The sequence below is a fragment of the Chanodichthys erythropterus genome, chromosome 14 (genome assembly GCF_024489055.1).
Source record: "Chanodichthys erythropterus isolate Z2021 chromosome 14, ASM2448905v1, whole genome shotgun sequence".
Classification (NCBI taxonomy): domain Eukaryota; kingdom Metazoa; phylum Chordata; class Actinopteri; order Cypriniformes; family Xenocyprididae; genus Chanodichthys; species Chanodichthys erythropterus.
Window position 1 is genome coordinate 18,711,679 of NC_090234.1, and position 144,179 is coordinate 18,855,857.

General features: G+C 37.1%; 4 protein-coding genes across 14 annotated transcripts in view; 1 reads left to right on the forward strand and 3 right to left on the reverse strand.

Moving 5' to 3' along the window:
* Positions 1-52,093: 52,093 nt before the first annotated feature.
* LOC137036347 (ankyrin repeat and SOCS box protein 1-like) lies at positions 52,094-72,151 on the reverse strand. Of its 7 annotated transcripts, XM_067410470.1 has the most exons (9): positions 72,012-72,151; positions 70,977-71,118; positions 69,484-69,786; positions 68,403-68,785; positions 65,667-67,113; positions 65,423-65,486; positions 64,646-64,836; positions 63,722-63,783; positions 52,094-52,617 (listed from the first exon to the last, which is right to left on the reverse strand). In XM_067410470.1, the coding sequence occupies exons 1-5, from the start codon at positions 72,052-72,054 to the stop codon at positions 66,983-66,985; spliced, it is 1,002 nt and encodes a 333-aa protein (XP_067266571.1). In that variant the 5' UTR covers positions 72,055-72,151; the 3' UTR covers positions 52,094-52,617; positions 63,722-63,783; positions 64,646-64,836; positions 65,423-65,486; positions 65,667-66,982. The 7 variants fall into 7 exon arrangements, with proteins under 7 accessions (XP_067266571.1, XP_067266575.1, XP_067266572.1 ...); XM_067410474.1 differs by having other exon boundaries at positions 64,646-66,006; positions 66,887-67,113; XM_067410471.1 differs by lacking the exon at positions 65,423-65,486.
* A 2,885-nt stretch (positions 72,152-75,036) lies between these two features.
* Positions 75,037-86,737, reverse strand: LOC137036225 (ankyrin repeat and SOCS box protein 1-like). Its single transcript, XM_067410260.1, has 6 exons — positions 86,554-86,737; positions 86,084-86,188; positions 85,296-85,419; positions 84,204-84,491; positions 80,364-80,779; positions 75,037-75,489 (listed from the first exon to the last, which is right to left on the reverse strand). Exons 1-6 carry the CDS (start codon positions 86,735-86,737, stop codon positions 75,359-75,361), a joined length of 1,248 nt encoding a protein of 415 aa, XP_067266361.1. The 3' UTR covers positions 75,037-75,358.
* A 15,284-nt stretch (positions 86,738-102,021) lies between these two features.
* traf3ip1 (TNF receptor-associated factor 3 interacting protein 1) lies at positions 102,022-137,080 on the reverse strand. 3 transcript variants are annotated; one of them, XM_067409070.1, is made up of 15 exons: positions 136,835-137,080; positions 133,429-133,497; positions 129,490-129,624; positions 126,241-126,369; positions 125,578-125,997; positions 125,202-125,282; positions 121,268-121,343; positions 120,085-120,105; positions 119,525-119,609; positions 118,832-118,918; positions 117,285-117,417; positions 117,161-117,197; positions 116,975-117,048; positions 106,516-106,739; positions 102,022-103,421 (listed from the first exon to the last, which is right to left on the reverse strand). In XM_067409070.1, exons 1-15 carry the CDS (start codon positions 136,955-136,957, stop codon positions 103,256-103,258), a joined length of 1,860 nt encoding a protein of 619 aa, XP_067265171.1. In that variant the 5' UTR covers positions 136,958-137,080; the 3' UTR covers positions 102,022-103,255. The 3 variants fall into 3 exon arrangements, with proteins under 3 accessions (XP_067265171.1, XP_067265170.1, XP_067265172.1); XM_067409069.1 differs by having other exon boundaries at positions 102,023-103,421; positions 129,463-129,624; XM_067409071.1 differs by lacking the exons at positions 102,022-103,421; positions 106,516-106,739 and adding an exon at positions 116,626-116,746 and having other exon boundaries at positions 129,463-129,624.
* The window catches only part of agr1 (anterior gradient 1), a 23,318-nt gene continuing 1,579 nt past the window's right edge, over positions 122,441-144,179 (forward strand). The window contains exons 1-4 of one of the 3 annotated variants that reach the window (XM_067409074.1): positions 122,441-122,509; positions 143,035-143,148; positions 143,255-143,318; positions 143,412-143,464. In XM_067409074.1, coding sequence (XP_067265175.1) covers positions 143,052-143,148; positions 143,255-143,318; positions 143,412-143,464 — 214 coding nt within the window. In that variant the 5' untranslated portion in view covers positions 122,441-122,509; positions 143,035-143,051. Of the gene's footprint in view, positions 122,510-142,158; positions 142,192-143,029; positions 143,149-143,254; positions 143,319-143,411; positions 143,465-144,179 lie in introns of those variants that run through there. The other 2 variants (XM_067409072.1, XM_067409073.1) reach the window with 2 other exon arrangements.

Below are 144,179 nucleotides of genomic sequence, written 5' to 3' on the forward strand. Positions count from 1 at the left end.
CTGCACCTTTAACTCCACTTTTAGACTTGTAAACTTCCCCAAACACTTCCCCTTTGGTGGAATCCCGCCACCATTTTGAAGTGCATTCACCTTCGTCAAGTGGACAGGGGAAGTTTATTTGGACAGACCCTCGACACCTCGATTTCTACACACTTCAGGCAGCTCCATAGACCAAAATGCTACATAAACTGTGACCCACCAGTGATCAAGTGCTTAGGGCATTCCATTTAAACACATTGCAAGGGTTCCACCAGTAGTGGGCACTGCTGCAATGTAATCAAATGTACATCCAAGTGAATGAAATGGAGGAAAGTTAGTGAGGGAAGGGCATAAAAAAATGCAGCTCTTCTATGCAGCAGAATTGTTGACACATGGTCCTAAGTATTCACCTTTCTTTTGTTGAAGGGGTCATGACATGAGAAATCAAGTTTGCCTTGATCTTTTGATATAAAAGAGCTATTTGTTCCAATAAAAATTCTTGCAAGTTTCAAACAAAGCAATTATTTAATCAAGCTCCAAAAATGGCTCGTTTGGATTTTGCGGAGTCTGTTGCATCACATGGGCAAATATATTTGCATACGCCTGCCTCTAGAGCAAGACATTGACGAATAGTTATACATCATCACACCATAGGCGCCGCCCACTGGTATTCAGTCACTTAACGGCTGACATTTGCCAACACTGGATGTGATCGTTGTGTCAAAAGTAAATAGAATCCATTATAATCACTGATGCTGTCTACACTGGATACAGTATACAGTTTCTGACATGCTCCACACACTTGAGTCCGTCAACAACAGGACAAATGGATGAATGAAAGAACGTTTTCAGAAGGATCCCAGTGTCGGAAACAAGTGGATTGTTTATTTCATCGGGGTCCCGGATCGCGTCGGAGGATTGTATGTTGGTTCGGAGCATTTTGTTTTGTTAACGAGGCATAGTGTAATGGAGAGTTCACAAAGAAGCTTTTGTTGAAAGATGAAGCAGCTAACTATATTGGATCTGACAGCAGCTGAATCACAACCCGCAAGTAAAAGATGGATAAAGTTGTCAAAACACTCAGGTGCAATAGCGAGTGGCTGTTGATACTGTTTCCTATTTCCTGTAAAATAATCATTTTCTCTATATATATTTGTTTTGGGCAAAAATCTTTATTTGGTGAATAAAACAATTTATTATTGTCTATCCACACAGATAGACAATAATAAAACATTCTAATTAGTTCTGAAATGATATAAACAGATTGAAGACTTTTCCTTTTTTTTTTTTTTTTTTTTTTTTTTTTTTTAAAAAAGCACTCCAGATATAAAGCATGCTGTGATTTTGATTGAGTGAGAAAGGCTGAAAATCCTGAAGGTATTCTTAAAATGGCTCATATGTCCCTGTGGCAATGAAACCTTGACATTCCCAAAATGTATTTTAAGGAAAAATGCATATCTCCCCACTTAGCAAATCTGAGTCACTATCTCTGTATATGTGTGTGTGTGTGTGTCTAGGCCTTGAGGGGGCCTGCGGTAATGAGCAAAGCAGGTGGATCATTTAAAATGTGTTTCACAGCTATCTCAGATCTGCAGCTTGACTGTGGTACACATGCACTTGGAGATCAATTACTCAAAAGCGTTGTAGTATCATCTAAATAACTGTGTGTGAATGAACATTCCCTCTCTGCTATTGTATAAACAGACCCTGACTGTTTAACTCATGTTTAATGGTGTCCCAAACGATTTCCAGGGTGTCTATGCAAATAATTCAATCAATAGTGTTTGTTATATAAAAGACATTTCCAATTTGTGAAGACATGGCAATGTTTGAGAGCTGTGGTTTCAACTGCCTTCAGTATTTTATTCTTTGTTTAGACGTTTGTTATTTTGATTAGAGAGGCTTTACGTGACAATTGCTTTGTATATTCCCTCATTTCCTTGAATACGATAATATTTGATGGTTGATATTTGTCCTATTGCAAGCCTGCTTTCAGAAGAAGTCCTGTCTTATGATGTTTAGAGAAGTTAAATGCACAATAAACACACTTGTCCAGAGGACTCCAGACCTCACCTTTTTGGACACAAGTGTGATGATCAGCTTAGGTTGAATGGCCAGACAATAAATGATCCCCTCTGCAAAAAAAGAAACATCGTGCATCGTGAAGTGTTTATTGGGCTTCATTGTTTTTTTTTTCCTGTTTTATTTCATTGCTGAATTATAGCACTTATCCTGTAAACACAAGAGACAGATGAGCAACATGCAGAGTTTTAACACAAATGTTTCACAATCTGTAACGGAGGACTTTGCAAGCTCTAGGCTGTATCCATTAAATATTTTGCAATATTCTGAAACATTGGCAGCCTTTTCCCCCAGCACCTTTAATGGTATACAATAGTTCACTCAAAATAAAAATAATAAATCTGTCATTATTTACGCACCCTCATGAGGTTCCAAACACACATGGTCTTTTTTTTTTAATGAACCAAAAGAAATTTGTGAAAACTTTACAACAACAACAATTTATAGTGACCACATCAAATAAGTAGTCCATACAGTTTTTTTTGTGCAATGTACAAAGCTCAGATTTTACCTCTTGTGCATGACCAGATTAAAATATGTTTTCATTGGTGCCAAATTCTTTTTTTTTTTTTTTTAGAAGGTAGTGTGCATCAACTACTTTTACATGAACTACTATTTTATTTTACAGCCATGGTCACAAACTGTTTTTATTTGGAAAAGAGGTGCATCAAATTTCTATAGTGTACATGTGGAATATACTCATGGACTACTTTTATAATACTTTTAATAATTGCATTTTATTTTATTTTAATTGACAACCATGGTTACAAAGATTCTGTAATAAACAAAAAATACTTTTATAGACCTTACAAAAATAAAATAATAATAATAATAACTTTATTTTTATATAGCGCCTTTAAAGTAGCTTCTCAAGGCACTTTACATAAAACAAGCAAATGAGAATACAACACACACAAAGTAAAACAAGTTATGCATATGCATATGAAAGATAAAAATCAAGACAATCAAGAAAAGCTACCCTAAAAAAAAAAAATACTTAAATTCTGTGCATCTCTGATGTGAGGAGGGAGTGCATTCCAAAGCCTAGGAGCGTAGGATGAGAAGGCCCTATCCCCTACAGAATGCAACCGTGTCTGTGGGACTGCCAAAAGACCAGCTTGTGAGGAGCGTAAGTGACGCTTGGGTGTGTATAAGGTTAAAAGTGCAGACAGATACTGGGGGGCCCCACCATGCAGTGCCTTACATGTAAGCATGAGGACTTTAAAATCAACTCAGAACCTGACCGGAAGCCAGTGCAAGGAATTGGTGTAATATGCTCATTTCTCCTGACTCCGGTCAGGATCCGAGCAGCTGAATTTTGCACACATTGTAGTTTGTTAAGTGTGCATTTAGGAACCCCAGCCAGCAGTGCGTTGCAATAGTCAATGCGGGAAAACACAAAAGTATTAATAAGCCTTTCAGTCACCGAGAGTGATAACATAGAGCGGAGCCTAGCAATATTTCTAAGATGAAAAAAAGAAGTTCTTTACAGTGTACTGAACATGAGAGTCAAAAGACAAACTTGAATCAAATATTAATCCTAAATTTTTTAATTTGGTTTTTGATTCCAAAACAGAGCCATCTACGTTTAAACCAGAACCAGCTTCACAAAGCTGATGCGAGATGCCAACAAGCAAGACCTCTGTCTTATCACTATTGAGACACAAAAAGTTTTCGGACATCCATGTTTTTATCTCAGAAATCCAATGTGCTAAAAAACTAAGGTCCAGATTTTGACTATAGGCTTAGAGTGAATGTAAATCTGAGTATCGTCAGCATAAAAGTGATAATTAAGTGATCTAAAAAGCTATCCAAGTGGAAATATGTAAATGCTAAAAAGTAAGGAGCCTAAGATTGAACCTTGAGGAACACCCGAACATAAAAAACCGGTCACAGACCGGAATCCACTCATACATACAAACTATTGATGTTCAGAAAGGTAAGATCTAAACCATGTTAAAACAGTCCCAGAAACACCAAAAGCATACAACTTTTGGAACAAAAGGGTGAGTAAATAATGACAAATGAATTTTCATTTAGTTTAAAGGGATAGTTGAAAAATAATAATAATAATAATAATTTTCTCTCAAACCATCCTAGGTGTATATGACTATCTTCTTTCAGACGAACACAATCTGAGATATATTTAAAAATATCCTTGCTCTCCAAAGATTTAGAATGGTAGTGAATGGGCGCCTGTCTACAATCTAATATAACAAGCTTCTGCCAGACGACCGTATGTTTACTGCACAATTCGACTTGCACCAAATGAGTAACCCCTGATGTGATGTATGACGGAGGATGTAAGAGTATCGTAAGCTTAGGCGCCTCTTTCGGTTCAAACAAATAGGGCTGTTCAACAAACTCAAGCTCCTCTTCTTTTATATCGAAATCCTCTGACATTTCTCTTTAAAATTTCTCGTTTTAGACTTCTAACTCATGACCGGTGTTTTGTTTTGCTCTATCCTCTGCGCTTCCACGTCATTACGACATGGGTCTGCTCAGAGTTCAGTCTTCGGCAGCAAATCGATGCGTACGGCCGTCTGCCGGAAGTTAGTTATTTTACTTTATAAACTTTTAAATATGGATATTTTTCTTACAAAAACCCATCGCTTCGCTTCAGAAGGCCTTTATTAACCCCCAGGAGCCGTATATATCTCCGATTGTGTTTGTCTGAAAGAAGATAGTCATATATACCTAGGATGGCTTGAGGATAAAATCATGGGATAATTTTAATTTTTGGGTGAACTATCCCTTCAACTATGCCTTGAAGCAAGAAAAAAACTACTGATAATTAAACTAACCACTAGATGGCAATGATAATAACACAGTGTTATTTCTTATTGCATTATTATTTTTCAGTCTACATTCTTTATAAATTCCTGTGCTGATGATTAACTAACAGCATTATGACAGCATGCACATACCAAGTCCAGCCCGTTCGAGTCAGTACAGAAAGCACGGGTCCCAAAGGTAAATCGGATCTCCACCTGTACGCCCCACTTGAGCTCTACATTGCTCTGACAGCATGGAGCACTAAAACACAGACCTTTTTGGGGTCATACAACATGTAATAAGGGACGTAACTCTGGCTGTATGCAGTAATTGAAGCCGCTGGTATTGTAATAGTGCAGCAGAGCTTGTGTTATATGGTGATCGATGGCCAGAGCCCATACAGGGAGTCATCACACACCTGCTGCTGCCTCCAGAGATGGAGTTGGGGCTCTGGTAAGAACATCACCCTGGATGGAGGAGTCAGCCAAATGCATAAATGAAGTCAGTACCAATCTCCAAAGACTGACTGCAACGCTCCGGCTGTAAGAATCCATTCAACTCGAAGGCCGTGCAGTTATGGAGCAGCTCTCGAGGATTTGTTTGAAAATGACACTGGTGAAGTTATACAGGAACTAAACCCATAAGGACCACTCCTATGTTACTGTAAAGGTGCGGTTACATTAGCGAAATTTCTACAAAAATAGTTCAAACAGAAGTTAGCCTACTTTCAAAACAGCTATTCTGTTGGTCAACGCAGCAAATTCACGACTTGGTTGAACTATATGAAAATCTTCATGCGAATGTGTGGATTTCTATTTCTATAGACCTTATGGCCCCGACACTTTTCAGCGCTGCTCTTGTTGTCTTTTGAATTCCGGATTGTATTTCCACTGCGATCTCACAAATGAAGTGTTCGTTTTAAAATCTTCCCGGTCTACTGACATATGTTCAGACATCTGCTTTAAACATTATAATGCTCATGATAACTTTTGTTTACTCGATAATATGTAGTTAAATACATTTCACCAGCTACTTATTCTTTGACAGCACTGCCATAGAAATATACGGGGCTACTGCAAAAACAGAAGTTCAAAGACACAATTCTAAAGATGTGCAACGCGCATGTTTCTCTGGCGCATAAGGTAAAGTAAATACTATGTTTGAAGAACTGCTCAAACAGCGTCACTTTTAAACCAAACTTTCTGTTGGTCAGCGCAGTGAATTTGCATGACCAACTTGAACATGATGAGTGAAATCTGCGTGAACATTTTCGCTCTAACGCGAAACTCCTGATAGCGCAGATTCCTACTGGATTAAAGAATTAAGTTCACTTTTAAATAAAATTTTCCTGATAATTTACTCATGTCATGTCATTACAATGCATTACCCCCATGTCATCCAAGATGTTCATGTCTTTCTTTCATCAGTCGAAAAGAAATGAAGGTTTTTGATGAAAACATTCCAGGATTATTCTCCTTATAGTGGACTTCAATGAACATCAAATGGTTGAAGGTCAAAATTACAGTTTCAATGCAGCTTCAAAAGGCTTTAAATGATACCAGACGAGGAATAAGGGTCTTATCTCGAGAAACGATCGGTCATTTTCGAGAAAAATACAACTGTATATGCTTTATAAACACAAATTAACGGCTTGTACGTGCTTCCTTTTTCCATGTTCTCTGAAACGCTTACGCTATATGTGTTACGCCTTCCCTATTCTACTTACGGAAAAAAACTAAATTGCCGCTGCGTTCGTTCCGTAAGTAGAATAGGGAAGGCATAGCCAGGACATACAGTGTAAGCGTTTTGGAGAATACGGAAAGTGGAAGCACGTGCAAGATGATAATTTGTGTTTATAAAGCATATACAGTTGTATTTTTTTAGAAAACGACCAATTGTTTTGCTAGATAAGACCCTTATTCCTCGTCTGGTATCGTTTAAAGGGATAGTTCACCCAAAAATGAAAATTTGATGTTTATCAGCTTACCCCCAGTGCATCCAAGATGTAGGTGACTTTTTTTCTTCAGTGGAACGCAATTTATGATTTTTAACTGCAACTGCTGCCCTCTGTCAATCAAATAATAGCAGTGGATGGGAACTTCAACTATAACAGTAAATAAAACTTGCTTAGACAAATCAAAATTAAAACCTGCGGCTCGTGACGACACATTAATGTCCTAAGAGACGAAACGATCGGTTTGTGCGAGAAACCGAACATTATTTATATAATTTTTACCTCTAATACACCACTATGTCCAACTTCGTTCAGCTTCCTGTTAGTGAGGTCAAAAAACGCGTTCAGAAGACGGAAGTCATGTCTCGCCCATATACTTCAATGAGAGCGAGACATCACTTCTGTTGTCAGAGCGCGATCAGACCTCACTAGCCGGAAGCTGAACGAAGTTGGACATAGTGGTGTATTAGAGGTAAAAATTTTTATAAATACTGTTCGGTTTCTCGCACAAACCGATCGTTTCGTGTCTTAGGACATCAATGTGTCGTCACGAGCCGCAGGTTTTAATTTTGATTTGTCTATGGAAGTTTTTTCGACTCTTATTGTTCAAGTTCCCAATCACTGCTATTATTTGACTGACAGACGGCAGCGGTTGCAGTTAAAAATCATAATTTGCGTTCGACTGAAGAAAAAAAGTCATCTACATCAAACATCAAATTTTCATTTTTGGGTGAACTATCCCTTTAAAGCCCTTTGAAGCTGCACTGAAACTGTCATTTTGACCTTCAACCATCTGGAGGCCATTGAAGTCCACTATATGGAGAAAAATCCTGGAATGTTTTCATCAAAAACCTTAATTTCTTTTCGACGGATGAAAGAAAGACATGAACATCTTGGATGACATGGCGGTGAGTAAAATATCAGGAAAATTTTATTTAAAAGTGGACGCTGAGCAACAGTAAATGTGACCACACCTTAATCTTAGGAGAGATAGGCCAGACGTTCAAGTCTATCACGGCGGGGTTAAAACCTGCCCCACAGACTGAGACTAAAATTAGCTTTCCATACCACAAAACGCTCCAGTTTAATTATATCCGCCGAGGGCCATTAGCAGCAGAGAAATTGCGCTTGCAAGACTTAACCCTCTGGAGTCTGAGGCTGATTTGGGGCCTGGAGAACTTTTGACATGCCCTGACATTTGTGCTTTTTTCAGTTGTTCATAAACATATTAATGGAAAAAGTGTCATTACACTGTATTCAGCACAAACTAGGCTACAATAATATGTGAGGAACATGTATGTACATGTTTGTGTTTTTGAAGGAATAACATTTATGCGTGGTTGTTGAAAAAACAAAAAACTTAAGTCACTGAAATAAGGCCAAAAAAAGTATAATAAATCTGTGTTCATAAGACTTTAGGGTATTGGAGGTTGTAGACTAGAGTTTTTGCTTCAAAATTATGTAAAAATTATGCTGCCTACTCCTTCATATAAAACAATATATTGATTTAGTTTTTGTAAGACACTTTTTGCCAAGAAACACAGTATGCGAGGAGGCGTGAATCACCACTGAAAATGGGCCATTCTCACCTGAGAAGACAAAAGAATTGGATAGTAATGAGCTGAAATGACTTGCATATTAATGAGGCATTTCAGTCAGGTAGGCTGTGAAAAAAAACCTTCTGTGATGTCTCAAGCTCATTATGATATATGAAACATACAGAAAAATATTATTACAATATAAAGTAATGATTTTATATTATACTTTAAAATATAATGTATTTCTGTGATGCAAAAAGATATAGATATAGACTTTTAGTTTAAAAGCATGCACATTTGGAGAAATATTGGATTCTCATATGCTTATGTCAATTTTCTATACAGAGGAGTTATATTAACTTAATATTCATTGTCATTACTATGAGCGCTGGTGTTTTCAATTCATCCTTGAAGTCGGAGGGCGCACTGTGTATTTTTAGTCCACAAATTCATCTAAAAGAAGAAGCGGCTATTCCATGAATGGAGTTTCCAATTCATACAGCAGCAGGAGGGCGCTAAAGAAACAAAAACTCATCTAAAATTCATCTGTAGAAGAAAAGTAAACAGGAAGTAACTGCATGTCTTCTAGAGATCGCTAACCATGACTTTTACATCCAGATAAACACTTTTCAAGACAATAAATACACGATTGAGACGATGAATGCATGTATTGACTGAATTAGCGTCTGAATAGCGCTGGCTCCGTGGGCGTGGCCGCATTAGCAGATAATGAGCTGAATCACGGATTTCTGACATGGCTCTCTTTTCATACAGATTACATAAACAAAGAAGGTTTGTTTTCGATTTGACTTACATGATTTAAAACCTGACATCTTAACGTTTTTTTAGACATAAGTGTAATTTTTTTGTCATTAGTATTCACTAAGTTACAGTTCATTTTCTGAGAACTATCAGATTGGAGTTCGTTCAGAGGGAGAGGAGAGATCACGCATCATGTTAGTTTTCTTTATTTTACAAAAAGCACAACATTCTGTTTTTACTCTGAGTGTACACAAATGAAAGAAGATATTCCACAGATTAAAATGGTGTATAACTCTTAATTGTATGTGCAACATTGACGGAGTATTTTTAGTCTCTTTCACACTGATAAGAAAAAAACCACGGTGGTATCGCCGGCGATACCGTCAGACCTCAGAGTGTTAAAGACATATTTTACACACCTCAACTGAAAGGTAAACGTTCGATGGCTCACCCGTTACCTTTCCTCCCGCTTGGAGAATCTGCTCAGCTCATCTATTATACAAACACCATCATGCGTTCGCTCCTATAATGGCGGTGTTCTGTTTGTAAGTGACTGCAGTTTGAGGGTCCCCTCGAGAGGCTTTTAAAACAAAGGGCAAATGGCTAAAACAAATGTGGACCCTTAGTGAGGGACTGCTGGGAAGCAAATTCAATGTTACACTCAGAAAAGGTACAAAATCTGTCACTGTGGTGGTTCAAAATGTAGACCTACTAATATGTAGCTACCATTTAGGTATTAATATGTACTCTTCAGGTAATAACATGTCTACTTTTAAGGTAAGGTTACTGTACCTTATAGATTAGTATCCTAAAAGGTACAGTAACCTTAAAAAGGTACATGTATGTACCCTTTCGGGTTAAATAAGATACAAAAGTGTCTTATTTTTCTAAGATAGAAGGGTTAAAAATCCATGTTTGTATACTGATTTGATTAAACATGGCAAATTAAGTTGTCTAACAATGTACACTTTAATCACTATTAAATCACAGAGGAATCAGAAATACAGTGAAGTCAAGCATTTACATATATTTTTTAATTTGTATATACAGATTTTTAATTTATAAATAAATAATCATATAAAAGTCAATCACACAAATTTCAAAAGCTAAAACATTTTTAATAAATAAAAATGATAAATTAACAAATAAATATTGTTGTGATAAACTACCTGGGTTTTGCCCAAAATTATTTCAAGGTACAAAATGTCACTTCTCTAAAATCTGAAATGTGGTTGTCAGGCACATTGCCAGGCCAACCCCTTTAAAATGAGCTTTCAAAAGCGAAGCACATGGAAAAAAAAAAACTGGACTTTCGTCGATTTGCCATTCTCTCATCTTGCATACAGGGACAAGTGCCATGGCTTTGTCCTAATAAGGCCTCATTTACAACAAACAACGCACGTCTGGATGAGCAAAAGCGGGCCTGATTGTAACCCACAACAAATTAGAATATAAAAAGTGTCCTGAGTGCCGGGAGGTGTAACACGGTGAGAAGTCTGCAGATGTCGTGGTGTCGTCGTGCCATGCCACCTTTGAAGAGGAGCGTGAGAAAGGAGGGAGAGGCGGCATCTCTCTTCCCGGCCCACATCGGAGTTAATCCCACTTTATCCAAGAGAGCCGAGCTGTCAGATCTGGAGTTGGAGAACACAAAAGCAGAGCAAACATGAGGCTTTAGATACATTTTAATGACCATTTAACAAGTCGCTGGTCTAAGGCTAACAAAGGCACACTTATTCATTAAAACCCTCCCACTTGAAGAGCTGGAACCCTGGGATGTGGTTAACTAAAATACACAGCTCCCTTTCAGCTCAGTGAAAATACTTGTGTCTTAGAAAAGGAAGTTTTTTTGAAAACAGATTGGACAGCTGGGAATAAACTGCACAGTCAATATAAACAATGGGAACTGTTTAATCATGTAAAACAACGCCTGTTTGAGTGACATAAGCCCTATTGAGGATGTATTTGCATATGCACTCCTAATAAACAAGTCATTTACCTCATATGCCCCACAAACAAGAGGAAGAAAACATTGTGTGCACATTTGTAAATATCCAGTCTGTTCCTAATACTTTAAAATGCTGGTTTAAATGAATAAAATTGCTGCAATGACAGCACAAATGTTTGATCTAATTTTCCTGTCATGTTTAAAAAATGATCAAAGATGTTTTTCCAAACCAAGGAGGGACCGGATCATTTGATTTATTTGGGGGTGAACATGTATTTTAGTTAAATCCATCAGTAAAATAATTCTGTCCACATTAAATTGTTATATGGGTAACACTTTACAATAGGGCTTCATTAGTTAACATTAGTTAACTACTTTAGTTGTCATGAACTAAGAATGAACAATACATCTACAGCTTTTATTAATCTTAGATAATTTCAACATTTACAAATACTTTATTAAAATCATATGTATTTGTTAACATTAGTTAATGCACTGTGGACTAACATTAACTGATTTTAATAAATACTGTAACAAATGTATTGCTCATTGTTAGTTCATGTTAGTTAATACATTAGTTAACAAATGAGACCTTATATACAGTCAAACCAAAAATTATTCAGACATTCTTGATATTTTTTTACTAGTGGGTGCAGGACACTATAGTTCATTTATGTAAGTGAGGATAGCAAAATAAAGTAAACTGTGACATATTATACCCAATAATTCTTCATACAGTGACAAGTAAAATTGATGAAAATTTGGAACCCAAAATTATTCAGACACTTTGACCTTACCATGTTTAAGTGTTATCTGACATAATTAAGATTACTTTTCTCTGACTCAGTTTAACTCTGAGATTTTGAACATTTATGACATATATTACCCAGAATGCATTGTTTTTTAACGGTATATTACTGTTTCAGTGGAAAATTGTATTTTACTGTGTAAATTTGTTTAGTTTTTTTATTTTTACAGGTATTTTTTAGTATGAACCCGATCTCACGGCAATTCGTATGTATTTTACGAGTTGCCAAATTCTTATGAATTTGTATGAATGACTTACCCCTAACCCGCCCCTAAACCTACCCGTGACTGTGATTTAGACAATTTGTATGAATTTGTACGAATTAGCCACCTTGTAAAATACCTACGAATTGGTTGTGAGATAATGTTGGTGTTACTGATATATGTAGCTATAGTAGCAGGTCTATCTATCTATCTATCTATCTATCTATCTATCTATCTATCTATCTATCTATCTATCTATCTATCTATCTATCTATCTATCTATCTATCTATCTATCTATCTATCTATCTATCTATCTATCTATCATCTAAATTTGGAACCAAAAATTATTCAGACACTTTGGTCTGACCATGCTTTGCTCAAGTGTTATCTTACATAATTAAGATATCTTTTCTCTGACACAGTTTAACTCTGAGATCTTGTCATATTTTACTACCATTTTTTAAACTATAGTGAATAAACTGTATTAATGAATGAAATGTTCAAGGTGTCTGAATAAATTTTGGTTTGACTGTATATCACTCTAAAAATAGATGTATAAAATAAAAAAAAATGTACACCGTAAAATACCATTTTCCACTGAAACGTAATATACAGTAAAAACAATGCATTCTGGGTAATATTGTCATTTTTGAAAACTTATATGACAAATATTATCCAGAATGCATTGTTTTTACAGAATATTACAATGCATTCCGGGTAATATTATTTGTTGTTTTCGAGAAGGTAGCCTATACTTTCTAGAAAACGACAAATAATATTGCCCAGAATGCATTGTTTTACAGTATATTACTGTTTCAGTGGAAAATGGTATTTTACTGTATACATGTTTCATTTTTTTTTATTTTTACAGGTATTTTTTAGTATGTAAAGTGTTACGAACCCGATCTCACGGCAATTCGTAAATATTTTACGAGTTGCCAAATTCGTATGAATTTGTACAAATGACATACCCCTAACCCCGCCCCTAAACCTACCCGTCACTGGGGTTTAGACAAATCGTGAATTCGTACGAATTAGCCACCTTGTAAAATACGTACAAATTGGTCGTGAGATAATGTTGGTGTTACGCTATGTATTGTAGCAGGCCAATCAAACAATTTATACATCTATCTATCTATCTGGTCTATTTGTCGCACTAATGTGATTCAATAAAAAGAACCGGCTTGTAAGAGTCTTTCGTTTCGTCACGCTGTTTGATAGGAGTCATTATGGTTGCGTTGTATATTTTAAAATTCATATAAAATTTTCAATGAAACTTTTCATTCAAATGTTACTTATTGTAATATTTAAATAGACCTATTGGACAAATATATATATGGTCTCAGACTGTCATCTTACCACTTGTGTTCCAGATGGCATTGGTCTGATTCTTATAGCCGTTCTTCATGCATTCATCCACATATGACTTGGGGTCACAGCCTGACATGAGGATTTCTCTGAGCAGGGCGATGTAAGCAATGGCCAGTCTTAATGTGTCTATTTTGGAGAGCCGTTTCTCGTAGGGGAACGTGGGCACGTGGCAGCGCAGCTCCTCAAATGCAGAATTGATGCTGAGCATCCTCTTCCTCTCCCGGATGTTGGCGGCGTGGCGCTGCACCTTGTACGGATGATGGGACGTCAAGCGCCGCTGGTGCTGCTGTCTGCACTTGCCGATCTCATGGGGTTCGTCCACTAAGGAGCTGTCCACTTCAGCACCGACCTCCAGCTGCGGAGACTGCGAGTCTAAGTCCGTGAAGGTCAGCTGAGCCTCTGGGAACACGGTCTGGCACCCGAAAGAGGACCAGGGCGACAGCTGACCTGTCATTGCGCTGCAGTCAAGGAGCAGCGTGTCCAGCTGAGACTGGAACTGGAAGTTGGGGTCCATTTGGCCCCAGAAGGCAAAGTCTGTAGCAGCATCTTGATCAAAATCAAAAAATATGTCTTCCATTTTCCCCCTTTTTTTCAGATGTCACTAAAACAGCGCGTATGTGGTTAGAGGAGAGCGTGCGTAAACTGGCTAGCCCTGTGCGTAATGGCCATTAAATAGCTCCAGGTCTCGCCGCAGGGTGCTTGTCTCTATTCAACAGGTTTGAAAAGGAGCTCATTAGGACGCGTGCCTCCTCCTAATGACTCTGCCATTTGAAAAGCACTTCACGGCATCGGTGGATGCTCAGAGCACGTGTCACTCCAATCATAAAGTTATCTTAAGCTGTTTCCTATTCGGTTTAAGCACTGGACTAATATTTACTGCACGTTCTGAAGTATTTGCGCCATTTGATTGAATTGTTAGTTTAGTCGTCTGGAACAAGGGTGGCCAAAGTCCAAAACACCTGTCTTCGCTTGTAGCCTATAAGATTTATTATTATTATATTCAGAGATTTACACATTTATCTATTGCATAAGAGTATAGCAGCAGATGTAGGCTACTTTTCGCCAATCATTTTTAAATAAATTTGTCATAGGTTAAATAAAAATACGAGATAAATAGGACAATCTGACAATTTTACAGTGTGTATTCGCCACCAATTGTCTACATTTCACTGGAGCTTTTCTTGTAATAAAACTGCCATATAAACATCGATTGTGTAAATTCATATATGTTCAGAATTAAATTGACTAAAATATCAAAAATTGTAAGTGTTATTTAGTTTACCTTTTTTCACCCCCCTTTTTTAAATTCCTCCCGCCGCTCAGACACGTTCACTTTAGTAAAATATTACATTGTGTGCTTTAGCTAATAATAATAATTTTTAAATGTAAATATTTTAATAAAAACCAACGTTATTATTTTATTACATTTTACATGTTTAAATCTTTTATTTGATTCATTTAGCAAGCGAAAAGTTTAATATTTTAGCATTGCATACATTACAAGTAATTACTTATAATTACTATAATTTAAAAAAAAATGTTGTTATGTGTCTTGGAGCAACGAAAGAAAAAATATTTTAGTAGCCTAATGTATTTTTTACTGATGTAGCTAACACCACGTTTATGAAAAATTACAATAATTAACATATTTAAACGAGCAGCTTTTATGTTATCGTAACCCGTTTATGATTGGATTACCGACTATAACGATAAGATTTTTTCCTTCGTTTTATTTTCAACATATCTTAAAAGAGGGCGTTGATGTTTTAATTTTAAGTAGGCTATCTGCTGTTTAACTCCATAATACAAAAGCACATTAATTTGATTTGTAATTAAAAGCTCAGTACAATGCTTTTGGTCCTGAACTAATCTTTGAATTTAATGTTCTAATATATATATATATATATATATATATATATATATATATATATATATATATATATATATATATATATATATATATATATATATATATATATATATATATATATAATATCTGATGAGGGTTTTATAAATGAGACTGTGCGGTTAAAGCTGAAGTGGACGCTGAGGAAAGGCTTGTCAGAACCTTCTGCTCTGCAGACAGCAGGCAGCCTGACACTGAAGAATACTGCTGTCAGATGCAGAGATCCAGCTATTCTCCGCATCACAACAAAACACTCAACTGATGTAGAATTGGAAGGACTATAAAGACCTTCAGAGAGCCTGTAAATCTGCAAATCTTTGTGCAAAATTGAAATGGTCCATCTAGAATGAAATATGTGCTGATTTAATACAAGACACTGAATTGGCTCGCGTGGCCCTTGAGTCCAATGCACCAAACCATCTGCGATTAGTCTGTTTTAAATTTTCATCTTGGAAATTATTAGGATACATGATAATAATGGATGTCAGGATGTCATTTTTTAAAAATGCATAATTAAAACCACAACTTGGGTTCCTTCACACCTGTTTTTCAATGCTGAACACAAAGAAAAGGTTTAAAAAGCTTTACTGTCATTCATTAATTAATTCAGGCTACTCGGTGAAGCAACTGCACAAAGCTAGTGTTTAATTTAGCCTTTTTGCCATCAGCAGTTGTAAATTCTGTATTTTCATTGTGTCTTTGAACAAGTTCCCTGTTTAGTCATTTGTTGAGTTTGGCAGCAACAATCCAGGTAGATAGACTACTTAAGAAGCACTTTAAGATTTAAAGTGTTACTTAAGCATTGGCGCGAGCCATGGCTATTTCAAATTAGGGCTGAAGTAACGCTTCTTCCGGCGGCAACTTTCTAATATGTGCGGAATTTGAGCGTTACCGCGGATGGGGGTAAAGTGCGAATCAATAGCACGATTTTCTGTTTCTATTTGGCGTGCTATTTATATGCAGAAATTACAATTGTCTTGACTATGATACGCACGTGTTTGACGTGCATATAATAGGCTACACACTTTTCGCGTGCATATGATACGCAATTTTCGGCGTGCATATAGTACGCCAGTACACCCACACCAATCCTACCCATTGCGTATCAAATGCACGCAAAAAAAAAGTAATTTCAGTGTATAAATAGCACGCAAATAGCAAATAGACCTCGTCCTACATTTGCATTTCTTAAATGTGCATACGTGTGATTCAGAGAACGAACGTTTAGCTCATAAACACAAGAAGCTTTTTTGTTCCAACTGTACCAATGTCGGGTACAGTCGGGTACAGTTGGAACAGTATAGTTGAGACACCCATCCGCAATGCTGTTAAGCTGCCTAACCAATTCACTGCAAATGTAAAATACCTTTAAAAATTAGAATTCAACTGTTTTTATTAACATTTAGTATTTTATTTGATTATTTTGTTTAGTTAAAAGTAGTCCATTTGTGAACCATTGTACAGTAATGGCAAACAGCGATACAATATTTAATTTCAGTTCATAATTTTAATATTAACAGTTGAAAAGATGAGTAACAGTAAAAAACATTGAACAATTGCAAACAGCAAACATAAAACAGATCTAATTAATAATCTAATTAATTAATCAAATCTATTAATTTGTGATCTTACATCGTGCAACTAAACTGCATGTGCTGCAGTAGGATTCTAGTATAGTGCGGATACATTTGATGCATGTACTTCAAATTTCCCACGATCTAAGTGTGTGAGTGTTAATACGCATGTGCTAAGCAAATTTCACTGATCAGACTTGTTGCGTACGCAAGTTATTTAATGTGTTTCAACTGTACCCCGAACCAACTGAACCTGGTCTACCGTAGGCCTACGCTTCTCTTACAGATTTGAAATTCTGCACAGCACAGTGGTTTCAGATCTCCGCAGCTAATCGCAACCCAATTAATGTCATTAACATATAAAAGAGCACCAGTCACTGAGAATCGTAAACCTACTCTGACTCTCTGCCAAAAGGAAAAGTGCGTAAGCTACGTCTGCTTAGCCCCTGACTTGGCGCTAAATCCACGATTTGAACGTTGGCGTGGATTTTAGCGTACACACACTCTAGTCTAGAGCAGTAATCGCGATCGACGGGTTGGCGACCACTGCTCTATATTTAAATCTGTGCGTAGCCTACGCACGTTCTATAATTTAGGCCCAGTGAGAATGGTAAAATCTGCGTCTATTCCTCACACAAAATAATTGTTTGGACTCCTTTTCATATTTTTTGAATAAATTATTGAGACGTTTATCGTCCATTTAAGTGCTTTAAATACTGTGTTTAGTATTGTTGAGAAGTGGTTAGGTTTAGTGGTGGTGTCAGGTTTGGTGCTCAAAAATATAAATAAATGTAACTAAAATGATTGTGGATGTTAATATCCACAATCACCATACATATATATATATATATATATATATATATATATATATATATATATATATATATATATATATATATATATATATGGAGACTTCAGATGGAAAAGCCTCTAAATGCCGTCTGAAATTTTCTTCTAAAATGAGCATTTTTATCATGCTCTTAAGTTTAGGTTCAGTAATTTCTTTTTAATGGCAATTAATAGGTAATTTTCAATGCCATTAAAGTGAAATAACTGAACATAAACATATATGAGCTTGATAAAAATGGTCATTTTAGAAGAAAATTTCAGATGGCACTTAGAGGCGTTTGCATCTGAAATCTTCATATATATATATATATATATATATATATATATATATATATATATATATATATATATATATATATATATATATATATATATATATGGAGAACATATGATGAAAAATATGTGATGATGAAAAAATCCAGCATATAATTTTATGATGATAAAAGTCGCATGCCACTGATGTCCAGTGTTTCTCATTGAGGGCATGTCCCAGTAGAGATGCTAAATGTTGCTGTACATTGACAACATTCTTAATGTATCCTGTGCATTTTCGCTCAGAAAAGTATAATCAGACAACCCGTTCTGCCAAGGCGCCAGTCTCTGTGTTTGGGTTATTGCAAAGCTGTGGTAATCTTTCCAGATAACTAGAGTATCAAAAACAACTTTTTTTTTTTTTTTGGTGCTGAAATAATGGTGTTTGTTCCACTGCGGTAACCGCAGATAAGAGCTCTAATAGCTTCAGTCACATGTCAGACATGCTCTGCTGTGTTTAAAGGGCATGAGACATTAATTGTTCTGCGCTGTTTACTTCTACACACTTGGAGCACAATCAGTTTTATCGGGGTGATTATATACTTTGAACTCTCCTCTAGGAGTGACTGACTGGGGTCACAGTCAACTTAGATTAGTGCAATGCACTTGTTTACTCTTACTCACTGCATTGCTTTGCAAAGGTCTCTTGCTAATAAGCCATACTGTTTGGTCATTCCAGCAAGCTCCACAGACCAGAACTGAACGTGCGCACACAAATCTCTGGTCTGGTGAACACTTAGATTGGGCTTGAGCAAGAGGAAACAACATGCCAATGATGTTGTTCAATCACTGTTGGTCAAGGTGGGTGTCCTGCCAAAAGGTTACACACAGAATGACGTCAGTGTTTCATAGTGCCTAGTAGTGCTACAGATTCAACATGACTGCTCCAGGACATTACTGAAACTTACTGCATAAACAGCCAAGAATAAAGCAGATACAAGCAAGCTGTACAGATTAAATGCATCTGCTTTGAACTCTGAACATTTGAAGGCTTCATTATAACAAAATTATTACCCTGAGATGCTTTGTATTAGTGTGCTGCTTCACTATCTGCTCAAACTCATCCACTACAAAAAGAAAAAAAGGAAGAAATAATTACAATTCAAGTTTTGTATTCACCGCATACATTTGTCTATAAAGGTTTTAGCGATCATGACAAACAAATTTAGTGAAGTGTCCAAACTTTTGACTCACATTGAGTTTTCCTTAAACACTGTTTGGTCTTTGTGTTACACTTGTTGGAATTAATTCTGTCTCATCACATTAGCAATGCAAACTAGCTGATTGTCCAAGTCATTTGTTTGTGCCGCATATGTGTGTTTGGCCTGTTGGATCAGCGCCTTGATCTGGCCAAATAAACACAATGTCTAAACAATCAGTGCGCCTCCTCACATTCCAGGTGCACATTTCACTTAGTAATTGGGTTCAGAGAGAGTGAGAGAGAGGAAACAACATGCTTGTTTAACAGTATAGAGAACTTTGATATTCGAATCATGCTTTCAGGTTTGGTGTAATATAATCAGCGCACGTTGGAAGCCTGTGAGATGCTGCTCAGTTTGATTTCAGATGTCGAGAAGTAACAGGCTGGTTGTTGAATTGCAAATTGTTCTTTAAGCAACATACAGAATAATCTTGCTGTTCAACAACCAATTCAGACATGCTTTTGAACATCCTTTGCAGTGTTGGGGAATGTTACTGTATGTTCAAAAGTAATGCATTGCGATATTGCCTAAGTGCACAGTTTTCTCCTGTAGACAAGTGTTTATCTAAGTGACAGTGTGCATGCAATGAAAAGTCTTGGGTTCAATTAATACATTTATATGGAAAGGATTCATTAAATTGATCAAAAGTGACAATAAACATTTATAATGTTTCAAAAGATTTCTATTTTAAATAAATGCTGTTGGTCACGGTTTCCACAAAAAATATTAAACAGCACAACCTGCATTTTAACTGTGATAATAATAAGAAATCAGTAGAATTAGTAGCCTATATTACAATGATTTCTGAAGGATCATGTGACCCTGAAAATTACATTTTAATATATATTTTACATAGCAAACATATTTTCAAATTGTAAAAATACTTCACAATATTAGCATTTTTTACTGTATTTTTGATTAAATAAATGCCTTGGTAAGCATTAAAAAACCCCACACTCTAAAAAATGCTGCTTAAAAACAAATCCAAATTGGGTTGAAAATGGACAAACCCCAGCTGTTGGGTTAAATGCCCAGTGTACTGGGCAGTTTTATTTAACCCAACTATTGTTTAAAAATGAATATGGCTGGTTTAAAATGAATTCAAAATAGATTGGAAATTAAAAATGAGACACATACTAGAGGCAAGAATAATAATCAAAAAGTGAACATTTATTAATAAACAATTTAATAAATCCCTATTAATTATTAATTAAGCTTATTAATAAATATCCATTTATTAAACATATTAATAAATGTTAATTTCCAACATTTGGGTTAATTTTAAGCAAGTAATACAGTACTTATTAAAGAATAGTTGAGTTAAATTAAACTACCCAGCAGGCTGGGCAAACATTTAACCCATTCAATGGGTTTGTCCATTTTCAACCCAACTTGGGTTGTTTTTAACCCAGCATTTTTTAGAGGGCAGAAAGCTGCATTTCCTGACTTTTTATGCGTCATATAAATATTTACAAAAGAATCACAAATCTCATGAATCCTGAAATACTCATTCAATCATTTTTTTGCAAAATAAATAAATAAATACTTTCTTCCAAAACAGGGAATGGAGATTTATTACATTTTATTTATTAGTATATTAAATATATACAAAAATAAGCCACAAAGTAACGTGAGTTACTTGTAACACGTTACTTCCAACGCTACAGGAGCAAGAGATCCCATACATCTAAGAGCTGTTTAGGGAAGAAGCCTGTGAACTGTGACATACTCCACCACAGACTCTTCCTCTCATTAAAACTATGGGACACTTTCCCCTCTTTTCCGGCTCTTTCCATCACTCAGTCATGTCTGGAAAACGCATCAGGCTCATAAAATCTTCTTGCATAAACAGTCCTCCCGTGGGCCGGGCAGGGACACAGCAGGAGAGACGGCAATGCGTCAGCCGCCGCCTTTAGAATCAACATATATTCTGACGACCTCTGGCTCTCTACCAAAATACAGGTGCTGGTCATATAATTAGAATATCATCAAAAAGTTGATTTATTTCACTAATTCCATTCAAAAAGTGAAACTTTATATTAAAAAAAGTTTCATTACACACAGACTGATATATTTCAAATGTTTATTTCTTTTAATTTTGATGATTATAACTGACAACTAAAGAAAATCCCAAATTCAGTATCTCAGAAAATTAAAATATTGTGAAAAGGTTCAATATTGAAGACACCTGGTGCCACACTCTAATCAGCTAATTAACTCAAAACACCTGCAAAGGCCTTTAAATGGTCTCTCAGTCTAGTTCTGTAGGCTACACAATCATGGAGAAGACTGCTGACTTGACAGTTGTCCAAAAGACGACCACTGACACCTTGCACAAGGAGGGCAAGACACAAAAGGTCATTGCAAAAGAGGCTGGCTGTTCACAGAGCTCTGTGTCCAAGCACATTAATGGAGAGGCGAAGGGAAGGAAAAGATGTGGTAGAAAAAAAGTGTACAAGCAATAGGGATAACCGCACCCTGGAGAGGATTGTGAAACAAAACCCATTCAAAAATGTGGAGGAGATTCACAAAGAGTGGACGGCAGCTGGAGTCAGTGCTTCAAGAACCACTACGCACAGATGTATGCAAGACATGGGTTTCAGCTGTCGCGTTCCTTATGTCAAGCCACTATTGAACAACAGACAGCGTCAGAAGCGTCTCGCCTGGGCTAAAGACAAAAAGGACTGGACTGCTGCTGAGTGGTCCAAAGTTATGTTCTCTGATTAAAGTAAATTTTGCATTTCCTTTGGAAATCAAGGTCCCAGAGTCTGGAGGAAGAGAGGAGAGGCACACAATCCACGTTGCTTGAGGTCCAGTGTAAAGTTTCCACCGTCAGTGATGGTTTGGGGTGCCATGTCATCTGCTGGTGTTGGTCCACTGTGTTTTCTGAGGTCCAAGGTCAACGCAGCCGTATACCAGGAAGTTGTAGAGCACTTCATGCTTCCTGCTCCTGACCAACTTTATGGAGATGCAGATTTCATTTTCCAACAGGACTTGGCACCTGCACACAGAAAGTTATTTAAGGTGAAAATCTATGGGGTATTGTGAAGAGGAAGATGCGATATGCCAGACCCAACAATGCAGAAGAGCTGAAGGCCACTATCAGAGCAACCTGGTCTCTCATAACACCTGAGCAGTGCCACAGACTGATCGACTCCATGCCACGCCGCATTGCTGCAGTAATTCAGGCAAAAGGAGCCCCAACTAAGCATTGAGTGCTGTACATGCTCATACTTTTCATGTTCATACTTTTCAGTTGGCCAAGATTTCTAAAAACCCTTTCTCTGTATTGGTCTTAAGTAATATTGTAATTTTCTGAGATACTAAATTTGGGATTTTCCTTAGTTGTCAGTTATAATCATCAAAATTAAAAGAAATAAACATTTGAAATATATCAGTCTATGTGTAATGAATGAATATAATATACAAGTTTCACTTTTTGAATGGAATTAGTGAAATAAATCAACTTTTTGATGATATTCTAATTATATGACCAGCACCTGTATATAGTGAGGGTATATAAGATGCAATGATATTTACTCTATTTAATCACTTTAATTACCCTATTTTCAATAGGAATCAATGTTATCACGAGTTTCACAGGAAAAGATTTAGACATAGATTTCGCAATTGGTTGGCTCAAACCAGTTCTCCGCACTGACCAACAGAAAGCTATTTGGTTTAAAAGTGACATCTGTGTGAGCTGATCTTCATACATCGCTACACTAAAATTGACAGTAGACAGTAGCCCCAAAGTTTCGCTGATGCGACCGCACATATTATAAGGCATAAGCACGCTATAACATTCAATAGCCTACCGAAAAAAATGTTAAAGGGATAGTTCACCTAAAAATGAAAATTCTGTTATCATTTACTCACCTTTATGTTGTTCCAAACCAGTAAGAATTTCATTCATCTTCGAAACACAAATGAAGTTATTTTTAATGAAATCTGAGCGATTTCTTTCCCTCCATAGACTGTTACGCAAACGCAACTGAAACTGGAACTTTGATGTTTCAAAAAGTTCATGAAGAGATTGTAAAACTAATCCATGTGAATTAAGGGGTTTAGTCCAAATTTTCTGAAGAGACGCAATCACTTTTTATGATGAACAGATTTAATTTAGGCTTTTATTCACATATAAACATTGATCGGCGAACATAAACAGAAGCTCAAACGAACCTGCTTGATGTGCGAGAACAAATCTTTCGAGGAAGCTCAAATGTGCTGCGTATCACATGAGAACGAACCTCATTGGTTTTTGCACATCAAGCAAACATGCTATAATTTCTGTTTACCACAACTAATGTGTGCGTTGATTAATGTTTAAATGTGAATAAAAGCCTAAATTCAATCTGTTCTTTATATAAAGTGATCGTGTCTCTACAGAAAATTTTGACTAGTTTTACAATCTCTTTACGAACGTTTTGAAGTGTGAAAATGCTAGTTGCAAAGCTGTCAATGGAGGGACAGAAATTGCTCAGATTTCATTAACAATATCGTAATTTGTGTTCTGAAGATGAACGAAATTCTTACGGATTTGGAACGACATGAGGGTGAGTAAATGATGACAAAATTTTCATTTTTGGGTGAAATAACCCTTTAAATATAATTACAAATCAACTATTTTATATTTGTGTGTTCTTTGTATTTTGGTGCTATCTAAGAGTAGGCTATTGCGTTGTTAACTTAGCTGACTGAAATCAGTTGTGAGCCTTGACTGATGATTTTTTCCCAGATTACTTTTCCAGTCATTTGTGCTTCACTAGAATGTGTATTTACTATGCAGTTATGATGCTGACTTAGAAGGTAGCAGCCTATGTATTCAGCAGACAGGGAATCAGCTCACTATGTTTTGGATCAGATCCATTGTTCCCGATCTTCCCTCTCTGTTAAAAGACAAATCTCTTTATCTCTTTCCCCTTCTCAGAGTGAGTTTATGGAAGGGGGTGTTAATTGTTCCCACAGATCTCAAACTCTTGCAACTGAGCTGCTGAATGGCCTTGAGGTTCACGGGGGTCAAAGCTCTCTGGCTCTTGAGTATGTGTGGCTGAAGAAAGAGACTGGCCAGATACCGAACGCTATCGTCCCGTGCTAAAGGACTGAGGTGGTCTTCTGCGTAGATGATCATGTTGACAGGTCATATGTGAATGCTTAGAGCCCTCATTTGTTATCACGCAGTAGGACAAAGAATAAAGAGCTCTTGTCCACTGCACAGGTGCAGCCAATACATTGCTTGTTGCTAGAGCAGTCCTCAGGGGTCACCAGAATAAGAGGAACACATAATTACTGTGTCGTGTTGTTGTTTCATATTTTAAGAAGACGGTCTGTTATGTCATTATCAGCTTTCCTAGAAGAAGAGGACAATCTGGAAACAAGCTACATGAGGAACCTGCTCAGAAAGGTTTTGTAAGGCAGGGTCATCATGCACTCACTTGGTGCATTGTACAAAATAAGAAATGACAAAAGAATTGGGGAAAAATATGCAGCATGCTAAAATCTTTAGAATAGAATAGAATAGAATAGAATAGAATAGAATAGAATAGAATAGAATAGAATAGAATAGGCTCCTAATGAGATGACGGATGGTGTCCTGGGGTATTTCCTCACAGATCTGGACCAGGGCATCAATGACCTCCTGGACAGTCTGTGGTGCAACCTGGCGGATGGACCAAAACATAATGACCCAGAGGTGTTCTGTTGGATTTAGGTCAGGCGAGCATGGGGTCATTCAATGGTATCAATTCCTTCATTCTACAGGAACTGCTTGCATACTCTCGCCACATGAGGCCGGGCATTGTCGTGCACCAGGAGGAACCCAGGACCCACTGCACCAGCGTAGACAATGGGTCCAAGGATTTCATCCTGATACCTAATGGCAGTCAGGGTGCCATTGTCTAGGCTGTAGAGGTCTGTTCGTCCCTCCATGGATATGCCTCCCCAGACCATCACTGACCCACCACCAAACCGGTCATGCTGAACGACGTTACAGGCAGCATAATGTTCTCAACGGCTTCTCCAGACCCTTTCACATCTGTCACGTGCTCAGGGTGAACCTGCTTTCATCTGAAAAGCACAGGGCGCCAGTGGCAGACATGCTAATTCTGGTGTTCAATGGCAAATACCAATCGATCTCCACAGTGCCGGGCAGTGAGCACAGGGCCCACTAGAGGACATTTGGTCCTCAGGCCACCCTCATGAAGTCTGTTTCTGATTGTTTGGTCAGAGACATTCACACCAGTGGCCTGCTGGAGGTCATTTTGTAGGGCTCTGGCAGTGCTCATCCTGTTCCTCCTTGCACAAAGGAGCAGATACCGGTCCTGCTGATGGGTTAAGGACCTTCTACGGCCCTGTCCATCTCTCCTAGAGTAACTGCCTGTCTCCTGGAATCTCCTCCATGTTCTTGAGACTGTACTGGGAGACACAGCAAACCTTCGGACAATGTCACTTATTGATGTGCCATCCTGGAGGAGTTGGACTGCCTGTGCAACCTCTGTAGGGTACAGGTATCGCCTCATGCTACCAGTAGTGACACTGACACTAGCCAAATGCAAAACTAGTGAAAAACATCAGAAAAGATGAGTAGGGGAAAAAATGTCAGTGGCCTCTACCTGTAAAACCATTCCTGATTAACAACCCCCTCTGTTACTTAACTGACCAGATCAATATCCCAGGATATTGACTTGATGCTATTCTCTGATTAAAAAGTGTTACTTAAATTTTTTTGAGCAATATGTATATATATATATATATATATATATATATATATATATATATATATATATATATATATATATATATATATATATATATATATATATATATGCTATTTATGCTATATATATAAAGCACTACATGGAAAATAAACATATTTACACAAAAACTTTTTAGTAATGCACCAAATGCAATCAAATTTAAAAGTATTTTATTCTAATATATTTTATGTTATATATATATATATATATATATATGTATATTAATAGATTATATACTGTATATATATATATATATATATATATATATATATATATATATATATATATATATATATATATATATATATATATATATATATATATATATATATATATATACTCACTCTTCTGATCTCAAGAGATGCTAATGACTGACGCTAGAGGTTTGCGCCTTTAGCCTCCTTGTTAGGGCATCCAACTCCCATGAAGTCGACCCAGGTTCGAGACCCGCACAAAGCGGGATGAGTCGGACCTGGGTAGAGGGGTTACATATATATAAAGTGAGTTTTTGAGTAAACTGAATTTTGAGCAACATAAGTGACATAAAAGCAAATGATCTGTGGAAAATACCCTATTGCACTCATCAAATTTTGACATGTTAAAAGATTTTTTTTTTAAATCCCCTAGAAAACGTTATCAACAATACAATATTCTATTGGAAGTTGCACAATCAGTTCGGCACAAAAATGTGAGGGGTCACATGTCCGTAGTCATGGAAGTCTTGAGCTGGATAATGTAAAACTCTTTAGAAACCTCCTTAGAGTGATAAATGACATTTGGTAGGTCAGTGAGAACCACAGATGATGACAGCAAAATCATTGTGCCATGTTCTCGGAGCCTCAGAGACTACTTCACTAGCAGAAAACATTAATAAAATGACTCAGCCCGTGAAGAACTGCTTATTTCATCCCAAAAACACTGATTAAATGACTCATGTCAGTGTTTAAAATGTCTTTCTCATGAACAATCATTGAATGAGTAAAGCCCTCATGATTCAGTGTGACTACATTTAGTAAATCATGGCTTGGAGGAGGATATAATTAGTATTGGGCATCTGTTTCAGGTGAAGCATCCAATCATAACCAACAAAAGAGTTTCATTATTGGCTCATTATCAGACAGATTTACCTGATAATAGATGGGGCACTGAAAATGCTGTTTTGAAATAAACCTGGATAAAGAGTACACTGTAAAACATATAGGCCATTTATTTAGACAGTGCTATATTTCAACAATTTATTTGATTAGTTTTATTTTTGTATTAAAAGATCATTTAGGGGTCAAATGAAAAAAAAAAAGTTTTACATAAACAACAATGGAATATGTATTAATGAAAATGTCATTAAACTCCTGAGGTAAAAAAAAAAAAAAATATATATATATATAATATATATATATATATATATATATATATATATATATATATATATATATATATATATATATATATATATATATATATATATATATATATTGTAATGCTATGCTTGGATCAGCTGGCATTTAGGAAAAGTTATAGATATTTTTGAAAATAAATCTGCAGTTTTGGCAGAGCTCTATAAAGCAGAAAGAGGAGGTAGACATGTCTCATCTAAAAGAGTAATGACTGCTCTTACAGCTTCCCTTCACAATGCCTTCTAGTACTCAGTTGCCAGCTATTGCATTGTGAAACATTTGATTTAGCTTGTTATATGAGGTCAAACTTTAGTTTAGATGTCTCTTCAAAATATCAGTCTTATACATAGCATATATAGAAATGTGAAATTATTCTACAGTACAGCATTTGTATATTCGTAATGTATGAAATATCTACCATGTTATAATCTTGTAAAATAGGCAACATTTATGAAATTTTATAATCAATACATTCAAATTTTTGTTTGGCTCCTTCTTGAAGATTTTGGAGTAAATTAGAGCATTCTGGAAATCAGTTGCTTCAAATAAATTAAAGTTAATTATGTATTTTTATTAAACTTAATGAAATATGTTTGGTAGGTAAAATCAAATTTCTAAAGCTGATTTAAATTTATATTTAGGAAACAAACGAATGCATTAAAAGACTTTTAAACAGGAGTAACCAGTAATGAGCCTTTTATGTCCATTTTAAAAAAAAAGAAATAAAATGATGCAACCTCTGCATATTAAATTTATATTGAAGAAGATTATCCAAGCATTTTAATAAATTCCAATGAATAATTCATCCCAGACTATATATATACACGCTAGGCTGACATCTGAGAACAATTAGGAGGTCTGCATGGTTTCAGTGGAAAGGATAAGTTGGCGGAAGTAAGTGGCAGGTCTCAGAGTGGGGTCCCTAGAGCCCACCAGGGCACTGTACCAGCTTGTTTGCACTTGCATCCCTAAGATAATCTATGATGAGGCATTTGCATGCAAGGCACAGATGCAGTAAAGCATAAAGCCAAACATTGTGTAAATCTAACAGAATTCCTGCAGCTCTGTACCACAACATCAACACATGTAACGGAGAGTGAGGTAAGCTGTGCCACTTTTTTGTTTTTTAGTATAGGCAATTTCGTAGAGGCTAGTGATAGCAAGCTAGCTTTGAAAACATAAGATCCCATCTTTTAAGAGTGCTCTCCAAAGCCACACCTCCTTCAAAACACATGAACTTGCACGGCCAGAGCAGAGTGTGCAAAGTGTCATGAGAGATGCTGCACCTGACTGCTGCAGATTCATTTCGGCATTGATAGTGTTGCCATAGAAAAGCATAATTTTACAAGTCCGAGGACGTGCTCAAGAGTAGAATGTCACGGGTTGCCATCTTTTAATAGAGTGCATTAGTGTCCACCCACATTTTTCGCAGTATTTTTTTCCATTCATTTCTCCCATAGGGATTAAAAAAAAAATCTTGTTAAAGCATTATAAGCCATGAACCAAGTCAACTAGCATACGAGGTGAATCATAACATTATAAACTTTGATTTGAAGCAAAAAAGTATTTGAAAATCAGACAAAAAACACAGGACTGTGTACTTAACAGCTTTAGTGAGGGAAAGAACTACAATCGCATGAAGCATGGCGAACAACAATCAAATGTAGAAATATAAAACTACTCATTTAAAAGTGTTGATTATGTCTATAGAAACAATGTAAGTTTATTGCAAAATATGCATATACATACAAATATTTCAGTATTTTGAGAGCATACGGAGATCGATCCGATTACATAATTCGCAGTGCTTCATGGAAGTGGGCGGAGCTAAAGTGCTCTTTTGGCACAGTTAGCTTGTTTCGACTCTCTGATTGGTGGAATTTTCTGTACAGCATCATGGGTAATGTAGTTTTTTCACCACAAATTCCACCGTTAACACGGTATTTTAAAAAAAAATAAGTTGAAATCATGCAGGCTCATTGCTCCAACAGAAGCATATACCATCGATTAACAGCCTCATCGCTCACATTAGGGCTGTCTTTAAAGGTTTCTAAGTTATCATTAAAAATCTATTTCCCTATGGAGAAAAAGAGTTTTATTTATAATTTTATATTTTATTTCAGCTAGTTGCCAAGGCATCATTTCTCGATTTAATTTAATTTAACTTAATGTACTAAAATAACTAAAACGAAAAATAAAAAATGATATGAAATGAAAATAAATGAAAGAGAAAATAAAAATAATAGTATCCTAATGATACTAAAATGCCATAATATTTTTGCGTTTTTCATAGCTGTGGTCTGTGGGAATCCTGTACTCCCTTACACAAGAAAAATAAAAAAATAATCATCATCATATGCTCATTTCAAATTCCTTGCTACCCTCTGTGTTAAGCCAGACAACAATTTGCATGCTCATATAGTTTGCATCCATGTTAGGACGAGTAATTTTGTTTCAAATATGTGGCAGTCTCCACAGACTTTTTCTGCAAGACCAACACAAAGAAGAGTCCTCCAACAGAAGCCAAACGACCTTAATTGCTCATGACCACAACCCTCAAGGTCTGGGAAAAGGTCACGTCTATTGTGGTAACACTTTCATTTAACTTGGTGAGAAGGAGTTGTATAAGACAAACTACAAGCATGACAAAATGAGCTGCAGCATTAGATCACTGCAGGAGAAATCAAGATTGGACGATCATTACACAGAAGCAAGCAAATCAAGGCCAGGTTTTGGCCACAATTTTGCCGTTGGAGACAAATTTAAGTTTGTAAAAGATATTTTCTATTGCATAGTGTGACATGCTCACCAATTTATTGCCTCTATTATCTTTTGCTACAACATCCATCTAATGAAGAACCAGAATCACAGCGATTATTGACATATCTGTGTGGAAAAGAAAGAGAAAGGGAGAACGTTTTGTTAAAAATGTTGATACTAGCTGCTTAGCTATATAATTAGGCAGTGGCTATTTGCACTAAGTGCAAATAGCAAAAGATGCTGTTAGATGCACTGTGTAAATAGCAACTAGATTCTATTTAAACTAAGTGAAAATAGCATATTTTCTCAGCAATAGATGCTATTTACACTAAGTAGGCTACAAATAGCAATATTCTATTTACACTAAGTGAAAATAGCAGCATTTTCTTAGCAATATGCTATTTACACTAGGTGAAAATAGAGATAGATACTATTTACAGTATGTAAAAATAGCTGTATTTTCTTTGCAAGTCAGATGCTATTTATACTTATAAATAGTGGCAGATACTAATTGCACCTCATTGTTGATGTACATTAAATGGCATACAATAACAACATAGAGTGTAAATGATTATATTTATTAAATTTATTAAATGGATGCCACCTTATTGGGACAATAAAGCCCTCCCTACACCTACCCCTATCTCTAAGCGATAAACACTTTATTATTACACACATTAGACACTTTATTTCCACTTTTCAAATAGTTTCTTCATTTTTGTTGAAAATAAATTGAATTTTGCCCAACCAGACATCAGTGGGCGGAGTTAGTGTAAATGGTCTCTGCCAAAAAGGGCAGGCTATTATCGCATTTCTAGTGGGACTTTCACATTGTACTAACAAATTTACCACCATGTTTGCTCTGAAGAATGTAGATTTTTTTTTTTTTTTACCCAGCCATGACAGACTCCAGACACTCTACATTTTCCAACTTTAGTATGAGTTTGCGCTGTAATATTTCAATATTGCATGTCAAAGTGAGGATGTCAGAAAGCCCAGTCGTTGCTGTCAATCATGAAAGTCTTATATCATACAGTCTGATATAAAAGTTAATGTTGCACAATCTGACTTGGCTGTTACTCAGTATCTCACTGGGGCCATATTGAACATTTTGACGAGTAACAAAAAACAGAAAAAACACCCAGTGCACACCCAGCGTTAGATGACATAGGACTCGTTTTTTTTTTTTTTATTTAAATCATAAGCAGACTGTCAGTGGTGAAAACATCACACTTCTTAGAGAGTTTATGGTCTTCTGTTCATGTATTACACAGACCTTCACACATGATCGGGTCTTCTGCTCTGAAACTCACAATCTGTGCTGAAGGTGTTTCTCTTTCTGTGTTTCAATTGTAGCCAACACTGTCAGGCTTTAATCCCACCACAAAAAAAGTTCAATTAAAAAGGAAGAAAAAATAAAGAAAGCAATAGATTATGAGAAACAGATTGCTAAAGGTAAACATGCATCAAAAAGTATGAGTCATTTGACATGACTGGTCCACATTGCAGCTTATTCTGGCCAAGAACCGCCTACTTAATCAGGTCTGATTGACATATAAAGCGACCAACCACAGTCTGTTTTGGTTTAATGTTCTGTTTAGAGGTGGTTTCATCAGAATTAATTAATAGCACAATAACAGACCTACGTGGAACATCTGAAAATCTTCAAATAATTGCAAAGCAGTGTCAGTTTATGATTAGTTATACAAAAAACATCGAACCGACAGTCATCTTTCACCCATTTCCATTTGGCCGAAGGGCACAGGTTAAACTCAACAGTGAATCCAAGTACTTTCTGTACATCTGTGGGTGATTTTGCATGGCAGCAGGCCTAAGAGTTTACAACTCGCCAAAAACCTGCGTAAATTTCAAAGAAGACTGTACAGTAAGTTAAGGTGAGCTTGTGTGTCGACATGTGATGAGATATTGTAATAAAATGCTAATCCTGTGCTGGCTGTAGACTCATCGGTCTCATGGCAACAGTGCGTTTTTCCACTGCACAACAAGCTCTGCTGAATGGTCAAAGGGGAATGTATGTGGGTAACCTACTTTAATGGTGACATTTATGTGAAGTCTATAATAATTCAATTTCAAGAAAATGGAAGGAAAACAAACTCTTCAAAAGAAACCACAAGAGCAAAGAATGCTGCCGAAATGTCACTTTAGAATTATTTGCAGTCACATTACGTCAGAAGTGACAGTTTACGTGGACACAACAGAAAGAAAACCAACAACAAAGGGATAATATTACACTTTATAGACTCAAAAATGATTTGCTATTTGCTTTCTTTTTTTTCAGAGAGAGATTGCATTCAAAATAACACATGAAGCTGATGTGTGTAATATACTGAATGGCCAAATAAATAAATAAATAATAGGCAAATGTTTAAGAGTCTATGACTGGACCGTTTTTGCTGTGATTATTATATTTCTAGCATGTAATATGTTTGGCAACAGTTCTTCTAACCCTAATTGATGGTGTGTGTAGCTTTTTATGTCATAAACAACCATGTAGGAAGACACATCATAGCCATATTCCAGGATGACAAAGATTCATCATGCTCAAACTGTGAAAGAATGTTTGGGAGGGAGCATGAAATAACATTTTTACACATGAATTGGCACCTCTGAGTCCAGATAAAAGTTCTTGACCAAAAATTGATGCACCTCGCATTTCTTTCCATCAAGAGGTGCATCAATTTTTGGTCAAGATCTTGTATTGACAATGCAAGAGTCGAGCACTCTGTAAAGTCTACTTCAGCACATCCCAAAGACTTTCAATGAATTTAAGATCCAGTCATAGACTTAAGAATTTGCCTATTCACCAACTTGTTTTGTCTGGGCAGTGTATATGCACCACCAGGAAGCAACAAAAAGAAATGGCATAACATTCTAATCTCACTATTTCTTCAGTACATAGTATTTATACTGTATTATATAACAGTTAGGTCAATCATTAATTTAACTGATTTGTTCAAAACAAATCAATTGGCTACCTTTATGAGTGAGTAATTGACTATGTAGTAGGTGAAAAACAATATGTGACAAAAGAAGTTCACTTAATTATTGGGACACCCCTCCAAATCATTGAATTCAGGTGTTCCAATCACTTCCATGGCCACAGGTGTATAAAATCAAGCACCTAGGCATGCAGACTGCTTCTACAAACATTTGTGAAAGAATGGGTCGCTCTCAGGAGCTCAGTGAATTCAAGTGTGGTACCGTGATAGGTTGCCACCTATGCAATAAGTCCATTCATGAAATTTCCTCTCTACTAAATATTCCATGGTCAACTGTTAGTGGTATCATAACAAAATGGAAGCAATTGGGAACAACAGCAACTCGGCCACGAAGTGGTTGTCCACGTAAAATCACAGAAGTCGCCAACTTTCTGCAGAATCAATAGCAACAGACCTCCAAACTTCACGTGGCCTTCAGATTAGCTCAAGAACGGTGCATAGAGAGCTTTATGGAATGAGTTTCCATGGCCGAGCTACTGCATCCAAGCCTTACATCACCAAGTGCAATGCAAAGCATCGGATGCAGGGGTGTAAAGCACGCCGCCACTGGACTCTAGAGCAGTGGAGACGTGTTCTCTGGAGTGAAGAATCATGCTTCTCTGTCTTACAATCCCATGGACAAGTCTGGGTTTGGCGGTTGCCAGGCAACGGTACTTGCCTGACTGCATTGTGCCGAGTGTAAAGTTTGGTGGAGGGGGATTATGGTGTGGGGTTGTTTTTCAGGGGTTGGGCTTCGCCCCTTAGTTCCAGTGAAAGGAACTCTTAATGCTTCAGCACACCAAGACATTTTGGACAATTTCATGCTCCCAACTTTGTGGGAACAGTTTGGGGATGGCCCTTCCTGTTCCAACATGACTGCGCACCAGTGCACAAAGCAAGGTCCATAAAGACATGGATGAGCGAGTTTTGTGTGGAGGAACTTGACTGGCCTGCACAGAGTCCTGACCTCAACCCAAAAGAACACCTTTGGGATGATTAGAGTACACTGCCTGACCTCACAACTGCGCTTCTAGAAGAATGGTCAAAAATTCCTATAAACACACTCCTAAACCTTGTGGAAAGCCTTCCCAGAAGAGTTGAGGCTGTTATAGCTGCAAAGGGTGGGCCAACTCCATATTAAACCCTACGGATTAAGAATGGGATGTCATTAAAGTTCATGTGCACGTAAAGGCAGGTGTCCCAAAACTTTTGGCAATATGGTGTATGTCCGAATTCACAGTAGTCATTAAAGAGTAGGCAAAAACTACTCAAATGAACTAATACTTCCAGTGAGATTCTGAAGTATGCATATGATGAACTCTTTACTATCCCATGAGGCAACAGGAGAGGATTTGTGAATGGAAGTGAATCGACGGAACTGACGTCAAGTCACATGATAATGTCAGCATGGCAAATGTAGTATGTACAGATTACATTCATAATACACACATTCATACTACTGTATACAGAACATACTTTTTTAGCGCTGACAAAGAAAGTACTTTTTCAAAATAAGTACCCATACTCAAGAGAGTATGTGATTTCGGACACAGACATAATTTCAATCAAAAACAATAGTTCTTTTGGAACTATTTATGTTGGCGATGCAAAAAAACAGACATAAGTAACTGACCATATTCTGTGTGAAATGTAAGTTATATTTTATAACTACTGTGATGGATCGGCCATAGGCCAACTAGGCCTATACCACTAGTTATATATTATATAACAGTACACAGCACGCCAAATTAAACATGCAATGTGATGAGGTCATGTGATAACAACACTACCGTACCTTGCGAAGGATAAATGCAGACAGATTTGAGTTGCGACTCTTCAATAACTACAGCAATTATAACGTTTTTAAAATTACTCTTAAGAGAATAACCGCATAGTCCACACCACAAACATAACAATAACGACACTAACAATATTTTGATTGTTTTCCAGCTGATGAACCATTAAAACATTGACAGATAATCAAAATCCATCCCCTTGCGGCAAGAACATAACTTTTCTTTTTTCAATTTTAGTAGTAGTTACTGTTTTGTCTTTGCAGTGCAGTACATTTTGAAATGTTACAATGCAGTTTCAAAACTGAAATTATTGTTGGCTGCAGGTAATTCTTGTTGAAGATCAGAAATACTCACTTCTATTGTGTCTCGGCAGGGTTAAAGGAAGCCGTCGGTGCTCCTGAGGGAGCCGAGGGGAGAGGACTTGGCATCACACCGGCAGAACGTGGAGCAACACCGCTTGGCAAGGCACTGATCTTTCGGGGGCAATGAAAAATAATTTCCTCCTGAAAAAGCAGCACGAGGGAAGACTTCTTGGACTGGACACGAAGAATATGAGCCATGCCGAAAGAATGCGCGCATGACTGTGACCGCCAGACTTAAATGTCAAAGCCAGACGGCTATACTGCACATGCATGCCATGAAGTGTTTACTCAACCTTGATTACCATATGAAGAATTCCTCTGCACCAGCCTGAGCCAGTCAGTGCATCTCAATGTCTCTCAGGCTGAAAATATATATATAAAAAAAAAAAAGAAATATACCATATATTTATACATACCGTATATAACCCGTGACCTTTCTTAGAGCCTGAAAGATATTGTGGTGTCTAGTTTTGTGTGTACTCTTATTTTAAGGTGCTTTGTGTGTTTTACCATTGGATGTGCACATATATTTGGTTTCATCACTGCAAACGTGTTATTTTTACTATTTTTTGTCCAGACATCTTACTTTCAATTGACCTCTCAATTATTATTATTATTATATTATTATTAAAATAATTTCTGAACAAACATAATGCCAGTTTACTCATTACAGAGGTAGGTGAGAGAGGCAGAATTTGAAGACTTAACCCTCTGGTCTTCTTCGTCTAGAGGTCACACTTGACTCCATCAAGCACTGAAATGTAACCTTTTTTTGTTTTTCAGTAAAACCAAAGCAATATATTTTTGTTCAATAATATTTTTTGATTATTATTTAAAATGTTGAGGGTGTTTTATGATACTATGCAATATTTATACAAATTTTATTAGCTATTTTTCCCATTCAAAATAATACAATTTATTTTTTACTAATATATTTTAAAATATTTTTTCAATTAAAGCAGTATTCCATGTTAAAATAGAGACAAGTCATTTAAAATCCAATTTTTTAAAAATGTAATGCCATGGTGTAACCACTAGATTCCTATATAGTTCTATAAAAAGCAGCTTATAAATTCTCTAGTTTTTAGACATAAATACTTATTTTTTATTAAGTTGTGGATTGGATTTATATTTAGACATTCTCAAAGACTACTTTTTTGTCAAGGTTTAGATTTTTGTTGGTTTGAAATGTTTATTTGAAGAGTCAGTTTTTGCAGGACATTTTGTGTGAACTTAAACTTAACAACTACCTTACTAATTATTAACAAGTATTAATTAGGAGTTTAAAGTCCTAAAAGTCAGTAGTAAAAGTAAAAGTCGTAGTTAATAATTAGTTTATAGTGAGAATTTGACCCTAATCTAAAGTATGATCAACTTTTCTTCTCCTGTAGAACACAAAAGAATATATTTCGAAAAATGTACCATATGAATTTTTTTATTTTTTTCCCTATCCAAATTTTGTAAGCTTGTTTCCACCCCGGAATAAAAAAAAAATAACAAAAAAGTATTTGCAACTTTTTATCTCACAGTTCTGACTTTTTTTCCCTCACAGTTGCGAGAAAAAAAGTCTCAGTTGTGAGATGTAAACTCAGATTTGAAAGGAAAAATTCAGAATTGTCAGATAAAAAGGTTGCAATAAGCTTTTTATTTTTTATTCAGTGGCTTAAATAAGCTTCCATAGAAAGCCAAGTGCAACTTCTAGGAAAAACCTCTACACACATATGCTTTTGCTATAGTGTCTTTATTCTTTGTCTGGTCTTAAATGAACGTTAACGATTAACTTTAATGTCAGTGTTAATAGTATCTTGGTTTTGATCCTAGGGTCTTGTGCATTATGCTAGATTATCCTCTTGTTCAGCAATTGTTTTGTTATATAAAACCACTGTACTTGAGTTCTCAATATCTGTGTCAGAGCATTACGTTACAATCATGTCATCTGTCATTATTAAGTCCGAGTTAGATCAAAGTCTTTGTATCTTGTCAAGACTAAAAGTTTTGGATGTGAACCATAGGCTGAGCTGCAATCAGCCAGTCAGGGGAAAAGAAAGCACACATTTATGACAAACATACACACACACACTCCACCTGAAATTGTCATCTGAGAGTCTTCTGGGAGCTTGGCTGCCCTCACCCACATACAGAAGAATATTAAAAGCACCGACCTCCTCCTGGCCTCCGCTCTCCTAAACCTTTACCAAACACTGCTCTCTCATGTCCTAGGCTGCTTTTGAGGGACGTATTTCTAACCTAAATGATCTTGTATGGAAATACGTCTGTCTGAAGAAGCAGACATGCCTGTGATGGTAAGTGGCTTTGACAGAGCAAATTCGAATGCGTGGTAGAGTCTCGGAGCTTTCCTGCAGTTAAATCAGGCGGACTCTTTAATGCCGGAAAATCACGGAAAGACATTCCAGATAGCATTTTATAAAAGACTCATCCATGCTCACCAGAAGGACAGCGCCATGTCACCAGAGCATGACTTTGGCAAACACCCACAGCAACTTTGCAGTTTTTCCCTAAAGAAAATGGGATAGCAGATTGTCAGAGTATGAGGTTTGGTGCAACAGGACCCTGACCCTACAAACCAATGCTCTTTCTCAGAGCCTGTATAACTACGCAACATTCCCAGACTCTCAAAGCCCGTATAATGTCACAGACTTCAAAAGCGACATGAAAGGTGTAGATATCTTCTCAACTACAGTCCTTGCCAGGCTAGAGGGAAAACGGGGCAATCTGGTTCATATTATTTGATAAGCATCCCATTTTCAGAGGTATTTTAATAGCTGAGAACTATTTCTTTTCAAGGCTGGGACGTTAACTCCATACGGCCGCAAAGGGGGCCCGGCACGGCAAAGTTTGCAGGGGTCACTCTATCTTTTATTATGTAACGACACCAGTCAGCAGGAAATCTGGTTGACGCTTTATGCCACTGGGAAGATCAGCTTTTCCCGCTTGATCGTACTGCTGGTGTTCATTACATCGTCTCCAGCACTCCGTATGGGGGTCAGTGACAAATAAGCATGTCTGAAATGATGAAAAGGAGAAATCATTTTTAAAAATGCAGTAAAGAACACCATTTAAAAAAAAAGATTTTATACATGTATATGCAGTGCTCAGCATAAATGAGTACACCCCCCCCCCCTTGAAAAGTAACATTTTAAACAATATCTCAATGAACACATAAACAATTTCCAAAATGTTGACAAGACTAAGTTTAATATAACATCTGTTTAACTTATAAAATTAAAGTAAGGTTAATAATATAACTTAGATTACACATTTTTCAGTTTTACTCAAATTAGGGTGATGCAAAAATGAGTACACCCCACTACAAAAACTACTTCATCTAGTACTTTGTATGGCCTCCATGATGTTTAATGACAGCACCAAGTCTTCTAGGCATGGAATGAACACATTTCGCAACATCTATCTCCGACAATGACCTCTTTTAGAGACTGGATGTGGATGGAGAGTGATGCTCAACTTGTCTCTGTTTCAGAATTCCCCATAGGTGTTTGATTGGGTTCAGATCAGGAGCCACTGAATCACTTTCACCCTGTTCTTCTTCAGAAATCCAACAGTGGCCTTCACACAGTGTGTTTAGGATCATTGTTTTCTTTCCGATCCGATACCAACTATTTTCAAGGCAAGTATCGTCGATATCGATACCGATACCGATACTCCAACTAAATATTTTCGTGATTTTATATTGTTTTTTGATAGCCATCATTATTAATATTAAATAAACTGCAATGGACATGATTCTTTTTTTATTATTTATTAAAAAATACTGAACATTATGAATTAAATGAACAAAGATATCACTGTAGGCTAACAACAAAATATAACAAATATAACAAAAAATGTAACCTGTCTTACAAACTTTTGTACACCTCTTCAGCCTGTTTTTCTTTGACTGATCAAAATCTCTTGCTTTTGAAAAAAGTGTGGCGTATTGTTTTTGAACAAATGTCACACGAAGCTTCATCATTGTTAACTGGAGTGTAATAACTCCAGATTATGCTTCTTTTTCTTTCAGTCATGACCGCAGCCACACACTCGACTCCCTTTAAAATCCTGCACTGTGCGTGCTTGCTTGTCTTTGACAGAGTGAGCGAACACTGTCTCGACAAGCAGAGATACAGCGGAAGAAAATGTAGTTCCCTTTGCCGTTCCTATTTAAGTAAATATTGCAATAATATACACAAATAAAATCACAAAACAAACAAACAAACAAAAAACAGATAGAATCAATACTTCTATTTGAGAATCAATCTTTTTGATACTTTCGATACTGGCGTTGTATCGATACTTTGATCTGCCCATCCCTATAGGAGAGGTTTCTTTCTTGAATGGCACCCATGCATGCCATTCCTCTGAAGTGTACGCCGTATTGTGTCAGGGGAAGTAGTCACCCCACTTTGGTTTTCTACTTCTTTAGATAACTGCAGTGAACTTGCATGCCGATTTTCTTTAACCCTTCTCATCGGAAGACGCTCCTGTCGAGGTGTTAACTTCCGTGGACGTCTCTGTGAGATGGTTGCAGTTCCATCTTTTTAAATTTTTTTACAACTTTTGCTACATTATTCTGACTGATAAGTAAAGCTTTGCTGATCTTCTTGTAGCCTTCAACTTTCTGGTGTAAATAAATTATTTTCTTTCTCAGATCTTGTGACATTTCTCTTCCATGTGGTGCCATTGCTGACAGCATGAAATGGGAAGGGGTTTTAACACCCTTTTATAGTCAACTGTCTGCTGGACACCTGTGTAATGAATAATTAGACTCACCTGTGGCTGAATTCTAGTTAAATTAGACATTTGTAGTCTAAAATTGAGCTTTGTTCCAGATACTTTCAGTGGGGTGTATTCATTTTTGCATCACCCTAATTTGAGTAAAACTGAAAAGTTTGTTCTCTAAGTTATAATATTAACCTTAATTTCATGTTGTAAGTTAAACAGATCTTACATTAAACTTAGTCTTGTCAACATTTTGGAAATTGTTTTTGTTCATTGTTCAAAGGAGGCATAGTCATTTACGCTGAGCACTGTATATATATATATTTTTTGTTATTATTGTTAATATTCATTGTGGTTTCTTTCGATTATTAACATTGTTAATGCCATGCCATTCCAACAAAATGGTTTCCTGTATACTGAATTTGATTTTATGGATTTAAGGGTTAGTGTTAAGGTTAGTTTTGGAGTTGAATAAAGTGCGTCTTCATACATAAAGACACACATTATTCAACTCCAAAATTATTTACTGCTTTTAGCAGATTGACATAATATGAAATTTAACACAAACTTGAGTAAAAATGGAAAATAACCATTTATTTCCAAATGGCCCTGTTTTTGGCCCTGTCCTGGTATTAAGATGCGGTCGATCGGATCACAAGTGGACGAAATCTAAATACAGGTGTAAATGGGGTTTAAAATATTTTGAGCTTGTCCACTTTCGACCACTTCCAGAGGTAGTTGAAAATGCATTAGACCGGACTGCTTTTGTAGTGGAAACGCTCATGTGGTCGAATGCCTTCAAACAGCCACAAAAGCCCGCCTACTCTCCACCTACTGACCTAGTGCGTAAACATTATGGGAAGCGCACTATCCAGACGGGATTTAAACTTTGTCTGTTGAAGACCCAAGTTTGATTTGAAGGCGAAAAACGTACCAAGCACAATGTTCTCTCACCATTTCTGATTTCTAACATGAACTCACAGTGTTCGGCGTGGTCTTGCGGCTGTCAGAGCAGAAATGAAAGCTAATGCTCTCCGTATGTTTTTCTGCCATCTCCGTGTGTGTTCATATGTAAATTGTGCAAACTTATTTTGTCCTTTAGATTGAAAAATCCCATACATTTTCCCACCTATAGAACCTCCCCTCGAAGAAATCAGGACAGAAGTGGTCGAAAGTGGACAAAAGAGATTGATTAAACACCAGATGTAAAGGGGAATGTGTTTCCATCGTCTTGTGATCCGATCGACCAAAACGCATCTTAATACCAGGTGTAAACAGGGCCTTACATGCAATGTGATGAGGTCATAGTGAGGTCATGTGACAACAAAGTAGCATTCAGCTAACTAGCATAGTTAAATGCACATTCTTCCACTTTTAAAAGCTTATTGTTACACCAGAAGTAGGCAGTACACATAGTATATAGTGCACAATCTTCAGAAAGTAGTGTACGAAAACATATTTCTGAACCCCTGCACTCGAGGATCTGCACAACCAGGATCCTTCACATTGTGGTGGCAATGATCAAAATATATTAGCATCAACCACACCACTCTGACAATGGATCATCTTCATTACCAGCCCATTCTAACAATGAAACGCCTGGCTTTTCTCATCCACTTTGATGCACAAGGCTTCTTTCAGTAAATACTGTCACAACAGGTCAGAGGATCAGCATACAGAGCTGTTGTGCTCAGGGACAAACCACAAACCAAACGCGAGTTTTATTTTTTGCACCAAATCATAACTCTTTGGATCATTTACCGACATCACAGTTTGTTTGCCGGATGAGTTATTGACTTACCCCACGGGTATGTCCTTTGTGGTAATTACAAAGACTTTGTCAGTGGAAAATGTCACACAGTGACTCTTTTGTGTTTAGGCAGGAATTGAGAGCTGAGGGAAATAAACTCGTGTCAATTCTAAGCTTGTACGAAGTCAAACAATCGGTCGAGTTTACAATACGACAACTCTGGAATATGTATTGCCCATTACGTTAATGTGTTTTTGTTGGGGTTTTCAGAGGGTTCGAAGATTCATTGTCTTATTTGGGAAAAGTCAGTCATTGTGCGGTTTATGAAAAAAAAAAAAAAACTCTGTATCTTTGATCCTGTGTGAAATAAATCTAAAACTAGCCGTGGATTTTCACTTCCAACATTATTTTTCTTCTTTTAAAAAGCCGGTCTGTTGCGAAACTCTGTCAATCGAGTGTAAAACGACAGCATTTGCAAATTACGAGCACAGATGCATCACTCTGCAAGTATGCACTGCGTGCAAAGTGTAGCTCCGGCCCAGATTTACCCAGAATCCTGTGACTACGCGTGGCGGATGTCTGTGTGATGGAAAAGACCTCACCCTTCAGTAGGATAATGCCTGTCTGCTCAGCTGTGAGGCTAAATGAAGCAGGTTATGTCAGTCCCTCGCGCTCTTTTGCAGCTGTGTTGAGGGATATCTTCACAATGGTCACCAAATGTTCTTGCCCAGGCAGCGACGCCTTGAGAGCATTACCGACTTCCTGGTGGCCTGCACTTTATAATCGTTTATACGTCCGTGCCAACATCTGTCTTCGAGACCCCCATCTATGCATACATAAACACACATACGTATTTCCCCAAAGGCTTGATAACACCAAGTTATGAAAACCGCCCCATGCACAAGGAAAGAGAGCGGAGGCGCGAGGCGAGCCCTGCCAACAGTGTCCGCTCCATCAATCCGGCGCAGGCACGCGTTTGCCAGTGATCCGTTCCATGAGATATGTAGTCGGGATGTGGGATTTCTTTTCATTTTTTTTTTTTTTCCTTTTTTTATGAAAGGCTCTTTACCCAGAAGGAATGGATTTGCAGGCCTGCTTTGATCCCTCCTTTATGATTCTTTTATTTGTTTTAGCCACATCCCCTCTCTAAGCCGCACTTGGTGAAATGTGCTTTGAATTAGGAGTTGGGGGAAGCAGGGCGTGCAGCATTCTCACTCCGCCGCAGGAGGCAATGTGGTGGGCCGGGGTGCAACTGATCACCACGCTACACTGATAAAATATATATGTATAATATATAGGTATACACTCACCAGCCACTTTATTAGGAACACCTTGCTTGGACTGGGTTGCCTTCAGAACTGCCTTAACTCTTTGTAACACAGATTCAACAAGGTGCTGGAAACATTCCTCAGAGATTTTGGGTTCATATTGACATGTTAGCATCACACGGTTGCTGCAGATTTGTCGGCTGCACATCCATGATGCGAATCTCCCATTCCTCCACATCCCAAAGGTGCTCTTTTGGATTGAGATCTGGTGACTGTGCAGATCATTTGAATATAGTGAACTCATTGTGATGTTCAAGAAACCAGTCTGAGATGATTTGAGCTTTGTAGCCATCAGAAGATAGGTATACTGTGGTCATAAAGGGATTGACATGGTCAGCAACAATACTCAGGTAGGCTGTGGCATTTAAACAATGCTCAATTGGTACTAAGGGGCCCAAAGTGTGCCAAGAAAATATGCCCACACCATTACACTGCCACCAGCAGCCTGAACCATTGATACTTAATCCATGCTTTCATGTTGTTTATTCCAAATTCTGACCCTACCATCTGAATGTTGCAGCAGAAATCGAGACTCATCAGACCAGGCAATGTTTTTCCAATCTTCTATTGTCTGACGTTGGTGAGCTTGTGTGAATTGCAGCCTGTTTCCTGTTCTTAGCTGACAGGAGTGTCAACGGTGTGTCTTCTGCTGCTGTAGTCCATCTGCTTCAAGTTCTGATGCATTGTGTTCAGAGATGCTCTTCTGCAGACCTTGGTTGTAGCGAGTGCTTATTTGGCTTGTTACTTGTGCTTGTCTGGCCATTCTCCTCTGACCTCTGGCATCAACAAGGCACTGGATATTTTCTCTTTTTCAGAACATTCTCTGTAAACCCTAGATCGTTGTGTGTGAACATTTTCAGTTTTTGCCGATGAAGGGCTACTTGAGCCATACTGATGGATCTGTAGGCGTGCATAAAACCAAAAGATTCCATATGGAAAATATATACAGTGCGACTCAAAATAAGTAATGAAAATTGAAAAATAAAATATCCTAATCCTTTCTATGATGTAATTAGAGGCACAATCAAATATGATGATGCTCAAATGTTCAACATGAGTTTGAACCTGGCTTGCAACATTTCCAGATTTTTTTTCCTACAAATTGCCTCTATAATATGATATAGATAAAGTTAAAATATTTTTTACATCATTCCCTGGATTTTCCAGTCAAAATAGCTTTTGGAAACATACAAAAAATGATTGTTACTAAATTTTACTAAACTTGTTTTTAAAATATTAAATTACATTTTTTTTTTTTTTTTTTTTTATAAAATGCATATATCAGAATAGTTTTTGACTCAGATAAACCTGGCTACATGGTGCAGACTGTCATACAACTGTTGAAACCAATAATAGCTACATTTTTCATTTGATTTACAGCGTTTGGTTAACATGGATCTGTCTCTGTTCAATAAAACAGTGATGCCCCACCAACAGTATGCATCCACCAGTACGTACTTGCAAAAACGGTTTTGGTTTATTAAACCACATAAAAATATGGAAGCTTGTTTTCCCCACTGAATAAAAAATAAAAAAGGTCTCACAATTGTGACTTTTTTCCACAATTGCAAGTTATAAAGTCCAATTGTGAGGGGGAAAAAGACTGAACTTTTTCTCAGAATGTCAGAATTTTGAGATAAAACTCAGTCTTTTCCCCTCAGAATTGGACTTTATAACTTGCAGTTGCGAGAAAATGATGAAAGTCAAAATTATGAGATAAAAATTCGTAATTATAATTTTAGTTTTTATTCAGTGGCGGAAACAAGCTTCCATATAAAAAAGAAATAAAATCTTATAGTTTGCAATAATTTTTTTTTAAATTCGGTTCCTTTTTAAGGAAACCCACTGAGTTAAAAAGGAACACATTTCAGGTTTGTTGGCATTGATGGAGCACTTGAGCCATACTCCTGGATCTGTGGGTGTTCATAAGAGCAAAAGGTTGGAAAACACTTCATTAAGAAAGCCCAGCAGTTCATGCCCCTGTTTGACACGTGTCAGGCCTGTTTGTGATCGCTCCCATCTTAGGAAGTGGTTTGCCATCACAGAGAGCAGCGTGTATGCCTGTGCATGTGTGAAATTGGCCCTGTAAACAAAATCATTTCTCAGCGGAAGTGAGCCTCTGGTGGATACTGTACAGACTAAAGAAGTAAATAAACAAACTGCATGTATACATAGACCGAGAAAATAAACCTTGTAGAAGAAACACACCGCATCACAACATCTGCCCTTTGTCTCCGGCTGGCGTCCAGACTGTTGGAGAAGGGTAAATGGGAGCATGATGCATGTTGCATCTGGGAGGGAGCCAAAGCCTCGATCGCTCGTCTTCGGTTTCCACTGACTACACCAGGAGAGCTATGAAGTCAGAAAAAGACAAAATGCCATGAGATGATGCTTTTATCATGGCCTGCTGGGCTTCCAGGCTTTGATGAATCTGTGCTTTATGATACTGTCAGTATGTCACATTCTCCAGTGACTAAAATGGAGGAGTTTTAAAACTGCTGTTCTGCTGGAGGTAAAGCACTTCAGTGCTTTTTGGCAGGGTGTAAATAAAAGCTAAAGTAGATACTATTATCCTGAGTGGCACAGATATTGCGATTCTACGTTTAGAGGTACATAAGCAGTGACGTCAGTCCAATAAAGCAAAAGTTCAACTGATGTCATTCAATTTTACAATAGCATGTAATTTAATTAAATGCATTTTTATTTTTTTCTGATCATTTCATCAGGTAAACTGTAAATGAGTCAACCTTAACCATCTATATTTGTGACATCGTGAAACATTCTATTTGAAGAACAGCCTGATTTAGAAGCTGAAAAAAAAAATTATTTAAAAATAAAAAATTCAAATAATTTAAGCCAAGTCTCACCCCATGGAACTCCTGATGGAACTGAAAGGAACAAAGAAGCAGCAATTATTCCATGAAGGTGAAATTACGAGCTCTTAAATCGGGACGTCTGTGTAAATACTGAGATTATTTAAAACATTAAAAATGTCAAAATTCTAATCAACTTCAGAGCAGAGCGGTCTATTTGTGGCTCCAAAACCCTAAAATGAACTATTATTCCCATAAAATTCACTACTGTTAATAGGATTGTTTAATGTTTTTAAAATAAGTATCTTATGTTCACCAAAGCTGCATTTATTTGATCAAAAATGCAGTAAAACAGAAATATTATTTATAGGGGTGCAACGGTTCTCGGTAAAAAATCGAACCGTATGGTTCTCCACTTACGGTTCGGTACGCACTTGCACCACGGTCCATCTCGAATGACGACGCATCTATTGGTTAATGTGGTTTGTTTAAAATAGCAACGTGGAAAACAGACAGACAGAGTTCAGATAATGTATGTTTCAGTCGATGGATGCGCAAAACATTACAACAACCATAATCAGAAAGCGTGGACAAAACAGTCACTCTTTGTAAACTGTTAACTGCGTGTGCCGTCTGCTGTAATGTTCAGTCATTTACGCCGTTATTACCAGGGTAGCGCGCGAGCGGAGGTGAGACCTGAACAGCACACGTTGCTGTCTGTGTTTAAACTAACTCATTTAAGCCTTGCTGATTTAAACCTTCAAGAACAAGACGCGAAAGAGAACTCGCACGCGCTGTGAGAAGATTTGTGTACGCTCATCCGAAGCGCGCACACGCTTATTTCAGTCAGCGCGCAAATACTGAGTTCTCTTTCAAGTCTTGCGCTTCAGCGGACAAATTCATAAAAAAAATTATGTCAAAATGCCCGTCTTGGCGAGTATCCTAGCAAACATAGTCGGTTATTATGTCTTAAGTGAACATATACAAAGACTATAGAATAACACAAGACGTGTCACTCGTATTGTTTTGAATGGGAGAAAGTGTAACGCGCAATATGGCGGAATAAGTCATCTGCAGCGGACGTTAGAAGCACTGGTTTCTATAGAAACAGTCAGACGCGCGCCTCCGAAATGAAGCACAAGAGACGCGCGTTTAGGTTTGCGCATGCGCATTAGCTTGATCCAGCCTGAAAAATACATTTTTTGTCATGATTCGAGCGTTTAGAAACTAAATTTATGAGTCGGTTGTTGTCAGATTTCATTGGTGATTTCAAATATGAAATTGAATCGTAAGGTTGGCGAACAGTTTTGGAGAATTTGATGTTTCCCCATTCGAAGAGATAGGAGCTGCATGATGCCCAGGATTCAAAGTTTCAAAGATGGCCGCCGAGTGAAATGACTTGTCTTAAAGGGACTTTGACGTATATTAGTCGAGAAAGACAGCGCATGTGTAACTGGATCGTGCATGTCTTAAAGGGGAAAAAAACTATTCCTGCTGCCTGTTTTTAATGTTAAATCAAACAACAAATAACAAAGAAATCACTCACTGCTCTTGACTGAATAGTTTTTGTAACTTCAATAATGATTAAACTTTATTTTATACAGTAAAGATAATATGCAGTGATATTTTATATTTGATTACTTTATCCCTTTTCTGTACCTGAAAACTACAGTTAGATTCCTGAAAAACCTGAAAAGCTCTGTTTATATTATTTGAATATTTGCTTTATTGTACTTATTTGTGATGTTGCTTGTAGTTTGTTTGTTCTTATTTTCTTTATTTTTATTTGACAGTAATCCTATTTTCCCTAAACATAGCACATACCATAGCACATACCGAACCGTACCGAAACCGTGACCCTAAAACCGTGATATGAACCGAACCGTGAGCAATTTGCAACCCAATTATTTACAATTTATTTATGAATATATTTGCAAAATGCAAAGCTGAATTTTCAGCATCACTACAGTCTTCAGTATCACATGATCCTTCAGAAATCATTCTGATATGAGGATTTTTCTGCTCAAGAAACATTTATTATCAATGTTGAAAACAGTTGTGCGACTTAAAAACGTTGATACATTTGATGAATAAAAAGTTCAAGAGAGAAGCATTTATTTGTAATAGAAATCTTTTTTAACATTATAAATGTCTTGACTGCCATTTTTTTTCATTTAATGCATCATTGCTGAATAAAAGTATAATTTCTTTTTTAAAATATCTCACTGACATTTGAACGGCACATTCAAATCATATGGGGAATTTTTAAAACATCAAAACGATGAATCACTTCTGCATTCAAGTCACTGATAAATGAATGTAAACGTATTTAAAAAGCATTAAAAAAAATGTATAGTGTAATGTGTATGTTCTCTTTTGGTTTCATTTTCATTCTGTTCCCTGTTCTGTTTTGCCTAAATTCTGTTTCCTAGTTAATTTCCTTAGTTGTTAATTAATCCCACACCTATTCTTATAAACGGTATACTTTAAAAAATGATACTATTCTAAATATTTGTATTGCAACCTTTTGGGCGATTGGCTAAAGGAACTTTGTGTTTAATAATAATAATAATATGTAAATAATAGTATTTTGCATTAGGTTAGCTGCTGTACAAAAAAATAAATAAATAAATAGCACTTCCACCAACAAACATATGATGTATGAACTTCCCTACAGTTTGTCCATATAAATCACACTGGGATCCACCCTACTCCATTAACTCTCTGGTGCAGAGCCGTCCATTTAGCCTTTGTATATCAAAATAAATCCATACTGAATTAATGAATGAAAGCGGTTGGAAATGGTCTGTAAAAGTACTTGAGGACCACAAAGCAGGTGCACCACACTGCAGAGAAGGAGTAAGACAGGCTGATTACTCCTGTCTGCCATCAGGATGCTCTCCGAATGAGAGACGGTGCAGAACCAGACCTGAGCCTACATGTGGTACGCATTTGACACTATAAACACACACACGAGCTCTCTGGCAAACCTCCCACCCATCAAACACTGAGAGAAGAATAACAGTGTGGAGTGGCCTGTTGCATGCAAAGCACACCCCACCTACACCCCGGCCCTCTTCCTCGCCGCCTCGCTTTTATCAAAGCAACATGCAGCCCATTCGCGGAGGATGTGGAAGTGCGCTGCGATAAATAAAACAGCATCAGGGGTTGAAATGTTTATGAACAGAGTTTGGCTAGTTTAGTTAGGGGCAGTCCACAGCTAACGCTTCACCAAACTGTCACAAACAAAACAAAACAAAAAAACTTACACACACATGCTGGGTTTTCATGTTTTATGGGGACATTCCATAGACATAATGATTTTTAGAATGTACAAACTGTATATTCTATCCCCTAACCCCAAAGAAAACCTTCTGCATTTGTACATTTTTAAAAAACACAACATGATTTAGAAGATGTTTTCCTCATGGGGAACAAAAAATGTGCCCACAAAGACAATGATTTCGGATATTGCCAACTCTGTGGGGACATTTTGTCCCTGTTACATGGGTTTGTCAGGACCACACACGCACCTGTTTTATGGAGACTTTCCATAGACATAATGATTTTTATACTGTACAAACTGTACAAAAAACTATGAAATAGTATGAAATCTTAAAGGGTTAGTTCACCCAAAAATGAAAATGATGTCATTAATGACCCTCATGTCGTTCCAAACCCGTAAGACCTCCGTTCATCTTCGGAACACAGTTTGATATTTTAGATTTAGTCTGAGAGTTTTCTGTCCCTCCATTGAAAATGTATGTACGGTAGACTGTCCATGTCCAGAAAGGTAATAAAGACATCATCAAAGTAGTCCATGTGACATCAGTGGGTCAGTTAGAATTTGTCGAAGCATTGAAAATACATTTTGGCTCAAAAATAACAAAAACTATGACTTTATTCAGCATTGTATTCTCTTCCGGAATCCTTTCCATTGAACTGATTCCATTGAATCCTTTCATCTGTCGCCGTGGTTGTTTTTGGAGATTAGGACATCCGCGACATTTTGAAGCATCGAAAATACATTTTGGTCCAAAAATAACAAAAACTACGACTTTATTCAGCATTGTCTTCTCTTCCGGAATCCTTTCCATTGAATTGATCCCATTGAATCCTTTTATCTGTCGGCATTGGTAATGCACTTTTACGTCGCCGTGGTTGTTTTTGGAGATTAGGACATCCGCGACAATTTGAAGCATCAAAAATACATTTTGGATTAAAAATAACAAAAACTACGACTTTATTCAGCATTGTATTCTCTTCCGGAAACCTTTCCATTGAACTGATTCCATTGAATCCTTTCATCTGTCGCCGTGGTTGTTTTTGGCGATTAGGACATCCGCGACATTTTGAAGCATCGAAAATACATTTTGGTCCAAAAATAACAAAAAATACGACTTTATTCAGCATTGTCGTGGATGTCCTAATCGCCAAAAACAACCACGGTGACGTAAAAGTGCATTACCAACGCCAAAAGATGAAAGGATTCAATGGAATCAATTCACTGGAATCAGTTCAATGGAATCAATTCAATGGAAAGGATTCCGGAAGAGAAGACAATGCTGAATAAAGTCGTAGTTTTTGTTATTTTTGGACCAAAATGTATTTTAGGTGCTTCAAAAACTTCTAACTAACCCACTGATGTCACATGGACTACTTTGATGATGTTTTTATTACCTTTCTGGACATGGACAGTCTACCGTACAAACATTTTCAATGGAGGAACAGAAAGCTCTCAGACTAAATCTAAAATATCTTAAACTGTGTTCCGAAGATGAACGGAGGTCTTACGGGTTTGGAACGACATGAGGGTGAGTCATTAATGACATAATTTTCATTTTTGGGTGAACTAATCCTTTAATACTTATATGGTATGCATTATGCAATGAAAAACATTCAGTACTATGCTATATTGTTGTCACATGACTTCATCATGCTGCATGATTAATTTGGCATCTAGTTATTATCTAAGAAATGCATTTTTCATCCTATTTTGTGTACAAAATGTCTTGATTCATTCAAATGATCAAGATTCATTCATCAGACTAAAAATAGATGATCAGGTCAGGCACATTGCATTGTGGGACACAGCAGGTTTTTAAAAACTTTTTGATGCTAGGGACCGCCTAACATGATTATGCCCTTCTTAATTAATAAACACAGCCAAATATTTTCATGTATAAATCCATTCATGTAAATAAAAAATATAAATCAAACAAAAGAATAAAAATAATAATAGTAATGAAAAACATGAAAAAATAAATATAAAATAAATGAATAAATTGTATCTTTTTTCTTCTCCACCAGTGTTAAAGTTTTTGATATTGAGATACTATTATAGTTTTTATTTTTATATTTTCCATTTTCATTTGAGTTAGTTTAGAATTTTGTTGTGTTTTTGTCATTTTCAAAAAGGACATCAACAAGTTAAATTAAAGGATTAGTTCACTTTGAAATGAAAATCATCCCAAGATTTACTCACCCTCAAGCCATCCTAGGTGTATATGACTTTCTTCTTTATGATGAACACAATCTGAGTTATATTAATAAATATCCTGATGCATCTGAGCTTTATCATTATGAAGAAAGTGTAAAACTATTGTAGTTCAAAATGCTTACACTACGACCTACACTTTACCTATGCAACTAACAGATAAAGTGTAACTGACAGTTTACACTGTCTTCGTAATTGAATATGGAAGGCGGTTTGGCAGAAGCCAGATATTTGACTTCATAACTTGTTAAATATGGATATTTTTCTTACACAAACGCATCACTTCACTTCAGAAGGCCTTTATTAACCCCCGGAGCCGTGTGGAGTACACGTTTATGATGGATGGATGCACTTTCTTCACCTTTATACTTGTTGGTCCCGTTCACTGCCATTATAAAGCTTGAATGCATCAGGATATTTATTAATATAACTCCGGTTGTGTTCATCTGAAAGAAGAAATTCATATACACCTAAGATGGCTTGAGGGTGAGTAAAGCTTGGGCTAATTTTCATTTGAAAGTGAACTAATCCTTTAAGTTAAATCATTTCACTGTCAATTTAATGACCAAGTTAAATTTCAAGCTACAAAAGTTTTGTTTCAGTTGACTATAATTATGGAGGACCATTGGAATACTGTTTAGATGTATAAAACTAAAAAGAAACAAACTGTCAACAGAATGAAAGTGTTTTGTGATTAATCTATGATGTTCGACCAATCCATTTAGATCAGAATGAAACCATGATAATATAAAATTCTGTAAATTTAAAAAAAAATTTTTTTCCGGCAGCGCCTTGGAGAGCCCATTTTGTAACCCCTGGAACACAGTACCTCAGAGCAGTGTGCTCTTTTGAGTTAATGTTGTTCTGTCCACTGAATGACTCTCCACTCTCATTATACCCCATAAAACAGTTCTGCAAATACACATAAAGTCAAGCTTGAGTGGATACAACTTTATAAAATGTGTGCATGATGTGTGCCGTTTGGACTTGCTCCTGATCATCAGCTTGATTTAGTGATGAACGAAAAGTCAGATGCTGTTTCGCCACGTCAAGGGACGTCCATCGTGCGAATGAGATCACAGGCCTGGGGAGCACGCAAAGTCCAGGCCAGTGACCAGCTGTTTCTCTAGTTCCTGAAGATCTGTCCTTCACTTCCTGCTGCAGCCTGTAATGCAATGAGCAGACGGTACACAGCTTTAGAAAGGCTGGGTTAAAAACAAGCAAACAAATACATCCAATATTACATCCTCTTGAGGGGTAATCAGAGGAAGTCCTGTCTATCAATTCACATTTGCTGCACACTGCTGACATCTTCCTGATACTTAGGCCATCAGTCACCCTGAAAGACTTTCAATAAGAAATTCATGGTCTGAATTATTCAATAGTCGGAATTACTTTTGAGAAAGTAAGAACTATTTTCAGTAGTGTCAGGCACATTTTTTTTTTTTTTAACTGCAATAGACAAGAGATTACTTTTTTATTCTTATTTAAAGTCCCCCTGTGATGAAAATCAAGTTTGTTCATATGTCTGTCTGGTGTTTTAATATGCTTTAAGACAAACCGTGTGCAAATTCATTAGTAAACACCATTGCTGAGTATTTTCTCTTTAAAACTGCAGTTTATCAAAATCTCTGGTGTTTCTGACGTCACAAACTACCTTGTAACCAATCACATCAATGTGCCGGCGGGCTCTAGGGTATCATTAACTGACCGCACAAGGGAGTCTCAAAAGAAAGTTATCCAGGTATATTTTTCTGTTGATACAAAAAATCATGTAGATTTCGCAATATGGCGGGTGTATGATGCATATTATGATGTTATGATGAACTATATGCCTTTCTCCACTGATGTTCTGAGTTGTTCAAAGCGTTTCTAAGGATATGATTGTTAGAAGACAGCTGTCTGACTCGTGAATGTGAACATGGTTTGTGTAACATTAGCAACACATTATTAGCTGTTTGATAATGTAGTCAAGCAAAAGGCTAATCACATTAATTACCGTTATGTGTCCGACGTAGTAAAAAGCGATACCATTGTGCAGCATTTACAGTAAGTTGACCGAGTGGATCTTGTCTGAGCTTGTGCGAGTGAGTGGAGGCGGGGCTAATTATCATATTCATAGATCCGTGTATATTAAATGAGGCAAGTGGGTAGAGTAAGCTATTTTAAGGCATTAAGTTTTTTTTTTTTTTTCACATGAAAGTAATGTTTAAATATGTAATTTTGGTGATTCAGGAAGAGTTTTAAGGAATAAAATTACTGACTACAGGGGGACTTTATTAGTAATAAAATATCAAATCCTGACCTAAAATTATGTATTATATTTGTTTGGTCATTAAACTAAACTAAAATACTTTATTGAATTACTTTAATTTACCTATATAATAAATATAAATAATTGCATTTCCACTTCAATCATTTAGCAGGTGCTTTTATCCAAAGCGACTTAAATAAAGAGAATAGAAGCAATCAATATATACATAAAATAATAATATTAATTATATTTATTAGGCCTATATGGTAGGTAAATTTTATATTATATATATATATATATATATATATATATATATATATATACACTCTTAACTATTTTTTTTTTAAATATATAAAAGAAATACATGTGTAATATAATATGTATATTATACACATACACATATATAAACCAAACTAATTATGAAAAAAACTTTTAAAAATAATATACAAAATATAATAAATAATAAAAAATATATTTATTCAAATTTTAATAATATAATTAAAATGATGGCGGTTAGATGACAGATTTTTCAGTTTCAGTTAAGTAAATGATATGCAGAAGGCAGAACTCATGCTGAACTGGCAAAAAAAAAATAACTTATTGCAATATGAAAAACAAAAAATAGTTTTTGGAAGTTGCATTCAAAATCCACTTTGACATTTGAATTGGCATGACTCCACTGAATGTAAATGAGTTAGAGGTCATTTCTAGGCCATCTTAACACCTGACAGCTTTTTTTGCTGAAGGTTCAGGGAGTTTATGCACATTGCCAATAAAATATGGGCCAGAAGATGACAAACAAAATGAGCTCAGTACACTGAGGATGCTGCCATCTTGATGAGTAAATTACAGAGGATGTGGATACTAACGAGCGTATGAGTTTTTGACGAGAGGGAGGCGTGTATCAGGGATGAAACACTGGAGGTTTGGAGCAACCGAGTCATAAAAAAGTGGTTGTTTGTGTCTCCATGTACAAATGCCTAGGGCATACAGAGAGATACACATCCACAACCAATCAGGGTGAGTCGGCTCTTCATTAATCATACGTTACGGAGTTTCCCTCGCCACTTAGGCCTCTTATAAAGAGCCAAGCATACAACACGAGATGATGCTGAATGAAAGTCAAAAGTCTGCTGTGATTTTAAGGGTACATTTACAGTCCTGTGTTTAACTTGAGGAAAGCATGTGCCTCAATGAAGCCAACCCAAAGCTTCGGTTGAGGACTGAATGAGCCCATTTCTACAGGAAGCATTCATGTCGAATGGGCTTGGAACACAGGGTCTGTCTCAGAGGAGAGTCATTGTGAAGGATGACATCTGAGATTATAAATCAACAAGCCTCGCCGTGACTTCAGAAACTGTCTAAAACCACAAGAGCAATATACTTCATGATGGAATTCACCAAGGACCGGATTCTCACTCCACTGTCACGCAATGCTGACAAGATCCAGTGAGAGATTGCAAGCTTTCTTAACACACCTCAGAGTACCCAGCAATCACTGCTCCAAATAAACATTCCATGTGGAAATTCATGCAACTATCGCAGGCTCTGCACTTCGTATTTTAGCACAACCACTCAAGATAAATATACCCTGTTTCAAAACAAGAATGTCAGGTATCTCTTGACTAAACTGGATGCAGTTAGCCAAAAAAATGAACATTGCAGTAATGTTTGGGTGTCAGGCAAAGGTAACATCAAGCACGCACCTGTCTCTCTTACTTAAGCAGACAGGAAATGCATGTTTCTGACAGGAAGCTAAAGGGGCAAAGGCAGTCATGGACCTTTAGAGATCAAGCTGAGGTAAACGAGCATAGCTAACCGGGCCTCCGCTCTGCTCGGGGAGTATCAGGTTCTGCCACATGGGTCAGCCAAGTCGAGCTGTGTGTACCTTCCTATTCATGAGCTGACTCTTCACATTTAAAGCCTCGTCACGGCCATCGTTCCAATCCACCTGAGCTTCCTTACAGGCTCCTGGGTCTCACGACGCAGCCATTTCCATCTTTGCAAACAGCGCTAGGCAAGTGATTTCTTTTGACCACTTTTGTTAAATCGTAAACAGCAATGCAAAAGAAATAATGTTTTTGTGAATCTGAATTTGCAATCTTTTGCCTCTTTGTCGCCATCTCTGTTTGAAACCTGCAATTGCAGTTATTTGGGTTGTGCATCAGCACGGCTCCTCAGCGCGGATGAATCTAATCTAATTGATCTTGTGCAAAAGAGTGGTGAAGGAATGATGCATTTTTTAATAGGCCAAATCCCAGAAACATTTACATTTACATTTAGTCATTTAGCAGACGCTTTTATCCAAAGCGACTTACAAATGAGAGTAGTAGAATCAATTAAATCAACATGAGAACAACAGTGTGTAAGTGCTGAGTGAAGTCACAGTTATGTCAGTAAAGTGCTCATAGCGAATTTTTTTTTTTTTTTTATTTATTTATTTATTTTTTTTTAAATAAATAAATACACAGATAGGAGAAGAATATTAGTCAAGGTAAGTGCTACTACTACTGGGTCAAGTGCTGACGAAAAAGATACGTCTTTAGCATTTTTTTGAAAATGGCTAGAGACTCGGCTGCTCGGATAGAGCGTGGTAGGTCATTCCACCAGCCAGGAACAGTCCCGGAGAAGGTCCGTGAGAGTGATTTTGTGCCCCTATGTGATGGCACCACAAGGCGCCGTTCACTTGCAGAACGCAGGTTTCTGGAGGGCGCGTAAGTCTGAAGTAGTGAGTTAAGGTATAGCGGTGCAGAGCCAGCTGTCGTTCTGTAAGCAAACATCAGAGCCTTGAATTGGATGCGAGCAGCTACTGGCAGCCAGTGCAGACTGATGAAGAGAGGAGTGACGTGCGCTCTCTTCGGTTCGCTGAAGACCAGTCTTGCTGCAGCATTCTGGATCAGTTGTAGAGGCTTGATAGTGCATGCTGGAAGGCCAGCCAAGAGAGCATTACAGTAGTCCAGTCTGGATAGAACAAGAGCTTGGACAAGAATTTGTGTGGAATGTTCAGATAGGAAGGGTCTAATCTTCCTGATGTTGTACAAGGCAAATCTGCAGGACCGGGTCGTTGCTGCAACATGATCTGTGAAGGTTAGACCAGCATCCATCACCACTCCAAGGTTTCTGGCTGTCCTGGAAGGAGTGATGGTTGAAGACCCAAGTTGAACTGAAAGGTTGTGATGAAGTGTTGGGTTTGCACCGATCACAAGCAGTTCCGTTTTTGCAAGGTTGAGTTGGAGGTGGTGGTCCTTCATCCAGGCAGAAATGGCTGTCAGGCAGGCTGCGATACGACCAGCAACCGTCGGATCATCTGGTTGGAATGAGAGGTAGAGTTGTGTGTCATCAGCATAACAGTGATGGGAGAAACCATGATCCTGAATGACCGATCCTAGTGATGACGTGTAGATGGAGAAGAGAAGTGGACCAAGCACAGAGCCCTGAGGTACCCCAGTAGCAAGATGATGTGACTTGGACACCTCACCTCTCCAAGATACCCTGAAGGACCTACCTGAGAGGTAAGACTCGAACCACTGGAGCGCGGTTCCCGTGATGCCCTTCGACATGAGTGTAGACAGGAGGATCTGGTGGTTCACTGTGTCAAAGGCAGCAGACAGGTCCAGCAAGATGAGTACTGATGATTTTGAAGATGCTCGTGCCAGTCTCAGGGCTTCAGTGACTGAGAGCAGGGCAGTCTCAGTAGAGTGGCCACTCTTGAAACCAGACTGGTGGTTGTCAAGGAGGTTGTTCTGTGAGAGATAAGTAGACAGTTGGTTGAATACAACTCTCTCAAGTGTCTTAGCAATGAAAGGAAGAAGGGATACTGGTCTGTAGTTTTCTAAAAGAGCTGGATTCAGAGTGGGTTTCTTAAGCAGTGGGGTAATCCTAGCCTGCTTAAAAGCTGTGGGAAATGTTCCAGTGTGAAGGGAGGAATTGATAATGTGAGTGAGTGCAGGTAGAATTGAGGAGGAGATGGCCTGAAGAAGAGGAGTGGGGATAGGGTCTAGCGGACAGGTAGTAGGGTGATTGGAAAGAATGAGTTTGGAAACATCTGCCTCAGAAAGCATGGAGAAGGAGGGGAGAATTTGTGTGTTTTCAATTAAGATGAAACAAGTTGCATTTTAGCACTTCCGGTTGTATCATCCTAAGCCCTATTTGGACAGTAACTGTTTCTCACATGGACATTTGTACAAATAAATTTGCATGGCACCTCAGTGATATAACTCATGCATTCAGATCACTAATCTATATAAATGACATTTACACTGATCAGGCATAACATTATGACCACCTTCCTAATATTGTGTTGGTCACCCTTTTGCTGCCAAAAACAGCCCTGACCCGTCAAGGCATGGACTCCACTAGACCCCTGAAGGTGTGCTGTGGTATCTGACACCAATATGTTAGCAGCAGATCCTTTAAGTCCTGTAAGCTGCGAGGTGTGACCTCCATGGATCGGACTTGTTTGTTCAGCACATCCCACAGATGCTCGATTGGATTGAGATCTGGGGAATTTAGAGACCAAGTCAACACCTCAAACTTGTTGTTGTGCTCCTCAAACCATTCCTGAACCATTTTTGCTTTATGGCAGGGCGCATTATCCTGCTGAAAGAGGCCAGAGCTACCAGGGAATACCATTTCCATGAAAGACTGTTCATGGTCTGCAACAATGCTTAGGTAGGTGGTTCGTGTCAAAGTAACATCCACATGGATGGCAGGACCCAAGGTTTCCCAGCAGAACATTGCCCAAAGCATCACACTTCCTCCGCCAGCTTGCCTTCTTCCCATAGTGCATCCTGGTGCCATATGTTCCCCAGGTAAGCGACGCACACACAGCCGGCCATCCACGTGGTGTAAAAGAAAACGTGATTCATCAGACCAGGCCACCTTTTTCCATTGCTCTGTGGTCCAGTTCTGATGCTCACTGTTGGTGCTTTCGGCGGTGGACAGGGGTCAGCATGGGCACCCTGACTGGTCTGCAGCTATGCAACCCCATACAAACTCCGATACATTGTGTATTCTGACACCTTTCTATCAGAACCAGCATTAACTTCTTGAGCAATTTGAGCTACAGTAGCTCATCTGTTGGATCGGACAACACAGGCCAGTCTTCGCTCCCCACGTGCATCAATGAGCCTTTTCCGCCCACAACCCTGTCGCCGGTTCACCACTGTTCCTTCCTTGGAGCACTTTTGATAAATACTGACCACTGCAGACCAGGAACACCCCACAAGAGCTTCAGTTTTGGAGATGTTCTGACTCAGTCATCTATAGCCATCACAATTTGGCCCTTGTCAAACTCGCTCAAATTCTTACGCTTGCCCATTTTTCCTGCTTCTAACACATCAACGTTGAGGACAAATTGTTCACTTGCTGCCTAATATATCCCACCAACTAGCAGGTGCCGTGATGAAGAGATAATCAGTATTATTCACTTCACCTGTCAGTGCTCTTATGCCTGATCAGTGTATATAAATCAGTTATTCAGATGGCCTTTTATTCATGGTGGAGGAGCTAGTTTAGTGATCCTACAAACCCGGGAACGCGCAACTCACGTGTTCGTATGATTGTCTGCTGTAAATAAAATTCCCTAGGCCTGTGCCTGGAATACAAAAAAAAAAAAATTAATCTAATAACAGGAAAATTATATCCTAACTTATTATATGATTATTTAAATCTCCCATTTAAAAATAGATAGACATGCTATAATTGAAATTGTTTTCTTGCATTTTATCTCAGAATGATGGATGTCATTTTAAAAATACTGAAATATGGAAATAAGGCTGCTTGGTTTATACTTTTAATGTAAAATTGTATTGCTGTAATGGCCCATTTCAAATGTTTACTCTCCTTTGCTGAGGTGGAGCAGTGATGAAATATTGTTCTTGTAAATACTTCCCAGCATTTGTAATAAAAAGTGTAGCCTACATATACAAAATGCATGCTGCAAATTACAGTGAAGAGCAGCAGTTAACATACAGTGTTCCTCAGAAAGAATTTTAAAAGGATTTAAACATATGAATTTTGAATCGATCTCCTCTTGTAAACTCATAGATGTGGATTTGGACGGCCTTGGCATTTGTCAAAAAACAGAAGGTAATTCAACCGCAGGGATTTTTACGCGGGTGGTGGGAGAAAAACTGACATTCTGGAATCGGACTGCAATAAAATTACTGACTAGCCCCTGTAAATGTTGAAAATACCTTACGTCCCTATGAGAAACAATTACCGTCCAGACAGGGCTCTTAAGTCAGTGTGTTTTTTTGAATGGGTTTTTGGTTAAATGCATGGAATAAGGTCTGTGGTTAACACAAGCTCAAGACATTTTCACATTTTTATTCTAAGATATAAAATACATCAGTAATAACCTCTTGTGTGTTTGTTTTTTAAAGCATTTACTTAAAAAAAAAAAAAAAAAAGTCATGAAAAATGCATTTACTAACAAGTGTCTAAATGGGAATACAGAGGACATTAAATGTCATCACCTACTCATCTACCCACAAGTCCACTTTTACAACCTTCTTGTGTTTAGAATCACACTCTTGCAAACTATTCCAACTCAAACATTCAGGGAAAATGTTTTCAAATGAAGAGTAAAGAGAAGCTTAGTGATGGTTTTGTTGAAGTAATGTGATCGTTGTGTAGTTCATTTATAGCCTACGTTTATCTTTTGACTTGTGGTGATTGTGTTCGGGCTTAATAATTCGTAAAAGCCGTGTTTATTTGTGAAGATTATCATGAAGAACAAAATATGCAATAATCGTATTGGGGTTTTGTTGAGGCATCCAGGGTGATGCTAATTTCCAGGTTAAGTCAAAGTCCACTGTTGGAAATGAAGGTGGCTGAAGTGTTTGTGCAGTATAACTTTATTCAAAACAATGTGAGATTGAGTTGAACATCCCTCGACACTGAAGAAGAAACGTGAGAGGCTTTAGTGGGAAGGAACAAAGACAGCCAAAATCATCCTCCACCAGGACTGATCTTCTAAACATCTCTTTTCCTCCTTATTGGAGATCTGGGAAGCTCGTCTGTGCCGTCTTATCAGGGGAGGAAATGGTTGATTTGATGTGGCGCTGGGCCGTGGGCTTGGATCCTTTCCCACCCTCTGTCAGAAGGGTCATACTAGGAGGAAGTGCCGAGGGAATCGCTGCAGGGCCTCCATCCAAATGAGACACCCCATATCCTCCTTCTACGCTGTTCACGGTTCCACTTCAGGGTCACTTGATCCGAATCGCAGAAAGCGACACTCCTTTCAGAGTCTGCGAATGTGCTCAGAGTTACGTAATAGCATGATTCAGAAGTCTAAAGGCATGTGGTGGATTTGGATTTGGTGGTAGGGGGTTTCGTGACACATGATGATGCAATCCGGTGACTCTACCCGTTGCTTGCTGTGAACGGCATGCATGGCGTTCTCAGGCCTTTGAGAGGGCCGCTTTCCTCTCCATTCTGTGCCTGCAGGTTTAAAGTCTGGGATTCCAGTCTGCAGGAAAACACATTTTACTGCATTCCCATAGTGGTCGAGGAATTGTTATTTTCCTCTTCTTTTCCAGGGTTCCTGCTGATGTTGTTGTCTGATGGCGGTTTGTCAGCCCAGTGACAATTCCTGCTTAATTTCAAGAGGAAGCCCGAATGCCCTCAAACATGTCTGCTGATAGCTTTGTTCCTTGGCCAAGAGCAAACTGTTCAGCTCAGCTGTGGAGCAACTCCCCAGAGCCAAAGCTTCACAGAAGCAATTAACCATGGGTAGTTTGGCTTAATGAATACTATCAATTACAAAGGCTCTGTACTTAAAGAGCTGGAAAAACTCTGGGACTGTGCGGTATTTCACATGAGGGAAACGTAAAACATTCTGCGAGATTATTTTTAGCAGTTTTGTGTTGCTTAAGATTAATGTTTAGTAATAAAACAACAATCTGCAGCTAATGTGCATGATCTCTAAATCGACCTAGGTTAATGAACACAAACCCAGTGCTAAAAGGCTGTTGACCTACAATACGAGTTGGCGAATGCTCTTGCTAGGCCTCAAAGATGTTATTTGTTTGTTTAGTTTGCTTTTTGATTAGTTTCAGATCTGAACACTTTCAGGAGGCAGGAGCTGAGAGTCTGGAACATTCATTTGCGATTCTATCTTCCGCAGCAATTCACCACTGCCGGTGCTGCTGGAAAAAAGTCAAATTAAGTGGCATTAAGCAATTTTGGTTTCCTAATTAAAACAGATTTATTGGTAAATTTTCTCCATTCAATATTTCCTGTCTTAAACCAAGCCACAGATTAAAGCGTCGCCTTCCTTTACTGTCAACAGCAGAGTCGTGCTCTGAGATTTGACACACAAACGGCCGTTTGAGAGGAGAACTGCACCGGAAATACTATTGTAATTGATTTTGCATGTGTATGACACAGAGATGAAAAATTACAAATATTTATTTAATCGCTACCCTTCCTGTTATATTGACCTGACACAAAACAATCAAAAATACTGTTGTACTTGGACTGCATATCAACAGTGTTTAATTTCTTGAATTCAAGCTTTTTTTACTTTTTTCTTTTTTTCTGGCAGGAACAGCACAGCGTTAATAATACCCAATCTAAATCACATGCAAACTGGAAAATATTTTTTTTTTTTTTATGTGAAACATCATGCAAGATGAGGAGGGGGGAACTAAAGAGCTAGTCAAAGGTATGAGATCACTGTTCCAAAAAATGTGCTGCAATTAAAGAGAGAAAATAAAATAAGAGCACAAGTGCAAATTACTCTGATAGAAGGTGAGATACGAGATTAAAATGAACTAAACAATATGCAGCTGTTACTCAATTTCAACAAAAAGAGGAAAAAAAAGTCATTTTATACCGACACAAGCACATATGCACTTTTATAAGCCTATATAAAATCTTAAGATGCAGTTAATTGCATTTCTGTTAAAGCCAAAATTAAATGCATGAGGAAATTGTCTGTTTTGTTGGAAAGTTAAGATTCTTTTTTTTTTCCTAATACATTTATAAGACAAGAATGCAATTAGTGGCATCATAAAACAACTGATAAACTACAACTTCAGCTGATCGGTTTATATAAAACAATTCAAAATAACAGAAGGAAACTAAATGAAACTTTGCTTTATCTTTCAGCATTAGTCAAAATATCAGACTGAATCAGAATCCCTGTTCTGGGTATCTGAATGCTGCTAATGTACAAAACTCAGAAACAGACAAATCAAAAATGTAAATGTTTGTTATAGTGACCCTGGACCACAAAACCAGTCATAAGGGTCAATTTTTTGAAACTGAGATTTATACATCACCTGAAATCTGAATAAATAATCTTTGATTTGATGTACGATTTGTTAGGATGGTACAATATTTGGCCAAGATACAATCAAAAAAATCTAAATATTGAGAAAATCACCCTTAAAGTTGTCCAAATGAAGTCCTTAGCAATGCATATCCATTCACAAAAATAAATCTTTGAGATATTTACGGTAGGAAATTTATATCTTCATGGAACATGATCTTTACTTAATATCCTAATGATTTTTGTCATAAAAGAAAAATAATTTTGACCCATAAAATGTATTGTTGACTACAAATATACCCGTGTGACTTGTGACTGGTTTTGTGGTCCAGGGTCACAAATCAGCAAAGGAACCAAAATACTCTGATGACCCCTAAAATGCCAAAATATATGATTAAATACAAGCGTGCGTACATATATGCATACATATATAAATAATGCCCAAGAGAAAATGTTTGTTATAAATTATTTTGGCCTCTGTGGAGAGAAAGAAGTCATGACATGGTGAGGCTTCACATGAAGATAGTGCCATCTAGAGCTCTGAGTCAATATACACCCATTAAACTGAAAGTACTACAGCTAGAGCAGAGATCATGTCTAAGACAAAGTTAAAGAAAGTACTTGACTGAATAAATAAAGGGTCTTGATTTAACATCACAATAAACCATGTTACTACACAGATTCATTAGATATTACTTTTTGTGTGTGTGTCAAAGTGATACCACTTGATCAAACCTGAATTCTGTAAAGATGGAGGGGTTCGACTGTTGGAGGACACGCCAATCCCAGAATGCACTCTAAAGGATACCAAGAGATAAAGCTGAAAATGAAATATGCTGCAAACTTTTTTTTATTTAGATACATGACAACTTACAGTTGGATAGAACATTACATGGAGCAATCATGCTTCTTTGCTATGAGTGTCCACCTTATTTTTAACGTAAGAGCGGGCTTCCAGCGTCAGCCGCTTCCAATGTTTTTAGCTGTACATCTTACCATATTATTTATTGTATTGTCATAATTATAAACCCTGGTTTGTAGTGCAAATGGTTTTACCATTTAAAGCATTTTGTTATTTTTCTAGTTGCATATCTATAGTAGCCAATGAACTGTAAGGCTGCATCCGAAATCACATACTTCCCTACTAGTAGTACATCCCTAATACACTGCAAAAAATGCTGTTCTTACTTAGAATTTTTGTCTTGTTTCCAGTCCAAATATCTAAAAATTCTTAGATCAAGCAGCATTTTCTTGACAAGTAATTTTTTTTTGTTTTTCTTTTGTTTTTAGGAAAAATAAGTCAAAATTAAGTGAGTCTTTCCTTAAAACAAGCAAAATAATCTGCCAATGGGGTAAGCAAAATAATCTTAATCCAAACTGAAAACAAGAATATATATCTTATTTTTGGTTTGAAATAAGATTATTTTGCTTGTTTTAAGGAAAAACTCACTCAATTTTGACTTATTTTTCCTGAAAACAAGAAAATATTTTTTACTTGTCAAGAAAATGCTTCTTGATTCAAGAACTTTAAGATATTTTGACTAGAAACAAGACAAAAACTCTAAGTAAGAACAGCATTTTTTGCAGTGTAGTAGGCGAAAAACAGTATGTGACGAAAGAAGTATGTCTGAATTCACAGATTTCGGTGTTTCTGAATACTCAAATTGATGCTTCCTCGTTTCCTCGCTCCTCCATCCTCTAGCTCGTGACCCGGAAACCGAATGAACTCAGCCATCATGAAGGGCATCTCAATTCTCTAACTGCAGTGCGAGGAGGCAAGGAAACTTCCTGAGGGGTCATGAGCGAGGACACACAGGTGTATTCTTCCCTCGCATCCTAAGGGGGTGGAGCTAAGATGCAAGGAAAAGAAACAAGGATGCACAAATATGAAATGAGAAGCACCCCCTAAGCCTCGCACATTCACAGACAATATTTTACTCCCGCATTGCAAAAGGCGGATTAAGGTTACTGGTTGCTGGGATGCAGTTTGGACATAAGTACAGAGCACCTAGGGACATATGACATAAGAGTAACAATAATAATTCAATGCTTTTGCGATCTGACACACAAATGAGAGGAGAACTGCACCAGAAATACTATTGTAATTGATTTTGCATGTGTATGACACAGAAATGAAAAATTACCAATATTTATTTAATCACTACCCTGTTATATTGACCTGACACAAAACGAGCAAAAATACTGTTTTACTTGGACTGTATATCAATAGTGTTTAATTTCTTTGAATTCATTTTCTTTTTTTCTGGCAAGAACAGCACAGCTTTAATTATTACCCAAAGTCTAAATGAATCTGTCTTTTCCTGACAATGCTTCCTGCTCCAGTTCAAATCTAAGAGGTTTTATTGAACATCCCACCCCTCTGACTTGGGAAATGGCCAATGACAGATGAGAATTTTGGGATGACTCAGGACCTACCAATCTGGACATGCATCCTGCTCTAAGAGTTTTGGGGTTTCTAAGTGGCCTCTTTCCAGTTCCGCTGTTGAAAATGATCGGAAAAAGATGACAGTCACTCAAGATCTGCTGCTGACATATTGACATTAAACATAGGGAGCTTTGATCAAGTGTTTGATGGCAGCATAACAGCAAAAATTCACAGAGGGGAGATTATTACAGGGTACCCACGAATGAGAGTGCACTTACTAGTGTGTGAACCCACCTTTCCCCCATTGGGCAGACAGAGATAGAGGGACTAGTTCTCTACGAGTCCACTGGTGATTCAGTGGCAGAGTCCAGCCTTTCCCAGGCTTTGCTTTCCAGTTTGTGGTTTTCAGCAAGATGTGGTTTTAGTGTCACAGCACACTAAAGTTATAGTCTGACAAGGAAAAAAGCCAGTTGTACCCAGAGAGTGATCCTGATGGATGAAGCCTGGGAAATCAGCGATATGGTGGAAAACCTCAGTGGAATCGGTGCACATCAGAGGCCATTATATGATGGTGAGATATGATAGTTGAATATGATATCTTCTAAGATCCCTGAGAAACTTGTTGGCAGGGCCTCTGTGAAGACAGGATCCATCTTACAGGAAGTATAAATCACTTCCTGTACTAAAAGATAATTATGTTTTTCAATCATGAGATTTAGCAATGATTTACATGCTGAGAGTGAAGAACAATAATGACCCCTTGGGGTACAAAAAAACAAAACAAACAAACAAACATACAGCCAGCTAAATACAAACATGAAAAAACAAAAAAACAAACAAAGCTCTGTACTAACTAAAAGTACAGATATCACATCAAAAAGTTGTATTTTAATGGAAATGAAAGTCCTTTTTTCTGTGTGCTTCCTACATGATGCACCACTCTGCTCTTTTCGCAAGAGCTGAAACACACATTTTAATCAGGGTAATGAGTAATGAGACAATCAGAATTAATCGAGTAAAAAAATAAAGAGGAAGCTACTTTAATAAAGTACAGAACTGCTTCACACTACTGTAAATGCAAAACATACAGAAACTATGTAAGGCAATTATATTCACATATAAGTGATATAAAAACATCAAAAAGCATCAATATGATAGTTCTAACAATCATTACTTTAATGCTGTAACAACTGTTGGCAAGCTGATATAACAATCTAAAATAAAGACTTATATCAAGACTTATATGATTTTCTCTCATCAGTGGTGTTCACTCAATATTGTCCTTCATTAAAGTAATAAGCCACAAAAGGTATTGTGTTACAGTGATTTTACTACAGGTAAGAGGTGTTCTTTGTCAAAGTGCAAAGCTGAGTATCTAAAACTCTCTTAAAATGGCAGCAACAGCATGTTTATTAACTATTTATGCATTATACTCACAATAAGAGTGTAGTATTCTCAGCTCCATTACTCACCACAGATTTTCCCCAATAACCAACACAGAAAAATGGCATTACCTTGGAAGTCATTGGTTTCCATGTAAGTAATGCCGAGGAGCAAGTGGCCATTTACACCCTTGAGTTAATCGACCATCTCCATGGAGAAGCAAAACATCAATCCTTGTGAAACATAAATCTTTTGATGGTTTCTGGCAGCTCAAGGGAAGAGATACATGACAGACGCTCCTTGCCCATGATCTTCCGGATTGTAATGCGGCAGAGGTGCATCAATCTCCTCGGGTTTCCTGTGTTAGAAAGCACAGGTAATGGCAGAGCTCAATGCACTGTAGATGTAAAACTATAACATGATTTCTTCTCTCATCAAGGAGAAAAAACATTTATGAAAGTTCTAGCCTTAAATAAAACAATCAAGCAAAAACGTCAGTCTGCCGCTCCTCCTAATTTTGAATCAATGTTTCACTTTCACCGTGTAATAACATTTTGTTATAAAACATATCTTCAACAAAATGCTTATGCAATAAAGTACAAATCACAATAGACAAATTAAGGCCTTTTCTTTTGTGGAGTAACGTTTTGATGTAACAGAATTCATCACATTGCTAATAACTCACTGATGTTTGAGCTGTTGTTTTTCCCTACAAAATTATGGACGATGTCATTAAGGAAGTGGTTGTTGTTAAAGGATTTGACAAAAGATTAACAGGATGAAAAGTGATGCTGAAGGGATTAGTTCACTTTCAAATGAAAATTACCCCAAGCTTTACTCACCCTCAAGCCGTCCTAGCTGTATATGACTTTCTTCTTTCTGATGAACACAATCTGAGATATTTTAATAAATATCCTGATGCATCTGAGCTTTACAATGGCAGTGAACGGGACCAACGAGTATGAAACTAAAGATAGTGCATCCATTCATCATAAATGTACTCCACACGGCTCCAAGGGGTTAATAAAGGCCTTCTGACACAAAGCGATGCTTTTGTGTAAAAAAAAAACAAAAGATATTTAACCAGATATAAAGTAAAATATCTAGCCCAGACCGCCTTCTGTATTCAACATACGAAGAAAGCGTAATGCCTCTTGCTGTTCAAAAAGCTTACGCTACATCCTACGCCTTCCGTATTTAACTTATGGAAAAACTGATGCGACGCCAGTTCCGTTTTAATAATAATTAACAATAACAACATTTTTGTTGAATTAAAAAATAAAAATAATGAATGTCTGGAATATTCTTTAATAAACTACCAGTTTTTCCATGTTAGAAGTGCATATCATATGACAAACATCCAATCAAACCTAGGTAGTGAATATATTAAACATTTAAAATGTCCAATAATCTGTCAGACTGTGATGAATAAAAAATTAACTTTCCATATTTAAAAATTGTGAATTTGTTGGTCTTCCTTTTTTTTGCTAAAAAAACTTTCCTTATCCTGAAACCATTTATTTCCAGGTTTTATTAGAAAAAATACCATATTTTTGGACTGCACTGTATAAAAATGAGCACTTAACAAAAATGCACTGCATAATAGGAATGACCCATCAAGAACATGACATCTAAAACACAACTTACTTTTGGCCTCCTGGTAGATTCGAAGGGCTTCAGCATTGACCTTTAAGCGAACCATGGTTTCAGGATCGAGCTCGTCCCAGGGGACTAGATATGGGTCAGCACCATGGTCCAGCAGTAAGCGAACAAAGGCTGGTTCGCATCCGAGTTTCAGAACGGCATCCAGCATACAGGAAGCCCGGCCCCTGACCAGTGCTTCCCTGCTCACGGGGCCATTGTAGTTGTAGTTCGGGTTGGCCCCGGCATTCAGAAGAATCCGGAAGCAGGGGAAGTGGTGGTAAGCAGCGCTAATGAACAGCGGACAGACTGACAGATTTGCCAAAGTGTGCGTGCCGAACATAGCCCTTTGTTCCAGCCGGTGGTCAATATCAACATCAGCATTAAACCTGTGTGTATTACAGGACACATACAGACTAATGAACTTTATCATAGCTCACACTCAAATAAGTCATTCAGTCAGAACTGAACTCCCAATAAAGCTGTTCTCATTTACATACTTGTTCTGTTTCTGTTGTCAGACAGCAGAACGAGTATGAAATAGTGACAGAAACGTGGCCCATTAAGACTATATGCAGACTATATGACCCGTATGCAGTCATATTCCAAGCTGCTGCTCTGTATCGCCGAGATCCTTATTTATAATCACGACGTCGTCTGACAAAATCTCTGTTAAAATTTCTGGTAAATTTACAGAAACTTTCCATGGGAAGTTAAGCTGGGGAATTTTGGAAATATTCCAAGTTGAAAACAATGGGAATTTATGAAAATTAAAGGAAATTATTGGAAAATTGGGTCATTTATACAAACTGTATAGCCTTAATGGCTCTGCAGTAAGTAATGTGCTGTGTACATGCGATTGAGGAATCCACAGCATAGAAATTCAACTGAATTTGCATTAAATTCATGTTTTTTTTTTTCCCAATTACTTTTAAGTTCCCTGTTACAGGCTAACCTGCAATTTTGCAAATTTATTCCCATTAAATCCCATTGAAAGTTTCCTACTTTGAGAATTCCCAGAATTTTGCAATCCTATTTGCAAGATATATCATTTGCAAGATATATCATATATCACAAGCAATCCCACCTGATCAGCTCTCGTAGGATGTCCACTCGGCCCACTTGTGCAGCATGGTATAAAGGTGTGCTTCGGTGATGAATGCTGCCATTCGGATCAGCACCGGCTTTCAGAAGGATCTTCACACAGTCCAGGTGTCCATTAACCACAGCCATGAACATAGCAGTCTGACCCTTTACATCTACCAGGTCCACTTTAGCTCCCTGAGAGATCAGGAACTCCACGCATTTGCTGTGACCCATCATGGCAGCAATACGCAGGGGTGTGCAAGGCAGCAAACCACATGACCAAATCAACTTCTCGTTGATTTGCCTAGGAAAGAATTCAATGTTACACATTTCAGCTAACACAATCTTATATTCTGTGTTCGCATAATTAAGCGACACAAATAACCATTTGAACTGGACAAGAACATCTACATTTAAGCATTTAGCAGACACTTTAATCCAAAGTGATGATTTGTGAGCAGTTTTGCCAACTAGCGTCAATGGAAAGCAGCCAACGCCTGCTCCAAAAGTCGTTAAATGTTGTTAGATGATGACGTGCTAATTAACATATTCAGGTGATCTAATACATCATCACTTTGTATTTGCATTCTGCTAATGTCAGCATTTTACATTTGTTTCCTTCTCTCTTACTCTCTGTGCTCACATTCAGTATATTAATACAGTCAAATAAAGCCCAATAAAGTTTCCATTTACATATTTTTCTGTTTCTGCTGTCAGACAATGGAATGAGTATGAAATAATGACAGAAATCTGGCCCATTGAGACTATATAGTATATTTAAATATAGCCAAAGTAGCTCATTGTCACAAAACAATAATAAAAGTCACTGCAACGATGAGAAAATCAGCATGTTTTTGGTGTGTGCAGTAAGTTATCTATCAATAAATATAATAAGCACATAATACATTTTAATGTCTGATTTTAAAGACAAATTTGTTTACTTTTGCATGCTACACAATTTAAGCTTGTTTCCGCCACTGAATAATAAAATAAAAGTAATTGTGACTCTCACAATTCTGACATTTTTCTTGCAATTGCAAGCTTATATCTAGCAATTCTGCCTTTTTATCTCAAAATTGTGAGATATAAACTCGTAATTGTGTGTTATAAAGTCAGAAATGCAAGATATAAAGTCAGTGCTTTTACCCTCAGAATTGGAGGTTATTACTCACAATTGCAAGATATACAGTAAACTAGGAATTGCGAGGAGAAAAAAAAGGAATAACTGCGAGATGTTAAAACTCGGAATTGTGAGAAGTCAGAAAGGTGAGATAAAAAGTTGCAATTATCTTTTAAATTTTATTTCATGGTGGAAATAAGCTTCTGTAGGTGGGCCCTAAAGCAAAGTCAATGTTGTGTAGGCGCTACATTTATTAAATAATAACATTAATTAAATAATAATCCGTTACAGGACGTAGAAGAAAAGATCTGTCGCTACTTCCATTTCGCAGTTTCATCATGTCTTGAATGAATGAATGAATGAATGTTGTTCACTGTTTGAAGATGTCTTCTTGTAGTAGGGCCCTGAGAGTGTCTAGATCTCCCAAATGGGCAGCGTTATGTAGACGCATGTCCTCAGCCTGTTCCAGAGGCCTGTTGCCAAATTGTTCCTGGAGCCATTGCTTCAGGTTACGACCTAACAGAGACCAGATCAGATCAATTAAATAATCAATAAATGATCTGTATGACAGGTGTATGTGAAGTCATTGAAAAGCTTCTTGGAAACACTATGAAGACACATGGCAGCACTTTTATAGTAAATACTATAGTGTTTTTGAATCATACTACAGTAAATTATATACAGTATACTGTCTATATTATAGTATTTATAGTATTTATAACACTTTGTTAATGAATGCTACAGCATACTGTAGTATTAATCATAGTGAACTGATAAACTGTAATAAATACTGTAGTATACTTTAGTTTTACTAAAGTAAACTGTAGTAGTGTATTGTAATAGTACCCTATAGTTGTAGAAATCTTAGTACGGTATAGGGTAATCTGTTTATATTACTATAGTTGTTATATTACCACAACAAATTAATTCAAGTACTTTACTATAGTATTTACTCTATGGACATAAATTACTGAAACTAAATTCACACATTTGTAATTGTAAGTGCCTTACATTACCTACGAAATAGCTTTCATACATAAAAATGTCTTGCATAATATCTGAATTGCGACATCAGCCACGCCTCTCGCGATATTTGCTTTATCTCAGACGAAGAATATGTATATAGAAATATATTTCAAAGCTTTTGAGTTTCCCCTGAAACTTGCGCGAGAACGCGAAAGGTCCGAAGTTGCGATTGTAAGCCACGTTCAGACTCAAATGGGTACATTTAGTTTCAGTAATATAGTGCATGAAATAAGTTTTAAATATATTTCACTTGGGTTTATAAGAGGGTTTTCAACAAATATGGCATACGCAATAGATCTGCATTGCACATAATGTCGATTTAAAAGGCTCTAAAACTTTTGTTATGTTTTGATTAAGTCATTCAGATCAGAGGTACAACATACCAGCTGTGTTTGGTAGCTCAACATTCTCACAATCAGCCATCATGTCCTGTCAGTCTAAATAATGTCTGCTTCAAGCGTCATGAACCACAATAAACGACCAAAACTACCGTGAGCGTCTGTGCTTTTTTTCTTCATGCTGTTTTTAGCAGCAGCATGGACTCATGGCTGCGTCACTGTAAGAACTTCTCTGATTGGCTGACCTGCAATTGTCTGGCTCAGGCTCATCTGGTCTTAAAGGCACGATATGTACAATGTTTGCAGAAAAATATCCAAAAACCACTAGGCCAGTGTTATATATTTTGTTCAGTTGAGTACTTATATGTGAAATGTTTCCAACTATTTGTAAATCGTGTGAAAATAGCGATTTTAACCAAGGATGAGGGACGTGTCCGGGAGTCGCCTGTCAATGGCGTCATATCTGCGTTACCCTCGGTTTCCGGTTTTAATTTGTAGAAACCATGGAAATACTAAATATGCTTTAACATGGTTTCTTCAACAAGGGAACAACTGTTTAATTCATTTTCTGTCTATAAATGTAACCATTGTTATATTCGGTTCTAAAGTCTGACGTCACGCGGCAGCGGTCCAAACGCTCTATCTCATACCACAAGAAAAACAACAAACGGTTCTAATATACACACACAATGTGGTGTAGCCTAATACTACAAAAAAATTATAATCATAACCTTTATCTCCATACCAAAATTCCAGATGGCCAGACAGTGATTCATCTTTTTTAAATTGTTAAAATATTAATGTCTGTGATGCTGTGAGCACGGAGACTGTTGTGTAGACTGTAAGTATTTAAAATGTTTAACTTTTTAAAATGTTTGATGTTTAATATGAACAAATAGCGCTCATAAACGGCCGTTGATGGCATTCTCATGTCATGCCATTTATCAACACAAGTCATCCAGCATTTATTAATATGATATTCTAAGATCGATCTAGCTTACTGTAGTGTGCAACAAGTGTCTCACCGCAGTCAAACGAATGTTACATCATTTTCAACACAGTCAAATGTATCTAATATGATAAACAGCGCTGTTACCTCATACGCTTGACCGGAAGCAGAAATGGCGACTGTGGCAAGAGCTCTGTGAGCCGTGTGTTGCATCTGTCTCTCATTAGCAATCGCTCCAGCGGCCTTGTTCAGCTCCAACATCACTTGGCTCTGCTTCATAATACAGTAACATTAATAATCTCATCCATGAATTCGATTTCTGCCTGAATCCCATCCCGATTCTTTTCCACTGACTGTGAGGTGAAGACGACATTTCCAAGAAACAAGAATCCGCACTCAAACTGAATAGGCGACCTCTAGCAATGAAAATCTACATATTGTAGCTTTAAGGTGGACTTCTACAAGTTAGGTGAAAATACCTGAGTGGTTTTATGCATAGATTACTTATCTAATGCTTCAATACAAAGTGACTTAAAATCATAATACAACAACAAAAAGCTATTTATTATGCAAGAGAGACACCAATATGCTAGCAAAGATATGTTTGTGGATTTGTACATTTCTTACCTGAGGTATTTATAATGTACTTTAATAGTGACTATGGTTGCACAACATTGTTACATGCAAGTTTGTTAATTAGCAGATAATTTTACTCCAAAGTGGTGCGATTAATCGCTTCTAACATAACATTTAGTTAATATATAATGTGTATTTTTTATTTTTTTTTTGCATTGTGGCATTTAAAATTCTTCATATGGGTCTATTATTTTCCACCAAGATGTCTCTACTGCAATATAGCCATATATTTTATATTGAGGATATTTGTAATTACCATTATTAAATATATATATTTACATTTAAATCATCTTAAATTAAGACAGTACCACAAATTCCATGTCAATAATGAATCTTTGCTATAATTTAGCTTTCTGAGGGGAAGAACTGAAACTGAACATGTATTGACAGTTTTCCTGAGATTCACACATATACTCACTGACCTTCTGTTCGTTCAATCAGAGACCCGAGGAGCCCCATGAGCAGCTCACTGCAGAGCTCAGTCGAGTACGGCGTGTGGACCAAAGCTTGAATCTCTTAACTGTGGTAGGTGACTTGAGTCTGTCATTGTTTGGAGTTTTATATTGAAGAGTACGCATGCTGTATTTAAAAATAAACAGCGAGCCTGACGGCCCCATGTGAAGAAAACTGGACCATAGGGAGTTACAACGCAAATAGGGAGTTACAACTTAGGGATTTATAGGGAGTTACAACTTTCTAAACTCAAAACATCAGTCAGAGAGCTGTCTCGTTCAGCAATAGTCATTCAGCTGACAGAGTTGAAACAATTATACAACAGATCTGGGATGCCTATTATGAATTTAAAAAAATGTGAGCCTTGCCTGTGCAAAATTTGCCCACTCAATATGTGTAGCCACTGGTTTGCTATGAGGTTGCCAGTGTGTTCTGAGTGATTTTAACATGTTGCTTTATGGCTAAGGTGTTCTTAGTATTTTTAGGATTGCTATGTGGTTGCTTAGCCATTGCAAAAAATGTTCTGGGTGGTTATTTGGTCGTTTTCAGATCAGGCTCAGTCAGTATTGGGGGTAAGCATTTGTCACGCAACGTGATTTATGTAATCAAATTACTTATTTTTTTGAGATACCACATCAAAAAGTTGTATTTTAATGGAAATGAATTTTTTTTCTGTGTGCTTCCTATATCATGCACCACTTTTTTACAAGTGAAACAAACATTTTAATCAGGGTAATGAGTAATGAGACAATCAGAATGAATCAGAGTAAAAAATATATTTATATGGACAAAAAAAGTATACAAAAGTTGCAACAAAATAAAATATTCAAGGAAAGTACTTTAATAAAGTACAGAACTGCTTCACACTACTGTAAATGCAAAAAATACAGGAACTATGTAAGGCAATTATATTCCCATATGTGATATAAAAAACATCAAAAAGCATCAATATGATAATTCTAATAATATTAAATAGTCATTACTTTTTTTAACGCTGTAACAACTGTTGGACCAAGCTAAAATAACAAAAATAAGACTAATCTCAATATGATTTTCTCTCATCAGTGGTGTTCAATCAATATTGTTCTTCATTAAAGTAATAAGCCACAAAAGGTATTGTGGCTTATTACTACTGGTAAGAGGTGTTCTCATGGTGCAAAGCTCAGTATCTAAAACTCTCTTAAAATGGCAGCAGCAAGGAGTGTAGCTCCATTTACCACAGATTTCCCCCAAAACCAACACAGAAAAATGGCATTACTTTGGAAGTCATTGGTTTCCATGTAAGTAATGCTGAGGAGCGAGTGGCCACTTACACCCTCGAGTTAATCGACCATCTCCATGGAGAAGCAAAACATCAATCCTCGTGAAACATAAATCTTTTGATGATTTCTGGCAGCTCAAGGGAAGAGATACATGACAGACGCTCCTTGCCCATGATCTTCCGGATTGTAATGCGGCACAGGTGCATCAAGCTCTTTGGGTTTCCTTTGTTAGAAAGCACAGGTAATGGCAGAGCTCAATGCACTATAGACATACTATAACATGATCTTGTTTTCTCTAATTGTGGAGAAAAGGATTTATGAAAGTTATAACCTTAAATAAAACACTTTATTATTTATACAGTGTCATTGTTACATATATTACATGTACTTACCATAGTAATAACAGTAAATTATGCATAATTACATTCAATTAACCTTTGGCCAAACCCTAATCCTACCCTAACCCTATAATAAGTACATGTTGTTAATTTATATTACTCAGTATTTAAATTTATGACTACATTGTAACAGTGACACCATAAAATCAAGTGTAACCACGCTTTTCACAATACATATTGTTTCAAAGCAGCTTCACAGTGAAAACAGGAAGATTATTATCAAGCTAAAGTTGGTTTTTGATTGAATCACTTCCGTTGTAAAAATTGTTAATTATTACTTTAGGGGCCGCTTAAAGGACACCTTTCCTACTGAAAACCGAACACCTTTAATGCATATTTGCCGTTCATTTGCGTGTTTAGTCTATAGGTTTGCGTGTTTGAGTGTGTATGTGTGCAGAAGCTTGGTCTTTTTTAAAAAAGTGATATTTGCCAAATGACCTGTCTGGTCCGCAAAATACAGAAAAAATAGTTGTGTCCATGGATCTATGCGAACTGGTATAATAAGTAGTATAATTACTGGTATAACTGGTATAAATAGATGTGTTTTTAGTCTATATTTAAACTGACAGAGTGTGTCTGCTTCCCGAACAGTGATAGGAAGACTGTTCCAAAGTTTAGGTGCTAAATAGGAAAGAGATCTACCGCCTGCGGTTGATTTTGATATTCTAGGTATTATCAACTGTATTAACAACTGTCCAGAATTCTGAGATCGCAATAGACGTGAAGGACTATAATGCATTAAGAGCTCGCTCAGGTACTGGGGAGCTAAACCATTTAGTGCTTTGTAGGTAAGTAGCAAGTTTTTAAAATCTATACGATGTTTAATAGGCTATAGTCATACTTCCTGGTTCTAGTAAGAACTCTAGCTGCTGCGTTTTGGACCAGCTGTAGTTTGTTTAACAGGCAAGCGGAACAACCACCCAGTACAGTAATCAAGCCTTGAGGTCATGAATGCATGAACTGTTCCGCATTTGTCAAGAGCATATGTTGTAGTTTAGATATATTTTTAAGATGGAAGAATGCGGTTTTACAGATGCTAGAAATGTGGCTTTCAAATGAAACATTAGTATCAAAGAGCACACCCAGGTTCCTAACTGACGACAAAGACTTAACAGAGCAGCCATCAAGTGTTAGACAGTATTGTAGGTTATTACGTGAAGAAGTTTTTGGTCCAAAAATTAGAATCTCTTTTTTTTCTGAATTTAGTAGTAGGAAATTACTGGTCATCCAATTTTTTATGTCAGCTATGCATTCCGTTAATTTTGTGAATTGGTAAGTTTCGCCAGGGCTCGAAGAAATATAGAGCTGAGTATCATCAGCATAACAGTAAAAACTAACGGCATGCTTCCTAATGATATCTCCCAAGGGTAGCATGTACAGAGCGAAAAGCAACGGTCCTAATACTGAGCCTTGCGGTACTCCACACTGAACTTGTGATCGATATGACATATCTTCATTACTACTATGAACTGATAACGGTCAGACAAGTATGATTTGAACCATGAAAGTGCAATTCCACTAATGCAAACATAATTTTCAAGTCTATTCGAAAGAATATTGTGGTCGATAGTGTAAGAAGCAGCACTGAGATCTAGTAACACTAATAGAGAGATACAACCACGATCGGATGATAAGAGCAAATCATTCGTAACTCTAAAGAGAGCAGTCTCAGTACTATGGTACAGTCTAAATCCTGACTGGAAATCCTCACAGATACCATTTCTTTCCAAGAAGGAACGTATTTGCGATGATACTGCCTTTTTGCCAGAAAAGGTAGATTAGAGATCAGCCTGTAATTGACTAATTCTCTAGGATCAAGTTGTGGTTTTTAAATAAGAGGTTTAATAATAGCCAGCTTAAAAGTTTTAGGTATGTATCCTAGTGATAAAGATGAATTAACAATATTGAGAAGAGGATCTATGACCTCTGGAAGCATCTCTTTCAATAGCTTAGTCGGTATAGGGTCTAACATACATGTTGTGGATTTTTATGATTTAACAAGTTTAGAAAATTCTTTATGTCCTGAAGCAATGAATGAATGGAATTTTTACCATAGTAGACGGTTGCATGGTTATAATTTTCTCTCTGATATTATCAATCTTTTAAGTTAAAAAGTTCATAAAGTCATTACTGCTGTGCTGTTTGGAAACATCAGAAGTTGAAACTCCATTTCTCGTTAATTCAGCCACTGTATCAAATAAATGCCTAGGGTTGTGTTTGTTTTCTTCTAAGAGATTTGAAAAATAAGTAGATCTAGCGTTTTTAAGGCCTTTCTGTACTCAATCATTTTCTCTCAAAATGCGAAAAACTTCTAATTTTGTTTTCTTCCAGCTACACTCCACTTTTCTGGCTGCTCTCTTAAGAGCCTGAGTGTGCTCGTTGTACCACGGCGTTGGATTAGTTTCCTTAATCTTCTTTATGCACAGAGGAGCAACTGAGTTTACTGTGCTGGAAAATACAATAGTTTCTGTTGCAACATTGAGTTATTCTTAGCTAACAAACTGCTGAAACTGATCAGGAAGATTATTTATAAAGCAATCTTTAGTGGTAGAAGTGATAGTTCTATCATAGTTTTGGCAGAGTGGTGGTTTTGCAGCCTTGCAGCTAAATGTAGTATACACGAGAATACATAATGATCTGAGATGTCATCGCTCTGCTGCAGAATTTCAACGGCATATCGATTCCATGTGACAATATTAGATCTGAAGTATGATTACGACAATGATTGGGTCCTGACACATATTGTCTAACTCCAGTAGAGTTTAGAATATCTGTAAATGCCAGTCCCAATGCGTCTAATTCATTATCTACATGGATATTAAAATCACCAACAACAAGGACTTTATCCGCAACTAGTACTAACTCTGATCAGCAAATTCTTTAATAAAGTCTGTATGGTGTCCTAGTGACCTGTATACAGTAGCCAGCACAAATGTCAACTTGCATAACGTTAAATAAAGCACCATCACTTCGAAGGAATTATATTTGAAAGACTTTTGAGTAATACTGTGGATATTACTATAAATTACAGCAACACCTCCCCCTTTGCCTTTCTGAAGAGGATTGTGTCGATAATCATAAGCTTGAGGGCTAGACTCATTTAAAGTAATGTAATCGTCTGGTTTTAGCCAGGTCTTTGTCAAACACAGCAAATCTATTGTCTGTGATAATATAATTTACAATATGTGCTTTTAAAGAAAGGGATCTAATATTCAGCAACCCAAGCTTTATCATTTGTTTAATTAAATTGCAATTACATTTTTACATTTAAAAGGGTTTGGAAGTTTTTTGCATTTACTAATTCGGGGTACACAGTCTCTATGTGATAATATCTAGGTGAAAGAGTTTCTATGTGTTGGGAATTATCTCACTTCTGTGACGTGAGACGGCTAGCAGATGGCCAGTCTGTCTGCTGCTTCCTGACCTGGGCCCCAGTTTGTCAACAACACAACAGGAGCATTTTGGAGGCATGATCTGAATGTGTAAGTCTCTGATTTTGCATGCAAAAAGAATTATAGCGCTACCTTTTTAGTCTCAGTTTCTATTGGCTCTTAAAGAGAGACACGCAAACAGGAGTCCTTAGCAACACATATTACTTAGAAAAATACATTTTTGATATATTTTGATAGCAACCAGTGTGTGAGGTCTGTGTAGTTTTCCACGCATTTCTTAAGCATGAAAACACTTGAAGAAACATTCATTTGTGTTGTAGGTGGTGGGACAAGTCTGTGGCAAACCTCAAGTATTTTCCACACACCATTTAGAGCAAAAAGAAGATCGAAGCAATTGTCAGAGGCACAAAACTATTTTTTTCTTTACCTAAGTGCCTATTACCATCATATTCCAATCAGGATTTAATTAATAAATCGGACCTAACTGTTATTTATAGTTCATATATTTAGATTATATGTGTTTGGTATCAGGAAGCAAAGTATACCCACATGACGACAGGGAGGTGACGGCGGTGCGTAAATCGAGTTACCCCTCCCACTTCTGCTAGTTTTACTGAGATGTCTTGTCCCGTGCAAATTGGCCAATCAATACTAGAGACGTCCTGAGGTAAAATTATAAAGTAATACCCCATGTAAAACTAATCCCGTCCAACTAGGGCTTTAGGACATCAATGTGTCATCACGAGCAGCAGGGATTGATTTGGATTTGTCTGTGCATGTTTTTTTTTACTCTTATAGATTGTGTTGCCATTGACATGCATTACACGACTGACAGACGGCAACGGTTAAAAATCATAATTTGTGTTCTACTGAAGAAACAAAGCAACCTACATCTTGGATGCCCTGGGGGTAAGCAGATAAACATCAAATTTTCATTTTTGGGTGAACTATCCCTTTAAATTCATTGAAAGTCTTTGGGATGTGCTGGAGGAGATGTAACAGAGTGCTTGACTCTTGCATTGTCAATACAAGATCTTGATGAAAATTGATGCACCTCTTGATGGAAATAAACAATGTGATGTTATTTCCACCAAGAGGTGTATAAATAACATGCTATAATCATAATAATCACAGGAATAATGATCCACTGATTTTATATATATATATATATATATATATATATATATATATCTATATATATATCTATATATATATATAAACAGTAAATAATTTTATATATATATAAAATGCACTGCATAATAGGAATGACCCATCAAGAACATGACATGATCTAAAACACAACTTACTTTTGGCCTCCTGGTAGATTCGAAGGGCTTCAGCATTGACCTTAAAGCGAAACATGGTTTCAGGATCGAGCTCGTCCCAGGGGACTAGATAGGGGTCAGCGCCATGGTCCAGCAGTATGCGAACAAAGGCTGGTTTGCATCCGAGTTTTAGAACGGCATCCAGAATGCAGGAGGCCTGGCCCCTGACCAGTGCTTCCCTGCCCCTGCCGCTGCCCCTGACCAGTGCTTCCCTGCTCACGGGGCCATTGTAGTTGTAGTTCGGGTTGGCCCCGGCATTCAGAAGAATGCGGAAGCAGGGGAAGTGGTGGCAAGCAGCGCTAATGAACAGCGGACAGACTGACAGAGTTGCCAAAGTGCGCGTGCCAAAATAAACCCTCTCTTCCACCCGGTAGTCAACATCAACATCGGCATTAAACCTGTATGTATTACAGGACAAATACAGACTAATGAACTTTGTCATATCGCACATTCAAATAAGTGAGTCAGTCAGAACTAAACTAAAGTCAACTGTTTTACCAACATTCTACAAAATACAGTTGAGCTCGAACATTTACATACCCCTTACAAAATAAAAATTGTATGTTATTTTTTTAAGTACTGTCCTGAATAGGCTATTTCACATAACAGATGTTTACATATAGTCAAGACAAGAAAATAGCTGAATTTATAAAATTGACCCAGTTCAAAAGTTTACATACCCTTGAAACTATGTTTATCAGTTTGAAGTGCCTTGACAGGTAGCAGTCCTGTTGGATGAGGAAGATCCATTCTGATCTGCTCTGATGAATGGATCTGTTTAGATCCAACTCTGATGGACGACAACAACAACAACAACAACAAACTCCCTGAGACTTCCTAGCTCTTCCATCCAGATAGCAAAATTCTCTGTTTTTACTGTTATTTCTATTCCTTATGTTCTATTTTTATTATTCTTTTTTATGTAAAGCACTTTGAATTACCATTGTGTATGAAATGTGCTATACAAATAAAATTGCCTTGCCTTGCCTTGATTCTTACAGTTTTTCTCAGTCGCTTTGGTGCATTTCTCACATCACTCTTTACATTTGCACAACAGTTAGTTCAATCTCCACAACATTTAGTCATTTGTGCACATCATAGTAGCAGTTTCTCATTCCTTCGAACAAATTGCAAATGCTTTTGGACATCAATTGCTTTCATACAACTCTCTGCTATTTACAACATTATCATTTGCTTATGTCATGTCAGTCAAAATTAACTATACTTGTGAATGCTGAATAGTCATTCCATATAAAACTAATAGTCCTCATTTCATTGCTTGAGTCATTACATACAAAAATGTTGAACTAGTTGTCAAAATCTGTCACACAAATTTTACACATTTTTTTAAAATCTTTTTTTTTTTTTTCTGAAAATGTCTCCTAAATTGAACAATTTCTCTCAAGTGAATGTCAACTTTCACTGATAAGAAGGGGTGTGTGAAGCATTAGTTGCAACCAATGATAAACCACTTCTCTACAATCACTGTCAGAGGTGAATCCCATAAACTCCCACTTTACAAGCATTTACGAACCAAGCAGGACATAGTGTGTACCATTTCTACAATACTGTGACACAGAAATGGAAGGTCAGCCTCGTGGAAGAGGGGTAAGGGTGCGGGGAGGGAGGGGAAGTGGACAAAACAGGGGAAGAGGAAGAAGAGGCCAATAGGCAGATCCCTGATGAAATCAGGGCTACAATTGTGGATCATGTTGTCAATCACGGCCTCACAATGGCTGAGGGTGGTCGAAGGGTGCAGCCAAATGTTGGGAGAACCACTGTAAATTCAATTATTCAAACATTTCGTCGGGAGAACAGGTGTGTATAAATGGACAGTAATTCAGCACTAAACAATCTGCACTGCACCACTGTCATTGTGTCATACATGAAGCTTGCAGTGGGACAAGAACTTGTCACTGTACGTTTTACATTTAGACGTACAGCTTTACTGCATCACACATTTAGTGTATTGTAGTGTACAGTAGTGTTACAGTAAAGATTTGCCATATGTACTGCAATATTGTTTACAGTTGTGCACAGCTCTACCCAAACGGAGTTTATGTTTGTTGCAAATAAGGGTGTATTTTTTCTTTTGCACAATGCTGTGAACAAATTAGAATTGCAAAGAGCATATGCAGTAAAATGTGAAACATACATATTCGGTGTCTTGTACTCAGTTACCTCACTAAATACAGTAATGTGTAACTTTACTGTATTTTTCAAATGGCTGTGCAAATAGTATATAGTGCTGTCTTGAGCATTTTCAGGTAGTGTCACCAAGATCTGACTTTTTTGCATTGGAAAACATTGACAGAGTAAACTGTCATAATGAAAACATCTTGTTCATAAACAATGGTGTCACTTTTCATCTTGATGACACTGACACTTTCATTGACATAAATACTTGCTTTTGAGGAATGACCTATCCATTTTGAGCAAGTGACACGCTTTTGCAGGTTATCAACTAGGTTTTGCAGTTTGTACTAATTCTTTTGACAACTGCATTAACTGTTGTGCAAATGTAAATATTGATGTGAGAAATGCACCAAAGCAACTGAGAAAAACTGTAATACTGTGTGTGGTTACCTGGATGATCTACGACTGTTTGTTTGTTTTGTGATGGTTGTTCATGAGTCCCTTGTTTGTTCTGAACAGTTAAACTGAGCTCTGTTCTTCAGAAAACTCCTCCAGGTCCAGCAAATTCTTTGATTTTCCAGCATTTTAACCTGCAGTGACTGTATGATTTTGGACAACATTAAGGACAACTGATGGACTCAAACATAACTATTAAAAATTGTTAAATGCACTGATGCTCCAGAAGGAAACACGATGCATTAAGAGCCGAAACATTAAGAACTGTATAATGCATCATGTTTCTTTCTGGACCATCAGTGAATGTTTGAACCTTTTTTAATAGTTGTGTTTGAGTCCCTAAATTGTCCTCAGTGTGAAAGATGGATCTCAAAATCATACAGTCATTGTTAGAAAGAGTTCAAATATGCAGAAGATGCTGGAAAATCAAATAATCTGCAAGACATGGAGGATTTTTCTGAACAACAGAGCTCAGTTTAACTGATCAGGACAAAGAAGGGACTCAAGAACAACCATCACAAAACAAAAAAAAAACAGCCGTAGATCATCCAGGTAACCACACACAGTATTAGGAATCAAGGGTAGGTAAAACATTTGAACTGGCATAATTTTTATAAATTTTATTTATTTTTTGTCTTGTGGACTTGTTGTAAACATTTGTTATGTGAAATAGCTTATTCAGGACAATTGCAATTTTTATAATCCTTCTTATTTTGTTAAAACGATTAACATTTTTGCAGATTCTGCAAGGGGTATGCAAACTTTCAAGCTAAACTGTATCTTCTTTTGTATTCCAAGCTGCTGTTCTGCACTGCTAAAATCCTGATTCATAATCGTGACGTACTTTCAGCAAATCTCTGGTAAATTTCTGGCAAATTTGCAGAAACTTTCCATGGTAAATTAAGCTGGGGAATTTTGGAAATATTGCAAGTTGGAAACTTAACAGGAATTTACAGGAATTAAAGAGAATTAATTAGAAATTTGGGTCATTTATACAAAAAACTGTATTGTGTACAAATGTATAAACATTCTCTTCGTTCATAGCAGACATGCATGTACTAATACAAATATTAAGATTTTTGACTTTGATTTATTTCTGAGTAGAACTTTAATCAGTTCATTCATTGAACAAGTAGAAATTCAACTGAATTTCTAAAATTCAAAACTTTTAAAATTCCCAGAATTCTGCAACCCTATTTGCAAGATATATCATTTGAAAAGCAATCCCACCTGATCAGCTCTTGTAGGATGTCCACTCGGCCCACTTGTGCAGCATAGTATATAGGTGTGGTTTCATGAAGCCTGCTGCCATTCGGATCAGCACCGGCTTTTAGAAGGATCTTCACACAGTCCAGGTGTCGACTAACCACAGCAATGTACATAGCAGTCTGACCCTTTACATCGACAAGGTCCACTTTAGCTCCCCGAGAGATCAGGAACTCCACACATTTGCTGTGACCCATCATGGCAGCAATACGCAGGGGTGTATGTGACCAAATCAACTTCTTGTTGATTCGCCTATAAAATAATTAAATGTTACACATTTCAGCTAATGCAATCTTATATTCTGTGTTCACATAATTAAGCAACCCAGAAAACCATTTGAATTGGACAAGAACATTTACATTTTTGACCTTAGCAGACACTTTAATCCAAAGCGATGATTTGTGAGCAGTGTTGCCAACTAGCGTCAATGGAAAGCAGCTAACGCCTGCTCCAAAAGTCGTTAAATGTTGTTAGAAGATGACTTGCTAATTAGCATATTCATAATGTTGATCTAATACGTCATCACTTTGTATTTGCATTCTGCTAATGTCAGCATTTTACATTTGTTTTCTTCTCTCTTACTCTCTGTGCTCACATTCATTATATTAATACAGTCAAATAATGCCCAATAAAGCGGTTTCCATTTACATATTTTTCTGTTTCTGCTGTCAGACAATGGAAAGAGTATGAAATAGTGACTGAAATGTGATGGATTAAGACTACATGCAGTCACTTTCCAAGCTGCTGCTTTGCACAGCTAATTGCAAGAAAAAAGGTTGAATTGCGAGATGTAAACTCGGAATTGTGAGAAACAAAGTTAGAAAGGTGAGATAAAAAGTTGCAATTATCTTTTAATTGTTTTTATTCAATGGTGGAAACAAGCTTCCATACCACTTTGTGGGCCCTAATGCAAAGCCAATGTTCTGTAGGTGCTCATTTTTTTCTTTTTGGATAATCCCTTACAGAATGTACAAGAAAATTTACAAAATCTGTCGCTACTTCCATTTCACCATTTCATCATGACTTGAATGAATGAATGAATGAATGAATGATCACTGTTTGAAGCTGTCTTCTTGTAATATGGTCCTGAGAGTGTCTAGATCTCCCAATTGGACCGCTTTACATAGATGCATATCCTCACTCTGTTCCAGAGGCTCCTGGAGCCAAGGGGGGGTACGACCTAACAGAGAAACAAAGACCAGACTACATCAATTACACAATCAGTAAATGAAGATAGATATGTGTGATAGGTGTCTGTATGAGTAGTCGTTAAAAAGACTATTAAGACATTTATTTAAAGCTGACTCTACGGACATAAATTAAAGAAACTAAATTTAAATTTTAAAATTTAAATTTAAACTCATTCTGCTTATATGCTGGACTCCCCTTCCTTGGGGACCCATATCAGACAAACAATCGTTCTGTTTTATGCCACAGGGCAGCTCTGTGGACATACGTGTCTAAGGCACTAACGAGGCATAGCAGATTAAGTTTTTTTTTATCTGAAATAGTAAAGGGTGGAGGACAGAAGGCCTGCAACACAATAGGCCCTGGGACATTGGTGGGGACCTTAGGTACATAACCAGGTTTAGGATGAAGAAAGGCTTTCACCATACCTTGTGCAAATTTAAGGCACAAAAGAAAAATTTTTAAAGATGAAATAGCAAGTAAGAAGATAGTCTTTAGGGTGAGGATTTTTTCTGAAACCTCTTCTAGAGGCTCAAAGGGAGCCAACGTCAATCCTTCCAGAACAATAGACAAGTCCCAGGCCGGAGTCCTTGTGCGTTGTTTAGGCCTCAACTTCAGAGTACCATGAAGAAACCATACAACCAGGGGAACTTTACCCAATGATGAGCCACCCATAGGAGCGTGGTAAGCAGATATAGCCGCCACATAAACCTTTAAGGTGGAGGGAGATAGTCCAGTAGAAAAACGACCCTGCAGAAATTCTAGCACAGAACCAACAGGACAATGGACAGGATCTGTCTGATGTTTTCTTCACAAAGAAGAGAACAGTTTCCACTTTGTTGCATAACATTTCCTTGCAGAGGGAGCTCTTGATTGGAGTAAGGTCTTTACAACCTCATTTGAGAGACCGTATTCTATGAACTAGCTGGATTCTATTAACTATGGATAAGGTAGAGAGAACAACATCGTGTTGTTTCCTGATTTTCAAATAAGTCGACTCCTGCATGACTGAAATTCTTCCACAGGAGCTCACCACCCTGGGGTGGAGTCTCCATTCCCCGGGCCTCAGACCCTGCCTCAACAGGATACCTGCCCCCACATTCTGATGCCCTCAGATGTTATCTGCCCTCAGTGAAAGCAGCTTCCCTTAGGCCCATAGGAGGATCTGATGGGCCAGCTTGCAAAGGTGACGCGACCTCAGACCCCCCGATGGTGGATGTAAGAGACCATGACATGTTGTCCATGAGGACCAACATGTGATGGCCCCTCAGGTCTGAGAGGAAGTGTTTGAGAGCCCGAAACGCAGCCATCATCTCCAGCCGATTTATGTGCCAGGAAAGAAGATGGCTCTGCCACAGACCCTGAGCCTAGCGACCACTCATGATCGCCCCCCACCTGTGAGAGATGCATCTGTCATTAGCATTACACAATGACAAGGAGCTCCCAACACAGGCCTTTGGGACAGGAACCAAGGCTCTTCCCACATGACTAAGGCACGAAGGCATCTCCACGTGACCTTGATCATGTGAAATGGATTTTCCCTCGGGGAGAATCCCTTGGTCCTGAACCACCACTGTAAAGGTCTCATGCACAGCAGGCCAAAAGGTATCACGATGGGCGCAGCTGCGATCAGTCCTAACAGTTTTTGAAACTATTTTACAGTGAGTGACTGGCCTAGTTTCACCTTCTTCTTCTTAGCATCTTAGCATTGAGTCTCAACCCCAACATTCGCATATGAGTGAGAACGACATCTCGATGCCGAACTTTAGCTCGGATTGAGCTAAAATCCACAAATCGTAGATATAATTTAATGTGCAAATGCCCTGGATTCTCAGTGGAGCCAGAGCTGAATCCACACATTTCGTGAAAGTGCAGGGTGGTAAAGCTAGGCCGAATGGAAGAACCCGATATTGATATGCTTTGCCCCCAAAAGCAAATCTGAGGAACTTCCTTCCTGTGTTGATAATGGATGGATACATGAAAATATGCATCCTTGAGATCAATCGTTACAAACCAGTCCTCGGACCTGACCTGTGACAAGATCTGTTTGAGTGTAAGCATTTTAAACTTGAGCTTTTGAACTGTGTGAATTAATATGCGCAGATCCAGAATAGGATGCAACCCTCCATCCTTTTTGAAGTAACTGAAGTAACAGCTGTAAAATCCTGACAGCTTGCTGGGAGGCGAAACCCGTTCTGTAGCTCCTTTTTGCAAGAGAGTCAGAACCTCTTGTTCCAACACCAGAGACTGCTCGGGGTACACTACTGTAGAGAGGACCCCGTTGAACTTGGGCGGGCGAGACATGAATTGAATTCTGTAACCCTTTTGTATTGTATGCAGTACCCATTGCGATGTGTTTGGTAGAAGTTTCCACTCTGCCAGAAATTCTACTAAGGGAACCAGTCTGATGTAATTTGAGCACTCAATTTGGTGCGCCCTGAAGCGGTGAACCGGCAGGGAACAACCGAATTAGATGTTTTTCGACCCTCCTCAGAGGATCGCTGGAGACCGCTGTGCCTGGAAGCACACAAGGTGGAGGGTTGGCAGAATGGCCCCCTGAGGGCACCAAAGACATCATATAATGTGATATACACTTCTCTCTAAAGGGGGCTGCCCTCAAAAGTCTGACACTTCTGGCATCAAGACTTCTTTGAAGCCTTCTTGGTGATAATAACAGTCCTCAGATCTGCTTTATCCCCCGAAGACTTCGGCTGAGCTGTTTGAACCGAACCCCAGGCTCTCTGTGAGGGAGACACTTAGTTTTTGCTGCGCTCGATGTGAGGAGCTCGTAGATGGCCAAGACTGCTCCCACCCTGCAGTCTCAGAGGGATGAAAACGACGGTGAAGAAACTTCTGGAATGCGGCCACCTGTTTTTTAGCCTCCTGGAACCTCTCGATGACTGAGGTGACAGATTCGCCAAAGAGGCCCTGAGGAGAGAGCGGGGCGTCCAGGAGAAAGCTTTTATCTTTGTCCTTAACATCTGAGAGATTTAACCAAAGATGCCTCGCCGTGGCCACAAGGACTGCCATAGACTGGCCGATTGATTAAGCCATCCCCTTGGTGGCCCAGAGAGACAAATCCGTAGCTCGACGCAGCTCTTGTATGACGTCAAAGCTAGCTTCCCCACTCTCATCAATTTCCCCCAGCAGGTCAGCCTGAAAACGCTTTAGCCACCAGCGCTGATGTTGTTCTGAGCAGCTTGGTGGGTAACATCAGGGATTTAAGGGACGATGCCGATTCAGGCGAGAAATAGCTAGCAAGCGTCTCTTTGACGTTTGGCACCGCCCCATAGCCATGTTTTTTCAGCCCCATAATGTTGGAATAATTTGAGGTCTGAAGGCTGGACACACGGTATTGTACTGGTCTCTTCCACGACTGGGAAGAAATGGCAATCCCCTATGTAGAGGTTGTTACCATAAGGGAAAAATCGTTTGTCTAGTTTGCTTTTCTGACAAACCTCCTGTTTTTCAGCTGGCCATTCAATTTTTAACTTTTAACTGCCCTGGTCACAACCTCTAAAAGCTCCTCATATGCTGGAGACTGAGATGGTGAGTCCTCATCTCCATCATTGACACCAACAACTTCCAACTCCTCAGAGCAGTACCGCAGCGCGTGCTTCCACACCCTGAGATGAGACACTGGGTCTGCCAAGTGAGGGTAGAGAAAGGGCTGGGCCCGTCTCAAACGCCTCTGACAGATCCATCGACAATCCCCACGAATGAAGTTGCCACTGTGCCTCAGCAGCAGTGGGACCCGATCCGTGGGGAGCGCCCACTGAGGCCCAGCGGGAGCGGAGTGTTTTAAGGTATAGTTTCTCACAATGCACAAGGGCTGACTGGGCATGATCCACTCCTATACACGTGATGAAATGAGGGCAGGGTGAAACACAATGAGTGAACTGCTGTTTGCTCGGCATTCTAATAGTGTCACGATATATATGTTGGTGCTTATGATACTCTTGTTCTCAAACAAAGAGATCGCTGTATATATAGCAGACAGACAACACCAAATAAGACACACGATACACAGAGTGCTTGCTGAAGATTCAGAAGCTAGCTTTCTTTGTTCTGGGTATGCTTTGTCTGTGACATCACCCACCTATACGCCATTGGAACGATTTCACAAGTGCTTCACGAAGTAATCACGCAGAGGTGTTCCCAAAGCATCTCAACGCAGCTCGAGTTCCCATGAAAGGGAACAGTTGTGTACTTTTTTTTTTTCAGGATTCCTTGATGAATAGAGAGTTCAAAAGAACAGCATTTATCTAAAATGCAAAGCTTTTGTAACATTATACACCACCGTTCAAAACTTTGGGGTCAGTAAGAATTTTTTTTTTTTTTTAAAGAAATTAAAGAAATGAATACTATAATTCAGCAAGGATGCAATAAATCGATCAAAAGTGACAGTAAAGACATTTATAATGTTACAGAAGATTATATTTCAAATAAACACTGTTATTTTGAACTTTCTAGCCATCAAAGAATCCTTAAAAAAATTGTACGCAATATTTTGTACAATTGTACACAATAAATGTTTCTTGAGCAGCAAATCAGAATATTAGAATGATTTCTGAAGGATCATGTGACACTGAAGACCGGAGTAATGATGCTGAAAATTCAGCTTTGATCAAAGGAATAAATTACATTTTAAATTATTTTCAAATAGAAAACAGTTATTTTAAAATGTAATAATATTTCCACAATATTACTGCTTTTACTGTATTTTTAATTAAACGAATACAGCTTTGGTGAGCAGACGAAACTTCTTTTAAAAACATTAAAAATCATGGATCCCAAACTTTTGAACGGTATACAAGAAAATGTCTTACATTAACTACTATCTGTCAAACACGGTATTTTCGACTCCAGTCACTCCACAACTCTCGCGATGTTTGCTTTATCGCAGATTAATTAAACATCACTTTTGAATTTTACATGTAATAATCAGAAACATTATTCCTAGGTTATGTGCTGCTACAGTGCCTTTATGTGCAAGAAGAATTATAAACAAACCTCTATTATTTAAACTTATAGCCTGTTTAAATGCTTTTTGCGTTTCCCGAGAAAATTTTGCGCGAGATGGCGAAAGGTCCGAAGTTGCGATTGTATGACACGTTCAGCTTCAATTGAGTACATTTAGTTTCAGAAACATAAGTGTATGAAATAAGTTTTTAAATATCATTTGGGCAACAAATATGACATACATAGCATGCTAAATAAGCGGAGTAAAGTTAGTTTTGTTTTGGATATTCGTCGCACATTCAGTAATAAACGGCAATAACTCCAAAACGACACGCTCCCCCAAAATCTAAACGGTATTATCGTTAAAAGGGCAAAGCTAGTAATGTTTCACAAGCTTTCTTTTCATTATTTTTGCTCGATCTAACGAGCAATGACCCGCCAAAGCCGTCGCAATGTGAGTTACGGCAAGAAGACTCGCTCTTGGCTGAGCTGTAAGTTGGGGACCGTGGGGAAAGTGCAAGTTTTCTTCGTTTTTTGCTATAACTCGGTGAGTGGTGTTTTTCTAATAGCTCTTTTGTTAAAAGTCCTATAAACATGAGACCAGTGTCATTCAGTAAAAGGGGACAGGGGACAACTTTCACAACCTCTTTTTTACCCCTACTGGTGGAAAAGGGAACTGCATGTCCAAAATTAACATTCTTTTTGTAATAGCTTTGTCCATGAGTTAGACAGAGACATCAAACCACTGTCATTCAGTAGAGGAGGACAGGGGACAACTTTCACAACCTCTCCTTTTACCCCTACTGGCTGAAATCGGTATTGCATGTTCAAAATTAACATTCTTTTTGTAATAGCTTTGTCCACCGGGGAGACAGAGACATCAAACTAGTGTCATTCAGTAGAGGAGGACGGGGGACAACTTTCACAACCTGTTTTTTACCCCTACTGGTGGAAAAGGGAACTGCAACTCAAAATTAACTTTCTTTTTGTAATAGCTTTGTCTATCAGAGAGACAGAGACATCAAACCAGTGTCATTCAGTAAAAGGGGACAGGGGACAACTTTCACAACCTCTTTTTTACCCCTACTGGTGGAAAAGGGAACTGCATGTCTAATATTAACATTCTTTTTGTAATAGCTTTGTCCATCAGAGAGACAGAGACATCAAACCAGTGTCATTCAGTAGAGGGGGACAGGGGACAACTTTCACAACATTTATTTTTTACCCCTACTGGTGGAAAAGGAAATTGCATGTTCAAAATTAACTTTCTTTTTGTAATAGCTTTGTCCACCGGGGAGACAGAGACATCAAACTAGTGTCATTCAGTAGAGGGGGACAGGGGACAACTTTCACAACCTCTTTTTTACCACCGGGGAGACAGAGACATCAAACTAGTGTCATTCAGTAGAGGGGGACAGGGGACAACTTTCACAACCTCTTTTTTACCCCTACTGGTGGAAAAGGGAACTGCAACTCAAAATTAACTTTCTTTTTGTAATAGCTTTGTCCCTCAGTGAGACAGAGACATCAAACCAGTGTCATTCAGTAGAGGGGGACAGGGGACAACTTTCACAACCTCTTTTCGTACCCCTACTGGTGAAAAAGGGAGCTTTAGTACCTTGATTTGTGATAGTTGTTCTGAATATTTGTTGGATTGTCACCATTGTTCATACGCTGAATCTTGATGTCTGTGTCTACATCATCTTGTCCAAAGAATTTCTAAATATAATTTATTAATAATAATAATAATACTAAATAACAATCAGAAAAAAAATAATAATTTAAAAAGTCAAGGGTCAAGAGCCTAAGTAAAGCAAATGCTCACTTCCATAACAGTGACTTTAAAACTTTATTATTATTAAAACAACAACAACAACAACAAAAACATCAACATCTTAACCTCATTTAATTCTTAAGAAGTTTTATATTAAAGAAAGTCAGTCTGGTTTGTAATAAGTAAAGATGCTGACATCTAGAGAGATCTGTTGGTGTTTTTGTTTTTTTTAACTTAAAATTAGGAGATGAATTAGGATATTTTATTTTGTTTTTTAACTTAAAATTAGGAGATGAATTAGGATATTTTATTTAGTTTTTTAACTTAAAATTAGGAGATGAATTAGGATATTTTACCTTAATTGTACAGTTTTTGTTTGGCAAATGCTTCTGCCAGTCACTGAGTGTTTCTTTTTTAATGATGTTTAACTGTTATTTTCATTAATGGTAAATGTTTGGCACACTTTGCTGCCATGTATTTTACTATTTTTTTTTTTTACATTTATTTTTTACAGTATACATTACCAAGCAGTGATATATTATATATTTATAATCCAGTTAGATAGTAAGGATTTAAATTAACCACCACTGTAAATACTACATGGTATTCTGAACCTACATTTCAGGATGTATTTTCATATTTGTACTGGTATAGTTTTAAGTGAAAGGATGCCCAATGCTATTTTTGAAAGGACAATATAGACAGAAAGTGTATATTTATTATCATAAAAATGACAAATGCTTTATGCATACCATTGATTAATACATATATTTTAACTAAATGTGAAACAGTCACTATTGTGCATTGAGTTTAACTTTCACTACTTGTAGGCTAATGAGTGAAGATACATTTGACAAATACTATGTCACTACTATTGTAATGAGATGTAAGGGTATAAATTTAATTTTCCTAAATGTTTTCAGGTTATCGAAAGCTACATCCAAACCTTGTTAAATTCCAAAGGTTATGGAAAGTACATCTTTTTATTCAACCACTTCTCTGCCGGTGTTGTTGTGTTTGGGGAGAGATCTGCCATGTCCAGGCACAGTTTCCGAAAGGTCAGACTTTACGGTTGTTCTTCTGTGCAAAATGAAAAGGTCAAAAGGACAAGTACAATAATATAATATAATATTTCAACTCGTTTGAAGGTCAACTTTGAAAAATATGACGCCATAATCGGATTTATGCAAGTAAACAAGAACCACTGGAAATTTCTGGTGTGTAAAACCATTGTTAAACCATAGTTCATTACTTATGTATATGAAAAACTAACCAAACTATATGTTTTAACAGTACCTCAATAGGACATCACAGAAGGTTTTAGTGGTGGATCCCCAAGGGTTAGATGAAGCTAAAGAATCCGAACTTGCTGCCGAAAGATTCAGGTATTGTATTATATTATTCCCTTTTTTAAATTATCATACAATACATTATCATATGAACTAATATAACTAAATTTGATAATATACAATTCTCACGTGTAGAACATACTTCAAAATGCGGCAAATACTGTATGGTAAGACGGACTGGGTGGATGTGGCATGGACACATGGTGTGTTGAAGCACACCATTCAAAAAGACAGTTGTAGCTGTGGTGTTTATGTCATGCAGGTAGCTATACAATTTAGAACCTTAGAACACTAATTTTTGCATAACCTCAAATGTGTAATATTTAAATTTCTTATTCTTTAATGGCTAATGTATTTTGCAAGTTTGTTTAATGATATTTATGTTACCCAACAGATGGCTAAGGAGGTAGTGGAGTCATTTCCAGAGACACCATCTAAAATCAGGATACCTTCTAGCCAGCATATCCTATCTGAGCTGCGTAAGGAGATGGCAGTAACCATCCTAGAAGCATATGGTATGTATTTTAAGCACACATTAATGAGAATCATGCACAAATCTTTCAGTATGAGTGCTCTTTCACTACATATATGGGCATGAAAAGCCAAGCCTCCTACAAAATGATCTAAAGTCAACAAATCATTTGCAAAATATAGTTAATTCATATTTTATATATTTCATTATGTACATTATTAATATATTAAGATAAGGCTATATACTGTACAATTAGTGATTTAATTCCTTGTTACTGTAATTAACAAGATTACTTTAATTAATTACATTTAATTAATTAGCTCATATGTGAACAGTTAGATGTTTTTTTATGCTTTGTTAACAACTTATTAACCGCAAAATGTTAGCACTTTGGATTAGGTTAGGGTAGGTCCTTTTCATATTTCTGGGGTTCTCAAAAGTGGAAGTATTCATAGTTGGGTTAACTTTTATAGCGGTGAATGAGAGACTTTCATGACTAAACCACTAACTAAGCTCATATTAAATGTCAAGATTTATTTTTATTTTTTGGTTCAAATGTATTAACCATAATAAATTGTCATAATTTTCCATTACCTAATGTAAAGTGAAAAATATTTACTTATTTAGATGTTTACAAGGAATAAAAAGCATTATCTTAGTCTTTACATATGACCTAATTATAAAATTTTGATTTATACCCTGACAATGAGTGAAGAACTCACTATATATTAATCTATTAATACATTAACAGTTAAGAGAATACAATATACAAACCAGGAGTTAATTATTTAATTTGCAATTGATTTGTAAGCACTTGATTAGTTTATATACTTAGTAAGAAGTGTCAGCATTTTTTTTTTTTTTCACAGGGCCAGAGTACAAAACAAAGTTGCTAATTACAGCTTATCACAGTTTTCTTAAATATACACCTTCATTGGACCATAATGTAAGAATATTTATAGTCTTGTAATCAGAGGCCATTTCAGTTTTAGGTTCTTACTGGCTGAAATTTAATTTTTAATGTTATTAAATTATTTTAATATTAATTAATTTTTTTAAAATATATCTATCTATCAAAAAATTAGAGCATTTAAAATAGAACACTGATTTGTGAGAATGTAATTACAGTGTTCAACCCCAAGGATCATTGCTCCTTTTGTGGACAAGAGTCTCCTGCTGGACGTGTGGGTCTGAACACATGGGTTTGTGTCCTTTATTATGAAACAATTCTTATTAGATAAGCTATTTGACATAGATCTTATGTGTTAAACTATTACATCTACTTATATAATTAGTATGCAGATAATTAAATAATTAGTATGGAGTCAACCTTGAAATGACATTAAAGCAAATGTTCTGTAGTACTTTGTATTAAGTAAATAAAGATCATATATTTTCATTATTTCAATTTCCCCCCACCAGATTCAGTGCAGCAGCTTTGCAAGATGGTACCACGCAGTCTGTGTCAACATTACCAAAAAAGGTGTACGAAAACTAAAAAGAGCACTGTGGTTGTGTGCTTTCTGTAAGTAAACACTACTAAATCCTTTGAGACAAAAGATGTAAAAAGATATTGTTTAATTTTGTATGGTTTTCATTTTATGTTGAATGTTTGCATAAACACGAGTTCTGTCAAAATGGCTGTTGTCCTGACAATTTTTGGGGTGAGGTCTGGGAACCTATTAACAGCATTCATATTTTTATGTGCTGTTCCATATTCAACCAGTAGGGTCAAGTCAAGTCTCCTTTATTTATGTTTCATTTTTTTACAGTACAGATTGTTTAAAGCCAGCTTTACAGTATTAACAGCAAAAATCTGCATTATGTAAATTTTGACATTGTAAGGATATAAATAAGGTATAATCTGTACATGCAGTTCCATTTTTCACTAGTAGGGGTAAAAAAAGAGGTTGTGAAAGTTGTCTACTGTCCCCCTGTACTGAATGACACTGATTTGATGTCTCTGTCTCTCTGATGAACAAAGCTATTACAAAAAGAATGTTAATATTAGACATGCAGTTCCCTTTTCCACCAGTAGGGGTAAAAAAGAGGTTGTGAAATTTGTCCCCTGTCCCCCTTTACTGAATAACACTGGTTTGATGTCTCTATCTCACTGATAAACAAAGCTATTACAAAAAGAAAGTTAATTTTGGACATGCAGTTCCCTTTTCCACCAGTAGGGGTAAAAAAGAGGTTGTGAAAGTTGTCCCCTGTCCCCCTCTACTGAATGAAACTAGTTTGATGTCTCTGTCTCCCCGGTGGACAAAGCTATTACAAAAAGAAAGTTAATTTTGGACATGCAGTTCCCTTTTCCACCAGTAGGGGTAAAAAAGAGGTTGTGAAAGTTGTCCCCTGTCCCCTTTTACTGAATGACACTGGTTTGATGTCTCTGTCTCACTGATGGACAAAGCTATTACAAAAAGAAAGTTAATTTTGAGTTGCAGTTCCCTTTTCCACCAGTAGGGGTATAAAAAGAGGTTGTGAAAGTTGTCCCCTGTCCCCCTCTACTGAATGAAACTAGTTTGATGTCTCTGTCTCCCCGGTGGACAAAGCTATTACAAAAAGAAAGTTAATTTTGAACATGCAATTTCCTTTTCCACCAGTAGGGGTAAAAAAGAGGTTGTGAAAGTTGTCCCCTGTCCCCCTCTACTGAATGACACTGGTTTGATGTCTCTGTCTCCCCGGTGGACAAAGCTATTACAAAAAGAAAGTTAATTTTGGACATGCAGTTCCCTTTTCCACCAGTAGGGGTAAAAAAGAGGTTGTGAAAGTTGTCCCCTGTCCCCTTTTACTGAATGACACTGGTCTCATGTTTATAGGACTTTTAACAAAAGAGCTATTAGAAAAACACCACTCACCGAGTTATAGCAAAAAACGAAGAAAACTTGCACTTTCCCCACGGTCCCCAACTTACAGCTCAGCCAAGAGCGAGTCTTCTCGCCGTAACTCACATTGCGACGGCTTTGGCGGGTCATTGCTCGTTAGATCGAGCAAAAATAATGAAAAGAAAGCTTGTGAAACATCACTAGCTTTGCCCTTTTAACGATAATACCGTTTAGATTTTGGGGGGGCGTGTCGTTTTGGAGTTATTGCCGTTTATTGCTGAATGTGTGACGAATATCCAAAACAAAACTAACTTTACTCCGCTTTCAAAGCGATGCCGATTTAAATAGCTCTAAAACTTATGTTCATTCTAATATAAATTATTTCAATAAAAGTCAGACATTCAGGTACAATGAGGTACAATTACATACCAGCTGTGTTTTAGAGCTCAACATTCTTACCATTAGCCATAATGTCCTGTCAGTCTACTTCTAAATAATGTCTGCTTCAGGTGTCATGAACCACAATAAACAACCAAAATTACAGTGAGCGTCGATCTGTGCCTTTTTTCCCTTTTTTGCCAGCTTGGACTCATGGCTGCGTCACTGTAAGAGCTTCTCTGATTGGCTGACTTGCAATTGTCTGGCTCATCTTGTTTTAAGGTGGACTGCTACAAATTAGGTGAAAATACCTGAGTGGTTTTATGCATAGACTACTTATCTAATGCTTTAATACAAAGTGACTTAAAATCATAAAACAACAAAAATCAATATACTATGCAAGAGAGACACCAATATAAATATGCTACCAAGGATATGTTTGTGGATTTGTGCAGTTCTTTCCTGAGGTCTTTATAATGTACTTTAATAGTGACTATAGTTTGCACAACATTGTTACATGCAAGTTTATTAATTAGAAGATCATTTGACTCCAAAGTGGTGCTGTCAAATCGATTGATTGTGATTAATTGCATCTAACATAAAAGGTTATAAATATATAATGTGTGTGTGTATATGTATTTTTTGCATTTTGGCATTATTTAAATATTTTTATATAGGCTTATTATTTTCCACCAAGATGTCTTTACTCTAATATAGCCATATATTTTATATTGAGGATATTTGTAATTCCCATTATTTAATATGCATATTTAAAGTATGCCTTAAATTAAAAAATACCATGTCAATAATGAACCTCTGAGGAGGAGACCTGAACATGTTTTGACAGTTTTCCTGAGATTCACACATATACTCACTGACCTGTTCGTTCAATCAGAGACCCGAGGAGCCCCATGAGCAGCTCACTGCAGAGCTCAGTCCAGTGAGGCGTGTGGACCAAAGCTTGAATCTCTGTAACTGTGGTAGGTGACTTGAGTCTGTCATTGTTGGAGGTTTATATTGAAGAGCCGCAGACGCATGCTGTATTGCTGCCTGACGACAGCTGAACCATGTACACTGGCCTACGGGCTTTAAAAATAAACAGCGAGCCTGACGGCCCCATGTGTCTCTGAAGAGAACTGGACCGTAGGGAGCTACAACACACAACTTTCTAAACACAAGATATCAGTCAGAGAGCCGTCTCGTTCAGCAATAGTCATTCAGCTGACACTGTTGAAATCTTACAATTATACAACAGTTCTGGGTTGAAATATGTGAGCCTTGCCTGTGCAAAATTTGTTCACTCAATATGTGTAGCCATTGGATTGAGGTTGAGGATGTATCCACTATGAGGTTGCCAGTGTGTTCTGAGTGATTTTAGCATGTTGCTTTGTGGCTAAGGTGTTCTTAGTGATTTTTAGGATTAAGAGTTATGTAATCAGATTACTTTTCCAAGTAACTACTTTAAAATTTACAACAAAATATCTGAGTTACTTTGTTTTCCCATTTATTCACTGACAGTTCTCCTGTCCCCATGTTGAGAGAAATCAGGAGTATATGCTGATGCATTGTGTGCGTGATGGTGATGGTTCTGGTCTAAATGTAAGCATACATTTAGTCATCTCACTTGCACAAAAAAAAGATTCAGTATTCCTCAAAATGAATAAAAAATGCAAATGCAAACTCAGAATATTACAAAAACCAGTGATAATTAAATATGTTAAATTACACAAATATACTTTATGTATTTAAACTCACTTTATTAACCAATGTGTTTGCTGCTGACCTTCTGTGATCCAATTCCACCATACCAATAAGCAAAAATGTCTTTAGATAAACATCACATTTGTGTTTCATTTTTAATTTAGTTTGAAAAAAGTAAGAGTGTTGAACTTTCTCCTCCTGTATCCTATTCTTCTGTAATCCAGAACAGCAGCACAGCTGAAAGGTCTGTTTGAGCTGCGCCCTCTACTGTACAGACGTGAATTTGCATTTGCTTCAGCCTAAAGTTTTTTCATTCAACTTTTGGTGCCAAAGGGCCTTTGCATAGAACTTTTTTGTTATTCAAAAACAAACAAGCCCAGTCCAAGTGAAAAAAAGTAACGCAAAAGTGACGTAACACATTAAGCCTAAAGTATAGTTCACTTTTTACGAGTATGCTAGGGTCAGCGTACAGTGCACGTGACTCGAAATTTCATCATTAGAAGTACTTGTATGCTTGTATACTTGTATTAGTTAATCCACAAGGTTGCAACCGTGCCCTGGGGGCGTTGATTCACAAGGTAGTCAAAGAAAAACTGCATAAACAGAACTGAACGGAACACATGCAAGCTACAGCGACGATGGAGGCCTACATAGACGAGAGATTGTGTGAAGAGGTTGGAAACCCTCATTTGTACAACTCTAGCATGAAAGATACAAAGATGTTTATATGGGCTGTAACTCATGGGGAGAGATTGCTCAAAACTGTGCATGCATCAAACACCTGTGTATGCATACGAATCAAAATGAAGAACACTTTGCAAGGCTGTGCTTTCGACTGTGTGCATACACTAGCGTACGCGTAAAAAAACAAAGTATATCCAGGGCTTAACTTCACATAAAAATTAACCAATGCAATCAGTTACTTTTTTAGAGAGTAACTCAATATTGTAATGCACTACTTTTAAAAGTAACTTTCCCCAACAGTGGGCTGTTTTTTTTTTTTTATCTGTTTGCCAGGTCAAAACATTTAAAGTAAGCATGAAATGGGAAATTGAAATCGATTGTCTTTTCTTCTCTACTGTGACGTCTGTCTGAGTGAAACGACATCTGAAATGAGAGGACAGGAATTACAGGGAATTTATTGGATTGTTGGAAGTTGGGCAGATCTGAATGCCCGTTTGCAGTCAGTTGTGGGGGATTTCTCTCAACCGGACTCACTGCTAGCACCCTCATGTTACTGTGAGAACTTTATTTATTGAGAATCTAGTGATCACTTAGAAAAGTAACATCACCTCTTCCTAACACAGTGTACAATGTGAGGAATCATGTCACTCTGTAGTATAAACTGTTAATTTTCATGGTTAGTGGTTTCGTTCAAATCCCTAACCCTGAATATGAGCAATCGTAATAAAGAACTGAGGTTTACTTTTCAGAAAAAGAAAAAAAAGATCTTTGTTAATAGCATTTTAATGATGGATTGGCTCTTTATGGAGGTCATATGTTAAAGTATTTTCCTTGCTGGTTATGGTGTATTTAGTTACTTTTGATGGAAAGTCCTCAATAATAAGGCATAAAATAAAAAAGGACTCATTTCAAAAGAGCATTTAATGTAGGAAACCGAAGAACACAAGTTCCACCTGTTCACCGGTCATCTTGCTAAAGCAGCACAATCATTTCTGACAGTCCCAAGGACCCTCCGGCTGGTGTTTTCTCTAGGGCCCACAGCAGGAGAACACTCGGACAAAAGAGCCCCGCAGGGCACGCAGCCTGTTCACACTGACCTAATCCAAACGTTCGCTCAGGGATCTCAGGCAGGTGCCCAGGTTTTCAAGGGCCTCCAAATCCTGATCTTATATACCCCGGCCAACTGTTACTCAATAGACGATGGAGTGCTCCTGCTGTATGTGCGTGTGAGCCTGCGGTGCAGCTGTTTCAAGCTCTGCCAGAATAAAAATCAAAACTGATGTGCTGATACAGACTTTTAAAATGTTATTCAGTGTTTTCACTATGTCCCACCGGGTCCGCTTTCCAAAGCGTGGTGTGTGACACGTTAAACACGTCCAGGCCTTTTTGTGAACTCATCAAAAACATTCGCTTGGCATGTTTATCGCAGCTCTGAAATGCAATTGAAAACAGTCATTAAAATGTCGCAATGTTTACTTACAGGTGACGTGTGTGATTTTTGTGTCACTGGCGCCACCAAACAGAATTGGAAAAATAATGACTGTTCAGAATAGAACATAATTGCAGTACATAGATGCAATGCAATGCATTGAGTGACCTTTCCAATGTGAAAAAAGCAATTTATTCAATTAAATTGATCAAAACTGAGTGTAAAGACATCTGTAATGTTCCATATGTGTTCTATTTCAAATAAACGTTGCTTTCTATTCATCAAAGAATCCTGAAACAAATGTATCATGGTTTCCAAAAAAATATTAAACGGTACAACCTTTTTCAACAATGATAATAATAAATGTTTCTTGAGCAACAGATCAGCATATTAGAATGATTTCTGAAGGATCATGTGACACTGAAGACTGGAGTAATGATGCTGAAAATTCAGCTTTGCATCACAGGATTTAAATGTAATTTTGAAATGTAATAATTTTTCACATTATTACCATTTTTACTGTATTTTTGAGCAAAAAATGCAGCATAAGAGACTTCTTTCAATAACTTTTATCGACCCCAATTTTTGAAATGGTAGTATATAAAATTGGATTTAAATGCGAAATATCTGCTTTTATTCAGCACATAAATGCAATCTCATGAGATCTGAAACTTTAATTTTTAAATAGCAATATTAAGTATATGCTGTGCTGTAGTGAGTAAATAGTAAGCTTGTATCCTTTCCGATCAATCAAAGATTGACATTACGAAAACTCCTCCTTGACTTCCGCTGTTTGTCAAACAGTTAATTCCACCCTAAACAGTTTGAGCCAATGTTATGCCCTCTTAAACAAATTGCATTCCTGTTTGGCACCAACATAGCACAAAAATTACATTTTCCAAACTGCATGCACTGTAAAACTGTCACAATTCACACTTTTAACAGAAATGTAACTGTTTATTAGACTTCACTACAAAATTAATATTCATTTGTGAACTATGATACAAACAACATATACATAAAATGTACAGCAAAAAGTATGGGTGTGGTAAAAATCGTTTACAGTGTAAATGGTCGGCTCTTTTACAAAGTAAATGGAAATGCAAAGATAATTTATTGACGTTTAAGTTGATTTTAATAAATAGCAAACAGTATTATGTGTCATAGTGTACAGCTGATAATACTGACGTAGTATATAATCTGTATATTACAGTTTGTTGCTGTGTGGTTTAGACTTAAAATTCATCTAAACACTGGTACCACAGTATCCATAAAGTGTGACTGGTTATACATGTTAAAGATTTCCAAAATGTTGTGCTTGACCAGCTGATCAACTCTGACAGATCGGACCTGTTATTGCTTCATCTAACACAGATTTGCAAACATTTCAACCTTATCAAAATAGATATTTTCAATGTAATAATTGCTTCATGGGTCTCAGAATGCAGTAGAAAACTCTCTCAACAGCCCTCTAAAAAGTGTTTCAGAAAGTTTTTTTAGTTTTTAAATGAAATATCAGTTGAACGTTTTCCATTATTTATATGAATTTAAAACATATACAAATACATTTGATCAGGGTACATTTCTTGACTTACACAATGAATTGTCTTAAAACACATTCATGCCATCTCATCTCATTTCTTAGAACTTACGTTAAGCTACATGAGAGGTTTTAATGTGTACAGGTAAATGATGTGCTGTATGACAGTCTCATTCATCAAAGTGCAGAGGTGCGTGTGTAGTGTGTCTCCTATTTTTGGCAATTCTAAAAAGTTATCTGTAAAATTCTATTGCTTTAAATATTATATATATATATATATATATATATATATATGCACACATACAGTATACATACAAATATATAATCATATACACATTTTATCATTGCCAATGTTCTCAAGTCTGTCAGTCTGAATGGGGGAAAATTAAAAAACAAAAAAACAAAAGAGTCTTTTTTTTCCTAAGAGAACACTTTAAAAAATACAGGACACATCAATATGGTGACCACACACATTTATCTCTCAAGTAAGTGACAAGTGCAAATCTACTGCAGACGTGCGAGTGTGGACCACCGCAAACAGATCCTGGGTCTTACAGAAGGCACCTTACATGAAGGGGGTTTGGGGAGGGTGACTCCTGACCATACCTGCACCTTCTGAAGTCTCTCCAGTTCGGGCTCAAAGACATCAGGTCTGTTAACAGGAGCTCTCCACGCTGCTCAGTGCTTCAGCTTTCATTTGGGATGTGTTGATATTCATGTTTGTGAGGAGAAGCTGATGCTGGATACCATCTTTTGGATCTTCTCCTCATTCTTCAGGATGTTGGACTTGACTGCACAGATCTTGTCCTGTTGGTCTTTGATTAACTGCTCCAGTTCAGCGAGCTCCGACTTCAGAGGTTCCACAATGCTGTCTGTGATTCTGAGACAGACAGAGAAACGGTTTAACGGAAGAACAAGACAATCAAAAAGTGTTTGGATGTCTCAATCATGCATTGATAGAGAGTTATTATGGCTGATTCTGATGATAATTAATTTTTATGTAATGGCTGTTAACCAACAGGATGGCCAACAACTCCTGTGCGCTTTGCGTGAGGAGCATTATTTTTATGACCATATGCAGAGTGTTCCAAATCAATGAAATAAGAGGTTTCAACTGATCTATATAAATGACCTGATTTGCTCATTGCATTGTAAACTGCCAGCAGGCGGTGAAGCCACCAGAAGTGTTCAAGCAGCCATCTTACGACAGAGGGCCTACCGACCGACAGAGGGCATCACTGACTTACAGCCAAAACATAGACCTAAAAAATCAGCGCATTTGCGATTTGCAGCGCATCAGTCATACATGAATAGTTTTTAGGATATATAGACACTGATCAGGCATAACATTATGAGGACCACCTTCCTAATATTGTGTTGGTCCCCCCTTTGCTGCCAAAACAGCCCTGACCCGCCGAGGCATGGAGTCCACTAGACCCCTGAAGGTGTGCTGTGGTATCTGACGCCAAGATTTTAGCAGCAGATCCTTTAAGTCCTGTAAGTTGTGAGGTGGAGCCTCCATGGATCGGACTTGTTTGTTCAGCACATCCCACAAATGTTTGATTGGATTGAGATCTGGGGAATTTAGAGACCAAGTCAACACCCCAAACTCATTGTTGTGCTCCTCAAACCATTCCTGGACCATTTTTGCTTTGTGGCAGGAGCATTATCCTGCTGAAAGAAGCAACAGCCACCAGGGAATACTGTTTCCATGAAAGGGTGTACATGGTCTGCAACAATGCTTAGGTAGGTGGTACGTGTCAAAGTAACATCCACATGGATGGCAGCACCCAAGGTTTCCCAGCAGAACATTGCCCAAAGCATCACACTGCCTCCGCCGGCTTGCCTTCTTCCCATAGTGCATCCTGGTGCCATGTGTTCCCCAGGTAAGCGATGCACAAGCACCTGGCCATCCACGTGATTTAAAAAATAAACATGATTCATCAGACTAGGCCACCTTCTACCATTGCTCCATGGTCCAGTTCTGATGCTCACTGTTGGCTGTGGACAGGGTTCAGCATGGACATTCTGACCGATCTGCTGCTATGCAGCTCCATACGCAACAAACTGTGATGCACTGTGTGTTCTGACACCTTTCTATCAGAACCAGCATTAACGTCTTGAGCAATTTGAGCTACAGTAGGATCAGTTGGGGCCAGCCTTCACTCCCCACGTGCATCAATGAGCCTTGGCCGCCCATGACCCTGTCGCTGGTTCATCACTGTTCCTTCTTTGGAGCACTTTTGATAAATACTGACCACTGCAGACTGGGAACACCCCACAAGAGCTGCAGTTTTGGAGATGTTTTGACCCAGTCGTCTAGCCATTACAATTTGGCCCTTGTCAGACTCGCTCTAATCCTTACGCTTGCCCATTTTTCCTGCTTCTAACACATCAACTTTGAGGACAAAATGTTCACTTGCTGCCTAATAAATCCAATCCACTAACAGGTGCCGTGATGAAGAGATAATCAGTGTTATTCACTTCACCTGTCAGTGCTCATAATGTTTCGCCTGATCACTGTATATGTACATTAATTGATACTTCGAACATTATCTGTAATGTTTACAGTCTTTTTGGGCAAGATAAGCAATATATTGAAATCGTTAAGATGGGTGTGTGTCTGCTGCACACTGCCGAGACAGGTAGATTACACACAAAATGTCTTTATGCATGTAATTATGCAGGAAATATTAAACATGAACATATATCTGGGATTATTATCAGAAATTGATTTGAATATTCATTAAATATTACAATAAACACTATCTCCTATCACTAAATTATATTAAATTAATTCACTATATTAATTAACTATATTATATTAAAAAGGTTTATCACACATTATCTTGTTCGGAGCGACAGTTTGGAAATAAAGCTAGCTTTGTGTCTTTAAATCCATACGCAGTCAGCGTCATATGTTATTTCCTGATGTATTTTTGTTGACCAACAAACCATCACTTTAGACTCTTGGAGATCTTGGAAACCCTTTAAAAGCCACAGGTCAGCTCAAACTCTATGGTTTTTTAATAGCATGACAGTTTACATATGAATGTAGAATCATCGAGTTAAAGGTGCTCTAAGCGATCCTGGGAGGAGTAACTTCCTGTTGACGTTCGAAGTGTTGTCAAACAAAACAGAGGCTAGCTAGACCCTCCCTCCTCCTCCTTCTCCCCCTCCCCTCCGTGCTTCCTGAAACAGTCATGAATGCACATTCTTGTTGGTTATTGGCTGGAGCATGTTTATTATGATTCGTGGTCCAGGTTGCACCAGTTTGTTTTTATTGCCATTTTCAGAGCTTGTGGCGACTACAGAGACCGTGTTTTTTCACAGTGTGTTCAGGGGACAGGCAGCTAGCGGATAGTGAGGAGTTGTTTGCTATATGTGACAAAAAATGTTTTGGACTAAAAACGCATGACATTGCTTAGAGCACCTTTAATATACGAATAAAATATAACACAATTACATAATCAGTGAATAACCGTACATGAGGAATTAAGATGTATTACGCATGTCTTACAAAGCATAAATCTGTATTCAGATTTCAGAAGAACCATTTTGACATTTGTAATATAAATGCTGAGGGTGTCTTGTTTGTCAGCTGTTCTGATATTCGTTACTGTAATGAAGGTGAACGTAACTTAATAAGCAGGGGAAATTTCCGACAAATAACCATTGAATTGTTTAGGACGTTTGCGTTGTAAGAATGTACAAGGAGATTTCAGATATAGACACGCTGACTCGTTATGTAATGTTTTCTTATTAAAATCAGATGATTTCCTATTAATTCAATAGAATGTGATGGAATACTAGGGAATACCAATATGGCGGCGCAGTGGCTTCACTTTTTATGAAGTCAAGAGCAGCAATCCAGTCAGTTAAATAGATCAGTGGAGGTTTCACTTTAGTTTAGGATGTTGCATATGTAGACAATAGACAACAAGGCAACTAACTGAGCCAATATGAAGGAGCACCTTTGTTCTTGTAACAGAGCTTGTGCGTTCTCCTTGTTCTCTTTGCGCCAGGTCTGCAGTTCATTCTGCATGGAGTCCATATCCTCCTGAATGTAGTCCATGATCTTGCCCAGGGGCAGAGCGCTGCGGCACACCGTCTGTATGGACGAACGCAAGCGCTCGATCTCCTTCGCCACCAGTTCACGTTCTTTCTTACGAGACGCCTCTGACATCAGTGTACGATCCTGCGGAGGGAGAGGGAACCAAAGGAAAGAGATCAACACTAGCCATCTCAAAACAATGTTACACCTGACTTTTTACTGAAATCTCAACCTCAGAGGTATGTTAGGCCATGTTTCCACCTGGTATTAAGTGTTTTCGACTACCTCTGGAAGTCAAGACAAGCTCAAAACGTTTTATACCCCATTACACCTGTTTGTCCATTGACATTTATGGCCCATTTTGGCTGAAAATCAACATGCTGTGATTGGGTTTTTGTAGGATAACCTAAGATAAGAGTTAACTTTTGTATACATGGCTTTGCATTTTGACGAGCATCATATGCCCTGATGTCATTCCAAACCGGTATGACCTTTTTTCTTCTATAGAACACAAAAGAAGATATTTTTTAAAAAAATCTGTGCGTTCTGTCCATACAATGGAAAGTCAATGGGTTCCAGTGTTTTGGACTCCACTGACCTTCGTGGTATGGACACAAACAGTCTAATGCTGCGTTCACACCGAACACGTCTGGGGTGTCAAATTCGCGCCAGACGCGTCTAGTTGGACGCTTGAACATTTTGAAGTCAGACACTCCAGACGCGCATCTAAACAAAGTGTGTTCAGATGCGAATTCGCGTCATAGGAGGGGCCTCCATCTCTTTCTCCACAGATCCTCTGAATAAACACATCATCTCATCAGTTGGAAACCAGTAGCGGCAATTTAATAACTCGGTTATGTCGGCCAGCTTTTGCTAGCTAGCAAGTGGGCTATATCAACGGCTAAAATCATGCAAAGCGTTTTACAACTAAACAGATTGTCAGATTTCTTCGCTTATCCTCTTCCAGGCAAGGCCCTTTTTGTTCCTGTCTCGGAATCAAAAATATGATGACACATCATAGAGCTAGGGTGGCCACATACAGTGACTATTATCTTTGTTCTGGTCTCCACCGGTGATCACGTCATAAACACGTTACTACCAAAGCAGAGTCCCTGATTGGTTAACGCACCGCAAATTTTCGCCAAAGTTCAGATTTTTCAACTCGGGCATCAGACGCGCCAGGCGCATAAACCCTCAATTCGCACGTCAATGGCCGATTCGCGCCGCGCTAGATGCTTGATTCGCACCGCAGGACGTCTAGACGCGCATTTACATTGACTTGTAAGTCATGTAAATCAGACGCCCCAAACGCATTCGGTGTGAACGCAGCATAAATTTTCTTCAAAATACTTATTTTACATTCCACAAATGAAATACAGGGTTAGAATGACATAAGGGTGACAAAATGTAAATTTGTGGGTGAACTACATATACAACTACTATATAGAGTTGAGTCGCCCGGGATGTTAATGGCCAACCGTTTCCTCTCATTCTCAAGCGACAATGTAAATGAAGCTTACGACTGAAAAATGACTAGTGGGAAGTCACTCCCATGAGGGAGCACTTCAGATGAATGCTGTAGATGAATGAGGTTAGAGGAAATCTATACCTACCAACAATATACTTTGGGGGGGAAAAGCACCAGGGTGAAGTCTGCATTTAGTGGGTTTTCAATGTCAAGGCTACAAATGTTTAGAATTTCAAGGCAGGAATTATACAAACCTAGCAATGTATATAAAGATCAAAACGAAAGAGACATGGGATCCATAATGTGACTGAGTGGTTACTGAAGGCCTCCTCTGTATGCGGTGTGGTTGGGGGGTCCTGGTGCGCCCCAGTCACCCTTCAGCCAAGCACAAGAAGGCCCCCCTGGCACACGGGGCCCTTGTCTATTTACTCAGCTGGGGCCACAGGCTGTGTGTGGCACTAGGCCAAACAGGCTTTACTCTTACTGCCTCCATCCCACTCAGACACACACACCCTCATGCAAGACATGACTCTGTTTATTTTAGTAACAGGCAATGGCAGTGAAGTTATTTTACAACAGTATTTGGTAACAACTACTCCACATTTACCTTGTTTCAAGCTGAACTGCTCAAGCAATTCATGTCATTATGACCACAAACACTAACATCTTCCTTTCTAAGGCGGAACGTGTCAAACCTGAGCTACATGACAATACAATAACAAGGAACTTCCTTATCAAAATAGACAGAGCATTACATGAACTCTTCAAAAGGTGTGTTAGATATAATGAACATATTTATATAAAATCTGGTGATATATAACTAAGCAACACTGTAAATATCTAGCTTTTTATCAGTCAATTAAGCATCATTACACCATCTGTGACTTAAAACTTCAGTAGCCAAAATGGTGTTAGTGTTGGTAAGTTTGATTCATTACCCTATAATCAATATATGTTTTCACAGACACACACATATATATATATATATATATATATATATATATATATATATATATATATATATATATATATATATGGCGAATATAAATTAATTAAAACATGGTGACAATTCAGTATAGGGAACACATATTCACTATTAACTATGACTTTTCGCCTCAATAAACTCCTAATTTACCGCTTAATAATTAGTAAGCTAGTTGTTAAGTTTAGGTATTGGGTAGGATTAAGAATGTAGAATAAGGCATTAATATGTGCTTAATAAGCACTAATACACAGCCAATATTCTAGTAATATGCATGCTAATAAGCAACTAGTTAAAAGACCCTAAAATAAAGTGTTACCAAAATATTTTATATAGACCAATGTAAAAATAAAATTATCACCCAGTACTATAGATATACAGTTGGTCAAACGCTGTTAAGATTTTAAAATCTGAAAATATTTTCATAAAGAGCCGGTCTCTAATCATCCGTGTTTTGAAACCAAAAGTTTATTGTTATAACTTTACAGAGTTCTGTAACTATATTGCAAACACTTCAAAGGTTAACTATGCTGCTTTTCTCCAGGACTTGTAACAAACTCCTGAGAAGAAAGACTAAATTCATTTTTTCCCCTCTCTCCCTGTGGTTTACAAGTGTGCTCAGATTGAAATGTCTAATAGTTGTCTGCAATGTGGGTGGTTTCTCTGGCCCTTAAACACCCCCTCTAAACAAACACCGGAGAGCACATTCGGCTCACTGTTCGTGGAGCACGAAGGCCAGGCCGGATTCGCTCTGTTTGCCGTCCTCCTGCACCTCACCCCTTAGTCAAAAAAGAAAAGAAAAAGTCAGCCTTTCTATCTCAGAGGACATAAATCAATCGTTTATAGGGGCTCTCATTTTCCCCTCTCTTCAGCCAGACCCAAGAAAAATATTTGTTTTGCGCAAAGCAGCTGAGGACAGGTTTTCCCATTATCTCAAACAGTGACACAAGTGGGACCTGGAGTCGGTGTGCCTGGGGCAGGTGGCTTCCAGAGACGCTGATGCATTGGGCCGAAGCATCTTGCACCAGGACGCCTCATTACCTTGCTATGTGGATCTAAGCCTTCAGCTGCAAGCCCAATTTGCTTAATGAAGAAATGCATGCAAAATGCATGATTAATAGAGTGCTAATGAAGAACTACAAAAAGAAGCAGAACAGTACTCTTCAAATGAGAGCTCTGGCAAAGAAAATAACAGAATTGCAATCCTCCTAAGAATGATAAACTTGAGAAGCATTCACTTTGTCACTGTGGCGCTGTGTCACGGTTCTGTGAATCTAAAAATTGAGTTCAAACACGACTCATGAGGTAAACTGGTCTTACAAATGAGAAGTTTTTTCCTGTTAGGACAAGTACAACAAACTAAGTATGAAGTAAGTCATTTATTTGTCACTAGCAGCATCAAACAGAAATGGGGAAAAAAATGGCAAACACTCCCCTCGTCTATCACTGTTTGGACAGACATGCAGTTCTGTCCTCAAACACAATAATTAAACAGTTTAGTTTGCTACTTCTAGTATCATAAACATTATCTTCAAGAACAGTTGCAACAACATTTTGCATTGGGTGGGCGATATAAGCAAAGATTTATAATTCACAATATTGATTTTTTATTTAAATAATCATGAACATTGCCATAAATAAATACTATACTGTTTTATCTATAACAGTTTGGCATAGTAGATAATAAAGCTTTATCATTATATTTGAGCATGAGGAGCATTTTCATTAGTTCCTAAAGACCAGTACAGGCATAGACAGGAAGGCTACATGTAAACATGACAGCCAAACTTAGTGGAGGATCAGTTTCACACAATCAGTCATAAATTAAATACATTTCACAAGTATTTAGTGCACAAAAATTGCTTCATTTTGAAACGGACATCACTGAAAGTACGGATAACTTGCAGTTAGAGTGGTAAGAGAGTCAGACTGATTCTATCCAGTAACTTGAGTGAAAATGTACACTGGTTAACATATTTCTACTAGTTTATCATTTTGACCTGTATAAATGCTCACCCCTAGCCTAGTTTGCATTGGGAAAGCTCTTTTGATTAGTTTTCAGATGGGAAAGAAATGTCACTTTCAAGTGATCAAGTAGTCATCAAGTAGTCAGAAAAAGTGCTAATTTTTGATTGGTTACAATAGCATATTGGGTTGTACTTTACTTTCTGATTGGTTAAAGTCAGTGTATTGGCTGTACACTTCCAACATCTTTCACTTATAAATTATAACTACTTTCACTTGCTTTCTTACAAAAGTATTTGGCTTGGGATGCTAAAAACAGTGAGATGCTGTTGCATAATCAGTTAAAATGACCAAAAAGCAGATCATTATTCTTTACAGAGGATTTTATGTAAACTACATGGGGAAAGAATTGAACAGTGTCTTCAATGGTAAAGTCCTTTTCAGACAGCTTGCTACTGGTATAAAGCTCCATGGTGGGTCCAACATGGACTCAAAGGGGAAAGATTAATTGTTTAGCAATGTTTAGGGGTTTCCTCCTTGGGGAAAACATGGGCCCCGTCCAGCAACATCATAAAAATAGCTGGGATGAAGTGAAGTGCAGAGAGGCGGAGTCGTATACACAGGATGGAAGGGTCGGTTTGGCCCCGTGGGGGTCACCGCTGAGATCACCGTCCTGCACTTGCGTGCTAAGCGGATCACCACAGAACCACAGTGTATGACAGTTCGACTTATGAGAACCAGAAAATGGTAAGACTGAAATGATAGGTTAAAATGCAACCAATTATACTATCACACATCAGAGACTTGAATCGTGGTATTTCAACGTAACCTTGGGGTCATTCCACAGGGATGTCAATCGTCTCTCATTCAGGGCAAAATGTTGAGGAATGCCACAAGAGTCATTTCCTTACATGTCCAACAAAAAAGGTAGATGTTTACAAAGACACAGGCCTGAAGGGATGACTATTTATTTTCCTGCCTGTTCTGCAGAGCACAAGCTGGTGTGGTGTTCACTCAACAGCCATCCATTTGTGTGCCATGGGGTTTATTTATACATTGCAAACCTTCATCAGGCTAATTTGATTGCGCAAAAGAGGGGAAAGGGAAGAGGGGGAAAAAATGCTTATGAAAACGCAGCTGCTGTTAGGGGCCAATACTCTCAAAACAAAAAAGACGCCCTACAAGATGTATCTTACAATAATATACACGTGATCCAGAAGGTCACAACAGAGGTCAGCCGCAAAACGTACGGCAAATTCTTCAGCAAAATGCACCGTGATAGGAAACGGCCCATCATAATATTACATCCGGCCTGTTACTTCAGTCAAATGAAAAAATAACGTCTAGCAGATCTTAATAAATGAAGTTCTGTCGACCCTGGCGAGGTAAATCTTCACTTACGAAGCGGAACGGAAAGCTCAAGCTAATAAAGCCACGGAATGAGTCATTGGCTCCGTTTCACCTTCGGAATTACTAATAGTCAAAACTCTAAATTCTGTGGTCATTCCGAAGGGATTAAGTCATACGTTCTTGATGTGGGGATCTCCATAAACTCAAAATCCTGGAGAGATCTGAGAGCGAAAGCTCATATTTGAGAAGTAATTTGTGAGCACTGTAACGTTAAACCTGTTGGGGAGGATAAGGAAGCTCAATATTTACATTTTTAACCCTGGATGTTACACCGTGATTACAGGAGAGCAGCCGCTTTATTGCGTTGACCTTCACCCTGCTTTCAAGTCAGGAAGGAAGTCATTACAGGGTTTTTTTTCATACAGCTGACTAGACAGAAGAGGTGCGGCGTGTACTACCTCAAAAACACACGCCCATTTCATGCCCCGCAATTAAGACAAAGAATTTAGAAAGCTGATGAGGCTAAATTAAGTCAATTAGGGGAGTGCGCCGTGCAGTGCTCAGGTTCCAGCCTGAAGTTGGCCTGCGTCTGATGGGGGAAATCTAATTTGATTATTTGGGATTGAAAGGAAATCCAGTCTGATTGTTTTGAAATCAAGAACACAGGAGGGAGAAGCGCTCGCTGTAAGGGCCAGCTGGGAGCAGCTCACTGTGTGCGGCTGAGTTTGAACACCAAACGATATCCCTCAGGCGGTAAAACACACAGAGCTCATGTCTATTCAATGAGGACTGTAACCAAATGAATTAAATGAAACTTGTGTGATCATTTACTTACCCTCATATCTTTCCAAACCTGTAAAAGTTAAAGAATGTATTGACTTCTTTTTCATGCAAGGAAAGGTAATGGGAGCTCCAGTTCAGGTTTGACATCAAATCCATGCTTGAAAGTCTTAATTTGCTTCATTATATGGAGAAGAAATGACAAACAAATGTATAAATATATGAATTTTAAATGTAGCTTTTGAATTAATGTGAGGTAATAAAACCTGCATACTGTATACACTACTGTTTAGGGTCAGTACGATTAACGTTCCTGAAAGAAGTATCTTATGATCACCAAAGCTGAATTTATTTGATCAAAAATACAATTACTGTACGTTCAATTAGGTTCTAGCTGAGAAAGAATCATTCAAGGAACCATTAAAGAACCAGAATGGTTATATGAAAACTGCCACAGAGTCAAAATTCCTTACAATTTCCAACATCTCAATATGTCCCTACTGCCAACTTACACTCTGAGCATGTGACTAAGGTGGGAAGTCAGGGTGAAGAGGTGAGGGTTCTGCATGAAGGCCACCACCAAACGCTGCATCCATCAGGCCTAAAGCCAGTGACGGACAGATAGACCGGAGCGTACATTCCGGCTAGTGTGGACCACCCAGTGCAGACCACCCTTTTCACCAGGGCACAGACAGGATGGCTTCAACACTAAAATCACATTGTTCCCATCTTCCCTGGCTCACAAATAGCCTAAAGAAGGGGTGTGTGATATCACGATTTTAGATTGGGAACGATTAAAAAGTCTTCACGATCTGCCTTTGAAGAGACATCGTAGTATTTTAGTATCAGTGGCAGTTCTGCTGTCACCGTCCCAACATACTGTACAATGCGATGTACATTCGCATCACATGTTTAGCAATGCAGTGGTAGGGTTACACTCACATTACAGAGCAGTTCTTCACCATCATGAAAGTTTATTATTTGCATGCATTTTAAAGCCGTGCCAGTTAAACTTTTTATTAGCACACTGTTCTGACATGTACACCTAATATGCCTGTCAGACAGCGCAAATACTGAACTAAATTCTCTTTCGCATCTTATTGCGCTTTAACTGTTAAATACACACAAGGTTTACATAAACACAGTCATTTTTCAGTGTTGGGCACGTTACTTTAAAAAAGTAATTAGTTATAGTTACTAGTTACTTCCCACAAATAGTAACAGAATTAGTGACTGAGTTACATCATTATAAAAGTAACTAATTACCAGGGAAAGTAACTATTGCGTTACTTTAAAAAAAAAATTAAATATGTCAAATAACTTGAATGCCCCCAATATTAAATATAAGTTTAAGAATAAATTATTATCGAACTGAATTTGAAATTTCTCTGTACTGTACATAACCTGTTGGTAGCCACTAAAGAAAATGTAGTTTCATATATATGTTTAAATAGTCCTATGTTATGTTTTAAATTAATTTACTTGATTATGAAAAGTGAACAGCGTGAGTAAGATGCATCATAAGATGCGCAATATATCTGGAGTCATGGAGTGGGTCAGACATGATTTTAAACACTTCATTAAGTTTTGTTTGGTAGAAAGCCTTTCTTTAAAGTGAATTTCGTTTTGTAAAAATTGTATCTTAATTTTAATCAATGTTTCATTAACCAATTGCCTGGATTTAATAAATAAGAAGCAAATATAGCAGACAATATAATCATGGCAGGTGCGGGCGTGATCACTGGCGCGTGAACTGGAGCGCGTCTTACAGGCTAGAACCGAAACTCAGCGTATAGGCTGCTTGCCTCGCAGACAAGAGAAATATATCTATAGAAAGCTTGAAATATCTAAAAACGAAAAGAAATAGGCTACTCTGATTATGTAGCCAACATTCTCTCTCTAGGCGCATCCAGTATATGCGGAGATGATGAGAGTCAGCAATGTCAACTTCATCTTCGCAGCCGACACTGATTCAGAAAACATTACTTTATTAATAAAAAATTAAAATGTCTCCTTGCTGTTTTTTATCGCATTCATAATTATTACTTTTGCCGGTTCTTTATGGCAAGCTTTATGCGTGCGCTGGAGTGCATAGCCTATATAACATAAACGCTCATTATTAGTTTATTCTCTCCAGTATTTAAGAAATTAAATTAATATAAATGTGATTAGTCAACTAATGGCTTAAATGAATAACTACTAGTCGACTAGAAAAACTTATTTCACATATTTTCGATCCAGCATGTCACAAAGGATATTCTGCTTTGAGCTCGTGCTCAGCTTGCATGCTCACAGACACACACACAGAGCATCGTTCATTATTATCAGTTTAAAATTAGCCTATATTTGTGTAAGCTATGACTAACTGCAGCACACACCATAGAAAAATCTTTGCAGGTCCTGTATGGCTGAGAGAGAGGGCTACTCAGATGAAAACTGCATCAGTGAGCTCAATTATAGTAACGCAGCATTTTTTTTTTGCCAGTAACGGTAACGGCGTTGTAACGGGAGAAAAAGTAATTTTACTTTTTGATTACTCGTTGAGTTACTTTTTGAGTTTGATTACTCGTTACTGAAAAAAGTAACGGTGTTAGTAACGTAAGTAGTTTATTTATAATGCCAATATTCCCATCACTGGTCATTTATATCTTAAGTGAATGTAAACAGTTCAGATGTCAGTAATTTTTTAGATCTGTGCATTAGGTCTTAAATGACAGCAGCCTAATAAACCTGCTGCTATCGGAGTCATTAATGTTAATCAAACAACAAAATACAAAGAGGAATTCACTCACTGCTCTTCACTGCATAACTTCAGTATTTTTAAGAATCAGTGTATATTTAATTCATACAGTGGAGTTTTATTATTACATTTGTTTATTCAATTTCTTACCCGGATGCTACTATTACAGTAAATACACCTACTGTAGATTAAAATATTGATGCACTGTTTATTTCAATTGTATGTGGCACTGTATTTGTCCTATAATTTGCATCTTTATTCTTACTTTAGATATTTTTTTAGTATTGCCCACCCCTACTTTGGCCTTTCCTTTTTTTGTTGATCATGGATCGTGATCCTGTCTGAAAAAAATTTGTGATTTTTTTTTTGCCATATTGCCCAACCCAACCCAAAAGCAAGCTAAAAATTTGGGAAGACACTGATAAAGTGCCACTTTGGATTGACCATGATATTCCAGCATTCATGAAAAATTGTTACACAAATTTTATGGCAACAGAAGAAAACTACATAGCTTAAACCACACTGAAACTCTGTAACTGAATAGATGCTGTCTGTGTAATTTGTTTTATTGCTCTTTGGAAATGAAATACGACCCGAATATTAATCTGTTTTCCATTGATGGTAACCAAAATTCGGTAACCAAAACCAACAAAATTCACAAACAAACAGGCCACAATTGTTAACCATGTTAACCACAAAAACATCTAAAACAGCATGTACAGAGCCATCATGCTTATTTTGCCCTAATTATTTAAGCTCAGCTGAACAGAATAACACATCAATGGCTCTGAGGGACCGCAATTTCATTTCTCCACTCCATTTGCAAAGTTGCTTTCTTTAGTAAACTGACGGTGCACTGGGTCAGGCTTTGGAAATAAAAAAGAGAGACAGACACATCCCTTAGGTATTGTTTACGGCACAAAAAAAATGCTGATTCCCTTGATAAAGAGATTTTGAAATGCATTTACTCATGTTACTGGAATTTTGTTGTAAAAAAACAAAACAAAAAAAAACCTTGGACCATGGAAGATGGAATAGCACCGCCACCTAGTGGTATTAACAGAAACAACACAGAGATTAAAAGAATGTCATACCTGTTCTTTTGACTTTGTGGATGGAGATGATTCATAGTCTTTTTTTGTCTCCAGGATTTTTTTCACAAGCCCACCTATGAACAAATGGAAACCATTCAGTCTTTCATGATTTTAATTTTTTAATTCACAACAGTCATCATTTTTGAATTTTCATTTGAAGCTGAATTATTATTGGACAAGACTCACCATGTTTGTCATCCCCTTGCAGTTCAAGTGAATTACGCTGTAATGAAAAATAAGTCAATTTAGTCTGAATCATGCAGATTTTTTTTTGCCTAAATACTACATGCATAAAAAGCGCCATCACTACCTCCATTTCTGGTATGTCAGAGGGAGGCGGAGCTGTCTCCTCAACCACAAACTGCCCATCTTCATCATCCTCATCTTCAGAGAACTTCTTGCCATCCAAAATGACCGTTGCAGGGGTCTTGCCACTGCCCAGCCTGAGAAAACCATAGTCATGCTTAAATTTAACTTGAAGAGTTTTTTTTTTCTTAGATTTAATTAAAGGTACAATTTGTAAAATATTTGCAGTAAAATATCCAAAAACCACTAGGCTAGTGTTATATATTTTGTCCAGCTGATTACTAACAATATCTCTAATATTTTCAACTACCTGTAAATCATGAGAAAATTCCCATTCTAAACAGTGACACGGGGCAGTGCAGTCGCCTGTCAATGACGCAGTTACCTTTGTTACCGCCTTTACTGACGTAGAAACCACATGACAACAGTGCCGTGGACAAATGCGGAAGTAGTGTCTAGCGTCCAGCAAACCACTAGCTCGCTTCAAGCAGTTCCTTATTTACTTCTTGCACGTTTTATGGTGGATTGTGTTAATTATTTATGGAACATAATTACTGTTTACCATCTGGCGCTGGTTCTGTCGACAAGTAAAGCTCCCGTAAACTCATGACCGGAAAAGCGGAAGCGGCGCCGGCGACTGTGTCATAATAAAAGTCCCGCTGCTCGTGAGGCGTGTGTTGATCAATCGCTCCAGCTCCTCGTTCAGCTCCCGCAACACTCGGTCCTGCTCTGCTTCATACTACAGTAACGTTAATAATCGCATCCACGAACATGAGTTCTTCCAGACTCCAATCCCTATTCTTTTGCACCGTCCGTTAAGATGGAGACCACATGTCCCAAGTTTCCACTCTAAAACTTTACGTCATCAAACTACGCCTTTGTTTTGAATAGGCTTCTAGCGACCTCTAGCGGAAAAAAATATCACAAATTGTACCTTTAACACTGATGTATTTTTATCATACGCCATTCAAAAGTTTGGGGTCAGTAAGACTTTTTTTTTTTTTTTAAGAAATTAATACTTTTATTTAGCATGGACAATGTAATAAAAGAATTAAAGAATCCTGAAAAAAATGTATCATGGTTTCAACAAAAATACTATGAAGTACAACTGTTTTCAACCTTGATAATAATAATAAAATAAAAAGAAACATTTCTTGAGCAACATATCAGCATATGTTTCTGAAGGATCCTGTGAGACTGAAGTCTGAAAGCTTGTTTCTGTCAAAAAAAAATTTACTTTTTATTTCAGTTCTGATTTTTTTATATCTTGTAAGTTGGACTTTATAACTTGCAACTGCAAGTTTATAACTCTTCTGAGAAAAAAGTCAGAATTGCAAGTTCGCATCTTATAAAGTAAATTTTCTGTCAATTGCGACTTTAAAAAAAAAAAAAATTCTGTCCCCAAACATTTGAAAGAAAGCGTATATCCCTATCGCAAAATATTAAGAGGGTATTTCATGTAAGAACCCCCTACCTATGGTAAAAACCCTTGTAGCTTACTTCTTTAATATAAAGTAGGAAACTGAGAGCCTGATGAGCGAGATCTCTCACCTCTCTGCTGGGGTCACATCAGTGTAGCTCTCCTGTCGCTTGATACGGGGGGCTGCTGGTCGAGCGCTGCTGGGCCGTGGTAATCTCCTACTCACAAAAACATTGCAAACAAAAGAAGAATTAATATGTTCACTTTAAATACACAAACACTTTTTTGTAAGATATGCACGCGATTTTAAGTGTGGGGAGTTTTTGTAATGGCAAGTTACTATATGGCTAAATGCTTACAGAAATAGTCCTGAGAACAAGAGTAATGATCTGGAAGAAAGTGATATCTATCTTGTGGTTTGATCTTGCGGTACAGTGCAGTGAAAGCAGTGGATTTGCATCAGTAACTTCCACTGCCAGACAATCTCTCACGGGGACATACATGATACACTCCATCCACCCACAATCCCCTCAACACATTATCACACTGGGTTACTTTGTTATCATTGGACGGAAATGTAGCCATTTTTATTTTTTAATAAACACACTTATGGGATCATTTGCACTAATTAAGAAAGAAAGAAAGAAAGAAAGAAAGAAAGAAAGAAAGAAAGAAAGAAAGAAAGAAAGAAAGAAAGAAAGAAAGAAAGAAAGAAAGAAAGAAAGAAAGAAAGAAAGAAAGAAAGAAAGAAAGAAAGAAAGAAAGAAAGAAAGAAAGAAAGAAAGAAAGAAAGAAAGAAAGAAAGAAAGAAAGAAAGAAAGAACCTGTGTGTTGTTTGAGGTGGCACAGAATCCGTTGCTTCTCCATTCTCAATGGGGACTGGTTTCTCTGCTGAAGGGATGTCCCCTTCTGGAAGAAAAAAAAAAATGTTTTGGAGGTTTCCAGAAAGGGTCTAAATTAATTTATTAAATCAAGGAAATTCTGAATTTGAATTAACAATTAGTCATTTAGCTGTTTTTTTCCTTTCTATAAATATATTCTTTGACACATGAGCAGTTCATGATCTGGTGTTTTCTGTCTAGGAGCGGCTCCCCACAAACTCATCTCTGCAATTGCTGTGTGTTTGAGTAGCTTACAATGGACATTTCAAAACATCTTCCCAAATTTGTAATATAATTTTATTAATTATCATTATTATAATATATTCAAATTAAATGAAGTCCATAAAAACAATGTGAATGTAGCCGGAGACAACTACAGTAGAGATTTTATAGAGATTTTCAATACATGACAAAATATGATTTGATTTAAATCATGCAGCCCTACATGCAGGCTGTATGTTTGTTTGGTTTTGTAGGCATTTTTGAAATAAAACAACACTTACCTCCTTCACTTTCAGTCTCATCTGAAACAGATACACAATCCATGTTATAATTTCAGACAAATCACATAAAACAACATCTGATGTGCTGCTGTGATTTTCATCATGGTGTTAAAAATTCTTCCACAGAAGATATGTGTACATGTTTTAATATTTAGACCACTTCTATTATTGATTGCTATCAGGATGTAAAGAGAGTTTCAACCAGTATAACAAAAAGTGTTCATAAAAAATTGCCTACGCTACCTTTAAAGGATTAGCTCGCCCAAAAATGAAATTTCTGTCATTAATTGCTCACCCTCAGGTCGTTCCACACCCGTAAGACCTTCGTTCGTCTTCAGAACACAAATTAAGATATTTTTGATGAAATCCGAGAGGTATATGACTCACCCATAGACGGCAATATAGTCAACACTTTCAAGGTCCAGAAAGGTACTAAAAACACTGATAAAACAGTCGATGTGACTACAGTGGTTCAACCTTAATTTTATGAAGCAGCGAGAATACTTTTTGTGCACAAAAACAAAACAAAAATAACGACTTGATTCAACAATATCTTCTCTTCTGTGTCATTCTCATATGTTGTTTATGTCCAGCGCTTCAAGGTTCTACATAAGAATGCCTACTCATTATTAGCCGGCTCCTGCCTCAGCATCATACGCATGCGTCGTGCTGCTCATGTGATCAGCTTTGGCAAATACTGAGCCGGCATTCAGACGTAAACACGGTAGCCTTCACTTCACTTACTGCGTCACCTACTTAATGATAATGACAGGGATGAGACTGTTGAATAAAGTCGTTATTTTTGTTTTGTTTTTGTGCACAAAAAGTATTCTTGTCGCTTCATAATGATATGTTAAGTACATTTCTGGACCTTGAAAGTGTTGATTATATTGCTGTCTATGGACGAGAACATACTTCTCGGATTTCATCAAAAATATCTTAATTTGTGTTCTGAAGATGAACGAAGGTCTTACGGGTGTGGAACGACATGAGGGTGAGTAATTAATGACAGAAATTTCATTTTTGGATGAACTAACCCTTTAGTTTGTTTAGACTGGGTTTGTAAAAAATTGACTTCAGACTCAAAAGAACTAAACAGATCAAGTTGGATATGCATCTCTCTGTGTTAATGCACTGTACATCAATAATTAATAGGGTCTGTTAAGAAAGAAAGGTTTAGTACCTTGACCTCCTGCTTTGGGCCACCGCCTCTGTCCTTTAGCCGATGAGGGCCTTGGGATCCGGGAAGGACTCTCAGCCTGAAAGGAATGACGAAAGACATTCATTTTCATGTATTATCACTAGGAGTTCCGAAATCACCTGAGGCTTCTTTCTTTACAAACCCTCTAAAACAAAAGTCTTCTAGGTAGGGCTGGGCAATATATCGCATGCAATTGTCAAGCGCATTTCGTCAGTAAAGCCGGTTCCCTGATTACCGCTAAATCGCCATCACCTGCTTTCACTGACAAGCCACACAAGCCTCGCGTTCATATCGCAGATGAATCGCCTTCGATAATGAACGCGATATTGCCTGGCTTATCAGTGAACTACGGCTCTGTTTATTAAATGCCGCTCCATTTGAAAGCAGGTGATGGCGATTTAGCGGTAATCAGGGAACCGGTTTTACTGACGAAATGCGCGTGACAATTGCATGCGATATATCACCCAGCCCTACTTCTAGGCTGTTGTTGCAGACATGAAACATCATCATAGGAGGAAACAGATTCACTTGGGATAAACAGAAATTACCTCAATTTCAGAGAGATCTGTAGGCTGAATGAAGACAAAACAAAATGCAACAGAGATCCTTAAGACTTTCACACTTATTTTTATAGTATACTTGCTTTAAACAACTGCACCACTAGCCCAATCAAAAAAGCTCACTACTCCACATGAGAAGCTACAGAAGCTGCAAAGACACATAGACGGGAAGCAACATGGCCCACAAAACTATTTAATCAGATAATGCATGAAGTTACAATACCAGCCAATCAGGGTACATTAAAGGGTATTTGCTAAAGCAAAGCACTTAGGGTTATGGCTCTAAGCAGACCCTTGAAGAGATAGTTAACCCAAAAATGAAAATTTGCTGTAAACTGACTAAGAAGATTTTTTAGCTGAAACTGTGGTCCTTGGTGATTCATATAATGCAAGCGTGAGATTCCTGTAGCACAGTGATGAATCTGTGAAAAGTCAAACTTCCTGATTGAGATTGCGCAAGTGAACATAATCTTAATTTTTTTATATAGGTTGCAGCATCCAGGATAAGCACACGCGTCCTCCCTCTCTGTTGCAAACAAACACAGTGTCAGCTCATGTGTGAGTTAGCTCTCATGCATATGTCATTATGCAACAGGAAGCTTGCGCTCCAGACTGTCGTGAATGCACTCATGACCGTTTGCCGAGGATTTGCTGTGGATTACAGGTAATAATGTTTCTTGCATGCATGTATAATTCTATATTCTGAATTGTTCATGGGGGTTCAACAAAAAAAAAAAAAATCAATAAATACAGTGAAAAAAATAATGTTTCTTGCACAAACCGATTGTTTCACTTCATAATGTGTCATCAGGAGCCGCGGGTATTAATTTTGTTTAGTCTGTATATGTTGTATATGAATCTCCAAGGACCACAGTTTCAGCTAAAAAAAATTTCTTTACTGTTCTCCTGAAGAAAAAAAGTCACCTACATCTTGGATGGCCTTAGGGAGAGTAAATTAACAGCAAATGTTCATTTTTGGGTGAACTATCCCTTTAAAAAACAGTGAGAAATGACTGTGGCCGAAGACTTAACACTAGGGGTGCAACGGTTCAGATAACTCATGGTTCGGTTTGAATCACGGTTTTAGGCTGAAGGTTACGGTATGGTTCAAGTAAAAAAATTACTATTGTCAAATAAAAATAAACAAAAAAAATATGAGGAAATAATCAAACGGCACAAATAAATACAGTAAAGCAAAGATACAAATAAATAAAGCTTTTCAGGTTTTTCGTGTATCCAGTTTTCAGGTACAGAAACTGAATAAGGTAGCTAATAAAATGTAAAACAACACTGCATGTAATCTTCACTATAAATTAAATAAAGTTCCATCATTATTAATTATTAAGTTACTATTCAGTCATGAGCAATGAGTGATTTCCTTGTCTTTTGTTGTTTGATTAACATTAAAAACACATTTAGACAGCAGGAATGCAAGGGCTGCTGTCTCATTAAGACATAATACACGGATCAGTACACTGATACTGAACACATGCATTCTTTTTCGAGTATATAAGTTCACCTAAGACATAACCGACTATGCTTGCTAGGATAATCACCAAGACGGGCATGTTGACAATTTTGTGTGAATTTGTCCGTTCAAGTACAAGACTTGAAGGAGATATTTGCACGCTGCACACGTGCTTCCGCGATTTCGGATGAGTGCACAATTCTTCTCATAGCGTTCTCTTTTGCACCTTGCACTTGAATGTTTAAACTGGCCAGTTTAAACTGGCAAGGCTTAAATGAGTTTAGGTTCAGGTCTAACCTGAGCTTGCGCGCTATCAACTCCCGGGTGATGATGGCGAAATGACTGGTCATTTAGAACATACAGCACTCGCACTGAACAAAGTTTAGGGGAAGCCAGAATGCGTATCCACCAACAGAAACATACATTAGCCTAACTCTGCCTATCTGTTTTATTTATTTTCTACAAACCACATTATAAATGCGTATGCATCGTCAGATATGAGATGAACCGCGGTGCAAGTGCGTGCCGAACCGAGTGTGCAGAACGGTACGGTTCGATTTTTTACCGAGAACCGTGTCACTCCTACTTAACACTGAATGCTAATAAATAGCAGGACTATATACGGTATACTGTTGATTTGGCAACAAGAGTGCATCTTGTTTTCTGTTGGCTGAGCACAAAAAGCTCAATGTAAGACATTTTCTCAAAAATGCAGTATCCAAGGATGGGATGCATTGTTTATTGCTGTTATTTTCAGCAATTTATGTGAAAATATAAGCTTACAAATGTAATTTATATTTATTCTGCCTTTTGCCACATTAAAAATAAATAAATAAATAAATAAATAAAAATCAAACTCTTCTTTTCTATTGAATACTTTATTGATTTAATTACTATTTTACTTTGGTCCATTATACATGTTAAATGCGGCTTCTGTGTATAAAAGGGCCGCCTATATATAGTATAAGCTGATAATGCCTGATAATGGTCTTGTGAATGATAAAACTAAAATATAAACATTTACTTTATTGAACTTTCAAAAAAAAAAAAAAAAAAAAATCTTGAAAAGAAACGTTAGTATTTGCTATATATGCACTGCTATTTAAAAGTCAGGGATCAGTAAGATTTTTTTTTAAAACAAAATTAATATTGTTATTCAAGAATGCATTAAATTGATCAAAAGTGTCTTTTACAAAGAAAATGTATTCTACAAAAATATTAAGCAGTACAACTGTTTTTAGTTGTGACATTGATGATAATAATAAGAAATGTTTCTTCAGCAGCAAATCAGCATATTAGAATGATTTCTGAAGTATCATGTGACACTGAAGATTGGAGTATTGATGCTGAAAATTCAGCTTTTCCATCGCAGGAACAATTTACATAAAAAATTATTAAAATAGAAATCCATTTTAAATTGTAATGAGATTTCACAATATTACAGTTTTTACTGTATATTTATGATCAAATAAATGCAGCCTTGGTGAATATAAGAGATTTATTTCAAAAACATTTCAAAAATCTTACCAACCTCAAACTTTTGCCTTAGGACCAGAGAAAATTCTTAACTAATGGCTCAACCTGGGCAGCAGAAAAAAATCCTAATTGTCGAGGCCTGATAAGACAACCTCCACCATTAAGACTGTCCCTGAGCAATGCTAAGTATGCAAAACACCTATTATTCCACAGTGAAGCAAAACTGGCACTGAAATCACAACAGACTCGTACCTCCAGTTCACCGCCCTCCGCCTCCAATTCAGAGGAACAAAGACAAGAATAAAGAACTATGAGGAACATTACGTCAACAAGCCTTGATGACCCATACCTACAGATGTAAAGGGTGTAAGCAGAGTGAGGCACAGGGCTGTGAGCGAGTGATCAACATTACCTCTTCTGCTTCGGCTTCATGTGTTTTACTTGCAACCTCTGGGTGAGGCTTTGACTTGGTGATCTCCTCTACTGCCTTGATCTATGGAAAAAGTCAAGTTGTTATTGTGTATTTAAAGCTGAGAAAGACTAATTCATAAGTTTAACGTCACACAAATTTGCTTTGAGGTCAAGAAATAGTGTAAATATTTTGTAAAATTTTCACAATCCTAAAACTGCATTTCTAGGTTTAAATAGGACTTTAAGTGCAAGAGAATTACTTTATATCTCTGAATTGGACAAAAAAAAAAAAAAAAGGCTGGTAAAATTGGTCATTTGCCTGCCATTGTGGCTGGTGAGTAAAAAAGCTACAGAGTCATAAAATCTGGTGAGCAAACCTTTCTATCGCCTCTGTCCTTCAGCTTTTCCTCAGTCTCTCTGTGTCGTTCTTTCTCTTTTTCTCTCTCCCTTCGTTTCTCGCGCTCACGATCTCTCTCCTTGTCTCGTTCTCTGTCTTTGTGAGATTCTCGTTCCTTTTTCTTATCCCTTTCTTTATCTCGCTCCCTCTCCTTGTCCTTGTCCTTGTTGCGGTCCTTCTCCTTCTCTCGCTCACGCTCCTTCTCTCTGGTCTTGTCTTTCTCCCGATCCCGGCTCTTGTCCTTGTCTCTGTCTTTTGTCCGGTCTCTTTCGCGCCCTTTGTCAGACCTCTCGGCATCTTGTCGGTGGTCCTTGTCGTCCCTCTTGCTCTCGTGATCTTTCGGTTGATCTGGATCTTTCTGCTCTCTGCTTCCACTGCTCTCCTTAATGCCCTTCCTCTCCTGAACAAACAGCAAGGGACTACATCAAATTTTCATTTTAATTTAATGATAAATAACCCCTACAGCTTCATCAGGACCCAAATGCAAAGCCTTATTAAAATTCCAGTTTTAACGAGTAAAAAACAAAGACATAACCAAAATGCCCAAGAGGGACAAGTTGAGGAATGAATAGTGATTTAAGACAACAGAAAATTCTGGTTTGGTTGAAAATGTCACTGGGTCAAAGCCTCAAGCATGTCTCACCTCTCGGTCTCGGTGGCGCTCCCTGCCCTCTCGGTTCTCCTTGTCCTGGGATCTGGAGGTGCTGGGCTTCCCCTTCTGATCCAGCTTGTCTCCTGCTAACACCCGCCTAACAGCCTCATCACTGGAGAGCTAGAACAAGGAAAAGGCACGCTGTTTAACAACAACTTAGCATTATGAACACAAGTCCCAAGCAACTCTCTGCATGCTCACCGAAAAAAAAATTAATTCAGGGTTTAGTTAATCAAGAGTTAACTGAACAGATGAGGATGACAGAATTTGACAGAATTTGAAAGAGGATAATAACTTTCAGTCTGTTCATCACAGAAAGCTATCATATGTCTTCTAAAGGCTTGGAATATAGCACGAGTCATATGGATTACTTTATGATAATTTTATGGTACTTTTTGTCCCTTTTTGAGCTTGACAGCCTCTTTTTATTACATAGAAAATGTGAAGCAACAACATTTTTACCCAAAATACATCCTTTTTGGTTCCACAGAAAAAAGAAATTAGTAAATTATGACAATTTTCATTTTTGGGTTAACTACCCCCTTAACAACATTGCCAATTTCACCTGAAGTTTCCATTCAAAGTTAGCTACAATCAGGGCTTGCCATTAACACCCGCCAACCCGCCAAATGCAGGTGGATTTCAGCAGTGGAGTGTAACGCAGTCACTCCTACTAGCCACTTTGCGGGTTGAATTTTATTTACATTTCTCAATTGTAGTCTTTTAAAAAGGCATCTGAAATAATAAACTAAGTGCAATAGTGTTGTCAAAAATATAGATTTTTTCTGCAGAATAGATACATGGTACCAGCTGCGCTTTCTCACTCTCATCTCTCGGACAGTGAGTTGATACACAAACCTGCCTCCCCTCACTAACTTGTTTCATTTGCTTCCAATGAATATTGTTGGTGTTACAGGGCTTGAATTTCAGTGTCATATTGCGCATATTGTGCATAGTTTTACTCATTCCTGCAGATTTTGTGCTCACACCCAAAGTGAGGCCACATAAAGCTGCCTCTTAGTACTAAATTGAGTTCTTTTTCGCAGCACACGTGTGACATTATAATGGACATAGATCAGATGTTAAAGTATATATCTGCTGCCAAATTATCAGATAATATTAAAAATATCTATATGGCAGTTTTTTGTGGCCAGTGAAAATGCTGAGTGGCTAGAAACTTTGGAAAACCACTCGCCACAGTGGCTTGTGAGCAAAAAAGTTGATGTCAAGCCCTGTCTACAATCATCCTGGAGCAACATGAGGTCAAATGTTTAGCTCAAAGACACAAAGGTGACAGAGCAGGATTGTTGATTTTCCAGTACCTGGGTCACCCCTGCAGTCTTTGTTTTTAACCATTTGGCTATGACCAATGTGCAGGGACGTGCACAGACATTTTGGGGGGCAGTGGCTCAAGTGGAAAAAAGGGCACTTCTCATAATTATTTATTTAAAAAAAATAATGAACCCTTAAATATATTAAGACAACTTTGACTTCACTTACACTCACGCAACTGTTTTATACTCCACAGATTTCTACAAAATAATTAGTTCACACAGAGACCATGGTCTTCTTTAGTATTCACTAGGTTTATCACAAGAGAAGTCAACAGCAACTATTTTCAAGTAGCTATATATATTTAGAATAAATGACTGCACCAAGGAGAGGGACATAGTTTCACTAATAATTTGTTTATTTTGCACAAATCAATCAATCGTTTTAATTTTTTGGTGTTATTGGAATACTTCTTTCATGAAGTGGACAATTTTAAGATTTTACAATGTTAAGGTACATTTTTGCTGCCATGTCTTTTACTCTAATGGAAAGAAAACTTAACCCTAACCCTACACATTTAGATGGAGTTTGTTTTAAGCCTACTACTCTCCGTCTGTTTGCATCTGTAGATTTCTTCTAAATTAACCAAAACAAGCTAATCTGCATATTTAAACACATCAAGAGTTTTTTTTTTTTCCTGAACTGTTAATACATCATATATTATAACAAATTCCTGCAGAGGACGACAAAAGCCTGCTGATTTTTGTTGTTTGACAGCACAGCACGATCAAATCCACGATCAAAGCCACTATGATTAAAAATATATTATTAGTTAAATAATAATAATATTCGGCCACTTCTTTGTGATAGAAATGCTACAGCCACTGTAATTTATTCAACAAGAATATGTGGATAGAGCGAGGGTTTAAACGTTTTAAGCATCCTAGAAAACTGTCTAATAATGCGGTTCATTGATGTGCGTCCATGGAATGCTCCTCTTCTGGTATTGACAGCCCAACCAATATCTTTACCATGGTTCAAAACGCAATGCATAGCACAATAAAATGATTGAAATTATAATATGACATAAATTTCATTAGTATCAAATCAGGCAGATGTGTTTGTGGTCAAACTATTAATGCAGCGTTAAATGTATAAATAACCCTTAAATAGACAAAACGTTCAGGTTTGTGAACATAGGCTAGCCTACCTGAAAGAAATGCACGGGATGGATCCATCTAGGGCTTTTTTCTTTTTCGCTTCTCATCGCCAGACAGCAGTTGCATTTTTTTGCGGGAATAGTTGTCACAAGTTTTCATCCAGCAGCAAACTCGAGGTGAGGTGGGGCGTGGCGCGCGCGCGTGCGTGCGGGCATGAATGGCGTGTCGCGGAGTGAGGGATCTGAACTCAACAAAGCCGACCTGATATAGTAATTTTTTTTAATTTGTTTTATACAGTAAATATATTTGTTTGACACGGAAGATGTGCGCAAACAGGAATATATATTCATTTATTGAAAAAAAAAAGCACCCCAGAAAAAAGGGCACTTTCTCTCCAGGAAGAAAAAGGGCAGGGGCTCAAGCCCCTTTTTTGTCTATGTGTGCACGTGCCTGCCAATGTGACGCTTTCATGTCTTTTTCTCTTGCGACCTATAAAATATCCCAGTGTGCTGTAGAGCAGCAGAGCTGTCATTCAGCCCAATGTTCACACCTGCTATTTGCCCTGCAGGCATCAGTGGGTTCCCCTGATAGTGCTGCTGCCAATGTTCCATCGCTCCTTAACCTTCAGAAAAACTCAAGGGTGCAATTAAATGAATACATCTATAAATTACCCCCTGCTTGGACATCATTAGTCTGGAGTCATTCACTAGTTAAATGGCTTTGAGCGAATTCTGCAGGACAGAAGTACAGTAGCTGAGTGGTCTTTAATCGCAGGACTGACCTTGTTGAGACAGCACTTAGCAATGACCTGCAGCAGCTCGTTGGTCTTCTCTGGTTCGTGTCCGGCTACGATTCGAGCAGGTTTGGCAGCCAAGGGCTCTCCACTGACTAGCATCACCACATCGATGGCCTTCTGAAGGAACACTATTTTTGAGTCTTTGTCCTGCAGGGTACATGAAGAGAACTGAGAAGTTAAAACAGAATTGCAAACATGTTTGTCTGTTTTCAAACAAGTTTCAAACACTGCCCCAGTCATCTGTTGTTCAAACAGGTAGTCCCATAACGTACTCCACTGGCTAAGCCAAGGTTGTCATTGCTAGCACAGTTGGGGCACTTCAACAAACAGATTGCAGTTTTGTTTGGGGCAACCAAGTGTGCAGAAAATACAAATCTTTGGACAAATCTTCAAGGCTTGGGTTTACAACCTTTACAGACCCAGGGACACCTATCCAGAAACACAGCAAACCCAGGGACACAATGCAAAAACAATAATTTACTTTCATTAACAGCATCAATAAATAGTATTACCTTGTAATGATGATTATTAAATGGACCATATAATCTTATTCAAATAAATGTAAATACTCTTATACATTTAGAAGTCTATACATTTTGAAATATATAGGCCTAGAAATTGTTTAAATTTGAAAGAAAATCTTGTTTTTTGAAAGAAAAACTTTTATTTAGTAAGGATGCATTAAATTGATCAAAACTGACAACAAAGACATTTATGCTACAAAATATTTCTACTTGAAATAAATCCTGTTCTTCTGAACTTTCTATTCATCAAAGAATCTTGTTGAAAAAAATTGTATCATGGTTATCACAAAAAATATTAAGCAGCATAACTGTTTTCAGCACTGATAAAAATAAGAAATGTTCCCTGAGCATAAAATCAGTATATTAGAATGGATCATGTGACACTGAAGCCATGAGTAAAATTCAGCTTTGCCATTACAGGAATAAATGACATTTAATATATAATATATTACAATAGAAAAGTTATTTTATATTGTAATAATATTTCTCAATTACTGTCTTTACTGTACTTTTTATTTAATAATTGCTGACTTGGTGAGCAGAAAATCTTCTTTCAAAACCATAAAAAAAAAAAAAAAAATCTTACAGAACCCAAAATGTACAATAATAATTTATATCTCTCTCCCAGGGTTAACAAGAGTGCACAAAACTATTTGATACTGGCTGTGATGTTGCATTTGCATAAATTAGTGAAAGCTTCAACAAGTAGAACAGAACAATTACACCGTCAAGATGATCTGTAACTTTATCTTATCATGTGAATCATCTGTGGTGTCAGTCTCATTCTGTAAACGCTTCATAAAACATGCGTGCCACACTTGAACTTTCCAAAAGAATATCAGTGTCAGATCCCTGATTAAATGTTGCATAAATATGTTATGTAAAAAAATAAATAATAATAATAATAATAGTAATAGTAATAATGAAACTTTTTTTTCTTATTCAATGAAATAAAAAGTCTAGTTGGCTTAGACTTAATTGCACTGTACACAAAGAACCGAACCCTATCCTGATGCTTTAAACACAACAGTACATCATCACCAGCAGTTTGATGATGAGTTCACTCCATTAAACCCTCTTTTTCTGTATTTCTGCTTTGCTGGTTATGATGAAGTGCAACTGTCCGTATAGCCATTTAATGCTTTCATACTTCATGAGGTTCCTAATGAGGCCCCAGCGGCAGAACAACCTGTATACTGATGTGATCTGTTATGATTTTACACATTCAGCAGCGTTTAATATCCAACCACTACCTACACAATATCCATGCGATCAAAATGTTTCACAAGACTAACAGTGAAAGGGTGAATTTCATGAAAACATGTTCATGCCATATACATTTACAGACGTGCTTCCGCTTTCTGTACTCTTCAAAAACTATTCAACTTATGGAACGAACGCGGCGGCAGTTTCGTCTTTTTCCGTAAGTAGAATAGGGAAGGCATAGGACATACGGCGTAAGCTTTTCGAAGAATACGGAAAGCGGAAGCATGTGCAAGGCGATAATTTTTGTTTATAAAGCATATAACAGTTGTATTTTTTCAGAAAATGACCGATCGTTTCGCTAGATAAGACCCTTATCCCTTGTCTGGTATCATTTAAAGTCCACTATAAGGAGAATAATCCTGGAATGTTTTCATCAAAAACCTTTATTTCTTTTCAACTGAAGAAAGAAAGACATGAACATCATGGATGACATGGGGGTGAGTAAATTATCAGGAAAATTTTATTTAAAAGAGGACTAATCCTTTAATACAATGATAGCTTTTAATTTAAATCAGCATTAATGAATTAGAAATTTATACTTTATATATATAATTATCAAATTATCATGAAAAAAAACAATGCAAAGAAAAAATGAGAAAAGTCCTAAAATAGTTTTATTTTCTGTTTAATTTTTTTGTGTTAAAATACTAATATGCAAATAATATATAGCTATAAGTTGGCTCAGTAGATTCCCCTGAAAAGTGTTAAAACTGTGGCACTATCAAAACATCACAATGTCATGGTATACCGTCACGCTGTTATGCTTCACACAGGTGTGGGGAGATCATTTATTATGCATGCTGGAACATCAAAGGCCACAGCTCTTTTAGACTGCCCGCCATTTGGAGAAGGATCAGACGTGAACTCCTCATTTTGCACACAGAGTGATGTGGTCAGCTAGTTACCTGCCTCTCTAACAGGGTCACAGTGATACTGATCCAAGTAAAACTAGTTAAAGGCACCAAGCTTTTAACAGGGAGATTTATCACACCTCATGGATCACCACGACGTGGTACTTTGGCACGCTAATTAAATGGAGAGTCTTGAGTTACACTCAGGGTATCTGATCAATGTCAACACCTAAACAGCAAAAAACACAGCTGAGTGGAAGTCTGAGATACTGCGGCTATAGAATCCAAGAACGCTTAATGAGGCAGGAGATCGGACAGATAGAAAGGTCAGTTGTAACACTGCTGAGTAGGTGGATTAATTGGCAAGGAACATAAAACTGTCATGATTTAAAGTAGTACTGCAATAAGCAAGAAATAAGTGTCTGGTTTGCACATATACATACGCACACATACTGTATATAACCTAAAATTCCTCTTAAGGCCATTTCCCATGGCACCAACAGACAGCAACAGATACTTTGTTGGGTTTTGTCCAATCAGTCTGTCGTCATCTGTTGTCGGCACTCGTTTTTGCTGAATGAACATGTTCAATCGCTGATTGTCAGGTTTTATAATGTCCCGTTGGTGCGGTGTGAACTGGCTTTTAAAAGGTGCAGGATTTAACATTAGGATTTGACAAATAATGATTCAAGTTACTGTTAAAAAGTTGGGGTTGGTAAGATTTTTTGGGTTGGAAGTCTTTTATGCACACCAAAAATATAGTAAAACAATACTGTGAAATGTTATTACACTTTAACATATATTTTAATAAATACCAAAATGTAATTTAATCCTGTGATGACAAAACTGAATTTTCAGCAGCCATTTCTCCAGTCTTCAGTATCAGATCTTTCAGAAATCATTCTAATATGCCTATATTTTTTTTTAATATAGTATATGCCTATTTGGTGCTCAAGAAAAAATCTTATTATTATCAATGTTGAAAACATTCTGTGAAAACTGTGACTTAGAAATGTGAATAGAAAGTTCAAAAGAACAGCATTTATTTGAAACCGAAATCTTCAATATCATTACGTCTTGTAAAAAAAGTCACTTTTGACCAATCATTTTCATCAAATCAATTTAATCCTTGCTGAATAAAAGTATTAATCTCTTTAGAAAAAAAAAAAAAAAAAATCATACTCAACCCAAACTTTTAAATGGTAGAATATTACACACAAGAGCACTGGGATAAAGAAGGGCCAACCAAATTTAACTTAGAAAAACTGTGCACCTAAACATTCGTGGACACATTTTTATTGGTGTTTTACCTTCACATTATCTGACTTCATCTCTGCTTCTCCATAAAGTCCTTTCATAAAGCCTGTGGTACGTATTACCTAAGAAAATGGGTAAACAAAAGATTAAAACCAGGTTTATATTTCAAAAATCTAAAGACAATACACTCAGTTTCAAAACCAAATGAGCTGGAAACTGCCGTTATTGTCTACTGCTGAAATAGAACCTCAGAAGTCATTGATTTGGAACACTATATGTAGACAGCAATTCAGCTACACAGGCAGCTCACTCACTAGGTTTTGGAAGAAAGATATCCTTACTTTTGTAAATTGTTCACATTAATGAAAACAGATAATGATGGAGAAATAATTTACAAAATATTCAGTAAAATGCAATTTAAAGGGTTTGTTCACCCAAAAATGAAAATTATGTCATTGATTACTCACCATCATGTTGACCTGTAAGACCTTCATTCATCTTCGGAACACAAATTAAGATATTTTTGGATGAAATCCGAGGGCTCAGTGAGGCCTGCATTGCCAATAAGATAATTAACACTTTCAGATGCCCAGAAAGCTACTAAAAACATATTTAAAACAGCTCATGTGACTACAGTGGTTCAACTTTAATGTTATGAAGAGAATACTTTTTGTGCGCCAAAAAAAACAAAATAACGACTTTATTCAACAATATCTAGTGATGGGCGATTTCAAAACACTGCTTCATGAAGCTTCGAAGCTTTACAAATCTTTTGTTTCGAATAAGTGGTGGGAGCGCGTATCAAACTACCAAAGTCACGTGATTTTAGTAAACGAGGCTTCGTTACATCATAAGTGTTTCAAAATTTCAGGGGTTCACCACTGGGGGGTGTGACTTTGGCAGTTTAATACACGCTCCGAACCACTGATTCGAAACAAAAGATTCATAAAGCTTCGAAGCTTCATGAAGCACTGTTTTGAAATCGCCCATCACTAGATATTGTTGAATAAAGTCATTATTTGTTTTTTTTGGTGCACAAAAAGTATTCCTGTCGCTTCATAACATTAAGGTTGAACCACTGTAGTCACATGAACTGTTTTAAATATGTCTTTAGTAGCTTTCTGGGCATCTGAGGCCTCACTAAGCCATCAGATTTTATCAAAAATATCTTAATTTGTGTTCCGATGATGAACGAAGTCAGGTGTGGAACAACATGAGGGTGAGTAATAAATCACAGAATTTACATTTTTGGGTGAACTAACCCTTTAACACTACATTATACTATGACAAGCAATGGCATAACTCATATGAGGAGAGTATGCATACTAGTGTTGAAAAAGTGCCGCAGAATTGGGCTTTTACACTGTTGCTGCAGGTAGTTTTTGTAGTAGGTGCATACAGTAGACAGACGGTGTGATCTTAAGGGTGATTCTATCAATCTACCTAATTTTAGCTGAGCTTACAAACCGCAGACCTATCTCTGGATACAAACACACCCACTGTCCTTTTCCTTTACCTAATACTCTCTAGAACCAACTCAACTGTACAGGGCTACAACTGACCAGTCAAAGGTTTGGACACACCAGAGTGAATTCATGTTTCTCATGATATTGACACCTTGGTTTTTACTTAAAAGGTTTGTAATTAATTTTGTAGACAAATACAAATTATTAATTTAGGGACAAAAGTACAATTCTCAATCCTGGCAGGAAATGACTGAGGTGCCCTTGTGTGTGTTCACTACTCAATGTGTGTGCACTAACTTGTATGGGTTAAATACAGAGGAAAAAAAAATCAGAATATGGTTTACCATACTTGGCCTTCACATGACTGATGTGTTTACAATATTTTGGTCACTAAATAATGTAATTTATGTTATTTTATAGTTTACAACTTTACTATTGTTCTAAAAATGGGAAAACAGCTACAATAAAAAAAATAAGCGTGTGTCAATAATAATAAGTGTGTGTCAAGAGATTGATAATCAGTTTGAGAATCACATTTTATTTTACCAATTTAGACCAGCACCCAGCAATACAACTGTACTCACAAGTAAAGAAGCTTACTTATCTTATCTGTATATAATTTTATCAACTAAATGTACCATCTGTATATTATAAATATATTAAAAAAAGATTATTAATTTAAAGGATTGGTTCACTTTCAAATGAAAATTTCCTGATTATTTACTCACCCCCATGTCATCCAAGATGTCCATGTCCAAGAAATTAAGGTTTTTGATGAAAACATTCCAGGATTATTCTCCATATAAAATTCCTAAATTGTCATATACAATATGCTAGTGCAAGTACATAACAATTAGTTCAAACTTTGACCTGTGGAGGACAGTAATACACTTAGCAGCGTCTACACTGCTGGAATTATAATAGAGAAGAAGAGAGCTAGTTCAAGATGAGCATATTTATTATTAAAATATTTATTGTTAAAATGTATAAACTTTTTTTTTTTTTTTTTTGGAAAATGAGCAATGGCTTCTCTAGATAAGACCCTTATTTCTCGTCTGAAGCTGCACTGAAACTATAATTTTGACCTTCAACCATTTGGAGGCCATTGAAGTCCACTATAAGGAGAATAATCCTGGAATGTTTTCATCAAAAACCTTAATTTCTTTTCGACTGAAGAGAGAAGGACATGGACATCTTGGATGACATGGGAGTGAGTAAATTATCAGGAAAATTTTAATTTGAAAGTGGACTAATCCTTTAATAGTACATGTATTTAAAAATAAAATTACATGACAATTAAATAACTTCTAAATACAATAATTATTTAAAAATAACATAATTTTAAAAATACACACATTTCTGAATTGCTATTTTAATTTGCTCAGTGTGCATGGCATTTAACAGAGTACTCTGGTTTACTTAAAAATGAACAACCATTGGATGATGATGTTTGTTGCCAATGGCTGCCATTTATTGGACAGTATATATATTCTTTAGATTAAGAAGCACATCTTTGTGATATCTCATGAATATGTCAAGATCATCTACATTCATGCTGTAGACCCTCTAGTTTTGTTTGCATAACCATGTGGACAGAGCTATGCCTAGTAACAAGGTAAACAGCTCAACAAGAGCTAAGCAATGACAGTAAACCAAAACTGTCTTTAAAAGAAAAATTATATTGCTAACATTGTTTTAAGTTTTTGTAATTAATATTCTATCAGCTTGCACATCAAAACACAAACATCATCTAAACCCTGAAACTAATGCAAAGCTCTGGCAGCTCAAATATTAAAGCTAATATTAGTGGTTTACACGTTCAGTCTGATATACTATGATTTATCTGACATTTTTGAAGACTATGCGCAGGCTACATTAGCAGGCTAGCACGTTGAGATCTATAAACTGGACTTGAACCGTGTAAATGTGAACATGTAGATGGTGAGGGAAATAAAACAGCACTTATGTCATCATAATGTTTTTAGCATCTCACCTCACTGAAGATATCGTGCAGGTATCGAAACGGCGGTTTGCTGAGCAGTTTTTCTGTCAGAGGAGGCTTTTTGATCACTTTTCCCAGAGTCTCCTGGGTCTTTTTGATAACTGATTCGTTCATGGCAGCAAACTAAACCAGTATTTTGTGTGAAAGATGTTTCTTTAGTAATTAATCGCCGTTTCTGTTCTGCTAGCAGCAGATTTCCGCTCGCTAAACTCTGCTGTTGCCGTGGCGATAGCTTTCTATCCCACAATCCTTCACTGTGCCGATTCTGCGCTTGCGCGGAACCTAGGCGGTCGCCAAAGGCTACAGATGTCCATGACAACAACAAACAAGAGTAGAACACTGTAGCTGTCCAAATTTATGTCAGGTCTTTCCCTAGATAATAATTATTATGTATATCTATGGGTCCCTCTTCTTGTTTCAGACCAAAACTGGAACATATGTCAGTGTTAACAGACCAGATGAAAAATAAATTAATATATGATAATTAATTTACTAAAATAAAATAAATACAGATTACAGAATACAGATTTTATTGTTATTTTTTAACTAATTTATTATTTATGAATACATTAGTTCAAAAAATAATAGCCTATAAAAAATGATGAATTTAATAGTAAATGTACTTTAAAAATAAATAAAATAATAATGAAATAACTAAAATAAATACATTAAAATAATAATTTTAAAAATTAAAAAAATAAACACTTTTCTGACTTGATATTTTTAATTTGATCAGTCTGCGCGGTATTCAACCCTTTCATAAATGAATTATGATAACCACAGTCAAGATTTATGTAATCTCTACAACTGGTGAAGGTACAACTCGGTGGAAACCCAATTTAGACAATGTAGAAAATGCTCAAACTCCCTCCAGTCTACCAGAGTATGTCAGTTTACCCTTATTAGCTGATCATTCTGATTATGTTCAAAATGGACAAATTTGTCTGAAATCTATATTGATCTATTGATGTTTTCAGATTGTGGAAAAATGCATTTGTTTTCAAATCTCATCTGATGTGAGCAGTGTTGGGGTTAATGCTTTACAAGTAATGTGCATTACATGATCAGATTACATTTTTAATTTAACAAGTAACGTAATGCATTACAACTGGTGTGAATTACATAATCAGATTGCTTTTTTGATTTAATGAGTAAAGTAACATTGCAAGTAACGTGCATTACGTAATAAGATTGCTTTTTTGATGTAACAGGTAAAGTAATGTATTACAAGTAATGTGCATTATGTAATCATATTACTTTTTGATGTAACAAGTAAAATAACGCATTACAAGTAACATGCATTTCGTAATCAGATTGCTTTTTTGATGTAACAGGTAAAGTAATGTATTACAAGTAATGTGCATTATGTAATCATATTACTTTTTGATGTAACAGGTAAAGTAATGCATTACAAGTAATGTGCATTGCGTAATCAGATTGTTTTTTTATGTTACAGGTAAAGTAATGCATTACACGTAACATGCATTACGTAATCAGATTACTTTTTGATGTAACGAGTGAAGTAACGTATTACAAGTAACGTGCATTTCGTAATCAGATTGCTTTTTTATGTAACAGGTAAAGTAATGCATTACAAGTAACGTGCATTACGTAATCAGATTACTTTTTGACGTAACAGGTAAAGTAATGCATTACAAGTAACGTGCATTACGTAATCAGATTACTTTTTGATGTAACAGGCAAAGTAACGCATTACAAGTAACATGCATTACGTAATCAGACTACTTTTTGATGTAACGAGTGAAGTAGCGCATTACAAGTAACGTGCATTATGTAATCAGATTACTTTTTGACGTAACAGGTAAAGTAATGCATTACAAGTAACGTGCATTACGTAATCAGATTACTTTTTGATGTAACAGGTAAAGTAATGCATTACAAGTAACGTGCATTACGTAATCAGATTACTTTTTGACGTAACAGGTAAAGTAATGCATTACAAGTAACGTGCATTACGTAATCAGATTACTTTTTGATGTAACAGGTAAAGTAACGCATTACAAGTAACGTGCATTACGTAATCAGATTACTTTTTGATGTAACAGGTAAAGTAATGCATTACAAGTAACGTGCATTATGTAATCAGACTACTTTTTGATGTAACGAGTGAAGTAGCGCATTACAAGTAACGTGCATTATGTAATCAGATTACTTTTTGACGTAACAGGTAAAGTAACGCATTACAAGTAACGTGCATTACGTAATCAGACTATGTTTTGATGTAACGAGTAAAGTAACGCATTACAAGTAACGTGCATTACGTAATCAGACTACTTTTTGATGTAACGAGTGAAGTAGCGCATTACAAGTAACGTGCATTATGTAATCAGATTACTTTTTGACGTAACAGGTAAAGTAACGCATTACAAGTAACGTGCATTATGTAATCAGATTACTTTTTGATTTAACAAGTGAAGTAACGCATTACAAGTAATGTACATTATGTAATCATATTACTTTTTGATGTAACAAGTAAAATAACGCATTACAAGTAACATGCATTTCGTAATCAGATTACTTTTTTGATGTAACAGGTAAAGTAATGCATTACAAGTAACATGCATTTCGTAATCAGATTACTTTTTTGATGTAACAGGTAAAGTAATGCATTACAAGTAACGTGCATTATGTAATCAGATTACTTTTTGACGTAACAGGTAAAGTAACGCATTACAAGTAACGTGCATTATGTAATCAGATTACTTTTTGACGTAACAGGTAAAGTAATGCATTACAAGTAACGTGCATTACGTAATCAGATTACTTTTTGATGTAACAGGTAAAGTAATGCATTACAAGTAACGTGCATTACGTAATCAGACTACTTTTTGATGTAACGAGTGAAGTAGCGCATTACAAGTAACGTGCATTATGTAATCAGATTACTTTTTGACGTAACAGGTAAAGTAATGCATTACAAGTAACGTGCATTACGTAATCAGATTACTTTTTGATGTAACAGGTAAAGTAACGCATTACAAGTAACGTGCATTACGTAATCAGATTACTTTTTGATGTAACAGGTAAAGTAATGCATTACAAGTAACGTGCATTATGTAATCAGACTACTTTTTGATGTAACGAGTGAAGTAGCGCATTACAAGTAACGTGCATTATGTAATCAGATTACTTTTTGACGTAACAGGTAAAGTAACGCATTACAAGTAACATGCATTACGTAATCAGACTATGTTTTGATGTAACGAGTAAAGTAACGCATTACAAGTAACGTGCATTACGTAATCAGACTACTTTTTGATGTAACGAGTGAAGTAGCGCATTACAAGTAACGTGCATTATGTAATCAGATTACTTTTTGACGTAACAGGTAAAGTAACGCATTACAAGTAACGTGCATTATGTAATCAGATTACTTTTTGATTTAACAAGTGAAGTAACGCATTACAAGTAATGTACATTATGTAATCATATTACTTTTTGATGTAACAAGTAAAATAACGCATTACAAGTAACATGCATTTCGTAATCAGATTACTTTTTTGATGTAACAGGTAAAGTAATGCATTACAAGTAACGTGCATTATGTAATCAGATTACTTTTTGACGTAACAGGTAAAGTAACGCATTACAAGTAACGTGCATTATGTAATCAGATTACTTTTTGATTTAACAAGTGAAGTAACGCATTACAAGTAATGTACATTATGTAATCATATTACTTTTTGATGTAACAAGTAAAATAACGCATTACAAGTAACGTGCATTGCTTAATCAGATTGTTTTTTTGATGTTACAGGTAAAGTAATGCATTACACATAATGTGCATTACGTAATCAGATTACTTTTTGATGTAACGAGTGAAGTAACGTATTACAAGTAACATGCATTTCGTAATCAGATTGCTTTTTTGATGTAACAGGTAAAGTAATGCATTACACATAATGTGCATTATGTAATCATATTACTTTTTGATGTAACGAGTGAAGTAACGTATTACAAGTAACGTGCATTTCGTAATCAGATTGCTTTTTTGATGTAACAGGTAAAGTAATGCATTACACATAATGTGCATTATGTAATCATATTACTTTTTGATGTAACGAGTGAAGTAGCGCATTACAAGTAACGTGCATTATGTAATCAGATTACTTTTTGACGTAACAGGTAAAGTAACGCATTACAAGTAACGTGCATTACGTAATCAGACTACGTTTTGATGTAATGAGTAAAGTAACGCATTACAAGTAACGTGCATTACGTAATCAGATTGCTTTTTTTGATGTAACAGGTAAAGTAATGCATTACAAGTAACATGCATTTCGTAATCAGATTACTTTTTTGATGTAACGAGTAAAGAAATGCATTATAAGTAACATGCATTACATAAGCAGATAACTTTTTTGATGTACCAAGCAATGCATTACAATTGTCACAATCACCAGTGAGAGTGCCCGTCATTGCCATCAGAGGGCACTCCAACTCAGACTATTATTGTCAAAGACTCCATTACCCATAACACACTGCCTGGTCTATCTGCCATGATGGTAAACAGCTGTGAACAATCATGGCAGATAGACCAGGCAGTGTGTTATGGGTAATGGAGTCTTTGACAGTAATATTAGTCCGGGTTGGAGTGCCCTCTGATGGCAATGACGGGCACTCTCACTGGTGATTGTGACATCAAGTAACATGCATTACATTTAATTCCATGTACAACGGCTTGCCATTTGGTGGCAAAGTATAGGATGATGCACTAGTGTCCACTCTAGAGGCTGATAGCCAGAACCCATGCATACGCAAGAAAATGCTTTTTGAATAGCTGTCCACTGTAATAACCTCTATGCATGAAAGGGTTAAAAAGAACAACCGTTGAATGTTAGCATTTGTTGGAAACATGGTGTTTTTGAACATCAACCAGCAAATGATCAATCACACCACTGTGTTTTTCAGTTGGGTAGTCTTTCAATAGAAAGATCATGACAATACAGATGCAGGATAATCATTAAGCACAAAGGTCTCCACCTAAAACTGACAGGTTTCTGGGCTTGTTGCATAAAGGTGTGCATATTCAAACCTCTACCTTGAGTAGTTAAACAGCATGAGGCAAAGAATATTTTCTGTAATAAAATGACTTAAGAAAAAGATCTTTGGATAAAAAATAACTGTTTACATATTACGCAACATAAAGATATCTACTGAGTTTCTGTGATTGGCTAAATAAACATGAGAGGAATTCTGTATTTCCTGTATACAAAACCTGTTTGGGAGGTTACACAGTGTGACTATAAATTGCCTGGCATACAACATATAGTTGCTGTCGGCTTGGAGAAAGGGACAGTTGCTCTGGTTCACCTGTTTCATTCCCGGTAGGTTCTCTTTTACTTGCAAATGCTATTTTCTTAATTTCTTGTGTGCTATGGGACTGAATTAATCTGAATCTAAATGTATTATCCAAATATATAAAGGCTGGGTTGTTTGTTGGAGCACTGCAAACTAACTCATAAGTTTTAACATTATTCTCATTTGACATGAACAGGTTTCTTTTGTATTTCGCTCCAAACTTGGCCGCATAAAAAGAATGTTGTTTTAGAGAATGCAAAACTATAGTTACAATTTGAATGTCAAGGGAAATCTTTATGGAAAAAAAAGTTTGGTTCCACTTTATTTTAAGGTGACAGTTACATATGTACTGAGTAATATTAATTAAAAACATGTTACAGTCAGGGTTAGTTAGTTTTTTAAAATATTTTATTTAAAGCATTTAGAGTTAGCTACTTGTAATTATGCATAATTTAATTTTAATACTACAGTAAGTACACATAGTAACACGCAACTATGTCACCTTAAAATAAAGTGTTACCAAATGTTTACTTTCACTTCATAATAGTATTTTATACAGGGCAAATTTGTAGGTGAAAATGTTAATTGTAGTTCTTATTAATACTGTCAAGTTAAATTATAAAACAAACAGTTTCTCAAATTAAAATGCTGTATTATTCAAGTAAACATTTGTCACTCATTGCTGTCAGAACAAAGTTTCAGAAGCACGTTTGTCCAGTTCAACGGCTCTTGTCTCATCTATTTGACAGAATGTCATTGCAATGTCAGTAGGTGGACCCAACCTTAAAAACTGTCTAATATTCAGAGCATTAGTCACCTTTGCCTTTCTTTTTCTTCTCTCTCTCTCTCTCTCTCTCTCTCCAGCACAGCAGAACATAATATAATCATGCAGCACGGGACGGTCTGTGTCTTATTTTTATTCTTTGTGTTCTGTGACGTCTCTACTCAAAGGAAAAAAAAGACAGTCCAAACTCTTTCAAGAGGTATCAATGAATCACAGCATCACAGAAGTCCATTTTTGGTATTATAATATGCCAAATTAATCATAGAAAAACATCCCATTCAAAGTGGTTGGTTGGTTTCTTTCAGGCTGGGGCGATGACATCACCTGGGTTCAGACGTATGAGGAGGGACTGACCAAAGCGGTCAAAGGGTACCTAAAGATTATACAATCACATTAAACTCCACTCTCACCTGTATGTTATGTACAATCAGGCTTTAAATACACATATCTGTTTTACTGTAGTAATAAGCCATTGATGGTCATTCATCATTTGGAGGATTGTCCGCACAGTAAAGGTTTGCATATTTTGCATCTTTTTTCAAACAGTATACATGATCTGTAATGAAATAAAATTGTACAGACCAGAGGTGTCCATTCCTGCTCCTGGAGGGCCATCGTCTTGCAGAGTTTAGCTCCAACCCCAATTAAACACACCTGAACCAGATAATCAAGTTCTTACTAGGCATACTAGAAACTTCCAGGCAGGTGTGTTGAGGCAAGTTGGAGCTAAACTCTGCAGGACAGTGGCCCTCCAGGACCGAGTTTGGACACCCCAGGTATAGACTATTTCCTTGTGCTGTAGATACTAGGCATGTGATGGTATCAAATTTTCATGTTGCGATTAATTGATGAAGCTTTTATCATGGTGTACGGTACTATCACGATATTAAAATAAGTTGCAAAACCATTTTTGTCATAGTTTAACAGGTTTAAGAACTCTTTTTGTAATAAAGCAAAAATGAAATCTGAAATTTTCAAACAGATCAAAATGCAAAAGAATTAGGCTATAAAGAACAACAGATAACACTTTACTATATTTAATGCGTTAACTAAGATTGAGCAATAGCTACATTTGTTACAGAAAGTGTTATTTTTTTGTTAATGTTAGTTTAGAAACACACCTGAGTTTTATCTCAGGTCCATTAAATAAGTTATTTTGATTTTAGTAATGTTATTAAATAGTAACTAAGAAATTAACATTAATTAATAATAATTAATACTTTATAAGTA

What these genes read in the sequence shown, in the direction of transcription:
- LOC137036347 (XM_067410474.1), bottom strand. Translation starts at nt 72,054, where the DNA reads ATGATGGCTGATTGTGAGAATGTTGAGCTACCAAACACAGCTG. An exon ending in ATCCTACGAGAGCTGATCAG is followed by an intron (nt 68,786 to 69,483) that starts GTGGGATTGCTT and finishes TAATACACACAG; the next exon opens with GTTTAATGCTGATGTTGATA. An exon ending in AATCTACCAGGAGGCCAAAA is followed by an intron (nt 67,114 to 68,402) that starts GTAAGTTGTGTT and finishes TTTCTAACACAG; the next exon opens with GAAACCCGAGGAGATTGATG.
- LOC137036225 (XM_067410260.1), bottom strand. Translation starts at nt 86,737, where the DNA reads ATGGCTGCGTTTCGGGCTCTCAAACACTTCCTCTCAGACCTGAGGGGC. An exon ending in GGAAGCTGCTTTCACTGAGG is followed by an intron (nt 86,189 to 86,553) that starts GCAGATAACATC and finishes GTTCTGTGCTAG; the next exon opens with AATTTCTGCAGGGTCGTTTT. An exon ending in AATCTACCAGGAGGCCAAAA is followed by an intron (nt 75,490 to 80,363) that starts GTAAGTTGTGTT and finishes TTTCTAACAAAG; the next exon opens with GAAACCCAAAGAGCTTGATG.
- traf3ip1 (XM_067409069.1), bottom strand. Translation starts at nt 136,957, where the DNA reads ATGAACGAATCAGTTATCAAAAAGACCCAGGAGACTCTGGGAAAAGTG. An exon ending in CTAAGTGCTGTCTCAACAAG is followed by an intron (nt 126,370 to 129,462) that starts GTCAGTCCTGCG and finishes TCCTTGTTCTAG; the next exon opens with CTCTCCAGTGATGAGGCTGT. An exon ending in TGAGACTGAAAGTGAAGGAG is followed by an intron (nt 119,610 to 120,084) that starts GTAAGTGTTGTT and finishes TTTTTCTTCCAG; the next exon opens with AAGGGGACATCCCTTCAGCA.